Source organism: Carcharhinus amblyrhynchos, chromosome 16 (genome assembly GCF_965287045.1).
Source record: "Carcharhinus amblyrhynchos chromosome 16, sCarAmb.v2.hapA, whole genome shotgun sequence".
In the NCBI taxonomy this organism is placed as follows: domain Eukaryota; kingdom Metazoa; phylum Chordata; class Chondrichthyes; order Carcharhiniformes; family Carcharhinidae; genus Carcharhinus; species Carcharhinus amblyrhynchos.
The window spans coordinates 68,534,230-68,649,499 of record NC_137339.1 but is presented as its reverse complement, the minus strand read 5'-3'; the positions used below and the strand labels follow the sequence as shown (position 1 = coordinate 68,649,499).

The window sequence follows — 115,270 nt, the reverse complement described above, 5'->3', positions numbered from 1 at the left end:
TATCAAATTTGCATCCACCATCACCAACGGCAGCTGATTGCACTCACCCACCACCCTCTGAGTGAAAAAATTACAGTAAAAAGTCTGACAACACCAGGTTTTAGTCCAACCTATTTATTTGATAATATACTCACAAGCTATCGGGCTTAGCCCCTTCGTCAGGTGAATGGAGAGTTCTGGCCTCAGACAGAGCATATAAAGCACAGACAGTTTAGAGATTACTGATTAGAATGCGAATCCTTACACCTAACCTGCTGTTCAAGACCTGAAGTGGCTGATAATGTGAGTGGAAGTAGCACTGATCACAGTTTAAAGAGATGTCTATTGTCTCCAGATAGTACAGTAAGTGAGGTTTTGCAAACCCAGGCAAGTCACGGGGGTTACCAGGTACATGGTAAATACTCTTGCAACTCGGCCAACATTGTCTACCTGATACATTGCAAGAAAGGATGTCCCGAAGCATGGTACATTGGAGAGACCATGCAGACGCTACAACAACGGATGAATGAACATCGCTCGACAGTCACCAGGCAAGACTGTTCCCTTCCTGTTGGCGAACACTTCAGTGGTCACGGGCATTCAGCCTCTGACCTTCGGGCAAGCATTCTCCAAGGCGGCCTTCACGACACACGACAGCGCAGAGTCACTGAACAGAGACTGATAGCCAAGTTCCGCACACATGAGGACGGTCTCAACAGGGATCTTGGGTTCATGTCGCACTATCTGTAACCCCCGTGACTTGCCTGGGTTTGCAAAACCTCACTTACTGTACTGTCTGGAGACAATACACATCTCTTTAAACTGTGATCAGTGCTCCTTCCACTCACATTATCAGCCACTTCAGGTCTTGAACAGCAGGTTAGGTGTAAGGATTCGCATTCTAATCAGTAATCTCTAAACTGTCTGTGCTTTATATGCTCTGTCTGAGGCCACAACTCTCCATTCACCTGACGAAGGTGCTAACCCCGAAAGCTTGTGAGTATATTATCAAATAAATAGGTTGGACTAAAACCTGGTGTTGTCAGACTTTTTACTGTGTTTACGCCAGTCCAACGCCGGCATACCCACATCATGAAAAAATTACCCCTGACATCTCCCCTTATACCTACTCCCCAGCACCTTAAACCTGTGTCCTCTCGTGACAACCATTTCAGCCCTGGGAAAAAGCCTCTGAGAATCCACCCAATCAATACCTCTCAACATCTTATACACCTCTATCAGGTCACATCTCATGCTTCATCTCTCCAAGGAGAAAAGACCGAGCTTCCTCAACCTATCCTCATAAGGCATGCCACCCAATCCAGGCAACATCCTTGTAAATCTCCTCTGCACCCTTTCAATAGCTTCCACATCCCTCCTGTAATGAGACAACCAGAACTGAGCACAGTACTCCAAATGGGATCTGACCAGGGTCTTATAAAGCTGCAGCATTATCTCCCGACTCCTAAACTCAATCCCTCAATTGATGAAGACCAGTACACCATACACCTTCTTAACCACATGCTCTACTTGCGAGGCCAATTTAAGAGTCCTATGGACCTGGACCCCAAGGTCCTTCTGATCCTCTACACTGCTAAGAGTCTTACCCTTGATATTATACTCCTTCATCCCATTTGACCTGCCAAAATGTACCACTACACATTTATCCGGGTTGAAGTCCATCTGCCACTTCTCCACCCAGTCTTGCATCCTGTCTGTGTCACGCTGCAACTTCTGACATCCCTCCAAATTATCCACAACACCACCAACATTCGTGCCGTTGGCAAACTTACCAACCCATCCCTCCACTTCCTCATCCAGGTCATTTATAAAAATCACAAACAGCAAGGGTCCCAGAACAGACCCCTGGGACACTCCACTGGTGACCGACCTCCATGCAAAAAAAAGACCCATCTACAGCCATTCTCTGCCTTCTGCGGGCAAGCCAGTTCTGGATCCACAAGGCAACAGCCCCTTGGATCCCATGCCCTCTCACTTTCTCAAGAAGTCTTGCATGGGGGACCTTATTGAACACCTTGCTGAAGTCCACATGAACCACATCTACTGCTATTCCTTCACAAATGTGTATAGTCACATTTTCAAAGAATTCAACCAGGCTTGTAAGGCACAATCTGCCTTTGACAAAACCGTGCTGACTACTTTTGAGCGTACTAAACTTCTCTAAATGTTCATAAATCCTGTCTCTCAGGACCTTCTCCATCAACAGGGATAGGATTTATAATCATCTAGAGTGAAATAACTTGATTAGGGATAGTCAACACGGTTTTGTGAAGGGTAGGTCGTGCCTCACAAACCTTATCGAGTTTTTTTTTGAAAAGGTGACCAAATAGGTGGATAAGGGTGAGGCAGTTGACGTGGTATATATGGATTTTAGCAAAGCGTTTGATAAGGTTCCCCATGGTAGGCTATTGCAGAAAATGCAGATGCATGGGATTGAGGGTGATTTAGCAGTTTGGATCAGGAATTGGCTAGCTGATAGAAGACAGAGGGTGGTGGTTGATGGGAAATATTCAACCTGGAGTTCAGTTACAAGTGGTGTACCTCAAGGATCTGTTTTGGGGCCACTGCTGTTTGTCATTTTTATAAATGACCTAGATGAGGGTGTAGAAGGATGGATTAGTAAATTTGCTGACGACACCAAAGTTGGAGGAGTTGTAGACAGTGAGGATGGATGTTACAGTTTGCAGAGGGACATAGATAAGCTGCAGAGCTGGGCCGAGAGGTGGCAGATGGAGTTTAATACAGAAAAGTGTGAGGTGATTCACTTTGGTAAGAATAACAGGAGTACAGAATATAGGGCTAATGAAAGGACTCTTGGTCGTGTCGACGAGCAGAGAGATCTCGGGGTACATGTGCATAGCTCCCTGAAAGTTGGCATCCAGGTTGATAAGGTTGTTAAGAAGGCGTACGGTGTGTTAGCTTTTATTGGTAGAGGGATTGAATTTCGGAGCCGTGAGGTCACGTTACAACTGTACAAAACTCTGGTGCAGCCGCACTTGGAGTATTGCATACAGTTCCGGTCGCCGCATGATAAGAAAGATGTGGAGGCATTGGAAAGGGTGCAGAGGAGGTTTACTAGGATGTTGCCTGGTATGGTGGGAAGGTCTTATGAGGAAAGGCTGAGGGACTTGAGGTTATTTTCATTGGAGAGAAGAAGGTTACGAGGTGACCTAATTGAAGCATACAAGATGATCAGAGGATTGGATAGGGTGGACAGTGAGAGCCTTTTACCTCGGATGGTGATGGCTAACACAAGGGGACATAGCTTTAAATTAAGGGGTGGTAATTATAGGACGGATGTCAGAGGTAGGTTCTTTACTCAGAGGGTAGTAAGGGCGTGGAATGCCCTGCCTGCAGCAATTGTGGACTCGCCAACTTTAAGGGCATTCAAATGGTCAGTGGATAGGCATATGGATAACATTGGAATAGTTTAGGTTAGAGGGTCATTAGATTGGTTCCACTGGTCGGCGCAACATTGAGGGCCGAAGGGCCTGTACTGCGCTGTAATGTTCTATGAAACTTACCAACCACTGAGGTTAGACTCACCGGTTGGTAGTTTCCTGGGCTATCCCTATTCCCTTTCTTGAATATAGGAACCATATCCGCAATCCTCCAATCCTCCAGAACCTCACCCGTCTCCATCGATGACGCAAAGATCATCGCCAGAGGCTACGCAATTTCTTCCCTCACCTCCCACAGTAACCTGGGGTACATCCCAACCGTTCCCGGCGACTTATCTATCTTGATGCTATTCAAAAGTTCCAACACATCCTCTTTCTTAATGTCCACGTACTCAATCTTTTCAGTCCACCGCAAGCCTTCAGTACAACCACCCAGATCTTTTTCCACTGTGAATACCGAGGTAAAGTATTCATTAAGCACCTCTGCTACTTCTACCCGTTCTGTACAAACTTTCCCACCATCACATTTATGGTTGGAAAAAAGCTTTTAGTATTGTTGCCAGTACCAGGCTAACCATTAAAAACAAGGTTTATTAGAACTTACCAAATTGAAAAGAGGCTGAGTATAAACCCCAGATAGAAGAAAAGATCCCTGGGTGTGTCACGTATCCGCCATGTGAGGAGAAATTAATCGGTTAGGATTATATTCATTGGGGTTGAGAAGAGTGAGAGGGGATTTCATGGAAACTTATAAAATTCTAACGGGGTTAGACAGGGTAAATTTTGGAAGAATGCTCCCAATGGTGAGAAAGTCCAGAACAAGGGATCATAGTTTGAGGATAAGGAGTACATATTTTAAGACGGAGATTAGAAGAAATTCCTTTTCCAGACAGTGGTGGATGTGTGGAATTCATTTCCACAGAATGTAGTTGAGGCCAAAATGTTGTGTGATGTCAAAGAAATTAGATATAGCTCTTGGAGCTCAAAGATCAAGGGATATGGGGGAGGGAGGGGTTGAATTTGATGATAGCCACGATCACGATCAACGGAAGCTTGCTCAAAGGGCTGAATGGCCTATTCCTGCTTCTAGTTTCTTTGTTTCTATGTAAGTATACTTTTAAATAATTGGATGGGGAGGATAACCAGAATGATATAATAGAGATAATCTGCCGTTATTGATGTTAACCCATTGTGAAACCGGATCAATTACTAAGACTATTTATTACAGTAAAGTGGACCCAGTAATAAAAGCAGATTAATAAACTATTCCACAATTGGAACAGTATTTTGAGAAAGTGGGAGAATTGGAGTTTATCATAAAAATTCATTTGCTGCAAAGATATCGGCAAGCCCCTTTCTCAGAGAGGGTGAAAGAGGTATCAGCTTTTGTAACGCAACTGAGCTATATCAATTAAAAGTCATGCCATCTGGGATGAAGAATGCATCAGCAACATTTCAGAGACATCGCGAACTGAGTAACTGTGAAGATTATATTGATGATTTAGCAGTATTCAGTCAAATATGGGAAGAGCATTTGTTCCATTTAAAGGAACTGTTTTGACTGCAAGAAACCAATTTGGTGGTGAACTTGGCTGATGGTGAATTTGCAAAAGCATATTGTTAGACATGGTCAACTGGCCCCACGAGATGCAAAAATAAAAGCCATTGTAGAATTCCCAGTACCGACAGCAAATAGGAAGTTTTGAGATTTCTAGCCATAAGTGGATTTTATGAGACATTTGTGCCGATTTTAGCGGTGTGGTTTCTTCATTGACTGGATTATTAAAAATGAACAGAAAATTCCAATGTGTCAGGATGCATTTGACAGCTTGAAAACTGTACTAACTACTACCACTACTATCCAAGCTGCACCTCCTTATACAAAGCAATTCAAGTTGTCCATTTTTTGATTTGATTGATTTGATTTATTATTGTCAGATGTATTGGTATACAGTGAGAAGTATTGTTTCTTGCGCACTGTACAGACAGAGTATACTGTTCATAGAAAAGGAAACGAGAGAGTGCAGAATGTAGTGTTACATTCATAGCTAGGGTGTAGAGAAAGATCAACTTGATGTGAGGTAGGTCCATTCAAAAGTCTGATGGCAGCAGGGAAGAAGCTGTCTTGAGTCGGTTGGTATGTGACTCAGATTTTTATATCTTTTCTTCCGATGGAAGAAGGTGGAAGAGGGAATGTCCAGGATACGTGGGGTCCTTAATTACGCTGGCTGCATTTCTGAGGCAGCGGGAAGTATAGACAAAGTCAGTGGATGGGAGGCTGGTTTGCGTGATGGACTGGACTACATTCACGATATTTTGTAATTTCTTGCAGACTTGGGCAGAGCAGGAACCATACCAAGCTGTGATACAACCAGAAAGAATGCTTTCTATGGCACATTTGTAAAAATTGGTGAGAGTCGTAGCTAACATGCTAAATTTCCTTAGTCTTCTGAGAAAGTAGAGGCATTGGTGGGCTTTCTTAACTATAGTGTGAGCATAGAGGGACCAGGACAGTTACCATTATCATTCTGGTAAGTGACATGGATATCGGTGCTGTATTATTACAAGATTAATTAGGAATTGAGAAGCCGGTAGGATGTTTCTGGGGTAAGTTGAATTTACATTAGAAGAAACATTCAGCCATCGAGGAAGAGATTCCAAGTCTGTTGTTACCCTTGCAGCCTTTTGAAATTTCTTTTGCAAGCAATTCTTCAGAGGCAATCACACGTATATATATATGAAATTTGTGGAAAAGTTTTGAAAGTGTAATGCTAGACTGGTGGAGTTAATTTCTGTAACTGTTTACAAATTATCCATGGAACTGGACAGGCAAATTGCTGATGCATCGTCTGGCGTTTACAATTCAAAAGAGCTTGGACAGTTGAAAAATGCAAAATGGATGGGAGTAAACTGTGTATATTTTCATGATTGGTGCATGTACCTGATAGTGTAATATTTTTGTCTTTATCGATAAACATTGTAAGTGATTGGAAATAGGTTGAGGAAATTTACCCTTGTTGGAAATATGATGGTTAATTTTTCGATGAGGCACGTGATGTAAAGAAAGGGTATTATTTTTGATATTTTTGGGGATTGGTGTGCTATAATATGAAGCAGGCTTATAGGTGTATGTGTGTATGTGGGCTGCAAGGCTAAGAATACCAAACGGTTCTAGGTGTGAAAGATACTTGAAGTAAATATGGACAAGTTGAATTTTTTGCAAGTAAATAAGACATGATTAGAAATTTGCATTTGGAGTTAAAGAATGTTGTTGTGTTTGGTTTGTTAAGAGCCAGGCTAGAAACGCCAAGGTGTTTTGTGAAATTAGCCTAGACCCTTTGATTTTGGCAATGGTGAGCATAAGGTGATTAACTCCAGGTATGATTCAAGTAACCCACTAGGAAGCTTTAATCAAACAAAATTTATTTAAAAGCACCTGTAGAATATACAGAAAGAATTTGCATATATTTTATCAATTACAAGACTTCAACATGACACAGTATAATGCATAACAGCTAGCTATCTCTGTTGTTCCAATATAAAAGCAATACCCCATAGGTACACACCTTTCTTCAGAATTAGTTAGCACTAATAGAAATATGCTCAAATGATTCCAGATTTCCAGCTTTTAACGCCTGTAGACAGAAATTCAAACAGACATTTTCAGAGAAGAATATATCCTCAAGACAGTAAACTAGAGAAGCAAATTTAATTTCTAGTAGCTCCTAGTCTTCAGACTTCAGAGACAGTAAAGGATACCTCCCTCTCTCTCTCTAGAGCTTCCAAAACAGCAACACTTAGACAATAGAATCTCCAAATCCAGGCAGGGAAAACAGAGGCACTGGTCTCTCCCTCTCTCTCTCTCTCTCTCTTTCTCTCAATCCAACTAACATCTGAAAACAACTAAGCTGAAACCCTCTGTGAAAGCCTAGCAGTCCCCAGTCATATGACCTGACCTGTCAATCATCCCAGTAAAGCTCTACTCTGCAATGCCAGGGGAATACTAAAACCACAGACCACTGCATTAGTTCAGATTAATATCAACTATACTGCTTCAGTAGCCATAGAGGACACAGCTCCAGACATAATTGCACCAATAGAATGGCGGAGACTGCTAGAAACATCCTGCAGAGATAAATGATTAAAATACATTTCTTTAAAGCCCAATATCATCACAGGTTTTTATATTTCAAGGGACATACAAAGAGATTTACAACAAAAAAGTGATTGGTTATTGAAGTGTGTTTTATCTGAAATTAAGCACAGGAAAGAGAACATAAAAGATTACCATGTTTTGGGAAAGGATAAAAGGTAGTGGAATAAAGATAAATGAATGAAAAGCTAGTGAAGGAGAGGTGTGAAAGTTGTGGGTGGGAGAGGGAAGAGGAGGATATATGAGCTTTCTTGTAATGCTGCTCTCTGCTGTGAAAAGTGCTATGAAGAGACAAAGGAAAGCATCCTTCAGCCAACACAGAGCAACGTCTACTTTCATTCAAAAAGCAAGATTTTGTTTTTAAATTTCTTAATTATCCACAGCAGAGTGGGGGTAAGGTGGAAGCCCTGTGAGATACCTTCCCTACAGTAACAATGGGTTTGCCTTGTGACAACATTACCGAAATATCTAACAGAGTAAATATCTACAAGGGATTGTTGCCTAAAGGGGTATTTATTTGTGAGTCAACTAGTTAGGAATTCTATTTTTGGGGGAATGTTCTATAACACTAATTTTAACTGTGTAAGAATAATCTTGAGCATTTAAGTTTTCTTTTATTGCTAAATGTTTTAATTTTATATTTAAAATCCCCATATTTTGACTGTAATTTAGGGTGTGGCTTCTGACTTCAGCACATGTATATCCTCATGATCAAAATTCAAAAAGAAAATAGCTGTGATGAGCTTACCCAGGTTTTCCTTTGGGATTTGATTTGCATAGCAGTTACCACCTGCTGAATCATTACAGGAAGGTGTTTTCCAACAGTGAGGGACAACCCTGAAGGAGCACGTACAAATTAAAACACAGAGCATCATCTCACATAGATCTTCTTTCAACTCTGTGAGATAACATCAATGTGAGGAAATTCCATCTGATTATGCAGAGGGAAACTATTTCTTAGGAGTGAGGACTTGTGGTTTGTAGGAAGGTAAACGTGTAGAAATTTTTGAATGATTCTCTTTTCCTGTGCTCTTCTCACACTATGTATCTCACCCTTGCTGTTTATTTATTTGCATAAATAGAATTCTTATCAATATCACAGTTTGCGTAAACATCATCCACTTGATATGGATTGATTCGATGGGTAGATTTCATTTCCACATCTTTCTTCTGTAAGAGAAACAGAAATATCAGAATGATGCTCAGAGTGATCTGTGTATTATACTGTCCAATTGCGGAAACACATCTAATATCAAACACTGCTTTTGAGTTTTGCAAGCTGCTTAGGTGCGGTTTGTCCATTGCAAACTGATGAAGGGGCATATTACTTGATATGATCCATCAGTCTTTGGGCTGTTCGGCCAACATATCTGGCATCACATCATCACTGAAATGAATATCTCACCTTGCTCAATTGTGTGATGGGCAGAATGTCTGTTTGTTGATGGCAACTTGTTAGTGACGAATACCACTGTTGTTGCTACAACATTGCAGCAGCTCAGCAAAATCTAGCTTCACCTGTTGCACAAATGTTTGCGATACCAACCCCCTCCAGGGTAATCTGAGCCAGACTGGGCACTTTTCAGAGCCGAAAATGACAGCCTTAGGCCGCTCAAGATTTTGCGCGAAATACACGGTGAAACAATTTGATTAGGGAAGCCCCTCTGTCTCCCCCAGGACCATTACCCATGGGCTGGTGAGACAGACTAGAGGGTTGAAAATTCAAGCAAGTAACATTCAAGATGTTACAATTGCCACTGCTCAAACAGAGGCTGTTTCTTCCATGAGTTTGCTGCTGATGGATTCCCTATCAGCAGAAAATGAGGGAGAGAAATGGTCTCCGATTGGAGATGCAATGAGTATGCTGAGGATTGCCAAGTGGAAGGACACAATGCTCTGGCAGGGCTGCTGCCCGGGGAGAGCAAAGTTGTGTCAGACCCAGAGAGGATGAAGTTGTGTCGGGTTCGGGGGGGATGAAGTTATGTCGGGTTCGGGGGGGGATGAAGTTGTGTCGGGTTCAGGGGGGGATGAAGTTATGTCGGGTTCGGGGGGGGGATGAAGTTGTGTCGGGTTCGGGGGGATGAAGTTGTGTCGGGTTCGGGGGGGGGATGAAGTTGTGTCGGGTTCGGGGGGGGGGATGAAGTTGTGTCGGGTTCGGTGGGGGGATGATGTTGTGTCGGGTTCGGGGGGGGATGAAGTTGTGTCGGGTTCAGGGGGGGGATGATGTTGTGTCGGGTTCGGGGGGGATGAAGTTGTGTCGGGTTCGGGGGGGGGGGGAGGCAGGTGTTTGGAGACTAGTCAGTGTCGTGAAGATATGGGAATGAGTGAGACTGTGTTTGGTGAGGAATGTGAGTTTTTGCTGGTGTGCAAGTCTACATGCAAGAATGACCCTGTGTGCAGATGTAAGAGAATGATTGTGTGTGTGTGTGTGTGTATGTGTGTGTGTATATATGTGTGTGTGTGTGTGTGTGTGTATGAATGTGTAGAAGTGAGAGTGCATATCTGCAGGCACTGAGAGTGTGTGGGAGTGAGAAACAAAGTGGGTGAATGTGAGAGGATGAGTGTGTGGGACTGAGCATGCATGTGGGACAAAACGTGTGTGTGAGATTGAATGAGTGAGTGAATGAATGTGAGGAAAAGTGAGTGAGCGTGCAGAAATGTGTGGGAGTGAGTGTCTGCCTTACTCCCAATCTCAGGTTTCTCACTCTCAGCAGCACACACACGCTCATATTCTCAACACACTCACACATAGACACATGCACACATAGGCACACGCACACACACATTTACACACACATTCACACTCACACACGCACACACACAGACATACACCAACCCTCATCCTCACTCACACACATACCCTCAAACACTCACATGCACATACACCCTCACACACATTTGCACACACACGTATATACATACACACACATGCACACACACATACATAGACGCACACCCTCGCACACACACACACCCTCACGCACTCACACACACACATATGTACATAGACACACATTACACACATGCACGCACACATATAGACACACACACAACTACAAACACACACGTACATACATGCACACAGACACATTATCACACACGCTCGCACACAAACCATCACACACACACACTCACCCTTGTACACATGCACACTCACACATACACCCTCATACACACACATAGACACACACGCATGCACACTCACACACACACATATGCACGCACACATACGCACACACACATACGCACAGATATACACACAATCACTCACACACTCACTGACACAGTGACTCTCACACACACACACTCACACACACTCACACACTCACACTCAGAGTGAGCACCCTGATGTTGGGAACGAGGTGGACATGCACACGACCAATCCTCTCACAATCTGGTCACTTTTACTAGTGACTCTGTTGTTAAATTCACAGTTTACTGCTGTAATGTTGCTTTATCTTTGCTCATCAATTCTTTCTTTTCCCAATGTCACAACATTTGTTTGAGATTCAGTTTAATAGTCTGCCAAACCTTTTCACTCTGAAATTTGCTCATCCGCCCTGGAGTGAGAACAAACTGTAAAGTGGCTCCCTGAGTGAAAAGGTGAAACAAGCCTGTTCTAGAACATTCTTGCCAATTTGATTGTCTTGCTTGATGTGAAGATGAACAGCCCCCAAAATTCCTACATGTCCTTCATTGCAGGCTCCAATAATTTCTTGTTTAATGCTCTGGCAATGGAATAACGACTGTTGGACGACTTACAAACTACTCCCACTAAGTGTTTTGACTTTTGCTATTCCCAATTTCTGACATCCATACTGACTCAACCTCAGAATCCTTTCTCACTAATATCCTTATGTCATCCTTTTTATTGTCAGGACTATTCCAGCTCCTTTTCCCTTTTGTCTGTCTATCTGAAATATTCTGCACCCTGGAATATTTATTTCACAACCATCATCATGTTTGTGACCAGAGAGGGGAGACTTTCCACTCATCTTTTCATCAGTGACGTAACAGGAAATCTCAACGTTCAACATCTGGGACATCACTGTGCTACATTATCATCACCAGCCTCTCTGCACCCACCACTCCTGCTCCCATAATAAAATTCATTCACGTCAGCAGGATGGTAGAATGACATGAATTGCGACTGACCTCACACAGTGTGCACCTGAAGGCAGACTCTCCCCAGAGGAGCTCAGGTGAGGGATTGTTCGTGGGGACAAAGGATCATGATCAGACAATGACAGGCTTCAATGCCAGGGGTTACTGCCCAGACAGTGCCGAAGGCAGGACACAGGTAGAGCCAGGGGCAGTGCCAAGATAGGGCCAGGGGCAGGGCCGAGAGACTGTCCAGTCAGAGCCCAGACAATGTTCAGGGGGCAGTGCCTAGAAAGGGCTAGGGGCAGGGCACAGGTAGAGCCAGGGGCAGTGCCCAGATAGGGCCAGGGCAGGGCCCAGAGACTGTCCAGTCAGAGCCCAGACAATGTTCAGGGGGCAGTGCCTAGAAAGGGCCAGGGGCAGGGCACAGGTAGAGCCGGGGCAGTGCCCAGATAGGGCCAGGGGCACAGCCCAGGTAGAGCCAAGGGCAGTGCCCCGAAAGGGATGGGGGGGCAGGGTCCAGATACAGCCACGGGGCTGTGCCCAGGCAGGGCCGGGGGCAGGGCTCAGGTAGAGCCAGGGGGCAGTGCCCAGACAGCGCTGGGGGGCAGTGCATGGACCATGCCAGGGAATGGCTGTTGAGTGGGGGAGAGTTCCGTATGATCTTTTGTGCACTGAGGCCACGATCTATAAAGCATTAAAGTTGCTGGTGGGCAGACTCAGTTAGAGTTGCTTCACTAGCATGACTTATTGGGACCCACCTCTTGCCATTTCTTTTCCTATGCTCCCAACAATCTGTTGGAGAAAGCCACTGTTAGTGCGGACAGCTTCAACATCGTTTTTCCCCCTTGCTGCCATATTCCACCAAATACAGGCAAAATTCCCTTGTCTATCTCTGTAATGACAATTCGATCAAACTCACTGACCCCTATTTATGCCACCAATTCATCTTATGCATTCAGATAAAGAAGCCCTAATTTCATTTATAAATCCTATTTCCAGGAATGACTTTATTCGCAAATGTGTGTTTTTCTTATTAAACTCTCCTCCCCGAACAGTCCCACTCTGCTTGATTTTAACAACATTACAACCTTGACCTTTCTCTTTGCATTGCTAAGTCTTCCTCAATCCAATTGGTGTTGGGTTTAAGGAGTGCTGAGTTTCAGTGTGCCAACCATCACAGAAGCACAACTGGAACGACCACATGAAAAACTGGCAACTTGAGGGGCTGAGTGTAGTGGTATAGTGGTTAGCACTGCTGTCTCACAGTGCCTTGGACCCAGGTTCAATTCTGGCTTCAGGTCACAGTGTGGATTCTGCACGTTCTCCCCGTGTCGGCAAGGTTTTCCTCTGGATGTCTAAGGATGTGTAGGTTAGGGTGGATTGGCCATGCTAAATTGCCCCTTAGTGTCCAAAGATGTGCAGGTTAGGTGAATTGGCCATGCTAAATTGCCCCTTAGTGTCCAAAGATGTGTGGGTTAGGTAAATTGGACATGGTAAATGTGTGGGGTTACGGGGAGGGGACGGGAGGGGGCAAGGGGTGAACCCAGGTGAGATGCCCTGTCAGAGAGCCGGTGTGAATCAATGGGCTGAATGGTATCGTTCTGCCCTGTAGGGATTCTGTGTGTATCCTGAAGCATTTAACTTACTTTCTGATTTCTCAGAACCTCTGGCACCTCACAGTTTTCATAAAAAGGACCCTGACATTCATCGATACGACAGTTCAGTTTAGCTTCCTGTTTCCTATTGCCTTTCTTCTGTAATAGAAATAAATATGGACAGAGTAACCATCAACATGATCTATCTTTCATGTTGGCCGAGATTATTAAGTCCTAGATTTCCACTCCGCTTTGTGCAACAAGTGCTTCCTGATATCACTCCCGAATGGCTTGGCTCAAAGCTTCATAACTTGTCCCCTAGATTCTAGAACCCCCCCACCCCAGCACCAACCCCTCCAAACCACCAACCCCCATCAATCATTGGACAGGAATCAATTATTGGAATCTGTCTTTATAAAGTCACAGCATCAAAGGACAATGTTGGTCGTGGAACTGAATTCCAATCGTTCTGTTACTTACCCAGGACCTGTCCGACTGCTCGCCTGGGGTGCAACTGCCAATGTTCTCTGCTTGGACTGAATGTCCTCTTCCTGTGCTGCACCCTCTGTGTGTTTAATTAGAAAGGGTTAATGAGTCACTTGTGAATCAAAATGCGTATCTGGACTACAAGTAATAAGCCTTTTATTGAAATGTCTTGGACCGTGAGCATAACGTTAACCCTTTGTGTGCTGACGCTGTGACGTGACTGCAGTGTAAAGCTGGGGAGTCGTTGACAGAGTTTTCTTTCACTGCTCACTCCAGTTATGAAGGTGGATTTTTGGAAGGAGCAGATCTTGCTCAGCACTGGTTAAAAATGTGAGAATCTGGACAATGTGTAAGAGGATGAGAGAGAGAGAGAATGAGAAGGAGAGCAGTACTGAAGAAAGGAGAGACAGTGAGTGAGACAGAGAAAATGGAAAGGGCTTGCATCCACTGAACCACTGAGGATAGAAGGAGTTGCATTTATATATCACCTTTCACAGCAATAGAAGTCCCAGATACTGATTGAGGGCTGCATTGTTGGATCAGATATATTTATCCAAATGTTCTTGTAAAAGATTCTGCAATGGCTAATTGGAGAAGAGTGAGGAAAAGCACTTCCCAGCATCCTGAGGCCAAAGTTTATTCCAAAACTAACATTAGTTTCAAAATATTATCTAGATCACGGTCACTTTGTTACTTGTGGGAATTTGCTGTACACAAGTTAACTACTGCATTTCCTACATTACAACACTGGAAAAGTACCTCAATGGCTATAATGTGAAAGATGGCATCGGAATGCAACTTATTTCTACTGTTAAGTTCCTGGACCACAACAACAAGGTATATTGTGAAGCCAGGCTAGACTCCAACAGTTTTTCTGTAAGTTCTGCTTATCACTATTTCAGTTCCAAGTCAGCATTAGTCTTCCCATAGAATTAAACCCACTTTAAATATAGTTACAAACACCAGCCTATTAACTCTAACTCATGGTTAGAATGAGTCATTATCCAGCTTTTCCAGCATCTGAACTTATGTTTCCCAGACACAATGACTCACTGTAGGAAGAAAAACAACTTTAAAACATTCTACAGAAACAGAGACTATATCAATGGCGCAGTATTATCACACAACAGAGAGAGAAGATTGGTGCAAACTAACAAATTAAACCTTCACACTTACTTTCTCACACACTTGTAGATGATGAATCCAATTAGTCCAATGCACAAAGTGCTCCCAGCTCCAAACAATCCTACTATCCATTGGTTGAAATCTCGATCTGTAAAAATAGCCAGTAAGTGATTCCAGTACAGTTTTAGAATGATTCTCAGATGTACACGTAGTCATTCTGAACTTGTGAAGTGATATCTCTCTATATGTGTAAGGTCGAGACAAGTTGCATTTATCTCAACATTATTTCTATCCTATATTTCTATACGCTGGTTTCTGTAAGTAGGAATCATATATAAGTAAGATACCAAATAGTTGAGGTGACACAGCCATGCTAAATAGTGGAAGCAGCATGTTATAGGCAGTGTTAAGTGATCCCATAACCAACGGATCAGATCCAAGCTCTGCAGTCCTGCCACATCCCGTCATGAATGGCGTTTGATAATTAAAGAACTAACGAGAGAAAGAGGCTCCACAAATATCGCCATTCTCAATGATGAGGGAGTCCAGCACATCAGTGCAAAGAGTCTATATTAACATTCAAGAGGCATCTGGATAGATGCATGAATAGGCAGGGAATAGAGAGATATGGACCACCTTGAGGTAAAAAAAATTAGATTAGACATTAGCATCTATCTTGGCACAGACTTGGTCGGCCGAAGGGCCTGTTACTGTGCTATACCCTTTTTTCTTCTTTGTTCAGGCCGAAGCATTTGCACCTTCTTCAGCCAGGAATGTCAAGTGGATGATTCATCCCGGTGGTCTCCAGCATCGCAGATGTCAGTCTTTAGCCAATTCGATTCACTCCATGTGTTAGCAAGAAATGGTTAAAGGCACTGGCTGCTGCCTGGACTATGGGCTCTGACAACACCCTGGCAATGGTATTGAAAGTTGTGCTCCAGAACTTACTACAAAACCAGTCCAGCTAGTTACCGCGCCATCAGTCTACTCTCGGTCTTGAGCAAAGTGGGGGAAGACGTCATCAACAGTGCTATCAGCACTTACTGTGAAATAACCTGATCCTTGGATTCTGCCAAAACCACTTATCTTCACTCCTTATGGCTTTGGTCCAATCATGTACAAAATAACAGAATTCCAATGGTGAGGTGAGAGTAGCTGCCCTTGGTGTCAAGACAGCATTTGATTATGGCACCAAGTAACTCTGGCAAAACAGAATCTGATTGGAATTGGGGAAACGCTCCACTGGTTGGAGTCATACCTGACACAAAGGAAGATGGGTGTGGTGGTTGGAGGTCAACCATCTCTGCTCCAGGACATCACTGCAGGAGTCCCTCAGGGTGATGTCCAAGGCCTGACAGACAATCAGTTAAAGCAAAGTCTTTGAATATTTTAAAAGTGAAACTAGACAGATTCTTGATAAGCAAGATGATTGAAGTCTATCAGGGATAGGCAGGAGGTTAGAATCAGATCAGCCACAATCTTATTGAATAGAGGAGCAGGTTCAAAGGGCTGAGTGACCTACTTTTGCTCCGAATCCAGATGTTTGTATGAGAGAATCTAACCTTCACCTCTTGACATTCAATGATGTTATCACCATATAATCCCCCACAATTACCATTGACTAGAAACTGAACTGGATCAGCCTCATACATATTGTGACTAAAAGAGCTGATCAGGGGCTGGAAATTCTGCGAGTAACTCACCTGCTGAATCACCAAAGATTGTCCACATTCTTACAAGGCACCAGTCAGGGGTGTGTTAGAGTACTTGCCACTTTACTGGATAAGTGCAGCCCAACAACAATCAAGGAGCTCAACACCATCCAGGCCAGAGCAGCACCTGCACAACACAGACTGCATCAAAGGTTCACCCCCACGTTCCAAATGCAATAATTTCAGATTCTGCCAAAAATGTACAAATTGCACAAGCTACTGAAAACAGGATGTCAACGTCTGTGTACACTCACGTTCCACAGTGATGGTGATGGACCCCTCAACAGCTCCATGTTCATTCTCTGCCGCACACTGATAGTCTCCAGTGTGCCAGGATGTAACGTGAGGAATCATCAACCACAGCTCATTGTTGGAACTTGTTCTGTTCATCAGGACATTAAGATGTCTCCAGGTCAGGTGAGAAACTGGAAAGCTTTTGACAGAGCAGATTATCACTGTGGAACTCCCCTCAATTAAATTGATCGATGAAGAGTTAATTATATCAGCAGAAGTCATTGAGAAATTCTGTGGAGCATCTAAAAACAAATAAATATCCATTAACTTTCATTGTGAAGCACACTGAGAGGCCCTGAGAATGTTGTAGGTGTGATATCAATGTAGGTTATTTCAAAAAAGCATGGAATCTGAATAGACACTTCAGTTCAGTGCTGAGGGAGTGCCGCACTGTCAGGGGGTCAGTGCTGAGGGAGTGCCGCACTGTCAGGGAGTCAGTGCTGAGGGAGTGCCGCACTGTCAGAGCGTCAGTGCTGAGTGAGTGCCGCACTGTCAGAGGGTCAGTGCTGAGGGAGTGCCGCACTGTCAGGGGGTCAGTGCTGAGGGAGTGCCGCAGTGTCAGGGGGTCAGTGCTGAGGGAGTGCCGCAGTGTCAGGGGGTCAGTGCTGAGGGAGTGCCGCACTGTCAGGGGGTCAGTGCTGAGGGAGTGCCGCACTGTCAGAGGGTCAGAGGTGATGGAACACTACTTGGTCGCAGGGGATGTTAAACTGATTTCCCTCTTTCTCAGGCAATTAATCCCCTGATAATATTCAATACAGAGTTCTCTCGAGTAAGTTGTTACCAGTCAACAACAGATGATCTGCTTCTCACCACATTGTTGTTGATGGGATCTTGCTGTGCATAACCTAAACTGTTATATCTGATGTAGAATGAATTATATCTGTACTTACATTGCACAGTTAGTACAAGTGTCTGCTCCAATGTAACAGATGGATATTTCACTCCACAGGTGAATTTATGTCCGTGGTGTTTGGGTGATGGGATCAGGGTCAGAACAGAAGTATAGGTCAGAGTGACACCAAGCTGAGTTACAGTGTTTGAGACTGATCCAGTTATGTTAGTGGGTGTATCCCAGGTTAAGACAGGTGCTGTTCCATTGCACGTTGTGTTGAAGGTGCAGCTTATGTTGACGCGCTTTCCTGAAATAATTTCATTAGGGAATATCGTGGGTTTATCTGTGAAATCCAACACAGAGAATGAATCCTTTTAGATAAATATAACATGAAGCATCAGTTCAAATAGAAATCATAGTCCCACAAAAGAAAGCATTGTCACAAGGATGAAATCAGAACTGAATTTCCAGTGATCAGGTGAGAACAAGATGGGCTTTTTTTTAAATGAGAAGCTGAAGGTTAATCTTATATAAAACAAGTCAATATGGCATTTGTCAAAAATAAGTTCCACTTGTAGAGCTGACCAGAGCTAGGAGTCATCAGTACAAAATATTCAGTCATAGGACTCCAACAGAAGGAGGCCACCCAGCTCACTGAGTCTGTCCCAACTCCGAAAGAACATTTTATGCAGGCCTTATTCCCACAACCCCACATATTTACCTGCTAATCCCCTAATCTATACATCCTGGGATATTAAGGGGCAATTTTTTTGGCCAATCCACCTAACCTGCACATCTTTGGACTATGGGAGGAAACCAGAGCACCCAGAGGAAACCCACGCAGACATGGGGAGAACATGCAAACTCCACACAGACAGTGACCCAAGGCTGGAATAAATCCAGGTCCCTGACAATGAGGGAGCAGCACTAACCACTGTGCCGCCCATTTCAAGGCCAGTTTGAAGTGGTCCCTCTCACTGCCCATGATCAAATATATTTGTGTCTGAATATATGTGGTTTCTTACCCATGGAGGACTTGCATCAATTTAAACAAGACAGCAGCAAGCTCATGTATTTAAAAATGAAGATTTGTTTATTTCTCGTGCATTTGCTCCAGAAGTTAACAAAAAGGTGACATTTCACTCACACAACTCGTCCTCACACAAAAAGAAACTAAACAATGAAAATGGAATTTAAATCAGTCTCAATTTCAGTGCAAGCTTAATGTTTCATAGTTAAGTTTTAGCTGAAATGAATATTTCTAAAATGCAGAGATTTTTTAGTGGTTACGAATGTTCCTCAAGTTGATCTGCCCAGAGATGGATTTCACAGGTTGTCTTCCAGGTACAACCACTGGGGGGAGAGAGAGGCTTAATTTCTCTTTCAAGGTGTTGTGGGTAGTTACTTCGCTGCTTAACTGGCTGCAGTGGTCAATGGTTTTCTTCTCTCTGATGAAATTCTGACTGTGTCTTGTGACAATACTGTGCCTTTAAGAAATGTATTTTTGTCATGATTCTTGTGCAGGATCTGTTTTCACAGTTTTTTGTATTATTAGTTTTGTTCTGTCTATAACCAGCATCCTGGATTATTACTGCAGCAGCATAACTGCTTCTAATTGCTAAAATAATTGCTTAATTCTAGACTAATGTTGTTCCGTTGTTTTGAGTGGTTCACCTGGAGTTTTGCAGAGTAGGATTTGAATAGGTTGATTGATAGGTCAGATCATACAACTGAGTGGAGCTGGGCTTATACAGAGAATTCAAGCTGAGTTGCTGTTTAGGTGCTGCTTTTGAGTTGAATTATTTTCCCCTCTCTGAAGATAGAAACTGGAATCTGACAGCAGATAAGTCACTTTCCCTGGATATTGCTGTTTGGGAGTTCCAGATAAAGGTATTCTTTTCTACCTCTGAAGCCTGGAGACTGAAAGCTACCAAATGCTAGGTTTACTTCTCTGAAGTTCTGTTTTTTGAGGATATAGACCTCTCTGGAAACTGCTGTCTAGATCTCTGTCCAGAAATGTTAACAAACTGGAAATCTAGCACCTCATGAGCATTATTGTTTTTTTTTGCTAATTAATTCTGAGCAAAGGTCAAAGGCTGTGGGGATATTGGTTACATTGGAACAACAGAGATATCTAGCTGTTAAAACCTATACTTTACCATGTTGAAGTATTTTAATTGGTAAAAGGTGGGCTAATTAATTTGGTTATATTTTAACTGTGTTCTTAAATAAAGTTTGTTTTGATAAACCCGTCCTAGTGGGTCAATCAGATCATAGTTGGAGTGAAACACCCTAATGCTAAAATCAAAAGGAAAAGTTGGGGTCTAGTCTAACTTCATAAATACCTTAGAGTTTCTGATCTGGGCCCCAACACTCTGAATATGTCTCTAAAAACCTGTTTGAATGTTCTGCTGTTTCTTGTAGCAAGGAACCAATATGGCCACTGTATCATCTGACTGTGCATCAGTGTCTATTCACAGTTCCAAATAAGCGATTGTGATAATTTAGTTAGTCATCTTCCTACTGTATTTGCAAATTGACACTTTTGCAAAGAAGGTGTCCAATAAAGTTTAATTTATGCACTAGCAGAACCCACTGTAAGAAAATTTCAAAAAAATGATCTTTGCTCTCTTTGTGCACAATGGCGCAGTGTTTAGCACTGCTGCCTCATCATCCCAGGAACCCAGGTCACTATCTGTGTGGAGTTTGCACATTATCCCTGTGTCTGCCTCAGTTTTCTCTGGGGCTCCAGTTTTCTCCCATAGCTCAGAGGTGAGCGGGTTAGGTGGATTGGCCATGCTAACTTGTTCCTTAGTGTCAGAGGAATTAGCAGGGTTAATACGCAGAGTTACAGGGATAGGGATTGGGATTGTTGTCGGTGCAGGCTCAGTGGGCCGGATGGCCCCCTTCTGTACAGTATGGATTCTATGAAACTGGTTTAATTCACAAAATCGGATCATAACTCTGAGAATCCATCTTTACTTTCAGGTTTATTTATTGGGAAATGTGGGTTTTCCCCAAAAAAATTCTAAGTTTCTAAGGTGCAGGATAATGGGAGTAAATCCCACTTTTTTTTAGCATGATTTCCAGAATGAATGTCCGACATTCTGATCACACAGCGTGATTCACTCTGGAAATCTGTGGGTGGGACCCATTCCTGCCCAAGAGGCCAGCAGCATAGCGCTGAGTGGGCAGCTGCGTATGCGCCAATCTGGCGACATGGAGATCTGCATAAGCGCAGTGGTTCCCCCATTGCCAGCGTCCAGATAGCCCAGTTGCTGGCCTGCCGATGCCTCATCCCACCCCCTGATCGCTGGCCTCCCAGACCGCCCCAGGCCAGCCCCTATGTTCCTCGCCTCCAACCCTGACAGTCCAGAACCCTCCCAGACAACTTTGACACACACCCCCACCCCAATGGCCAGCCCCAATCGCTGGCCTCCCTCCCTCCCTCCCCTACCGATCCCGATGCAGATTGACAGCGGGTCTCACCCCACCTTGCCCTGCCCCATGCCCCCTGGGCATTGGCACTTTGTCTCTTGGGCTATGCCAGGGATCACAGGCTGGTATTGCCAAGGTGCCATGCCCAGGAGGCACCCTCCCCACTGTCCGGCCCCTTGGGTTCTGATTTCTCCCCCTTCGCTCCTGTGGAGTTGGGTCTCCAGCTCCCCAAAAATGGGGAGTTACCCTATATGCTGCTGGAATGAACCATTCTGATGGAGGAGGGGCAATGCTAGATGTCATTCCTTAATACCTGTGTCTCCCCGCCAATTTCCGGTGCAGAAATAAAGCTACTGGAAACCCACCACTGGTAGATGCTAACGGGCTGGACACCCAGCGCAGACCCCATGCATTGGGCTCCACTGAAATCTCCAAGGGGAGAATCATCCCCATGACTTTTCACTGTGTACCAATACACATGACAATAATAAATCAAACCAAATAATTTGCTAATTTCAGTGTCTGTCATTGAAATTCATACACTTTCACCCAGAGTGCCTTGAATTGATAATAATAGGGTGGAGGAACAGCTACACCTTGGACAGCACCAGCTAATTACTTCCTCAAAAATCACTTCATAGTTAAAATCAACCCTGTCCGTAGCAGGAAAAAAAAGTTCAAAACCAACATCTCCTACCCAGCAGCAAAAACAGATGATCAGGTTATTTATCTCATTGCTGTTTGTAGGATAAAGCGACACACAGATTTGTTGCTACACTCCTAAATATTTCATTGTTTCTCAGTTGATTTGGGACATGTTGAGGTGGTGAAATGTGCTGCAGAAATGTGAGGGGGCGCTATTACCAAAAAATTCTAACAAAGGTGAAAATGGGAGAGAATTGCTTCCATTTTTCGGTCAAGCTCCCAGTTGCAATCATTTAGAAAATACATGAGGCAAAATGTGATTCTCGCCAGTAAGGGGGTGGACAGGGAAGCTGGCACTGAACTCAGAGCACCATTGTGCATGTGTTCCAATCCCCCAGTGCACTGTGCAGTGTGTACACAGTGCACTGGCAGATCTATCACTTCCCCCATTCTCCAATAACCCTGCCCCACCACCTGCCAATCAGTGCCCTGGATGATCGGTGTACTGGCCGATCGCCATCCCTGGACAACCACACTGACCGATTGCCACCCCGACCCCATCCCATCTCTGCCACAATTTGTGTTATTTCCCATTGAGAGTTGAATGTGAATTATTGAGTAATTATAACACAGCACTTACCAGAAACGCAAAGCCGTGTTGCTGGGTAATAGTTATGGCTGGGACCGTTGTCAAATTCTATTCTGAAAAAATAGGGCCCTGCATCTTCATATTTGACATTGTTTATAATCAGGGAGCAGTCGCCATCTTTCAGTTCTCCAGACAGCCGGGTCCGATGGCGGAACCGTGGCCACTCATGATTGTGATCCTTGGAGTGAAAGGCTAGGGGAGCCCAGGGAATCTGTTTCTCAGCATAAAACCAGACACCACCTCGAGGCTTATTTTCCCAATCTTTTGGATAAGTGTAAGTGCATGGGATCTGTACATATGAACCTTCCTGCGCTATAACCTCTCGTGGAGTTTTGCCTTTCCACTCTTGTGACAGTCCAACTGGGGAGAGAAATATCAACATTTAACACTGGATGGATTGTAGATCCACTAGATTCAATGTCCAGCCTACCCTCCTTTCCCCCCACCCTCCCCCCCGACTCACTTGCATCACTGCTGCACAGTGGCTGTAGTCTGGACCATCTACAGGGCACGTAAGGAACTGCCCAAGGTTTCCCAATAGATGAAAGAGAATCCTGGACACAGGAGTGGACAGATTCATTCTGCATTAACTCATGGTCCTCAGGACCCTGTTTACTGAAGCCAGTCTTCATTGTCAAAAAATCTCTTCAAATCCTTATTGTCTGAGGAATCTCTTTGGATTCACATTGTCTGAGGAATATCTTGGATCCTCAATGTCTAAGAAATCGCTTTGGATTCACATTGTCTGAAGTAGACGATCAAAGTGTTGAAAAATCACGAGGGGCTCTGGGAAAGAGTAGAGAGGAGGAAACTGTTCTCATTGGTAGAGTGATCAAGAACCAGTGGGATGCAGATCAAAGATGATTGGTGAAAGAGGTGATGACAGCACAGGGAAAGACTTTTTCACCCAGCGAGTGCTTAGGATCAAGAATCCACTGTCTTAGAGCTGGAAGAAGGCAGATTCAATTGAAGATTTCAAAAGAGAATTGGATCAGAATGTGCAGGGGAATGAGAAGGCAGAGGGGGAGAGTGGGGCTGGGTGAATTGCTTTTTCAGAGAGCTAGCACAGAGGCAGTGGGCCGAATAGTGTCCTGATGTAACCGTTCTGACGATCCACTTGAATGAGTGTAATTCTCCACATCTTCCCTTAACTGTAAGTGCAACACCGTTGAGCAGGTGGACTGTGTTTTACTCTACACAGTGATTTGCTGTGATCTGGAAGGTACTGTCTGAAAGGGCAGTGGAGGCAGATTCAATAGGAACTTAAAGGATTTGGATAAATACTTGAAAAAAATATATACAGCTCCATGGGGGAAAGAGCAGGGTGGAATGGGAATAATTGGAAAGCTCTTTCAAAGATTTTAAAATCTATAAAAATCCAGTAACTGTTACCACTCAAGGCAGTATGTCTCTTGGGGATATTTCTGAGTAAACCAGCAGATAACTTTTCAAATCAGGCTTTTTTCACAGAAATTACTCTCTGACAGTTAAACCTAAGAATGATGGGTCAAATGGCGTTCTTTAACACTGCATCATTCTATGGTTTTATATTGGCAGGAAAATATTGGCATCATGAAAATATCAGGAAAACACCATAAATCAGAATATTTTCTGTTGTTAATGTTCTGCTTATACATTGTAAAACTGTAGGAAAATGTAACCTAATTAAGTCAGGGTTAGGGTGATTGTGAATAGAAATAGTTCATTTGATATACGGCTGAAAGTGTATACACTGCAAAAGATGTCTACCAAAGGCAAGTTACTAACAATGGGGGACAGAACATGAATAGATCTGAAGAGGTTGTTAAGGGTTCAAAGGAAGAAATACAAGGTATGAGAAAGCGATGCGAAGAAGAGATGCACCGAGTGAATTTACTTCACTCTTAAAATCCAAAAGCTAAAATCCAGAGATCAGGGTAATTAAGTCTGAGGGAGTGCAGTTCTAAAGAAGCTCGGTCAAATAAGGAAAAGATCAAAGGGGAGAAAATTTAAACCTCTGCAGAGAGCTGTTTTGTAGACCTTCCCAAACAAAAAAGAACTCAGTGAGTAGATTCTGCGGAGAAAGCCTGATTTGGAAAGCAAGCTGCTGGTTTACCTCAGAAGCAGTCCCAACAGACATAGCTGCCTTGTGCGGCAACAGTTACTGGGTTTTTATAGATCTTAAAATCTACAAGGTGTTGTGCAGCAGTCTGGAGCAAGTTAGCTCTGAAGGTAGTTAAGATTATTTGCAACCCTTTAAATTGGTGATATTGTGGATGGGATTTTCCAGCTCCTCCCGCTAGTGAGATCTTCAAGTCATGTCGAAGGTGGCGCTGGGGATGGATTCCCTGTGACAGGGTGAGCGAGCCATGCAAAATAACAAACTTGGGCGGAACTGGAAGACCCCCCCTGCAGCCAATGGTGAGGCACCTCCAGGGAGAGTTCGCACGTGAGCAGACAGCTCATGAAACGGCACCAATTTTTCATATGGGCATCAGGGAAGGCCACACGTGGATCTGGGAAAAGGCCACAGGGCTAAGGCGCAAAGGCCTCGGAGTTTAGCGGCAAATGTCTTAATGAAGAGGGGCAAAGGCCTTGGGGCGACATAAGGGAGATTCAATGTGAGGGAGGATGACCCAGGCCCTCTGGGGAGAAGATTAGGGGGCAGTGGGAGAAAGACTACAGGCCAAAAGGGGAAGACAATCAGTGTTAAAATCGCAGTTCTTGAGGCTGCCTTCTGCTCCTGGGCCATAAGCCACAATGAGAAATGTGGGCCAGTGGGTGGTTGGTCAGTCATCAGGGGCTGATGGATGCACTCACATTTTGTGGGAGGGGGAAATGAGGATGAGAGGGCACTCTGCAGGCTTATTGCTGACAAGAGTAAGTCTAATAATCAGTTGTGTAAGTCATTAACATTCTGTTGCAGCTCAGATCATTCAGCTACAACTCAGTTAGCATGCCTATTGGCTAACGACTCATCCAGTTATGCCCACTACAGCAGAGCTGATTTGTGTGAGTGCCACTGATTGCTGCACAGCAGTTAACTTATGGTGCACTGACCTCTACATTGAGTGAGTGCTATAGTGTAGTGAGTGCTGCACCTTGTTCAACTGTGCAAGTACATACATCTTCTTGAACCGTTTTCAAAGGCACACTGCCTGAGGAGAACCCTCTGAATGTTAAAAGGTGCACTGAGTTGCATTTTGACAGGTGCCCCATTGACCCGTTGGGCTTTGGAGTGAAGCTTGAGACAAGCCTGCACCAGAGATGAGAGCTCAGGATGCAGTAGAGTGGCTAAAGTTGTGGTCCCTCTGTCAAGTTGCGTGGAACAAAGTTGACCTGGAGAGATATCCACTGCCTGAGGCTTTGAAAGTCGCAGCTTCTTTCAACTTCTATGTGACTGGTTCCTTCCTGGGATCCAGGACTGACTTGTGGCATCCCATAAGCCTCTGCAGAGAAGTGTATCCATGAGGTGAAGAACTTTGTGAGGGCACACAACTTTGTCCATTTTAACTCAGATCAGGCAGGAACAATGAGAGTCACCCAGATGCCTGGGTTTTCACCAGTGCCGGGTGCCATCAACTGCACTCACGTGGCCCTCAGATCCCCATGGCTTCAAGGAGTGCAGGGTGAACCGCAAGGGTTTCCACTCCAAATGTTCAACTGATCACACACAATCAATCCTCCAGATGTGTGCTTTGTTCTATGGGAACAACATGTACATCCTAAGCTGATCTAAGATCCCTGGCATGTTTGAGATTCTACGTCAGCTACAGGGTTGACTCTTTGACGACAAGGGATACCCGCTGAGGAGGACTAGAGGGCACAGCCTCAAGATAAAGGGGGGTCAGTTTAGAACGGAGTTGAGGAGGAACTTCTTCACTCAAAGGGTGGTGAATCTCTGGAATTCTCTGCCCGTTGAAGTGGTGGAGGCTGCCTCGCTAAATATTTTTAAGAAGCGGGTTGATGGGTTTTTGATAAGAGAGGGGATTAAGGGTTATGGGGAGAGGGCGGGAATGTGGAACTGAGCCACAACAGATCAGCCATGATCTTATTGAATGGCGGGGCAGGCTCGAAGGGCTAGATGGCCTACTCCTGCTCCTATTTCTTATGTTCTTATGTTCTTATGTAGCTAATGACACTATGCTGAGGTCGCAGAGTACAGCTGAGACTAAATACAATGAGGTGGAACAGACCATAGAGATAGCGAAGAGCTAGTTCCAGTGCCTGGAGCGGCCTGGTGGAACCCTGCAGTGCAGTCCACAGAGGCTATGATGCATAGGCCTATTGGGACCTACACAACCTGGTGCTTCAATGAGAAGAGGAACACCTCGAGGAGGAGATGGTGGAGTGGAACATTTCCTTGGATGAGGAGAACGTTGAGATGGACGAGAAAGAGGAGATCCTGGAGGGAGAGAATGCAAGCCATGAGGCGATGGTGATGGCCAGAGGGGGCAGACGAGCTTGGGATGGGCTTATTGCCACCAGATTCTTAGAGAGTGATGAGGTCAGCCAGTGAGGACATCCCATCATCCTCATGTCCTTTCTGTGAACATTGCTCTTCCGTCTGACTGCTGGAAGCTCGTACCGTTAGTGATAAGGCTGGTGAGCTGGAGAAGGAGCATTGACCACAGTCCCTATGCTGCAGGAGGAAGATGACCTGCAGTGGGGACAGATCCTCAAAGAGATGCTGTGAGTGTCCGACTCCTATCTGGCTGTTGGAACTCGCTTGCTCTCAATGACCAGCATCATGTCACGTGGAGAGTTTCAGCTCCCCTGGTCTAAGTTCATTCTTGGTAATCAAGGCGAACCTTGAGGTTCAGTGTCACCAGAGGCTGAGGAAAATTGAATTTGGAGACAAGGAGCTGGGTAATGTACAGAGAGTACATATTGTCAATGATTGGGATGAGTGATGGTATCTCTGTACAATGTGGGAGACATCCTCATTCCCTATGAGAAATAGGCATGATCAGTCAGTGTGAAGGATTGCCACCAATGTGCTGGCAATCTTGCAGAGATCACACAAAGGAAGCTCTGGACTGAGCACTTGGCCTCTCTGTGGTACAGGAATCAGCTTTTCTTTTCGGCCCTACAGGAAGACGCCTCAGCAGAACAAGGAGCCATTGAGAAGATGCAATAAGTGAGAATTTATTAAGAGGTGGACAGTATCTGCAAGTGCTTAACACCTGTGCCCACGCTGTGTAACAAGATCGTCATAATCTTTCCAACCCCACTGCCACATTACAGCGCAATACAGGCCCTTTGGCCCTCGATGTTGTGCCGACCAGTGGAACCAACCTAATGACCCTCTACCTAAACTATTCCAATGTTATCCGTATGCCTATCCAATGACCATTTGAACGCCCTAAAGTTGACAAGTCCACAACTGCTGCAGGCAGGGTATTCCACACTCTTATTACCCTCTGAGTAAAGAGCCTACCTCTGACATCCGTCCTATAATTATCATGCCTCAATTTAAAGCTGTGTCCCCTCATGTTACCCATCACCATCAGAGGAAAAAGGCTCTCACTGTCCGCCCTATCCAATCCTCTGATCATCTTGTATGCCTCAATTAGGTCACCTCTTAACCTTCTTCTCTCTAACGAAAACAACCTCAAGCCCCTCAGCCTTTCCTCATAAGACCTTCCCACCATACCAGGCAACATCCTGGTAAACCTCCTTTGCACCCTTTCCAATGCCTCCACAGCTTTCTTATAATGCGGCGACCAGAACTGTACGCAATACTCCAAGTGCAGCCGCACCAGAGTTTTGTACAGCTGCAACATGATCTCACGGCTCTGAAATTCAATCTCTCTACCAATAAAAGCTAACACACCGTGCGCCTTCTTAACAACCTTATCAACCTGGATGCCAACTTTCAGGGATCTGAACATGTATACCAAGATCTCTCTGCTCGTCGACACTACCAAGAGTCCTTCCATTGGCCCTATACTCTGTAATCCTGTTACTCTTTCCAAAGTGAATCACCTCACACTTCCGCATTGAACTCCATTTGCCACCTCTCAGCCCAGCCCTGCAGCTTATCCATGTCCCTCTGCAAACTGTAACATCCATCCTCATTGTCTACAACTCCTCCAACTTTAGTGTCATCCGCAAATTTACTAACCCATCCTTCTACACCCTCATCTAGGTCATTTATAAAAATGACAAACAGCAGTGGCCCCAAAACAGATCCTTGCGTTACACCACTGGTAACTGAACTCCAGGTTGAATATTTCCCATCAACCACCACCCTCTGTCTTCTCTCAGCTAGCCAATTCCTGATCCAAACTGCTAAATCACCCTCAATCCCATACATCCATATTTTCTGCAGGAGCTTACCATGGGGAACCTTATCAAATGCTTTGCTAAAATCCATATACACCACTGCTTTACCCTTATCCACCTCTTTGGTCACCTTCTCAAAGAACTTGATAAGGTTTGGGAGGCATGACCTACCCTTCACAAAACCGAGTTGACTATCCCTAATCAAATTACTTCTCTCTAGATGATTATAAATCCTGTCTCTTATCATCCTTTCCAAAACTTTGCCCACAACAGAAGTAAGGCTCACCAGTCTATAATTCCCAGGATGGTCTCTACTCCCTTTCTTGAACAAGGGGACAACATTTGCTATCTTCCAGTCTTCCGGCACTATACATGTAGCCAATGATGACATAAAGATGATGCCATGTCTAGGTGTTTTCTCAAAATCCACAGCAGAGGTGAGGTGCCCTGCTGTTTGCCACATCCTGTTGTCTGTAATGGCCTTGGCAGGCACCCTCTGGAGGGCTGATACCTGGAGGGTCTGCTTTCAGGGCCCTGCTGTGTGGCAGAGCCACCTACCTCAGCCTGTAGAGCTGGAGCTGAGGCGCTCAGAGGAAGAGGGGACTTGAATAGGCAATAGGCTGTCAGAGTCACCAGGGTGAATGGTCCCAGGTTGTGCTTCAGCTGCTCAGAGCTGTCTTAGACTGGGCTGTTCTCCTTATGCGAGACAAAGATTTGATTAGCGCATGACGGGCGTCTTCAGATACAGGAGACATGACTCACGTTAGTATTGTGTAATGGACGGTGCTGTGCTAGATTTCCACTGGGTTTATCACCACCCACCTCGTCATCGACACAGGAGTGATTGTCATTCTCCCCGGACAGTGAGAGGGCTCTTTCTTCAGAATCTGCAAAGATTTTCCTCTCAGATATCCATTTGGGATCTTTTGATTATTGTTTCAACGTATTGTGTATGAAAACAGATGGAGAGGACGTAAGGAGCCTGCATGCTAAGGCAGATGATAAAAATGCCAGACATGTGCAGATGGTGAACAGAAGCAGCAAGATGATAAGGAAATTACCTGTAGGGAAGATGCAGATGTGCGTGGGAGAGCGAGTGGTGGTGTCCCTTGAGCTGGCAGTAAGTGAGCTCCCGGTTGATGTGATGGGTGTGTGAATTGAAAGTGATGAGAAGAGTAACTTACCCTGGCAGAACTAGTGAAATCATTCAACTTTTTCCAGCACCGGATGCCTATCCGTAAACAAAATAGGGGGCTGTGTTCTCAGCCCCTTACTATTCTCCATATACACCTATGACTGTGTGGCCAAATTCCCCTCCAACTCAATTTTCACGTTTGCTGACGATACCACCATAGTGGGTCAGATCTCAAACAATGACGAGACAGAGTACAGGAATGAGATAGAGAACCAGGTGAACTGGTGCGGCAACAATAATCTCTCCCTCAACATCAACAAAACAAAGGAGATTGTCATTGACTTCGGGAAGCGTAGTGGAGAACATGCCCCTACCTACATCAGTGGGGATCAAGGGTCGAAAGCTTATGTTTTAAAGGGTCCAGATCACCAGCAATCTACCAGCCTCTACTTTCTCGGAAGACAAAGGAAATTTGGCATGTCAGCTACGACTCTCACCAACTTTTACAGATGCACCAAAGAAAGCATTCTTTCTGGTTGTATCACAGCTTGGTATGGCTCCTGCTCTGCCTAAGACTGCAAGGAACTACAAAAAGGTCGTGAATGTAGCCCAATCCATCACGCAAACTAGCCTCCCATCCATTGACTCTATCTACACTTCCCGCTGTCTCGGAAATGCAGTCAGCATAATTAAGGACCCTACGTACTCCGGACATTCTCTCTTTCACCTTCTTCCATTGGGGAGAAAGATATAAAAGTCTGAGGTCACATATCAACCGATTCAAGAACAGCTTCTTCCCCTGCTGCTGTCAGACTTCTGAGTGGAGTTACCTTGCATTAAGTTGACCTTTCTCTACACCGTAGCTATGAATGTAACACTACATTCTGCATGCTCTCCTTTCCTTCTCTATGAATGATATGCTCTATCTGTATAGCACGCAAGAAGCAATAATTTTCACTGTATGCTAATACATATGATAATAGTAAATCAAATCAAATCCATCTCTGCAATGCACTGGTATTAAAAGCTGTTGCCAATGCCTCCCATGCTGATTTGCTGTCCCAGCTCACAGTTCTCCTTCATATGTGGGGGTCAAGGACTTCACGCCTTTCCTCTCCACTACTCAGCAGTCTCAGGGCAAATCATCAATAAACACGGCGGGGGGGGCAGCCTTCCTTAAAGTCATCAGTTGCTGATGACCAAGGAGAAATGGCTGGTGAGAGCTGGGGTGACCTTTAAATGTTGCACCCCCATCATTAATGCGCTGAGGTAACGGCAATGCAAGCAAATTAGAGACTGCCAGCTACCACTGAGCCGGTATGAATCCCATGGCCTAAAATTCTTTTGCCTAAGTGCTATACAATGTGGCATGGCAACCTATCATCGCTGTCAGTGGGCTAAACAATGCTTTTCTCACCTGCTTTCGGCCCTTGTTCAATTTAGGAAAATTCCCTCCTTTGTCTTGGTTAAATGTATTTCCAGTTCCTCTCTTTATATCTGAAGAAGTTATACAGACTTCAAAGATGCTACCTGCTGAGTTTTTCCAGCATATTCCTTTGAGATATTCCATATCTCTTAACAAACATTTATTTTGTTAAAATCATCACAAAATGTCCAGGAAAATTATCATTCTCTGGATTTCAAACCTTCTCTCACATTATTGCAAAAGTAAAGTTGAGGCCAGTTATCTGGGATTCGAACAACTCAGCAATTTACCACCAGCCATCTCCTGAACAAAATACTCAGTGACCAGTGCTCCAGTGAGTTGATCTCTCAGTTCAGAGTCCGAGGTTTCAGGTAGTCAACTCTTTCAAACAAGGGAATTTATAAATTCTTACAGCTAGGAATGTGCGACTGATTGGATACAATGGCCAAACACAATGGGTTAAATGGCTCCTTCTCCAACCTATCTTTCATAATTGTCTGAGTTTTAACTACGCAATACCTGAGAGACAACAACCAAGTTCTATAAATTTGTCATCTTTGTACATTTGCTCTCACCCCTTGTCTTTACAATCTTTCAGTTATCTCGCTTGATCTTGGCTGTGAATATGGTCAGATGAGGCAGGAAGTTTGAAGGCCAGACTGACTGCCTGTTGTAAGTGTTGCTGCATTTTGGTCGGAGCAACTTTGCACTGAATTTCACATTGCAACTCGCCCACCACCCACTCCAAATGTTCATCCTCAAGGTTTAGGCAGATAATTGCAGAGTTTGAGTCCCTCCAGGCAGCTGAAGGCACAGCAACCATTGGTGGAGCGAAGAAATCAGGGGATGGTCAAGAGGCTGGAATTGGAGCAGTGGAGAGATCCTGGAGTGTTACAGAGATAGGGAGCATTACAGGTGCTCGAGGAGGTTACAGAGATAGGGAGGGGGGGTGTAGGGGCTGGAGGAGGTTACAGAGATAAGGAGGGATGTAGTGAGCGGAGGAGGATACAGAGATAGGGAGGGGTGTAAGGGCTGGAGGAGGTTACAGAGATAGGAAGGGGTGCAGGAGCTGGAGGAGGATACAAAGATAGGGAGGGGTGTAGTGGCTGGAGGAGGTTACAGAAATAGGGAGGGCTGTAGGGGCTGGAGGAGGTTACTGACATAGGGAGGGTTGTAGGGACTGGAGGAGGTTACAGAGATAAGGAGAGGTGTAGGGGCTGGAGGAGGTTACAGAGATAGGGAGGGGTGTAGGGGCTGGAGGAGGTTACAAAGATATTGGAGAGCTTTTAACGTAAGGAACTGAATTTGAATTTTGAGGTGTTTTCTGATGGTGAGTCAGTGCGTATCAGTGAGCACAGAGGTGATGGGTGAATGGGACTGGGTGTGAGTTTGTACACTGGGTCACTGCTGAATTGCTTCCCAATCAGAGCTCAATAAGAATCACCTTCTACAATGACAATTAACCATAAATCTATCCGAGCTGATGATGATATTACCTTGGAGAACTGACAGGAGGAAGTAAGATTTCCCGATCATTGTCCAGTCCCAGATATTTCACCAGCTTCTCACTCTCAAGCTCTGAAAGAGAAAGGAGTTAATGAGACCTCACCTCTTGTCCGACAGCTCTTGAGAGACCAGAACTGCTTCAAGAAAACATGCTCACAGTACTGCATTAACCCTCAATATTGCTTCTCTGACAGTGCGGCACTCCCTCAGCACTGACCCTCTGACGGCGTGGCACTCCCTCAGCACTGACCCTCTGACAGTGCGGCACTCCCTCAGCACTGACCCTCTGACGGCACGGCACTCCCTCAGCACTGACCCTCTGACAGTACGGCACTCCCTCAGCACTGACCCTCTGACGGCGTGGCACTCCCTCAGCACTGATCCTCTGACGGTGCGGCACTCCCTCAGCACTGACCCTCTAACGGCGCGGCACTCCCTCAGCACTGACCCTCTGACAGTGCGGCACTCCCTCAGCACTGACCCTCTGACGGTGCGGCACTCTGTCAGTCAAAGGGCTGAAAGCAGTTGACTGGATTATTCACTGAAGCTCGTATATGTGCACTTTGCTCATCCCTTGAACTAGAAAGATGTTCTGTACGACACCCTCACACGCAGATCTCAATAGTCAGTAGAAATCTTTCAAAAGGTATCCATTATTGGAATCTGTCTTTATAAAGTCACAACATCAACAAAGGACAATGTTGATCGTGGAAGTGAATCCTAATTGTTCTGTTACTTACCCAGGACCTGTCTGACTGGGGAATAACCGCTGACCCACTCTGCTTGGGCTGAATGTCCTCTTCCTGTGCTGCTTCCTCTGTGTGTCACTAAGAGAGAAAATGGGAAGTGCTTGTTAATAAAGTGTGAAAATCTTCTCGTGTGAGCAAATTGGTAACCCTTTCAATGCTGAAATTTTTGCTGATTGGGCCTCTTCCTGTTTCTGTATAACAGGCTCGAGGGGCTGAATGGGGCCTTCTCCTGTTCCTGTGTAACAGACCCGAGGGGCTGAATGGGATCTCCTCCTGTTCCTGTGTAACAGTCTCAAAGGGCTGAATGGGGCCTCCTACTGTTCATGTGTAACAGGCTCGAGGGGCTGAATGGGATCTCCTGTTCCTGTGTAACAGTCTCAAAGGGCTGAATGGGGCCTCCTACTGTTCATGTGTAACAGGCTTGAGAGGCTGAATGGGATCTCCTGTTCCTGTGTAACAGTCTCAAAGGGCTGAATGGGGCCTCCTACTGTTCATGTGTAACAGGCTTGAGAGGGGCTGAATGGGGCCTCTGATGTCTGGGGGTGAATTAGGCTAATAAACACATAACCATAGTCTTAGGAACACTAACACAATACAAACTGTAGAATGAATGATCTTGAATTATTGGAGCGTAAACCAGCCAGCGCTGTTGCCACAAAGACAGTTCTGTATAATTACCAAATATTTCTCATTTAAAACATGTATTTTCAATTTACAAGATGGATATGTTTTAATTTTGGTTCCATTTTATGAAACTTCAGGCAGTGACAAAATTTAGAGAGAGGGAAGATTCACAGAAAGCAATAATGTTATCAGCAGTGTTCAGGAACAAGATGGCTACCAATGCTGGCCTTATGAATAGGGTCATACAACTCCCAGAGATAACACAGTGGGCAAGCAGACATGAAGAATTTCTCAGGGTCGGACGAGAGTCACATGGGTTCAATTTGATGGGAATCATTTTACTGTCCAGCGTCCCATATTGCTGGGCAACAGGAAGGAAGTAACATCCATAAGTTAATAACAAATGAAACTCCACAAGACCATGATGTGTATTGTTATTGGCTGGAGTTAATGACAGGATGATTATTGACTGGTTTGTATTAATGTTACTGGATGAACGTCCACTGGAAAGGTGGGCAGTATGATTTTGAGAATGCATAATTGCCTTCACAGGGGCATTGATATCCGGCTGTCCATATTCTATACCTGGAGTGCAAGGCTTCCTCATATCATTCTCCCTTTCCATCATTTGGTTAAATAAAGTCACGTCTCCAACACCAGTACACTGTATTTTGAGTCTTTGTATTAGCTTAAGTCTGAGCAAATAAATCACCTTGGGAGGAAACCCCCTTCTACAATTTGGCACTGTGGAGCAGAGTGATATCACTGGCTTCAGACAGCAGTCATGATGTGGGTATGCCGGCGTTGGACTGGCGTAAACACAGTAAAAAGTCTGACAACACCAGGTTTTAGTCCAAATAAATCGGTTGGACTAAAACCTGGTGTTGTCAGACTTTTTACTGTGTTCAGACAGCAGGACAGGACTCTTAAGTGGGGGAGGGTGGTGTCTATGTTCTTATATTGACCACACCAGTTAGTTAAAGGAACCCCTGTCAGGCCATCAGGACTGTAAGTTGACTCACCTGAATCCCTGCAAGGTGTTGTAAAGTACAGTTGGAGACAGCATGAGGAGTTTGGGGCACTTAATATGAGAGGGCTGGGGGTAAAAGAGACCCCGGATCAGTCTGGGAGCAGAAAAAGAGCAACACCATTGGGTGACGAGACTCTAACAAAAAGTTGGCGCAGCGGTGAGATTGTGCAAAGGAGTTTTAAAAAATAAAAAAGAAAGCAAGAAGTCCCGAAAAGGAGAGTCCTGGGTGGTTGTAGAGCAGAACTCAACGGGTTAACAAAGAGAGACAGAGAAAGAGACAGACAGACAGACAAGAAGAGATAGAGAGAGAGACAGACAGACAGAAATAGGCAGAGAGAGAGAGGCAGAGACAGAGAGAGACAGACAGAGAGAGAGAGAGACAGGGACAGAGAGAGAGAAACAGAGAGACAGAAACAGACGGACAGAGAGATAGACAAACAGGCTGTGATCCAGTAGCTTGTGGAGAGGACAGAGGAGAGACAGCTAGTGTAATGGAGAGAAAAAAATCCAGTGAGAAATTCTCAGAGAGGAAAGTAAGGGGTGAATACAATGAAAGCAGAGAAGGATCTGGTTTGGAGAGAGAGAGAGAAGTGCGGAGAGAGAGAAAGAGCGGTAGACAGGCTGTGAGAGTGAGAGCACCCTTGTGTGGATGCTTGGGAATTGCAGATGACAGCAGAATTAGGACTAATGCGGACGGTTTAAAAATCAGAGTAAGGCACTAAAGATCAAATTCCTCGATTTTTTGAATGTGATCAATGGCCAAGGTCATTCTTTAAAAAAAGAGGATAAGAATTTGACAGAGATCTGGGCTCTTTGTGTCAACCTTATCAACCCAGGTTAATAACGTTGTTAAGAAGGCATACGGTGTGTTAGCTTTTATTGGTAGAGGGATTGAATTTCGGAGCCGTGAGGTCATGTTACAACTGTACAAAACTCTGGTGCGGTCGCACTTGGAGTATTGTGTACAGTTCTGGCCGCCGCATTATAAGAAAGATGTGGAGGCTTTGGAAAGGGTGCAGAGGAGGTTTACCAGGATGTTGCCTGGCATGGTGGGAAGGTCTTGAGGAAAGGCTGAGGGACTTGAGGTTATTTTCATTGGAGAGAAGAAGGTTACGAGGTGACCTGATTGAGGCATACAAGATAATCAAAGGATTGGATAGGGTGGACAGTGAGAGCCTTTTTCCTCGGATGGTGATGGCTAACACAAGGGGACATAGCTTCAAATTAAGGGGTGGTAATTATAGGATGGATGTCAGAGGTAGGTTCTTTACTCAGAGGGTAGTAAGGTCGTGGAATGCCCTGCCTGCAGCAGTTGTGGACTCACCAACTTTAAGGGCGTTCAAATGGTCAGTGGATAGGCATATGGATAACATTGGAATAGTTTAGGTTAGAGGGTCATTAGATTGGTTCCACTGGTCGGCGCAACATCGAGGGCCGAAGGGCCTGTACTGCGCTGTAATCTTCTATGTATTGGTCTAAAAATGGCAAAATGTTGTATCTGAAAAGTTGAAAGTAGGTGAAGAGAGTGTGATAGTCTTCAGCAGGTATGTCTGAGAATCGGGATATTTAAAAGCAGTGGAAAGTCTTGTTTTGGATTAATCTTAAAAATGGAAAGATAGAGATTAATCTTTGTTTCAGGAGTACAGGATTTTGATGTGACGACATTCAGTTGAGAAAATGTACTACGTCCTACTTTGAAACAAGTGGAGGGTTAACTCATTTTGTCCCACGCACAATGGATCTTTGTGTTTCAAGAATTTTACAATGGGATATGGCACTCAACTCATCGATCGACAGTTCTGATGTGCCACAGCGAAAAACCACACAGACCTCCTCAGAAGACAAATATGGATCACGACGGACAGAGTACCCTTCGTCGTCCAGAACTTCCCCGGAGCAAAGAAGCAATGACATCTTCTCTGGAGCCTTCAACATATCATCGATGAAGACAAACATCTCGCCAAGGCCATTCCCACACCCCCACTTCCTTCGAACAACCACAAACAGACCATTGTCTGCAGCAAACTACCCAGCCTTCAGGAGAGCAGTGATCACAACACTACATAACCCTGTCACGGCAATCTCTGCAAGACATGCCGGATCATCGACATGGATGCCATCATCTCACATGAGAACACCATCCATCAGGTACTCTTGCGACTTGGCCAACGTTGTCTACCTGATAGACTGCAGGAAAGGATGTCCCGAGGCATGGTACTTTGGGGAGATCATGCAGATGCTACGACAACGGATGAATGAACACCATTCAACAATCCCCAGGCAGGAGTGTTCTCTTCCTGTTGGGGAACACTTAAGCAGTCAAGGGCATTCAGCCTCTGATCTTCAAGGAAGCCTTCTCCAAGGTGGCCTTCACAACACACAAAAACACAGTTGCTGAGCAGAAACTGATAGCCAGGTTCCACACGCGAGGACAGCCTCAACTGGGATCTCGGGTTCATGTCATTCTAACTATAACCCCTATGACTTGCCTGGGCTTGCAAAATCTCACTAACTGTCCTGGCTGGAGACAATACACACCTCTTTAACTTGGCCTCTCTCCACTCTCACTGTCTGTATCTTTAAGACTTTATTACCTGTAAAGACTCACATTCCAACCATTATCTTGTAATTGAGTTTGTGTCTATATATGCCTGTTTGTGAACACAGCTCCCATTGACCCGATGAGGGAACAGCGCTCCGAAAGCTTGTGGCTTGTGCTACCAAATAAACCTGTTGGACTTTAACCTGGTGTTGTGAGACTTCTTACTGTGCTTATCCCAGTCCAACATTGGCATCTCCACATCATGGTCACATGTAGCCAGACCAGATAAGGACGGCAGATTTCCTTTTGTAAAAGACATGAGTGAAGCAGATCATCTTGCCTTCCTGGAGTGAGAATTCTGTCTCTTGAAATGGTTTGGTGGCTAAAAGTTAGAGGCTGGAAGTGACATTATCTCTACCTTGAGGTCTGCTGGAAATTACAAGGCTGAGAAGTCAGAGTTTCAAATCTCCAAACAAAGGACTAAGTTCCAGAATCACATGAGCATCTCATTTTCTGTATTAAAGCTGCGCAGGTGTTTACAGGGAAGTTTGTTTGGTTGGAATATTTTATTTGATTAAACAATATCATGTGTTTTTCTTGTTTGTAATTAATAAAAATTATTGCTAATTTCTGTTCTATGTGTTAACTGTATTCTGAAATAAACTTTGTTTGATAAAAGCTTCCTAGTGGGTCATTTGAATCATATCTGAAGTGAAACATCTCAGGGTCATCCGAGCCAAATTCAAACTGCAAAACCTATGCTCCAGGCAGACTTAATAAAACACTTTGGAGTTTCTGATTTGAATTATAACAGTCCTGACCCTCTGATAGTGCAGCACTCCCTCAGTGCTGACCTCTGACTGTGCGACACATCCTCAGTACTGACCCTCTGACAGTGCGGCACTCCCTCAGTATGGATCGGAGCTTCAGGGATTCCTCAGTATGAGCCTCACAATCATCGCAATGATCAGTAGGAATCTTTCAAAGGCATCAATCATTGCAATCTGTCTTTATAAAGTCACAACATCAACCAAGGACAGTGTTGGTCATGGAAGTGAATTCCATTCGTTCTGTTACTCCCCAGATCCTATCCGACTGCCCACCTCTGGTATTTAATTTTAAGTAGATTATGTATCACTGTCAGTCAAAATGGGTGGTGCTTGAGTCAAAGTGCAAAAACAATACATTTGCTTGTCCTTTGCGCAAACTATTAAGGTTTTGGATGCAAAAAGTACAGCTGGATGACCTCTTCCTGTTCTTGGTAACAGGGGCAAAGGGGCTGAATGGGGCCTCCTCCTGTTCCTGTGTAACAGGCTCGAGGGGCTGAATGGCTTCCTCCTGTTCCTGTGTAACAGACTCGAGGGGCTGAATGGCTTCCTCCTGTTCCTGTGAAACAGGCTCGAGGGGCTGAATGGCCTCCTCCTGTTCCTGTCTAACAGGCTCGAGGGGCTGAATGGTCTCCTCCTGTCCCCGTGTAACAGGCTCAAGGGGCTGAATGGGGCATCCTCCTGTTCCTGTGTAACAGGCTCGAGAGGCTGAATGGCCTCCTTCTGTTCCTGTGTAACAGGCTGCCAATTCTCGACAGCCTTTGGACTTTCAGGATCCCAGGAGTTGATGATGAAGAACACACATCAGCTGACTCGGGGACCCCTCTGCTCCTATTTGGGAACTCCACATTTTCATTCCAACAGTCTTTCAAGTCAAGTGCACAGGGGAACCAGGCACATCGATTCCCGTTACCATGTGATTGAGCGTGCACTCAGCATTGAGTTCATCGACTTTAGACTGAAATATCTCCACTATCTTGACCCACACTTTTCAGACGAAAACATGATGTCCCGGTGCAACTGCGCTTATTGAATGGGGCCTCCTCCGATTCCTGGTAACAGGCTGGAGGGGGGCCGAATGGGGCCTCCTCCGATTCCTGGTAACAGGCTGGAGGGGGGCTGAATGGGGCCTCCTCCTGTTCCTGTGTAACAGGCTGGAGGGGGGCCGAATGGGGCCTCCTCCGTTTCCTGTGTAACAGGCTGGAGGGGGGCTGAATGGGGCCTCCTCCTGTTCCTGTGTAACAGGCTGGAGGGGGCTGAAAGGGGCCTCCTCTTGTTCCTGTGTAACAGGCTGGAGCGGGGCTGAATGGGGCCTCCTCCTGTTCCTGTGTAACAGGCTGGAGCGGGACTGAATGGGGCCTCTCTTGTCTTTTTTTATTCCTCCCTGAGGGATATGGATATTACTGCCAAGGTCATTATTTGTTGTCCATTCCTGACTGTCGTCGAGAATTCGCTGTTGTGAGTCGAGGGATCACACTTCGGCCAAACCGAGTGAGGAAAGCCGTGTTCCTTCCCCAAAGGAGTGTTCCTTCCTTAAATGATCTTGAATCATGCCTCAGGGTGCTGTTTGGTCCTCCCCTCTTCCTCTTGCTCTGAGGTTGCAGGTATTTCAGCCAAGAGGCAGCAAGGCGAGGTGGCTCTTGGGCATCATCTAGTTGGGTCATGAGTCATTCTGCACCAATCGGAATGCACAAAGACAGTGTATGTCATATGGATGGATGTATTGGCTGACTGATGCCTGGGGAATGTGGGGGGATGCAGGGAGCGCGGTGGAAGGGAAAGATGAGGGGGGGATGCGGGGAGCATGGTGGGAGGTGGGGGGGATGCGGGGAGTGTGTTGGGAGGGAGTGGTGGGGGGGGATATGGGGAGCATGATAGGAGGGAGAGGTGGGGGGGATGCGAGGAGCGCAGTGGCAGAGAGAGGTGGGGGGAGGGTGCGGAGTGGTGGGGTGAGATAGGGGCTTGCTAGGACGGAGAGGTGGAGGGCTGGTGGGGCACAGTGGGAAGGAGAAGTAGGGTGTTTGGGGACATGGTGGGTATTTACTGTGATGATAACATTAAGGGAAAGGCCACAAGGTTGAACACCTGCTTTTCAACCAGTTGAACTGCAGAAGTTGCCTATTAAAAGAGTGCCACATTGGCGCAAGTCCCTTTGTGTGATATTGAGAATTAAATTCTGGATGTCAGAACATTTGAACGAGGCAGGTAATGTTTTTAACCTTGCCCAGAACTTCAAAGGAAAGGCCAGGTAACACGGTTCTCTGGCGTGAGGGGGAAAGAGAGAGTGGGTGACGAGCGGCCTGAGAAACCAGACACTTTGTGAAGACAAAAATTATTTATTTTTTTTTAAGGAAACCCGGTCAAAATGATTGTGAAACTTGAACATATTGTCAAGTGAATTTGTGTGCGAGAGCATAAAACAGCTAAATCAGGAGACTCCTGTGCATCTCGCTGAATACTAACATCAATAACCCAGTAGCATCCATTCAAATGATATAGTAACAAGACTGCCCACATAATCACTTGCACATTCACACACACACAAACACACAAAATCACAGTCACATCCTCCCAGACACACACACACACTCACAAACACAGAAAATCATACTCAGACACACATATCCACACAAACAATCGGACACACAAACACTGACACACGCACACATTCATTCTGACAAACAGGCCAGAATTTCCCGACTGTTCACACCAGAGATTTTCCCATCCCACTGCAGTGAATGGAGATTTGGCATGTCGCCAATTCTCCATCTCTGCAGCGGGAGAGTGTGTGAACAGCTGGTAAGATCACACCCAGAGTCACACACATTCACCCTGACACACATACTCACACTGACACACACACAAACTCACACACAAAGAAATGTACATTATAAACAGTTGAAACATAGGTTCTGTTAAAAGTACAGAATATCAGTACAAAAGATAGATAATGATGAAAACTTCAATATATGACAGTCACTAACAAATCTAAGAGGGATTCTGAAGAAACATCTTTACCCAGGGAGTGGGGAGAATGTGGAACTCGATCCCACAGAGAGTGATTGACTTAAATAGTGTCAACAGATTTAAAGTGGAAACTGGATAAATACATGGGGGAGAACGGAACAGAAGGAGATGGTGATGGGAGTGAAATGAAGAGTGGGGGTTTGGAGAAAGCTTGTGCGGAGCAGGAAAACCAGCACAGAGTTGATGGGCTGAATGGCCAATTTCTGTGCTGTAAAATGCAAGTAAAGCTTTAAATGGAATTGCTGGATAGGCGCTGCAGTAATTAGATCTCCCGGACGATAAATGAGAGGAGGTGGGGTGATAGGCTGTGGTAAGTGGCAGCGTGACGTGTTGCACGAACACAGCCACAGTCTAAGATTTGCAGCAGAGACCACAAGACTTTGCGTTGCCTATCCAATTACAGCAGCCACAGCAGAACCTACATTTCACAAATTCGCTCATCCTCTTCTGTCGTAGAAGCACGGACCCCTGAAAAAGAGGGAGGTCACTTGGTGAGAACATGCCAGAAAGGAAGGATGCACCATGACGTTTCTACTGTACCAACATTTCAATTGTGCATGCCTTTGGGGAACGAACGTGCATTTCTCTCAGTGCCCGTCACCCTCTCAGTCCCAAATCCTTTTGCAGCCACTGAGGAAAATTTTTTACTGTTTGAAGTGTGGTCACTGTTTTATTGGAGGAAAGGCAGCAGCTAATTTGCGCACAGTAAGTTCCCAAATACAGCAATGCAATAACAGCCCAAACTAACACTTTCCATTTTAACCCATTGTTGGTTGAGGGACATACCTTTCCCCTGGGAAACTGGAGAGAACTCCACCCAGACCCTCTGACAGTGCGGCACTCCCTCAGTACTGACCCTGTGACCGTGCGGCACTCCCTCAGTACTGACCCTCTGACAGTGTGGCACTCCCTCAGTACTGACACTCTGACAGTGCAGCACTCCCTCAGTACTGACATTCTGACAATGTGTCACTCCCTCAGTACTGACATTCTGACAGTGCGGTGCTCCCTAGATCACATGCACTGGTCCTTTTGACTTAGGACTGAGAGTTGCGAAGCTTCGAGCAGACAATCTGAACCAATGCTTGCCACGCCTGTGCTGAGGGCGGGCCAGTCATTACTACATTGCCATTTGTGGGATCTTGCTGACCTTAAAATGGCTGCTGCATGCCTGACACTACATCAGTGACCGCTCTTCCAAAATAAATATTTCGCTGTCCTTGAAGAGCTTTAGGACATCCCAAGGTGGGAGGGAAAGATGCTGGAAAGATGTAAACTCTCTTCTTACACAACCTCCCCCAGTCTGACTGGTAATTAATCAGTCCGTTGTAAACTGTTAGAACGTCCTGGCTTCAGTTATGGATCGGATCTCAGCAATGCTTTGTCTGAGAGTCAAATCAACTGTTGATTTGGAGAGATTAGATACTACCTGTACGCAGTGGCTCCAGCCTCTGGCACTGACTCCTGTGTCCCCCTTCCACACAACACTCACAACTCACATTTACATTGCACCCCGCCCCACCCCAAACCCTGGGACAGCCAGTTGCTCCAACCCGCATCTCGGCAGAGTAATCAGAATGACATCGAGTCGCACAGGGAGATATTAAAGACAGGATGACCAAACACACTGTCAAAGAGGCTGGTTCATAAGGAGCACCTTAGAGTAGGAGAGGGAGGGGTGGAGAGGTTTAGGGAGGTAATTCCTGGGCAGCTGAAGGCACAGCCGCCCATAATGCAGTGATGGGAATCGGGGGATTGTGGCAGAGGCTTGAACTGCAGAGATTTCGAAGGGTTCTCAGGACGGGAGGAGGTATCTCTCCCTCTTCCTGCCTCTCACTATCTGCCTCTCTTCCTCAAAAGGCACTGGGAGCAGAGTCTTTGAACATTTTTAAAGCAGAATGAGACAGATTCTCAATTAACGAGGGAGTGAAAGGTTATTGGTAGTCGATGGGAATGTGGGGTTGAGGTTACAATCAGACTAGCTGTGATCTGGGGGAGCAGCTCGAGGGGCCGAGTGGCCAACTTCTTGCTCCTAGTTTGGATGTTCTCTCTTTCCCATTCCTTTCAGTTGGCCAAATCTTTCTCTCCTCTTCCTTTTCCCAGTTTCTCCTCCCTGTCTCTCCACAGGTTCTGTATCTCTTTCACTTTCCATTTCGCTCACTTTGTATCTCTCCTTTTAATTTTTCTCTCCCTCTCGTACACTCTCTCTCTCACTTTCCCTCCTCTACCTCTCAATTCTTCCTCTCTCACTGTCTCCCACTCCATCCATTGTTCTCTCCCTTTCACCACTTCCTTGTCCCATTCTCTATCCCTCTCCTCCACTCTCTCCCCATCCACACCCTTATTCCCTCCTTCTCCACCTCCCATTCCTTCTCCCTCTCTCTGTCACTTTACTACCTCTTATCCTTTTCCTAAGGGGAAGTATTGGGGGAACTTCTATTAAAAATCATTGGGGAATATGTTAATTTCCTTGGAACTGCCTCATCCCTGCACAACAATAAAAGGGATCTAATTTCTGTAATTTCCTACAGGTCAGAGAGACAGCCACTGCAACCAGCTTAAAATCAGCAAACCTTCATCAGAGACCTGAGGGAAGGGAAACCTTAAAAGAGGGAATAAATATCAACGTACCATGCTTGGGGAATCCACAGATTTCTCAGTGTTCAAAGAAGCATGCCCATTGTCAATCTGAAAGAACAAAGAATTTATCAGTCCACAAAGTCAGAGTGTGATAGGACAGAGAGACAGACAGACAGAGAGAAGGAGCATCAAGAGGGAAAGTGGAAAGGCTGACAGAGAGAGAGAGGGTAAGAAGCCTTGCAACACCAGGTTAAAGTCCAAAAGGTTTATTTGGCAGCACAAGCTTTCAGAGTCTCAGGCTCTTTCATCAGGTGAGTGGGATTTCAGTTCATAAACAGGACATGTAAACACAAACTCAGTTTACAAGATAATGATTGGAATTTGAGTCTTTACACGTAATCAAATCTAAAGGTACAGACAATGTGAATGGAGAGAGGGCCAAGTACAGGTTAAAGAGATGTGTATTGTCTCCAGACAGGACAGTTAGTGAGATTTTGCAAGCCCAGGCAAGTCATGGGGGTTACAATTAGTATGACATGAACCAAGATCCTGGTTGAGACCGTCCTCATGTGTGTGGAACTTGGCTATCATTGGGAATTGGCTACTGACCCTCAGTACTGACCCTCTGACAGTGCGGCACTTCCTCAGTACTGACCTCCTGACAGTGCGGCACTCCCTCAGTACTGACCCTCTGACAGTGTGGCACTGCCTCAGTTCTCGCCGGCGCAGACTCGATGGGCTGAATGGTCTCTTTGTGCACTGAAGGGATTCTCTGCGTCTCTACATTCAGGCTCAAAGGCATGATGTACTGACTCTCAGGCCTGAAGGTACAAGTCATGGCTGTCGATGAAGGGGCAGACACGTTAAGAGAGGGAGGCAGAGTGCAAAAAGCAGAAGAAGTGATTGAAGGGTAGAGCTGATTGAAGGAGGTGACAGAGCTGCTGTAATTAACACACAACAATATGGATTCAACTTGCATCTTGAATCTAGCAATATATCCCAAGATGCTTCCCAGGAGAAATTCCCAAACAATGTTGGACCTCAAGCCACATAAGGAAATATCAGGGACAAGTGACCAAAAGCTTAGTCAAAGAGTTTGGTTTTTAAAGAGCTGATAGAGAGAGAGAGAGAGCCAAAGAGAAACAGAGAGAAAGTGACAGAGAAACAGAAAGATATGGAGAGAGAGGAAGAGCAACGTAGAGTGAGAGAAAGAGAGAGAGGTGGAGAATTTTAAGGAGGGAATTCCAGAAACTAGGATCCTCCAGGGAGATGCTCAAGAGGCTGGAATTCGAGCAGCGCAGAGATCTCGGAGATTTGTAGGGGCTGGAGGAGGTTACAGAGGTAGGGAGGGGTGAAGGGGCCGGAGGAGGTTATAGAGATAGGGAGGGGTGTAGAGGCTGGAGGTGGTTACAGAGTGAGGGATGTAGGGGCTGGAGGAGCAGAAGAATAATAATTTCCTGAAGCAGCAAAAACAAACAGGAGGAAAAGATATTAAACTCACATCAGGTGACAAATAATAAATGCATGAAGGTAACAGCATCAAACTGCAGAGCCAGTGAGACTATCTGGGTGCTTGGTGCAGAGTCATGCACTAGTATCATGTCATTCAGGAAGGACTTACCTTGGACATGGAAAAGCAGTAACTGAGGTCCACGATGACCAGCAATGTCAGAGCGATGGAGAGAAGTCGCAATTTCATCTGAGAGCTTGCCATTTCTGCCTGCCTCCTCTGACCTTCTCTGGCTCTGGTTTGAGGGGTTGGTTTGTGAGCAGCAAGAGCTCACTGCTCTTTATACCTGCCTCACCAAGGCTGAGGGGCGGAGGCACTGGGGGGAGTTGATGTTTGAGCAAATGACTCAGGAACTTTTCCAGGAATTGTGTTTCCCAAGTGCCTGATGTTGAAATTGGAACAGTGTAGGTATGCACACAGGAGGGTGGGGGGTGCGAACAGACTGGAATGGGAGTAGGGTCAATACTGATATTACATTGACAAACAAATAGGTTTCACAACTAGTAGCTTCCAATTCAACTGCCTGGGGCTCAATAAGCTCTGAAATTCCCTCCCAAATCCTGCCCACTTCTGTCCCCGAGCTGTCCTCCTTTAAGACGCTCCTTCACAACCTACCTCTTCAAGTGAGCTCACCATGGACCTCCCGATCCGCGAGGCTGTGTGTCCGTGGTTAACAGTCCTATCATTTATGAATAACATCTTTTTCTACACCCCAGCTATAACTGTAACACCACATTCTGCACCCTCTGTTTTCCTTTTCTATATACAGTATGCTTTGTCTGTATAGCACGCAAGAAAGAATACTTTTCACTGTATCCCAATACACATGACAATGATAAATCAAGTCACTGATCTGGGCATGACCCCTGCGAGCAATTGCAGAGAGGTTTCAATGCAGAGGATGCCATTTGGTACCCTGCTAATGCCAAAGTGCCACCATCTCTGTTTGGCCCATTCTGCACCCACTCCTTCCTCATCCTTAAATCTTAATGCAACATCAAAGAGGGGGATGCCCTGAGATATTGCCATTACCCGAGGGATCTGCGTATCGACTGTGCAAAACCATGATAGAGCAGATTTCAACAAGAGCATAACTCGTGGTACTGTGTTAGGGGACACACTTCTCTAAAAGGCCCTATTTCGGCTCATGTGCCTCCTCAGATCAAAGCTCCTCAGACAGTCTCACTGGGTTTAGTAGACCTGCTCCTTCCACCTGTCAGTCAGAAGGTTATGGTGTGAGTCCCCACGACAAAGCCTCGAGACAGATATTACACACCAACATGTCCAGCGCCAGTACTGAGAGAATGCCGCACTGCCAGAGGGTCAGGACTGAGGGAGCGCCGTGCTATCAGAGAACCAGCACTGAAGGAATGCCGCACTGTCAGAGGGTCAGTACTGAGGGAATGCCGCACTGTCAGAGGGTCAGTACTGAGGGAGTGCTATGCTATCAGAGGACCAGCACTGAAGGAGTGCCGCACTGTCAGAGGGTCAGCGCTGAGGGAGTGCCGCACTGTCAGAGGACCAGCACTGAAAGAGTGCCGCACTGTCAGAGGGTCAGTACTGAGGGAGTGCCGCATTGTCAGAGGGTCACTACAGAGGGAGTGCCGCACTGTCAGAGGGTTAGCACTGAGGGAATGCCACACTGTCAGAGGGTCAGTACTGAGGGAGTGCCGCACTGTCAGAGGGTTAGCACTGAGGGAATGCCACACTGTCAGAGGGTCAGTACTGAGGGAGTGCCGCACTGTCAGAGGGTTAGCACTGAGGGAATGCTGCATTGTCAGTGCCGCACTGTCAGAGATGCTAGCTTTAAATGAGACACTAAACTGAGCTTTCTGCCTCTCAGTTGGTTTAGAAGATCCACAATCACTATTTGGAAGAAGGCTGGGCATTGGGAGAAGTGACAGGGAGGGGAGAGTGGGTAGAGGATGTGGTGGAGTTCTCTCCTGTGTCCTGGGGCTGGAACTTACCCCTCATTCAACATCACTGAAACCGATATGAAAGCAGTGGCGGGCTTGGTAAAGAGTCACTCTGACCAGTCCTGGCTCTATTCTCTCTCTACAGGGACTGTTAAACCTGCTGCGATTTTCCAGTGTTTTCTGATTTGATTTCCCTAAGACCAATGATTTGGGTCATTATCACACTGGTGTTTGTGGGACCTTGCAGTGTGTAAATTGGCTTCAGGTTTCCTACATAATGACAGCAACCACACTACAAGAATAATTATTGTCTATGAAACACTTTGGGGGTGTGCTGATGTGGTGAAAGGCACGAGGGAAATGCAGGTCTTCAGAATCCCTTAGGCGATTTGATGCTTTATTACTTGTGCCTGTTTGCACACCCTTGTTGACATCCCGGAATAAGAAATGTGATGGGGCAGACAGAACCAGGTGAAGGAATGAAATAAATCCTTCAATGAAAGGCGATAGATGAAGAAATCGGAATAAGTCTGGGATATATGGATTAAAGGGGAAGAGGGACTATTCTTCCTATTAGACTGGAGTCAATAAATTGTTTGCCAAGAGTGGGATACTTTGTGGTGTCCCCTTTGCAGCCCTGTCCTCTCGGTAAATCAGTAACTCTCTTGCTGGTGTGGCGTACGATACTGCACTGATTCCTGGATATTGCACTGGTTTGTTTTCTCCTGTCTCCTGGCCCGAGACCAGCAATAAGGTCCTTGGGGCATCGACTGCCTGGCACCTGCAATTATCAGTCCCTCACAGCGACCTTCATATCATGCAGAAAATCTGACACTGCGCAAAAACAAAGTGGGAAACTAAACACTCAGGGCTGGATTTTGTGACAACAAATCGGGCAAGCATGGTAGCACAGTGGGTTAGCACTGCTGCCTCACAGCGACAGGGACCCGGGTTTGATTCCCGGCTTCAGGTGACTGTGTGGAGTCTGCAAATTCTCCCTGTGTATGTGTGGGTTTCCTCCGGGTTTCCCAGTTTCCTCCCACAGTCCAAACATGCGCAGGCTAGGTGGATTGGCCATGCTAAATTGCCCCTTAGTGTCCAAACATGTGTAGATTAGGGGGATTAATGAGGTGACTACATGGAGTTATGAGGATAATGCCTGTGAATGATGTTCTGTTGGAGATTCGGTGCAGACACGATGGGCCAAACGGCCTCCTTCTGAACTGTAAGGAATCTATATTGATGCTCTGAGAGAATAAATTCCTCCTCATCTCCCTCTACAATGGCAGAACCTACATTTTTAAACTGTGTCCCCCTAATCCTAGATACCCCCACATAGGGGAAACATCCAGTCAGCATCCACCCTGTCAAGCCCCCCTCAGAATCTTGTATGCTTCAGTAAGATCATCTGTCATTCTTCTAAACCCCAATAACTGTAGACCCAACCTTCTCAACCTTTCCTCATAAGACAAACCCCAGGAACCTGAACTTTCTCTGGTGCAAGTGTATCGTTCCTTAAGGAGACCAAAACTGTACACATTGCTCCGAGTGAGGTCTCACCAATGCCCTATACAGTGGTAGCAAAGCTTCCCAACTTTTATACTCCATCCCCAATATTCCATTTGCCTTCCTAATTCTTTGCTGTACCTGAATGCTAATATTTTGTGACCAGGTACATGGATACCCAGGTCCCTTTGTACCACATTCTACAGCCCCTCCCTATTTAAATAATATTCTGTTTTTTTATTCTTCCTGCCAGTGTGGACATTGTCACATACATTATACTCCATCTGTCAGATTTTTACCAACTCATGTTACCAATCTGTATCCCTTTGCAGGCTCTTTGTATCCTCCTCACAACTTACTTTCCTGCCTATCTTTGTGTCATCATGGAATTGCTACTGTGCACAGGGAGGGGCCATTCAGCCCATCGTGTTTGCACTAGCTCTCCAAATAAGCAGTTCACCCGATGCCATTCTCTTGCCTTTGACTCCTGTTTATTGACTACAACTCAGCCTTCAACACCATTATTCCTACAAAGTTCATCTCCAAACTCTGTGGCCTGGGCCTTGGCTGTTCCCTCTGTGAGTGGATCCTTGACTTCCTAACCCACACATCGATCACAATCAGTAAGGGTAAGTAGCAATACTTCCTCCATGATTATCCTCAACACTGGTGTTCTCAGCCCCCTACTATACTCCTTATTCACTTACGACTGTGTGGACAAATTCTGCTCCAATTCAATTTTCAAGTTTGCAAATGACACCACCATTATGGGTCAGATCGTAAATGAGACATAGTACCGGAAAGAGCGAGAATCTGGTGGAATGGTGCAACGACAATAATCTTTCCTTCAAAGTCTTTAAAACAAAGGAAGTGTAATGGAGGACATGCCCCTGTCTACAGCAACAGGAACAAAGTCAAACTGATTGAGACCCTCAAGTTTTTAGGTGTCCAGATCACCAACAACCTGTCCTGGTCCCCCCCATGCCGACACTATAGTTAAGAAACCCACCAACGCCTCTACTTTCTCAGAAGACTAAGGAAATTTGGCCTGTCAGCTACGACCCTCACCAACTTTTACAGATGCCCCATAGAAAGCATTCTTTCTGGTCGTATCACAGCTTGATATGGTTCCTGCTCTGTCCAAGGCCGCACTAAACTACAAATAATGTAGCCCAGTCCATCACGCAAAGATGGTAGAGAATTCCAGAGATTCACCACTTTCTGCTAGAAGAAATTTCTACGCATCCCAGTTTTAAGTGACTGATCCTTTAACTTGTAGCTGTGTCCCCTTGTTCGAGACTCTCCCACTAGTGAAACATCTCACCACCGACTCTGTCAAGCTCCCTCAGGACATTTTTGAATAAGGTCACCCCTCACACTTCTAAAATTCGAAGGATTACATGTCTCTGTAATGGCTGTAAACAGAGAAGGAAAAAAGCTAAGGAGGGGAAAAAGAGCATGAAACAGAGGAAAGTAAATCTGACTGACGATATGAAAGGGAAACAGGTATATTGAAAGAGAGAAAAGGGTTGTAGAGAAATGAAGACAAACTGAGCGATAGAGGAAAGGAGAAAATGGAGATAGCTGGAATCAGAGGTCAAGAGAAAAGGTTTGTAGGGTCTTTGAGGGAAGGGCATCAAGCTGAGGCCTTGGGTGGGGATTTTCCAACTGCTCTCGTCCTGAAACCGGAAAATCCTGCCAAGGTCAATGGACCTTTCCATGGTCCGCCCCACACCTGCTCCAATTCCCGTGGCGGGCTGGATGGAAAATTTTGGCCCCTTAATTGTGTTGTTTTCTTCCCAGAGGGAGCTGAACAACTAAATGTGTCGAGCATTTTCTGCTTTACCTTCAACATTCCCAGTATTTTGCCTTTGTCAACCGCAGCGGGGGTCTGGGATGTCATGTGTTGATCGCTCAGCGTTTACTATGTGGAGACTGTCTGTCACCAGCACTGTTGACTGTGTGTCCAGAAACATTTGGAGGACATGAATGTTCTAGCTTTGCATATGGGGGGGAGGGTGGGGTGGATGAGGGGGGTGGGGAACGACTCACCAACTGGCTTCAGCCATTGACTCAGACTTAGGTCAACTGCAACTGGTTTCTCTCAGGCGCAAGGATAGGAGGAGGCCAGTCAGCCCCTTGGACCTGTCTAGCCTCTCAGTACAGTCATGCTGAGCTAGTCCCACGTCCTTTTGTCCCATCTCATTTGATGTACCGTCGGGTGACAAAAATCTCTCAGTCCTACGAGACTAAAACCAACCCTTTGATCACGTATCGATTCCCATTTTGGGAAAGAGAGTTCTGAATTTCTCCCACCCTTCAGATGTGGAACTGTACTCTTCATTTCACTCCTGAAGGCTCAGCTTCTCATTCTCAGACTCTGCTCCCCCCAACAAGTGTAAACAGTTTCTCTCAATCGACCCTGATCTGTTCTCATTAATACTGTTGATAATTTGGATCAAATTCCACCCCTTAACTCTCTAAATTCCAGGGAGACAAACCTAGTTGGTGTTTAATCTCTCCTCGTAATTTAACCCTTGCACCCCTGGTTTTGCCCGCTCCCCCCCCCCAGCCAATTGTCAGTACATTCTGCCAAAGGAGTGGGGCCCAGAATGTCTCAAGTTGTCTCTGGGTGTGGTCTGAAAGGACGTCACAAAGATTGAAGCACAACTTCTACCCCTGATAGTCCTGATAGAAAGGACAACGTTCCAGGAAGCTACTTTCTCCATCTCTCTCACTATCTTCCTGCTCACTTTCTCCCACTTCACCTTTACCTTTTACTTTTGTTCTGTAAGTTTCACTCTTTCTGACCCTCTTTGTTCTCTCTCTCTCTCCTCTTCTCTCACTGTCTCTCACTTTCTGTCATTCTCTTTCCTCTCTCTCTCGCTCTCTTGTTGACTCTTTCTTATTCTCTCATTCTTTCTCTGCCCCAGCTCTTGCCTGTCTCCTACATTCTCTCTCCCCTCTCTCTCTCTCTGTCTTCTGTCTGTTTGCCTGCCTGTTTCTCTCCCTTTCCCAATCTCTCTTGTCTCCCTATCCTTCTCTGTCTGCGTTTCTCTCTTGCTCACATTCTCACACACTTTCTCCCCTCCCTTACTCAGTCTCTGTCTCTCTAGTACTATCTCTCGCTCTCTCTTCCACACGCTCTTTCTCTCGATGCTCCTTCTCCTGGTTTCCCTCTCTCTCTCTCTCAATCTCACTCCTCTTTCTCTCAGTCTCTCTCTCGCTCTGTCTGATTCTTCCTCCCTCACTCATAATCATTTTCTCACTCTCCTCTCGCCTTGCTGTCTCGCTCTCTGTCTTTCTCTCCTTATTTCTCAGTATCTCAATCTCCCTTTGTCTTCTCACTCTCCCACTCTCTCTCAGGTTCCTTCTCTCTGTCTCTCCCTCTGACTCAATCTCTCTTTCTCTCCTTTAAGACAGTGCTTAAAAACCTGTCTCCTCAACTGAATTTTTGTCACCCCGTCCCTGCCTCAGCTTTTTGAAGGAGACTAAGAAAACTCAGCATGTCTGTTATGACTCTCACCAACTTTTACAGATGCCCCATTGAAAGCATCCTTTCTGGATGTATCACAGCTTGGTATGGCTCCTGCTCTGACCATAGTGGAGGGCATGCCCCTGTCTACATTAATGGGGATGAAGTAGAAATGATCGCGTGCTTCAGATTTTTAGGTATCCATATCGCCACAACCTGTCTTGGTCACCCCATGCTGACACTGTAGTTAAGAAAACCCACCAATGCCTCTACCTTCTCAGAAGATGAAAAAAATTTGGCATGTCAGCTACAGCTCTCACCAACTTTTACAGATTCACCATGGAGAGCATCCTTTCTGGTTGTGTCACAGCTTGGTATGGCTCCTGCTCTGCCCAAGGAACTACAAAAGTGTTGTGAATGTAGCCCAATCCATCATGTAAACCAGCCTCCCATCCATTATGTCTACACTTCCTGCTGCCTTGGCAAAGCAGCCAGCATAATTAAGGACCCCATGCACCCCGGACATTCTCTCTTCCACCTTCAAGTGTGTGATCACATATCAGTTGACTCAAGGTCAGCTTCTTTCCTGCTTTTGAATGAACCTCCTTACATTAAGTTGATTTTTCTCCAAACGCTGGCTATGACTGTAACACTACATTCTGCACTCTCTCCTTTTCTTCACCCTCAGTACTCTATAAACAGTATGCTTTGTCTATAGAGCGTGCAAGAAAAAATAATTTTCACTGTATACTGATAAGTGTGACAATAATAAATCAAATCAAAAACTATCTTCTGAAGAGGCTCATCTTGTTAATTACCTTGAAAGGATTTCTTGATTCAAGGCCCGACATAAATGCAGCTCTTCCTCTTGTCACAATTATCTGAATATCATCGTCAATTAATTTGAAACTCAGATTGATACATTTTAGTGGGAAGGAAATTATTGATGACAGAAGCAAGGCAGGGAGATAAGACCAGCCATGATTTGAAATGACAGAGTACGTTTGAGGGGCTGATTTGCTTCCTCCTCTGTAACAAGCTGAATGGGGCCTCTTCCTATTCTTAAGTAACAGGCTCAAAGGGCTGAATGGGGCCTCCTCCTGTTCCTGTGTAACAGACTCGAGGGGCTGAATGGCCTCCTCCTGTTCCTGTGTAACAGGCTCGAGGGGCTGAATGGGGCCTCCTCCTGTTCCTGTGTAACACGACACGAGGGGCTGAATGGCCTCCTCCTGTTCCTGTGTAACAGGCTCAAGGGGCTGAATGGCCTCCTCCTGTTCCTGTGTAACAGGCTCGAGGGGCTGAATGGGGCCTCCTCCTGTTCCTGTGTAACAGGCTCGAGGGGCTGAATGGCCTCCTCCTGTTCCTGTGTAACAGACACGAGGGGCTGAATGGCCTCCTCCTGTTCCTGTGTAACAGGCTCGAGGGGCTGAATGGGGCCTCCTCCTGTTCCTGTGTAACAGACACGAGGGGCTGAATGGCCTCCTCCTGTTCCTGTGTAACACGCTCAAGGGGCTGAATGGCCTCCTCCTGTTCCTGTGTAACAGGCTCGAGGGGCTGAATGGGGCCTCCTCCTGTTCCTGTGTAACAGGCTCGAGGGGCTGAATGGCCTCCTCCTGTTCCTGTGTAACAGGCTTGAGGGGCTGAATGGTCTCCTCCTGTTCCTGTGTAACAGGCTCGAGGGGCTGAATGGCCTCCTCCTGTTCCTGTGTAACAGGCTGCCAATTCTCGACAGCCTTTGGTCTTTCAGGATCCCAGGAGTTGATGATGAAGAACACACATCAGCTGACTCGGGGACCCCTCTGCTCCTATTTGGGAACTCCACATTTTCATTCCAACAGCCTGTCAAGTCAAGTGCACAGGGGAACCAGGCACATCGATTCCCGTTACCATGTCGATTGAGCGTGCACTCAGCATTGAGTTCATTGACTTTAGACTGAAATATCTCCGCTATCTTGACCCACACTTTTCAGACGAAAACATGATGTCCCAGTGCAACTGCGCTTGTTGAACAGGCTCGAGGGGCTGAATGGGCCTCCTGCAATTTTCGGGGCAGGTAGAGAGAATCATGGTGCCTATTTGGAGCCGCTCGCTCTGTTTACACAGTCCAGTTAATCTTGCCGTGGTGCCTGTGAGTAGCAGTGTAGGTGACAACAGGACTGGCCAAAATCTCTTCCCCTCACCAACTCCATCAGAGCAGGTGTGGGTTGCTTCAGTCCAGCAGTGATAAGACAGCCCCAGTCCACAGTCCGTCCTCACAGTCAGTGACCCAGGGCAGGGAGAGGCTGCACATCTCACTGCCGGAAAATAACCAGCAGCGGCCTTGACAATTCAAATCAGCGCCATCATTATTACCTAACCTGCTTCCCGGCAGGAGACAATCCCCTTCCAATTCCTCACCGTTTTGCAGGCTCCAGACAACCAGACAAACAATGTTCCCAAACAACTGAATCTGTAACACTTCAAATGTCAATTTCCTAAAGAATAGGCTCAAATTCAACACTGACTGGTAGAAAACAGACCCTCTGACAGTGCGGCACTCCCTCAGCACTGACCCTCTGACAGTGCGGCACTTCCTCAGCACGGACCCTCTGACAGTGCGGCACTCCCTCAGCACTGACCCTCTGACAGTGCGGCACTTCGTCTGCACTGACCCTCTGACAGTACAGCACTCCCTCAGTACTGACCCTCTGACAGTGCGGCACTCCCTCAGTACTGACCCCCTGACAGTGCGGCACTCCCTCACTACTGACCCTCTGACAGTGCCTGACTCCCTCAGTACTGAGCCCCTGACAGTGTGGCATCCCTCAGTACTGTCCCTTCCACTCCCATGGCCTATCCCCATTACCCCAATCATTTAACATGGCCAGTGCATCCAACCAGCACGTCTTTCCAACCATGGGAGGAAGCCAGAGCCCCTGCAGTAAATCCACGCAGACACAGGGAGAACCTGCAGACTCCACTCAGACAGTGACCCAAAGGTGGAATTGTACCCATGTCCCTGGCGCTGTGAGGCTGCAGTGTTAATCACTGTGCCTCGCCTAAGGAGGGACATCCCTCAGTCATTTCTGAAATTCCTATGTGCATCTGACTTGGATTGGGTGGGGAGGAGATTTACTTGAATAGTTCCAGGGCTATTATTGTGCCGGACTGGGATAAGTTGGGATGATTCCCCTCAGAATGAAGAAGGTTAAGGGGGAGATTGAATCACGGTGTTCAGAATCACAAGGGTGGTACGGAGGGTGTTTGAATGGAGTGACTGAGGTGAGCGAGTTTCCAGTGACTGGAGGCTCAGTAACCAGAGGGGACACAGATTGTCACAGATCAGGAAAAGAACCAGAGTGGGGGGCGATGAGAAGAATTTTATTTTGGACATACGGCGAGTTGTTTTGATCTGGAAGGCATTGCTTGAGAGGGCGGTAGAAGCAGATTTAATAGGAACTTTCAAAAGGGGCACTTGAAGAAATACTGGAAGAGGAAATGTCTGCTCCCCCATGCTGACACTATAGTTAAGAAAGCCCATCAATGCCTCGACTTTCTCAGAAAAAATTTGGCATGTCAGCTACGAGTCTCACCAACTTTTACAGATGAACGATAGAAAGCCTTCTTTCTCGTTGTATCACAGTTTGGTATGACTCCTGCTCTGCCCAAGACCACAAAAAACTACAAAAGGTCATGAATGTAGCCCAATCCATCACGCAAACCAGCCTCCCATCCATTGATTCTATCCAACTTCCTGCTGCCTTGGCAAAGCAACCAGCATAATTAAGGACTCCACACACCTCGGACGTTCTCTGTTCCACCTTCTTCCTTCAAAAAAATACAAAATCTGAGGTCACATACCAACCGACTCACGAACAGCTTCTTCACTGCTGCCATCAGACTCTTGAATGGACTTACCTTGCATTAAGTTGATATTTCCAGACACCCTAGCTATGACTGTAACAGTACATTCTGCACTCTCTTGTTTCCTTCTCTATGAATGGTATGCTTTGTCTGTATAGCGCGCAGAAACAATACTTCTCACGTTAACACATGTGACAATAATAACTGAAGTCAAAACCTTACAGGGGTAGCGGGAGAGAGTGGGGACTAATTGGATCAATCTTTCAAAGAGCTAGCACAGACACAACAGGATGAATGGCCTCATCTTGTGCTATTTAAAGCACAATGGTGTAAGTTAATGTCACTGTGAAGGCTGGAACTGATAGCTCAATCCCATCTGCCCTGAGGGACAGACTGTGAAACACTGACACCTCTTAAACAGAACTAGTATTTCTGAGGATGTCCACATCCACAGTTACAAACACTAAACATCATTAGTTACAGGATTGACAATCCAGTTAGTGTCTGCTCTCTGTCACATTGCCAACCTCACTCCATCGCTCAGTTACCACAGGAGAGGAAGGCCTCTCCCCAATCCAGGCCGGAGATCCTCCCTTGCCCCAACATAGATGTAAGCTCATGAACTGCGTCCAGTGCTGGCCTGCGTATTTGAGGAGGATACACTTGCATTGGAGGCAGTTCAGAGAAGATTTGCGGGTCTGATCCCTGGGTTGAAGGGGGTTTTCGAATGAGGAAAGGTTTGATCAGGTTGGGGCCTGTAAACATTGGAGTTTAGAAGAGCGAGGGGGAGATAATACTGAAACATGTAAATCTGTGAGGGGTCGAAACAGCGTGGATCCTGAGAGAATGTTTCCCCCTCACAGAGGGAATCTAGAATTAGGGGACAGTTTCAGAATGAATCATTGAAGCACTACAATGCAGAAGGCGACCATTCGGCCCATCCAGAATGAAGGGCTTCCCATTGAAAATGAGGAGGAATTTCTTCTCTTCGAGGGTGGCCAGCCTGTGGAATTCTCTCCCCCAGACAATCTTGGTCCATATCCCTCTATACCCTCCATATTCACAAACCCATTCAATGCCTCTTAAATGATGCTAATGTGCCTACTTCCTCCGCCACCTCTGGCAATGCAATGCGTTCCAGGCACCCAACATTCTCTGCATGAAAAACCTCCCCCGCATATTTCCCTTCAACTTTCACCCTCTCATCTTGAATCTGTGTCCCCTTGTAATTGACACTTCTACCCTGGGAAAAAGCCTCTAACTATCCAACCTGTCTCATTATTTTGTAGACCTCGATCTGGTCTTCCCCTAAGCCTCCATCTTTCCATTGAAAATAATCCTAGTTTATTCAACCTTTCATAGCCAACACCCTCGAGACTAGGCAACATCCTGGTGAACTTTCATTGCATTCTTTCCAAACTTCCATGTCCTTCTAATAATGAGGTGACCAGAACTGCGCACAATGCTCCAAATGCAGCCGAACCAAAGTTTTATACAGCTGCAATATGATTTCTCAACTCCTGTACTCAGTGCTCCAGCTGATGAAGGCAAGCATGCCATGTTCTGTCTTAAGCACCTTGGCCACCTGTGTTGCCACTTTTAGGGAACTGTGGACCTGCGTGCCGGGATCCTGCTGTATGTTTATGTTCCTCAGGGTTCTGCCATTTACGGTGTAATTCACATCTTAATTTGATCCTCCTTGCATCACCTTGCATTTTTCCGGATTAAATTCCATCTGCCATTTCTGTGCCCAAATCTCCAATCTAGCAATATCCTGTTGTGTCTTCTGACAATCCTTGGCACTATCAGAACCTCCACTAATCTTCATGTCATCTGCAAATTTACTAATCAGACTCCCATATTTTCCTCCAGATCATTTATATGTACTACAAACAACAGAGGTCCCAGCACTGATCTCTGCGGAACACGACTAGCTTCAGATCTCCATTCTGAAAAACACCTTTCCACCGCCACTCTCAGTCTTCTATAACCCAGCCAATTCTGTATCCATCTATCCAACCTATCCGAATCCATGTGATTTTAGTTTTTGTATCAGTCTGCTGAGTGGGACCTTGTCAAACTCCTTACTAAAGTCCATATAAACGACATCCACAGCCCTGCCCTCATCAATTATTTTTGTCACCACTTCAAAACAGTCAGTCAAGTTGGTGAGACATGTCATGCTCCTTGTACTCTATGTCGGAAGCTGAAAGCATTTACATTCCCCAGGGTCAGCTTATGTGCTGGAAGTATCTCCAGCACATAAGCTGAAGCCCAGGTTAGGGTGAATAGTGGACATTTTTTCCCAGGGCAGAAATGACAATTACAAGGGGCACAAGTTCAAGATAGTATGGTGTACTGGCCTTCATCAATCAAGGGATTGAGTTTAGGAGTCGGGAGATAATGCTGCAGCTTTATAAGACCCTAGTCAGAACCCATTTGGAGTACTGTGCGCAGTTCTGGTTGCCTCATTACAAGAACAATGTGGAAGCTATTGAAAGGGTGCAGAGAAGATTTATAAGGATGTTGCCTGGATTGGGTGGCATGCCTTATGAGGATAGGTTGAGCGAACTCAGTTTTTTCTCCTTGGAGAGATGAAGGATGAGAGGTGACCTGATAGAGGTTGATAAGATGTTGAGAGGTATAGATCAGGAGAATTCTCAGAGGCTATTTCCCAGGGCTGAAATGGTCGCTACGAGAGGACATGGGTTTAAGGTGCTGGGGAGTAGGTACAGAGGAGATGTCAGGGGTAAGTTTTTCACTCAGAGGGTGGTGGGTGAGTGGAATCGGCTGCTATTGGTGGTGCTGGAGGTGGATTCGCTAGGGTCTTTTAAGAGACTTCTGGATGAGTACATGGGATTTAATAGGATTGAGGGCTATAGGTAGGCCTAGTAGGTAGGGATATGATCAGCGCAACTTGTGGGTTGAAGGACCTGTTTGTGCTGTAATTTTTCTATGTTCTATGTTCTATAAGCAGGAGGGGGGGAGGTTCAATGGAGATGTGCAGGAAAAGTGTTTTACACAGAGGGTGATGGGGACCTGAAATGTACTGCCAAGTGAGGTGGTTGAGGCGGTTACGTTAGCCACATTTAAGACTTATCTTGATAGGCATATTAACAAACGAGGAATAGAGGGATGTAAGCAGTTGGTTTAGATAGGTAAGTGTGATCATCTTAGGCTTGGAGGACCAAAGGGCCTGTTCCTGTGCTTTATTGTTCGTTGTTCTTTGTAACCATCTAATGCTGTTCTGAATGCCTCGATTGAAGCTGTCAAGGGAATCATACCAGGAATGAAACACTTTATGCTCACGTAATGCCAAAATCAAAAATAGTTGGGGTCTAGCCTAGTGTTATACTATACCTTGGAGTTTCTGACCTTGTCTTGAACAATATGGAGATGATGATTCCTCTTGTGGGAGAAACTAGAACTAGGAGTCACTATTTTAAAAAGGGATCACTCATTTAAAGACATGAAAAACCTTTGCTGTCAGAGTATCTCTTGCACAAAAGGCAGTGGAAGTAGACTCTTTGAATTTGTTGAAGGCAGAGGTCGATAGATTCTTGAAAAACAAAGGGATGAAAGGTTATTGGGGATAGGCAGGAGGTTATAATCCAGTCAGCCTTGATCTTATTGAATGGAGAAGCTCAATGGACCAAGTGACCTAGTCCTGCTCTTTGTATGTTAGTATGAGAGAATCTAACCATCACCTCTTGACATTCAACAGCAATCATCATCGCTGAATTCTGTAATATGGACATCCTGGGGATTACCATTGACCACATATTTAATTGGATCCACAATATGAATACTGAGGCTACAAGAGCAGGTCAGAGGCTGGGAATTCTGCACCAAACAATGCACCTACTATCTCCCCAAATGCTCTCCGTAATGTAGAAGGCACCAGTCACAAGTGTGTTGGAATGCTCTCCACTCAATTGGATAAGTGCAGCCCCAATAAATGTCAAGAAGCTTCATACCATCAAGTACCAGCAACACACACACTAGGCTTTGGAGAGGTTGCAGAAAAGAAATACCAGGATGCTGGCTGGACTAGTAGTTAAGAGCTCTAAGGAGTGGCTGGACAAATTTGCATTGTTTTCTCTGGAGCAGCAGAAGCAAAGGGGAGATTTGATAAAAATCTATAAAATGATAGTCAGAAACCTTTTCCCAGAGTTGAAATGTCTGATACTCAGCGTATGCACTTAAGATGAGAGGGGCAAGGTTCAGAGGAGATATGAGGGGCAAGTTTTTTTACACAGTGGTAGATTTCTTGGATGCGTTGCCAGGGATGGTGGTGCAGGCAGATACAATAGAAGTGTTTATGTAACTTCTGGACAAACACAAGATTATGTCATGAATAGAGGGTATGGAGCAAGGCAGAAGGGATCAGTTTGATTTGACTTCAAGCTCGGCACAACTTTGTGGGCCGAAGGGCCTGTTCCTGTGCTGTATTGTTCTATGTTAACACAGACTGCACTGATGTAGACAGGAGGCTCAACCCCAACTTCTCAAATGCAGCATGATGGCCCAGTGGTTAGCACTGCTGTCTCACAGCACCTGGATCCAATTCCAGCTTCAACCACTGTCTGTGTGGAGTTTGCACATTCTCCCCATGTCTGTGTGCTTTCCTTCAGGTGCTCCGGTTTCCTCCCACAGTCCAATGATGTGAGGGTTGGGTGGATTGGCCATGCTAAATTGCTCCTTAGTGTCAGCGGGGTTATCAGGAGTTACAGGATAGGGTCTGGGTGGGACTTTTCTCGATACAAGTCCAATGGGCCGCATGGCCTCCTTCTGCACTATAGGGTTTCTGTGATTCTGTGAAATGAGTGATCATTTCAAATCCTGCCAACAATGTAAAAAATTCTGTGAACTAATAAAAACAGGGTGTGGGAGTCTGTGTAAACTCACGTTCTACAGTGATGGACCCCTCCACTGCTCCATGTTCATTCTCTGCCACGCACTGATAGCCTCCAATGTGCCAGGATGTAACATTAAAAATCACCAACCACAGCTCATTATTGGACCTTGTTCTGTTCACTGTGACATTAAGATGTCTCCATGTCAGGCTAGAAGCTGGGAAGCCCTCGACAGAGCATTTTATCACTGCAGAACTCCCCTCAATTATATTGATCGATGAAGGGTTAATCGTATGAAGATAAGTAATTCTGAGATTCCGTGGTGCATCTAAAAACAAAAGAGGTTACGTTGACTGTGAAGCACAGAGACTGTGAGAATGTGAAAGGTGTGATAGCAATATAGCTGCTTTCAAAACAATACAAGTAAATCAGACATTTCAGTTTAGCACTGAGGGAGTGCTGCACCATAAGAGGGTCAGTACTGAGGGAGTACTGCACTGTCAGAGGGTCAGTACTGAGGAGGTGCCGCACTGTCAGAGGGTCAGTGCTGAGGGAGTGCCGCACTGTCAGAGGGTCAGTACTGAGGGAGTGCTGCATTGTCAGAGGGTCAGTACTGAGGAAGTGCTGCATTGTCAGAGGGTCAGTGCTGAGGGAGTGCCTCTCTGGAGGAGGGGCAGATTGATGGAGCACGATAGGGGTGGAGGTGAAGCCTTTCATATCATATGTTCAACTCAATTCCCATCTGCTTTCTCAGCTAAATGATCTCCTAGTAGTATTCAAATCAGATTTCTCATTGGCTAGTTTTTATCAGTTGAACTCCTTCTCATCAGATTGCTGTTATAAAATGTAAATTGTTTCCGCTTTTGTAGAATGAATTATATCTGTACTCACATTGCACAGTTAGTACAAGAATCCGCTCCGATGTAACAGATGGATATCTCACTCTACAGGTCAGATTGTGTCCGTGGTGTTTGAGTGATGGGATCAGGGTCAGAACAGAAGTATAGGTCAGAGTGACACCATGCTGAGTTACAGTGTTTGAGACTGATCCAGGTTTGTCAGTGGCAGTGTCCCAGGTTAAGACAGGTGCTGTTCCATTGCACGTTGTGTTGAAGGTGCAGATTATGTTCACGCGCTTTCCTGCAATAATTTCAGCAGGGAATATCATGGGTTTATCTGTGAAATCTAACACATAGAGAATGGATCCTTTTAGATAAATATAACATGAAGATTCAGTTCAAATAGAAATCACAGTCTCATAAGAGAAATCATTGTTACAAGGAGGAAATCAGAACTGAGAGATTAGAATGATCAGGAAAGAACAAGCTGGTTCTCGTCTCTGGAAAAGAGAATCTTAAGGGTGAAATGGATTCAACAGCGCCGATATTTCCACCTATGGGAGTGACCAGAGTTGGGAACCATCAACAGAAGGCGGACACTATCAGGAACAGTTTGAACTGTTCCCTCTCACTGTCCATGATCAAATATATTTGTATATGGATATATGTGGTTTCTGACCCGTGGAGGACTTGCGTCAATTTGAACAACCCAGCAACAAACTTGTGTATTTAAAAATGAAAGAGGTTAGTTTATTTCTCACACTTGCCCCAGAAGTTTCCAAAACATTGACATCTCATCCATGCTATTGCGCACACAAAAACTAACTACATTTGAAGCTAAAACAATAATTATAAAAATAGAAATTTAAATCAGTCGCTCTTTCAGTGCAGGCCTAATGTTTCAGATCCATGTTATTTAATACTCTATCCGAAGGGAAGGTTTCTAAAATGCAAAAATTTTTAGGTAGTTACGAAGGTTCCTAGAGTTGATCTTATTTCTCATTGAGAGTCGAATGTAAGTTATTGAGTAATGATAACACAGCACTTACCAGAAACACGAAGCTGGGTTACAGGCTGAGAGTTGTAATTATTCTTGTTGTCAAATTCTACTCTGAAATAATAAGGTCCAGCATCTCTCTGTGTGATGTCGTTTATAATGAGGGAACAGTCGCCATCTTTCAGGTCTCCAGACAACCGGGTCCGATTGCGGAACTGTGGTATCTCACGATTGTGATCCTTGGAGTGAGAGGCGATAAATGATGATGATTGTTTCTTATTAAACCAGATTCCGACTCGTGGCTGGTTTCCCAGACATGATGGATAACTGTACTGACATGGAATCTGTACACACGAACCTTCCTGCGCTGTCACCTCTCGTGGAGTGTCGACTCTCCACTCCTGTGATGGTTCAGCTGGGGAGAGATGTATCAATATTTAACACTGGATGGTTTGTGGATGCCCTACACTTGATATCCACCCTCTCCGTCACTGGCACACGGTGGCTGCAGTGCGGACCATCTACAGGACATAGAAAACTCATGAGTGTTACATCAACAGCACCTCCCTCCCCTGTTACCTCAGTCACCCATAAAGACAATATTTGATTATAGTGTGGAGGTCAAAATGTACGGCTTTTAAACAGGATTAGAGAGATGGATGGGATTGGATAACTTGATAACATTGATGGACGCAGTCAGTGCATTTAATCAATGACATTAAAGTGAGTGTTAGAGGTTACTTTAATTTTGAACTGGAAGCTATTACCAGATTATTGATAATCAGACACTGTCAATAATAAGCTGTGTTTTGTGTTAACATGTAAATATCACAGTTTGAGTGTTGACTGAATTATTGAGTAATTATAACACAGCACTTACCAGAAACACGAAGCCTGGTTACAGGGTGATAACTATAGCTGGGACCATTGTCAAATTCGATTCTGAAATAATAAGGTCCTGCATCTTCCTGTCCGATGTTGGTAATAATCAGGGAACAGTCACCATCTTTCAGATTTCCAGGCAGCCGGGTCCGATGGCGGAACCGTGGCATCTCGTGCCTGTGATCCTTGGAGTGAAAGGCTATTAACGATCTTCCCCTTTCCTCATTAAACCAGACTCCACCTCGGGAATGGGTTTGCAAATGTGATGGATAAGTGTAATAACATGGAATCTGTACACACGAACCTTCCTGCGCTGTCAGCTCTCGTGGAGTATCACCTTTCCACACCTGTGTCAGTCCAACTGGGGAGAGAAACATCAACATTTAACACTGTATGGTTTGTGGATCCACTAGACTCATTATTTACCCCCTCCATCACTGGTGCACAGTGGCTGCAGTGTGGACTGTCTACAGGACATACAAGGAACTGCCTAAAGTTCCACAATGGATGGAAGAGAATCCTGGACACAGGAGTGAACAAGTTCATCCTACATTGGCTCATGGTCCTCAGGGACCAGTTTAATGAAGCAAATCTTCCACCCAACACAATGTCTACAAGGCGCAACAATGGAAATACATTCAGTGCTGATTGACAAGGCAGGACAATGGATTAGGAGCCCCAATAGCTCCCATCATCATTACCGTCATGAATCAGCGATTAGCCTTACCTGCCTGTTAGCTCTTCAACATAGATGATTGGCTAATGTGATTCCAAATAATTGGGACAATTCGTGTATTGATTGTCCAAGGAATCTCAATTGACTTGTCAGAGTTAATTGATAGATTTTGTAAAAGCGGACAGATTTAACACCCCTGCATTAGATTCAAATCGTATAGTAGTCAAATATTTATACCTTAAGGTGCTAACGTTAACAGAGCCCAAACACAGCTCCAATCAGCGGGCAACCGAGAGGGTGTCTGACCTGACTGCCCTTCCACTGTGGCTACATTCACAGCTGAGTGCCCCCGGAGATGGGGCCTGTCATGTCTACGGGCACTGCTGAGGCAGCACAGGGAGTGGAATGTTTTATTGATCCTTCTAATCATCTTTTGGTTTAATTTTTTTTAGTTTAATTTCTGCTTTGTTTTTGTTTCAGGAAGTTCCTTCTTAAGGGTTATCCTTCTCTGTTTATCCCTGTTTTATTTAATTTTGTTTAAAAAGACTGACATCAGCAGTAGTTGCCAGCAAGGCTGTTTAGTTTTTAGAAGAACAAATTATTTTCCAGCTAGATTACAAGCAAGCTTTTGGGTGACGGTTTAATTAAAGTTAAATTATAAACCCATGTGGTCAAGAGCACAATTTTAATGTACTGTGTGAGCAGTCTGTATCTGTGAGTTGGGGCTGAGAGCTGCATTAGTTTGCCATCCCTATTATTGTCGTATGATAGCTATATCACAGGAGGGTGGTCCTTCAGAGGTTTCACTGGGGTAGCTCCTTCCATGCTTGAATCATAAATAAACTACTGTGACCTGTCCTTGGGTCTCTTGTGGTTGGTTGAAAGACATCCACCACAACAATTCCCATTGTCTAAAGGATAATTTTTGATCTAATCCCCATGTTGTTGTATTGTTGATTCTGATGCAGCATTGGAGACAGTCTTGTCTGCAAGTTCAGCACTGACCCTGCTCCAGCGAACACTGTGAAACACACTGAGGTTAGCACCCCTAGCCTGAACTTTGCATGTCTCAGAGGTGTTGCTGTGTTGGCTTCACAACTTTCCTGGATTGTCACGTTGCATTTTAGTTGCTTCAAATTGTATCCACACTAAAAGCTGATGAAAACAGCTCATCTGCAGATTCATATTTTAAGAAGAATTTAAAGTGTTAATGATTAGAAAATTAATTCATGGAATGATAGAGCACAAAACGAGGCCATTCACTTTCCTGGGCCTTTGAAAAAGATATATCATTAGAATAAAGCCCTCCAAACCCGTGCCAATCATGATGCCTGAACTAAACTAAAAAAACTTTCTGCCTTTCCTTGGTCTATATCCCTCTATACCCTCCGTATTCACAAACCCATTCAATGCCTCTTAAATGATGCTAATGTCCCTGCTTCCTCCGCCACCTCTGGCAATGCAATGCGTTCCAGGCACCCAACATTCTCTGCGTGAAAAACCTCCCCCGCATATTTCCCTTCAACTTTCACCCTCTCATCTTGAATCTGTGTCCCCTTGTAATTGACACTTCTACCCTGGGAAAAAGCCTCTAACTATCCAACCTGTCTCATTATTTTGTAGGTCTTCCCCTAAGCCTCCATCTTTCCATTGAAAATAATCCTAGTTTATTCAACCTTTCATAGCCAACGCCCTCGAGACTAGGCAACATCCTGGTGAACTTTCATTGCATTCTTTCCAAACTTCCATGTCCTTCTAATAATGCGGTGACCAGAACTGCGCGCAATGCTCCAAACGCAGCCGAACCAAAGTTTTATACAGCTGCAATATGATTTCTCAACTCCTGTACTCAGTGCTCCAGCTGATGAAGGCAAGCATGCCATGTTCTGTCTTAAGCACCTTGGCCACCTGTGTTGCCACTTTTAGGGAACTGTGGACCTGTGTGCCGGGATCCTGCTGTATGTTTGTGTTCCTCAGGGTTCTGCCATTTACAGTGTAATTCACATCTTAATTTGATCCTCCTTGCATCACCTTGCATTTTTCCGGATTAAATTCCATCTGCCATTTCTGTGCCCAAATCTCCAATCTAGCAATATCCTGTTGTGTCTTCTGACAATCCTTGGCACTATCAGAACCTCCACTAATCTTCATGTCATCTGCAAATTTACTAATCAGACCCCCATATTTTCCTCCAGATCATTTATATGTACTACAAACAACAGAGGTCCCAGCACTGATCTCTGCGGAACACGACTAGCTTCAGATCTCCATTCTGAAAAACACCTTTCCACCGCCACTCTCAGTCTTCTATAACCCAGCCAATTCTGTATCCATCTATCCAACCTATCCAAATCCATGTGATTTTAGTTTTTGTATCAGTCTGCTGAGTGGGACCTTGTCAAACACCTTACTAAAGTCCATATAAACGACATCCACAGCCCTGCCCTCATCAATTATTTTTGTCACCACTTCAAAACAGTCAGTCAAGTTGGTGAGACATGTCATGCTCCTTGTACTCTATGTCGGAAGCTGAAAGCATTTACATTCCGCAGGGTCAGTTTATGTGCTGGAAGCACATAAGCTGAAGCCCAGGTTTCAGAGCCGCAGCAGTGGCTGGGGTTACTATGAAGCATCCAGGAGGCAGAGAGGATTGTGGATAGTATGTGTAGAGGCAGGCTCAGAATCCCAGGCAGTAAAGGAATGGGTGTGACCACCTGACAGAGCAAGAGGACTGGACAGAAAGTGCAGACATTTCCCATGGCAATTCCCCTACAAAACTGGTACACTGCTTTGGATATTGTTGAGAGGAATGGCCTTCCAATAGTTATTGGGGATTCAATTGTAAAGGGAATAGATGGGACATTCTGTGGAAATTAACACAACATTAAGGAGAAAAATATTAGCTCGGGTGATTTGGAATTTGTACAGATAGGGCTGGGAAACACTAAGAAGCAAAAAACATTCATGGGGGTTGTCTCTACCTGTAGTGTTGATGTAGGGAATTGCATTAAACAGGAAATTAGAGACACATACAATAAAGGAGCATCTGTAATAATGGATGATTTTAATCTACAAATAGATTGGACAAGTCAGATCAGTCACAATACTGTAGAAGAGGAATTCTTAGAGTGTATATGAACAAAGAACAAATAAAATTCAGCACAGGAATAGGCCCTTCATCCCTCCAAGCCTGCACCAACTATTCTGCCCGACTGAACTAAAACCCCCTACCCTTCCAGGAGCCATATCCCTTTATTCCTATCCTACTCATGTATTTGTCAAGAAGCCCCTTAGAAGTCATTACTGTATCCGCTACCTCCCCCAGCAACGAGTTCCAGGCACCCACCACCCTCTGAGTAAAATGTCTGCCTCATATATCTCCTTTAAACCTTGCCACTCGCATCACCTAGTTAATGACTCTTTCACCCTGGGAAAAAGCTTCTGACTATCAACTCTGTCCACGCCTCTCAAAATTTTGTAGACTTCTATCAGGTCGCCCCTGAACCTTCGTCGTTCCAGTGAGAATAAACCAAGTTTCTCCAACCTCTCCTCATAGTTAATACCCTCCATACCAGGCAACATCCTGGTAAATCTTTTCTGCCCCTCTTGAAAGCCTCCACATCTTTCTGGTAGTGTGGTGACCAGAATTGAACACTATATTCCAGGTGCGACCTAACTAAGGTTCTATAAAGCTGCAACATGACTTGCGCCCCGGCTGATGAAGCCAAGTATGCCGTATGCCTTCTTGACTAACTTCCCCATTTGCATTGCCAATTTCAGTGACCTGTTTACCTTTGCACCCAGATCTGTCTGCCTAGCAACACTCTTAAGGGTTCTGCCATTTATTGTGTTTATGGATTGGTTTCCTGGACTAATGCTTTGAAGAACCAATTAGAGAACAGGCCATCCTAGACTGGGTATTGTATAATGAGAAAGGTGTAATTGGAAAACTAGTTGTGTAGCACTCCTTGGTGATGAGCAACCAAAATATAATAGAATTCTTCATCACGTTGGAGAGTGTCATAATTGATTCTGAGACGAGGGTCTTGAATCTGAATACAGGAAACTACACGAGTTTAAACAGGCGTGATTTGGTTTTGATAGATTGGGAAATATAACTTAAAAGGATGTTGGTGGATAGGCAATGGCAAATACTCAAAGAACGCATGGGTGAACTGCAACAATTCCTGTCTGGCGCAAAAGTAAAATTAGAATGGTAGCTAAACCATGGCTTGCAAGGGAAATTAGAGATTGGGTAAGATCTACAGAAGAGGCATACAAGTTGGCCAGAAAATAAAAACGACAGAGCTGAGAAGAGGGAGTTTAGAATTCAGAAGAGGAGGACCAAAGGATTGATTAAAAAGTGGAAAATAGAGTACAAGAGTAAGCTTGCTGGGGAACATAAAAACTGACTGATAAACTTTCTATCAGTATGTGAAGAGATAAAGATTGGTGAAGAATGAGGGGAGAATCTCACAGAAACCTATAAAATTCTAACAGACTAGACAGGGTAGATGCAAGAAGAATGTTCGAGTGTCCAGAACCAAAGCTCACAGTCTGAGAACGCAGGGTAAACCTTTTAGGACACAGATGAGGAAAATTTTCTTGACCCAGTGAGTGGTCAGCCTGTGGAATTCGCTCCCATAGAAAGTAGTTGAGGCTAAAACATTATGTGGGCAAATTCCCAGGTGGGAGACATAAGCAGAGGCTCTGAAGGCAGCTTTTCCCTGGGTGCCACAGCCTCTGTGCAGCTCCAGCCATCAGATTTCTGGAGTCCTCAACTCTGCACCAATTTCTTAAAATATTTAAATAAACATTTGTATTTCATGAGCAAGCCCGGGAGTGAAGTCTCTGTCCAGTAGCCTCTCCTCCCCCTCCCCGCCAAGAATTCCAGTGGGGTTTTCAACAGCTACCCACTAACAGGGAGTTGGTGGGCGTTATGGGGGCCGGGGTGAGGGTGGGTTGGGGGGGTGGGTGTTGGTGTTGGTCAGAGGGGCAGCATTGTGGGGTTGCTGTGTTGACCAGTGACGGAGCTGGCCAGTGATCAGGAGGCCAGCAGTGCAGGACTACTGCGCATGCACTGATCTTAGCCCTGGTGGATCGGCTCATGTGAAGTGACCTGCTCAGCACTGTGCTGCCGGCCTCTCCAGTGGGATTAGCCCATGTCCCCTAATTTTCTGCATGAGTCATGCTAGGGCACTCTATGATGCACATAATGTGGAACATTCATTTTGAAAATCCCATTGAAAAAAACGGTGGGATTTACTCATTTTTACATAAATTCGGCACTTAGAATCCTTTTAGGAGAATTCCACCCCTTGTTTTCAAAAAGCAGTTAGATATAGCTCTTGGGGTGAAAGAGATCAAAGGGTATGGGTGGAAGGCGGGGCCAGACTGCTGAGTTGGATGATCAGCCATGATCATACTGAATGGCGGAGCAGGCTCGAAAAGCCAAATGGTCCATTCCTACTCCTATTTTCTGTGTTGAACTACATAAAACATTGTCTCTGCCTCAGTTAGAGTATTGTGTCCAGCTCTGAGCACCACACTTTAGGAAGGATGTGAACTCTTTGGAAAGAAAACACAGAAGAGATTCACAAGAACAGTTCCTGTGATAAGGAACTTTTGTTCTGTGGATGGATTGGAGAAGTTCCAACTATTCTCCTGGGAGTGAAGAAAGTCGAGAGATAGATTTGATCAAGGTGTTCAAAATCACGAGGGGGTCTGGGACAGAGTCGAGAGGCAGGAACTGTTCCCATTGGTGGAGGGATCAGGAACTAGAGTGACACAGATCAAAGGTGATTGGTGACAGAAGCGAGGGAGACACGAGGAGAAACCTTTTCACCCAGTGAATGGTTCGGTTCAGGGAATCCACTGCCTGAGAGTGTGCAGGAGGCAGATTCAATCGAGAGATTCGAAAAGTGAATTGGATCGGAATCTGAAAAAGAAACGTGCAGGGCTAGAGAGTGAAGGTGGGGGGAGTGGGACTTTGTCTCTATGCAGGGTCTCTGAGGAATCAATGGGATGACTTATGTTCTGATGTTACCATTCTAATGATTCATTTGCATGAAAATAATTCTCCACACCTTCCCTTGACTGCAATTGTAGCCACCACTGAGCAGGGAGACTATGTTTTATTCTACACAGTGAGTCCTGAGCAAACATTTGGAATTGGAGGGTGAAATGTGAAATTCATTGAAAAGTCATCAAGACTTCAGTGCAGCAGTACTTAGAATGAGCAATGAGCAGGCCTTCAACAAATCGATCTCTCAGTTCAGAGTCCGAGGTTCCAGAATCTAAGTCAACTCTTTCACACAGGGGAATTCTTACAGCGTAGGAATGTGTGACTGATTGGATATGATGGCCAAACACGATGGGTTGAATATCTCCTTCTCCAACCTATCATTCTATAATTGTCTGAATTTTAACTATGCAACAGTTGAGAAACAACAGCCAAGTTCTATAAATTTGACACCTTTGTGCATTTGCTGTCACAAGTTGTCTTTACAACCTTTCAGTTATTTTGCTTGATCTTGGCTGTGAACACGGTCAGATTAGGCAGGAAAAGCCTGTTCTAAGTGTTGCTGCATTTTGGTCTGAGCAACTTTGCACTAAACTTCACATTGCACCTCTTTCACATCCCATTCAAAATTCTTTGTTCATCCTCAAGGTTTAGGCAGATAATTGCAGAGTTTGGGCTTGCCCAGGTGGCTGAAGGCACAGCAACCATTGTTGGAGCGAAGAAATCAGGGAATGATCAAGAGACTGGAATTAGAGCAGTAGAAACATTGAAACTGCAATGAAATTACTGTGAAAATCCCCCAGTTGCCACACTCCAGTGCCTGTTTGGGTACATTGAGGGAGAATTTAACATGGCCAATGCACCTAACCAGCACATCTTTCACATTGTGGGAGGAAACCAGAGCACCCAGAGGAAACCAATGCAGACTCAAGGTGAACGTGCAGACTCCGCACAGACAGTAACCCAAGCTGGGAATCAAACTTGGGAACTGGCACTGTGAGGGAGCAGTGCTAAGCACTCTGCCACCATGCCGTTGGAGCAGATTGCAGAGATAGAGTGGAGTGAAGGGGATGGAGAAATGAAGGGCAAAATTACAAAATTGTACGGGCTGCGGAAGGTTATATGCATAGATCTTGGGGACCTTTAAAATGAGGGCAGAATTTTAGGTTTGAGGTGTTGTCTGATGGTGAGTCAGTGTGTATCAGTAAGCACAGAGGTGATGGGTGAATGGGACTGGGTGTGAGTTCATACACTGGGTCACTGCTGAATTGGTTTCCAATCAGAGCTCAATAAGAATGATCTTTTACAAAGACAATTAACCACAAACCTGTCTGAGCTGATGATGATATTACCTTGGAGAAGTGACAGGACGAAGTAAGATTTCCCGATCATTGTCCACTCCCAGATATTTCATCAGCTTCTCACTCTCAAGCCCTGAAAGAGAAAGGAGTTAATGAGACCTCACCTCTTGTCCGACAGCTCTTGAGAGACCAGAACTACATTATGCTGTATTGACCCTCGGTGTTGTCCATCCCACAGTGCAGCACTCATTCAGTACTGACCCTTTGACAATATGGCACTCCTTCAATACTGACCCTCTGACAGTGCGACACTCCCTCAGTACTGACCCTCTGACAGTCCAGCGCTCCTTCAATACTGACCCTCTGACAGTGTGACACTCCCTCAGTACTGACCTTCCAACAGTGTGGCACTCCCTCGGTACTGATCTTCCGACAGTGCAGCACTGCCTCAGTACTGACCCATTGACAGTGTGTCACTCCTTCAGTACTGACCCTCTGACAGTGCGTCACTCCTTCAGTACTGACCCTCTGACAGTGCGACACTCCTTCAATACTGACCCTCTGACAGTGGAGCACTCCCTCAGTACTGATCCTCTGACAGTGCGGCACTCCCTCAGTACTGACCCTCTGTCAGTGCAGCACTCCCTCATACTGACCATCTGACAGTGCGGCACTCCCTCAGTACTGACCCTCTGACAGTGTGGCAATCCCTCAGCGCTGACCCTCTGACGGTGCAGCATTCCCTCAGCACTGATTCTCTGAAAGCGCAGCGCTCCTTCAGTACAAACCTTCCAACAGTGCAGCATTCCCTCAATACTGACCCTCTGACAATGCAGCACTCCCTCAGTACTGACCCTCTGACAGTACGGCACTCCCTGAGTATTTACCCTCTGACATTGCAGCACTCCCTCAGTATTGACCCTCCGACAGTGCACCAGTCCCTCAGTATTGACCCTCCGATAGTGCAGCACTCCCTCAGTACTGGCACTCTGACAGTGCGGCATTCCCTCAGTACTGACTCTCTGACTGCGGCACTCCCTCAGCACTGACCCTCTGACAGTGTGGCACTCCCTCAGCATTGACCCTGTGACAGTGTAGGACTCCCACAGTAAAGGCACTGAGAGCAGCTCACTAGATTATCAGCTGAAGCTCATGTCCCTGCGCTTCCCTCATCCCTTGAACAAGAAAGTTGTTCTTTGCAACAGACTGGAGCCTCACAGCCAGATCTCAATAATCAGTAGGAATCTTTCAAAGGCATCAATCATTGGAATCTGTTTTTATAAAGTCACAACATCAGCAAAGGGCAATGTTGGTCGTGGAAGTGAATTGCAATCGTTCTGTTACTTACTTGGATCTGTCTGTCTGCTCGTCTGACCCACTGCTTGGGCTGAATGTCCTTTTTCTGTGCTGCTCTCTCTGTGTGTTTAATTATAAAGAGATAATAAATCACTGTGACCCAAAATGAGGAAGAGCTTGTGATCAAAATTAGAAATCAGGACTTTGCTTTGTCTGTGAGCAAACTGTTAACCCTTTGGATGCCTCGGTTGTGGCTGAACGGCCTCCTCGAAGTGGATGAAAGGGCCTCCTCCTGTTCCTGTGTAATAAGCTTGCATGTGTGGCGGGGGCGGTGGGGGCGGGGGGTAGGAGGGGGGTGGAGGCTAAATGGACCTCCTCCTTTTCCTGACTCGAAGGGGCTGAATGTCCTGCCTCTGTTCCTATTTAATGACACTCAGTAAATGTGTTTGACCCTGGACAGTAGCTCCCCCAAGCACAATTCTGTTCTCCCATGGTTAACAAATGGAATGGCTGGTAAGTCCCTGATTCCAGCATCTGGTTGAGATCTTTTCATTAAGCACAGAACAGAAACAGGACGGAGGGATCTGGGAATCCTCATGCATAAATCACAAAAAGTTAACATGCAAGATCAACAGGTAATTGTGAAAGTAAATGGAATGTTGGCCTTCATTTCTGAGGGAATGCAGATAAAATAGAGGCAATAGAAGGTACAAGAAGTTGATCCTGGTTAGGGAGGGATTTTCTCATGAGGAGAGCTTATTATTTAATGTTTATTTATTAGTCACAAGTAGGCTCACATCAATGCTGCGGTCTTTCTCCATTTAAATAATATTCAGCTCCTTTATTCTACCAATCTGCATCGTTTCACATTTTCCAACTTTATGTTCCATCTGCCAAGTTTTTTTTCCCACTCCTTAAGCAGTTTCTATCTCTCAGTAGGCTCTTTGTGTCATCCTCAGCACTTGCCTTCCCACCTATTTTTGTGTCATCCGCAAGCTTGTCAATATGACCTTCACTTCTCTTGGCCACATCATTGAGATATTTTGTGTTTATGTTTTAAGGGATTTGGTGACGAGTCAGCCCTAAATGATGTGCGCTAGTGCTATCTGCTGCCCAGAAGGAGTTTTACAGGAAAGAGTATTGATCAGTGGGAAGTGATGGCCTTATGGTATTATCGCTGGACTATTAATCCAGAAACTCACCTCCTTTTCTGGGGACCTGGGTTAAAATCCTTCCAAGGCAGGTGGTGGAATTTAAATTCAATTAAAAAAATCTGGAATTTAGAATGTGCTGATGGCCATTGTTGATTGTCGGAAAAACTCATTTGGTTCAGTAAAGTCCTTTAGGGAAGGAAATTTGCCATCCTTACCCAGTCTGGCCTACATGTGACTCCAGAGCCACAGCAATGTGGTCGACTCTCAAGGGCAACTACTGGTCAGCCAGCAATGGCCATGTCCCACTAATACATCAAAAAAAAGCCTGGAAAAAGGAAACTTATGTCATTGTATAAGGTACATTTAAAAAGTAACTTGAGAACAGAAGTGGTTGCTGGGACAGGGAGAAATTGCCCATTGCAGGGCTTCACTTTATCTTGGGACATTATATAGCTGTTGCCTATGCCGATTGTAATCAAACAACCTTTGAGAGACAACCGACAGATTTTTTACAAAGAGCATCCAACATTGTTTCCACGTTGTGTCATGATAAGATCACAGGCTCACAAGTTTAAACAGGAAGAGGAAGAATCTGAAAGACCAAAGGAGAAGAGGAGAATGTTGAAATTCACTCAGCTGGATCTGCTCTTGAAAGATTGTTCAGGAGGGGAAGGTTGGACAGAGTGAAGCTGAAGCGTTTAGTACAGTGAAATGAGTAGCCTTACAGCAGCAAGTTATACCAGACAGCTTATTGTGAAGCAGAGGCTCAATGACATCAGACTTTAAAGACAATGATGAGAGGATTTTGAAAAGAATACCCACAAGATTGGAAAGGAGCAATTCCATTCTTGTTGTTTGCTATTAAATAAGTCAGCAGGATTCAGTCCTTACGAATTAGTTTATGGTCCTGAAGTAAGACGATCACGGATGTCGATTCAGGAGAAATCAATGAGTACTGTTTTGAAACCACTCTGCTGGACTATGTGACAACATTCAGAGAAATATTTAGCACGATGCCTGAGTTGGGTAGGGAACATTTCAAGGTGTCACAATGGTGAAGGCAGATGTGGATAAAAGAGCAAAAGTTGGTAATTTTATAGAAGATAGGGAACCTAGAAAAACTACAGCACAAACAGGCCCTTCGGCCCACAAGTTGCGCTGATCATATCGCTACCTACTAGGCTTACCTATAACCCTCTATCCTATTAAGTTCCATGTACTCATCCAAAAGTCTCTCAAAAGACCCTATCAAATTTGCGTCCACCAGCACCAACAGCAGCCAATTTCACTCACCCACCACCCTCTGAGTGAAAAAATTACCCCTGACATCTCCTCTGTACCTATTCCCCAGCACCTCAAACCTGTGTCCTCTCGTGACAACCATTTCAGCCCTGGGAAAAAGCCTCTGAGAATCCACCCAATCAATACCTCTCAACATCTTATACACCTCTATCAGGTCACATCTCATGCTTCATCTCTCCAAGGAGAAAAGACCAAGCTTCCTCAACCTATCCTCATAAGGCATGCCACCCAATCCAGGCAACATCCTTGTAAATCTCCTCTGCACCCTTTCAATAGCTTCCACATCCCTCCTGTAATGAGACAACCAGAACTGAGCACAGTACTCCAAATGGGATCTGACCAGGGTCTTATAAAGCTGCAGCATTATCTCCCGACTCCTAAACTCAATCCCTCAATTGATGAAGACCAGTACACCATACACCTTCTTAACCACATGCTCTACTTGCGAGGCCGATTTAAGAGTCCTATGGACCCGGACCCCAAGGTCCTTCTGATCCTCTACACTGCTAAGAGTCTTACCCTTGATATTATACTCCTTCATCCCATTTGACCTGCCAAAATGTACCACTACACATTTATCCGGGTTGAAGTCCATCTGCCACTTCTCCACCCAGTCTTGCATCCTGTCTGTGTCACACTGCAACTTCTGACATCCCTCCAAATTATCCACAACACCACCAACATTCGTGCCGTTGGCAAACTTACCAACCCATCCCTCCACTTCCTCATCCAGGTCATTTATAAAAATCACAAACAGCAAGGGTCCCAGAACAGACGCCTGGGGCACTCCACTGGTGACCGATCTCCATGCAAAAAAAAGACCCATCTACAGCCATTCTCTGCCTTCTGCGGGCAAGCCAGTTCTGGATCCACAAGGCAACAGCCCCTTGGATCCCATGCCCTCTCACTTTCTCAAGAAGTCTTGCATGGGGGACCTTATTGAACACCTTGCTGAAGTCCACATGAACCACATCTACTGCTATTCCTTCACAAATGTGTTTAGTCACGTTTTCAAAGAATTCAACCAGGCTCGTAAGGCACAATCTGCCTTTGACAAAACCATGCTGACTACTTTTAAGCGTACTAAACTTCTCTAAATGTTCATAAATCCTGTCTCTCAGGACCTTCTCCATCAACAGGGATAGGATTTATAATCGTCTAGAGTGAAATAAATTGATTAGGGATAGTCAACATGGTTTTGTGAAGGGTAGGTCGTGCCTCACAAACCTTATCGAGTTTTTTTTTGAAAAGGTGACCAAAGAGGTGGATAAGGGTGAGGCAGTTGACGTGGTATATATGGATTTTAGCAAAGCGTTTGATAAGGTTCCCCATGGTAGGCTATTGCAGAAAATGCAGATGCATGGGATTGAGGGTGATTTAGCAGTTTGGATCAGGAATTGGCTAGCTGATAGAAGACAGAGGGTGGTGGTTGATGGGAAATATTCAACCTGGAGTTCAGTTACAAGTGGTGTACCTCAAGGATCTGTTTTGGGGCCACTGCTGTTTGTCATTTTTATAAATGACCTAGATGAGGGTGTAGAAGGATGGATTAGTAAATTTGCTGACGACACCAAAGTTGGAGGAGTTGTAGACAGTGAGGATGGATGTTACAGTTTGCAGAGGGACATAGATAAGCTGCAGAGCTGGGCTGAGAGGTGGCAGATGGAGTTTAATACAGAAAAGTGTGAGGTGATTCACTTTGGTAAGAATAACAGGAGTACAGAATATAGGGCTAATGAAAGGACTCTTGGTAGTGTCGACAAGCAGAGAGATCTCGGGGTACATGTGCATAGCTCCCTGAAAGTTGGCATCCAGGTTGATAAGGTTGTTAAGAAGGCGTACAGTGTGTTAGCTTTTATTGGTAGAGGGATTGAATTTTGGAGCCGTGAGGTCGCGTTACAACTGTACAAAACTCTGGTGCAGCCGCACTTGGAGTATTGCGTACAGTTCTGGTCGCCGCATGATAAGAAAGATGTGGAGGCATTGGAAAGGGTGCAGAGGAGGTTTACTAGGATGTTGCCTGGTATGGTGGGAAGGTCTTATGAGGAAAGGCTGAGGGACTTGAGGTTATTTTCCTTGGAGAGAAGAAGGTTACGAGGTGACCTAATTGAAGCATACAAGATGATCATAGGATTGGATAGGGTGGACAGTGAGAGCCTTTTACCTCGGATGGTGATGGCTAACACAAGGGGACATAGCTTTAAATTAAGGGGTGGTAATTATAGGACGGATGTCAGAGGTAGGTTCTTTACTCAGAGGGTAGTAAGGGCGTGGAATGCCCTGCCTGCAGCAATTGTGGACTCGCCAACTTTAAGGGCATTCAGATGGTCAGTGGATAAGCATATGGATAACATTGGAATAGTTTATGTTAGAGGGTCATTAGATTGGTTCCACTGGTCGGCGCAACATTGAGGGCTGAAGGGCCTGTACTGCGCTGTAATGTTCTATGAAACTTACCAACCACTGAGGTTAGACTCACCGGTCGGTAGTTTTCTGGGCTATCCCTATTCCCTTTCTTGAATATAGGAACCATATCCGCAATCCTCCAATCCTCCAGAACCTCACCCGTCTCCATCGATGACGCAAAGATCATCGCCAGAGGCTACGCAATTTCTTCCCTCACCTCCCACAGTAACCTGGGGTACATCCCAACTGTTCCCGGCGACTTATCTATCTTGATGCTATTCAAAAGTTCCAACACATCCTCTTTCTTAATGTCCACGTACTCAATCTTTTCAGTCCACCGCAAGCCTTCAGTACAACCACCCAGATCTTTTTCCACTGTGAATACCGAGGTAAAGTATTCATTAAGCACCTCTTCTACTTCTACCCGTTCTGTACAAACTTTCCCACCATCAGATTTATGGTTGGAAAAAAGCTGTTAGTATTGTTGCCAGTACCAGGCTAACCATTAAAAACAAGGTTTATTAGAACTTACCAAGTTGAAAAGAGGCTGAGTATAAACCCCAGATAGAAGAAAAAATCCCTGGGTGTGTCACGTATCCGCCATGTGAGGAGAAATTAATTGGTTAGGATTGTATTCATTGGAGTTGAGAAGAGTGAGAGGGGATTTCATGGAAACTTTCAAAATTCTAACAGGGTTAGACAGGGTAAATTTTGGAAGAATGCTCCCAATGGTGAGAAAGTCCAGAACAAGGGATCATAGTTCGAGGATAAGGAGTACATATTTTAAGATGGAGATTAGAAGAAATTCCTTTTCCAGACAGTGGTGGATGTGTGGAATTCATTTCCACAGAACGTAGTTGAGGCCAAAATGTTGTGTGATGTCAAAGAAATTAGATATAGCTCTTGGAGCTCAAAGATCAAGGGATATGGGGGAGGGAGGGGTTGAATTTGAAGATAGCCACAATCACGATCAACGGAAGCTTGCTTAAAGGGCTGAATGGCCTGTTCCTGCTTCTAGTCTCTTTGTTTCTATGTAAGTATACTTTTAAATAATTGGATGGGGAGGATAACCAGAATGATATAGTAGAGATAATCTGCCATTATTGATGTTAACCCATTGTGAAACCGGATCAATTACTAAGACTATTTATTACAGTAAAGTGGTCCCAGTAATAAAAGCAGATTAATAAACTATTCCACAATTGGAACAGTATTTTGAGAAAGTGGGAGAATTGGAGTTTATCATAAAAATTCATTTGCTGCAAAGATATCAGCAAGTCCCTTTCTCAGAGAGGGTGAAAGAGGTATCAGCTTTTGTAACGCAACTGAGCTATATCAATTAAAAGTCATGCCATCTGGGATGAAGAATGCATCAGCAACATTTCAGAGACATCGCGAACTGAGTAACTGTGAAGATTATATTGATGATTTAGCAGTATTCAGTCAAATATGGGAAGAGCATTTGTTCCATTTAAAGGAACTGTTTTGACTGCAAGAAACCAATTTGGTGGTGAACTTGGCTGATGGTGAATTTGCAAAAGCATACTGTTAGACATGGTCACCTGGCCCCACGAGATGCAAAAATAAAAGCCATTGTAGAATTCCCAGTACCGACAGCAAATAGGAAGTTTTGAGATTTCTAGCCATAAGTGGATTTTATGAGACACTTGTGCCAAATTTTAGCGGTGTGGTTTCCTCATTGACTGGATTATTAAAAATGAACAGAAAATTCCAATGTGTCAGAATGCATTTGACAGCTTGAAAACTGTACTAACGACTACCACTACTGTCCAAGCAGCACCTGCTTATACAAAGCAATTCAAGTTGTCCATTTTTTGATTTGATTGATTTGATTTATTATTGTCAGATGTATTGGTATACAGTGAGAAGTATTGTTTCTTGCGCACTGTACAGACAGAGTATACTGTTCATAGAAAAGGAAACGAGAGAGTGCAGAATGTAGTGTTACATTCATAGCTAGGGTGTAGAGAAAGATCAACTTCATGCGAGGTAGGTCCATTCAAAAGTCTGATGGCAGCAGGGAAGAAGCTGTCTTGAGTCGGTTGGTATGTGACTCAGATTTTTATATCTTTTCTGATGGAAGAAGGTGGAAGAGGGAATGTCCAGGATACGTGGGGTCCTTAATTACGCTGGCTGCATTTCTGAGGCAGCGGCAAGTACAGACAAAGTCAGTGGATGGGAAGCTGGTTTGCGTGATGGACTGGACTACATTCACGATATTTTGTAATTTCTTGCAGACTTGGGCAGAGCAGGAACCATACCAAGCTGTGATACAACCAGAAAGAATGCTTTCTATGGCACATTTGTAAAAATTGGTGAGAGTCGTAGCTAACATGCTAAATTTCCTTAGTCTTCTGAGAAAGTAGAGGCATTGGTGGGCTTTCTTAACTATAGTGTCAGCATAGAGGGACCAGGACAGTTACCATTATCATTCTGGTAAGTGACATGGATATGGGTGCTGTATTATTACAAGATACAAGGTCAGGTAGCTAGGTGGATTGAGAACTGGCTGGGTAATAGGAGACAGAGGGTAGTAGTGGAGGAGACTTTGTCCGGCTGGAGGCCAGTGACCAGTGGTGTGCCGCAGGGCTCAGTACTGGGACCTCTCCTCTTTGTAGTATACATAAATGACTTGGAAGAGAGCGTAGGTGGTGTGATCAGCAAGTTTGCTGATGACACCAAGATGGCAGGGTTGGCGGGTACCGAAGTGGATTGTGAGGTGATACAACAGGATATAGATAGGTTGGTGCAGTGGGCAGATAGGTGGCAGATGGAATTTAATCCTGACAAATGTGAGGTGATGCATTTTGGAAGGAATAATGTAGAGAGGAGCTATGTGATTAAAGGTAGACAAATTAGGAGTATAGAAACACAGAGGGACCTGGGAGTGCAGGTTCACAAAGCCATAAAGGTTGCAACACAAGTGGAGAATGTTGTCAGGAAGGCTTATGGAATGCTAGCCTTTATAGGAAGGGGGATAGAGTTTAAAAGCTGCCGTCTAATGCTTCAGTTGTATAGAATGTTGGTTAGACCGCATTTGGAGTACTGCGTCCAGTTCTGGTCACCTTACTCCCGGAAGGACGTGGAGGCTCTGGAAAGGGTGCAGAGGAGGTTTACCAGGATGTTGCCTGGCATGGAGGGGCTGGGGTACGAGGAAAGGTTGGAGAAACTGGGACTGTTCTCCTTGGAAAGACGGAGATTGAGGGGGGACATGATAGAGGTATATAAGATACTGAAGGGAATAGACAGAGTCAATAGTGAGAGACTGCTCCCTAGATTGGTAACAAATACAAGAGGACATGATTTAAGGGTGAGGGGGGAGAGATATAATTTGGATATGAGAGGAAGGTTCTTTACGCAGAGAGTTGTGGGGGTATGGAACGTGCTACCGAGTAGGGTGGTGGAGGCGGGAACGTTGGACTCGTTTAAGGTTCAGTTAGATAGGCACATGAGTGAAACGAGGATGGAGGGTTATGGTAGGGGTATTAAATAAGGGTTAGAACCTCGGGAGAGACCGGAAAGGCAGGCTTGTGATTAACGTTTTTGTCTTTTATTCCGCAGGTGGAGGTCCACCTCATTGTCAAACGAGGGGCATGCACACGGTGGGTCGTGCGTGGGCTACTCTTGGAGGTTCCAGGAGTGGCCTAGTACTTCGTGTCGGTGTGTGTGCTTGATCCTGGACCGGTAGAAGGGCGCCGCAACAGCTCGGTGACTAGCACTGCTAGCTGTGCAGATACATGGATTTGGGCCTGTGTCTGTGGGAGTTTGTGCATTCTCCCTGTGGATGCGTGGGTTTCCTCCGGGCGCTCCGGTTTCCTCCCACACCCCAAAGATGTGCTCTTAGGCTGATTGGTTTTACCAAATTGACACGATTCTCCCCTGAATCTGGCTAAGTCAGGGGCTCTATTCGTAGACACGCAGGGTAGAATAGGTGTAGGGTGATGCGGCGGCACAGGCTTGTTGGGCCGAAGGGCCTGTTTCCCGTGCTGGGTTGTTCTTTGTTCTTTAAGATTAATTAGGAATTGAGAAGCCGGTAGGATGTTTCTGGGGTAAGTTGAATTTACATTAGAAGAAACATTCAGCCATCGAGGAAGAGATTCCAAGTCTGTTGTTACCCTTGCAGCCTTTCGAAATTTCTTTTGCAAGCAATTCTTCAGAGGCAATCACATGTATATATATATGAAATTTGTGGAAAAGTTTTGAAAGCGTAATGCTAGACTGGTGGAGTTAATTTCTGTAACTGTTTACAAATTATCCATGGAACTGGACAGGCAAATTGCAGATGCGTTGTCTGGCGTTTACAATTCAAAAGAGCTTGGACAGTTGAAAAATGCAAAATGGATGGGAGTAAACTGTGTATATTTTCATGATTGGTGCATGTACCTGATAGTGTAATATTTTTGTCTTTATCGATAAACATTGTAAGTGATTGGAAATAGGTTGAGGAAATTTACCCTTGTTGGAAATATGATGGTTAATTTTTCTATGAGGCATGTGATGTAAAGAAAGGGTATTATTTTTGATATTTTTGGGGATTGGTGTGCTATAATGTGAAGCAGGCTTGTAGGTGTATGTGTGTATGTGGGCTGCAAGGCTAAGAATACCAAAGGGTTCTAGGTGTGAAAGATACTTGAAGTAAATATGGACAAGTTGAATTTTTTGCAAGTAAATAAGACATGATTAGAAATTTGCATTTGGAGTTAAAGAATGTTGTTGTGTTTGGTTTGTTAAGAGCCAGGCCAGAAACTCCAAGGTGTTTTGTGAAATTAGCCTAGACCCTTTGATTTTGGCAATGGTGAGCATAAGGTGATTAACTCCAGGTATGATTCAAGTAACCCACTCGGAAGCTTTAATCAAACAAAATTTATTTAAAAGCACCTGTAGAATATACAGAAAGAATTTGCATATATTTTACCAATTACAAGACTTCAACATGACACAGTATAATGCATAACAGCTAGCTATCTCTGTTGTTCCAATATAAAAGCAATACCCCATAGGTACACACCTTTCTTCAGAATTAGTTAGCACTAATAGAAATATGCTCAAATGATTCCAGATTTCCAGCTTTTAACGCCTGTAGACAGAAATTCAAACAGACATTTTCAGAGAAGAATATATCCTCAAGACAGTAAACTGGAGAAGCAAATTTAATTTCTAGTAGCTCCTAGTCTTCAGACTTCAGAGACAGTAAAGGATACCTCCCTCTCTCTCTCTAGAGCTTCCAAAACAGCAACACTTAGACAATAGAATCTCCAAATCCAGGCAGGGAAAACAGAGGCACTGGTCTCTCCCTCTCTCTCTCTCTTTTTCTCTCAATCCAACTAACATCTGAAAACAACTAAGATGAAATCCTCTGTGAAAGCCTAGCAGTCCCCAGTCATATGACCTGACCTGTCAATCATCCCAGTAAAGCTCTACTCTGCAATGCGAGGGGAATACTAAAACCACAGACCACTGCATTAGTTCAGATTAATATCAATTATACTGCTTCAGTAGCCATGGAGGACATAGCTCCAGACACAATAGCACCAATAGAACGGCGGGGACTGCTAGAAACATCCTGCAGAGATAAATGATTAAAATACATTTCTTTAAAGCCCAATATCATCACAGGTTTTTATATTTCAAGGGACATACAAAGAGATTTACAACAAAAAAGTGATTGGTTATTGAAGTGTGTTTTATCTGAAATTAAGCACAGGAAAGAGAACATAAAAGATTACCATGTTCTGGGAAAGGATAAAAGGTAGTGGAGTAAAGATAAATGAATGAAAAGCTAGTGAAGGAGAGGTGTGAAAGTTGTGGGTGGGAGAGGGAAGAGGAGGATATATGAGCTTTCTTGTAATGCTGCTCTCTGCTGTGAAAAGTGCTGTGAAGAGACAAAGGAAAGCATCCTTCAGCCAACACAGAGCAACGTCTACTTTCATTCAAAAAGCAAGATTTTGTTTTTAAATTTCTTAATTATCCACAGCAGAGTGGGGGTAAGGTGGAAGCCCTGTGAGATACCTTCCCTACAGTAACAATGGGTTTGCCTTGTGACAACATTACCGAAATATCTAACAGAGTAAATATCTACAAGGGATTGTTGCCTAAAGGGGTATTTATTTGTGAGTCAACTAGTTAGGAATTCTATTTTGGGGGGAATGTTCTATAACACTAATTTTAACTGTGTAAGAATAATCTTGAGCATTTAAGTTTTCTTTTATTGCTAAATGTTTTAATTTAATACTTAAAATCCCCACATTTTGACTGTAATTTAGGGTGTGGCTTCTGACTTCAGCACATGTATATCCTCATGATCAAAATTCAAAAAGAAAATAGCTGTGATGAGCTTACCCAGGCTTTTCTTTGGGGTTTGATTTGCACAGCAGTTACCACCTGCTGAATCATTACAGGAAGGTGTTTTCCAACAGTGAGGGACAACCCTGAAGGAGCACGTACAAATTAAAACACAGAAAATCATCTCACATAGATCTTCTTTCAACTCTGTGAGATAAGATCAATGTGAGGAAATTCCATCTGATTATGCAGAGGGAAACTATTTCTTAGGAGTGAGGACTTGTGGTTTGTAGGAAAGTAAACGTGTAGAAATTTTTGAATGATTCTCTTTTCCTGTGCTCTTCTCACACTGCATGTATCTCACCCTTGCTGTTTATTTATTTGCATAAATAGAATTCTTATCAATATCACAGTTTGCGTAAACATCATCCAGTTGATATGGATTGATTCGATGGGTAGATTTCATTTCCACATCTTTCTTCTGTAAGAGAAACAGAAATATCAGAATGATGCTCAGAGTGATCTGTGTATTATACTGTCCAATTGCGGAAACACATCTAATATCAAACACTGCTTTTGAGTTTTGCAAGCTGCTTAGGTGCGGTTTGTCCATTGCAAACTGATGAAGGGGCATATTACTTGATATGATCCATCAGTCTTTGGGCTGTTCGGCCAACATATCTGGCATCACATCATCACTGAAATGAATATCTCACCTTGCTCATTTGTGTGATGGGCAGAATGTCTGTTTGTTGATGGCAACTTGTTAGTGACGAATACCACTGTTGTTGCTACAACATTGCAGCAGCTCAGCAAAATCTCGCTTCACCTGTTGCACAAATGTTTGCGATACCAACCCCCTCCAGGGTAATCTGAGCCAGACTGGGCACTTTTCAGAGCCGAAAATGACAGCCTTAGGCCGCTCATGATTTTGCGCGAAATACACGGTGAAACAATTTGATTAGGGAAGCCCCTCTGTCTCCCCCAGGACCATTACCCATGGGCTGGTGAGACAGACTAGAGGGTTGAAAATTCAAGCAAGTAACATTCAAGATGTTGCAATTGCCACTGCTCAAACAGAGGCTGTTTCTTCCATGAGTTTGCTGCTGATGGATTCCCTATCAGCAGAAAATGAGGGAGAGAAATGGTCTCCGATTGGAGATGCAATGAGTATGCTGAGGATTGCCAAGTGGAAGGACACAATGCTCTGGCAGGGCTGCTGCCCGGGGAGAGCAAAGTTGTGTCAGACCCAGAGAGGATGAAGTTGTGTCGGGTTCGGGGGGGATGAAGTTATGTCGGGTTCGGGGGGGGATGAAGTTGTGTCGGGTTCGGGGGGGGATGAAGTTGTGTCGGGTTCGGGCGGGGGATGAAGTTGTGTCGGGTTCGGGGGGGGATGAAGTTGTGTCGGGTTCGGGGGGGGATGAAGTTGTGTCGGGTTCGGGGGGGGATGAAGTTGTGTCGGGTTCGGGGGGGGATGATGTTGTGTCGGGTTCGGGGGGGATGAAGTTGTGTCGGGTTCGGGGGGGGATGATGTTGTGTCGGGTTCGGGGGGGGATGAAGTTGTGTCGGGTTCGGTGGGGGGATGAAGTTGTGTCGGGTTCAGGGGGGGGATGATGTTGTGTCGGGTTCGGGGGGGGATGATGTTGTGTCGGGTTCGGGGGGATGAAGTTGTGTCGGGTTCAGGGGGGGGATGAAGTTTCAGGCAGGTGTTTGGAGACTAGTCAGTGTCGTGAAGATATGGGAATGAGTGAGACTGTGTTTGGTGAGGAATGTGAGTTTTTGCTGGTGTGCAAGTCTACATGCGAGAATGACCCTGTGTGCAGATGTAAGAGAATGATTGTGTGTGTGTGTGTGTATGTGTGTGTGTATATATGTGTGTGTGTGTGTGTGTGTGTATGAATGTGTAGAAGTGAGAGTGCATATCTGCAGGCACTGAGTGTGTGTGGGAGTGAGAAACAAAGTGGGTGAATGTGAGAGGATGAGTGTGTGGGACTGAGCATGCATGTGGGACAAAACGTGTGTGTGAGATTGAATGAGTGAGTGAATGAATGTGAGGAAAAGTGAGTGAGCGTGCAGAAATGTGTGGGAGTGAGTGTCTGCCTTACTCCCAATCTCAGGTTTCTCACTCTCAGCAGCACACACACGCTCATATTCTCAACACACTCACACATAGACACATGCACACATAGGCACACGCACACACACATTTACACACACATTCACACTCACACACGCACACACACAGACATACATCAACCCTCATCCTCACTCACACACATACCCTCAAACACTCACATGCACATACACCCTCACACACATTTGCACGCACACGTATATACATACACACACATGCACACACACATACATAGACGCACACCCTCGCACACACACACACCCTCACGCACTCACACACACACATATGTACACAGACACACATTACACACATGCACGCACACATATAGACACACACACAACTACAAACACACACATACATACATGCACACAGACACATTATCACACACGCTCGCACACAAACCATCACACACACACACTCACCCTTGTACACATGCACACTCACACATACACCCTCACACACACACATAGACACACACGCATGCACATTCACACACACATATGCACACACACATACGCACACACACATACGCACAGATATACACACAATCACTCACACACTCACTGACACAGTGACTCTCTCTCACACACACACACACACACTCACACACTCACACTCAGAGTGAGCACCCTGATGTTGGGAACGAGGTGGACATGCACACGACCAATCCTCTCACAATCTGGTCACTTTTACTAGTGACTCTGTTGTTAAATTCACAGTTTACTGCTGTAATGTTGCTTTATCTTTGCTCATCAATTCTTTCTTTTCCCAATGTCACAACATTTGTTTGAGATTCAGTTTAATAGTCTGCCAAACCTTTTCACTCTGAAATTTGCTCATCCGCCCTGGAGTGAGAACAAACTGTAAAGTGGCTCCCTGAGTGAAAAGGTGAAACAAGCCTGTTCTAGAACATTCTTGCCAATTTGATTGTCTTGCTTGATGTGAAGATGAACAGCCCCCAAAATTCCTACATGTCCTTCATTGCAGGCTCCAATAATTTCTTGTTTAATGCTCTGGCAATGGAATAACGACTGTTGGACGACTTACAAACTACTCCCACTAAGTGTTTTGACTTTTGCTATTCCCAATTTCTGATATCCATACTGACTCAACCTCAGAATCCTTTCTCACTAATATCCTTATGTCATCCTTTTTATTGTCAGGACTATTCCAGCTCCTTTTCCCTTTTGTCTGTCTATCTGAAATATTCTGCACCCTGGAATATTTATTTCACAACTATCATCATGTTTGTGACCAGAGAGGGGAGACTTTCCACTCATCTTTTCATCAGTGACATAACAGGAAATCTCAACGTTCAACATCTGGGACATCACTGTGCTACATTATCATCGCCAGCCTCTCTGCACCCACCACTCCTGCTCCCATAATAAAATTCATTCACGTCAACAGGATGGTAGAGTGACATGAATTGCGACTGACCTCACACAGTGTGCACCTGAAGGCAGACTCTCCCCAGAGGAGCTCAGGTGAGGGATTGTTCATGGGGACAAAGGATCATGATCAGACAATGACAGGCTTCAATGCCAGGGGTTACTGCCCGGACAGTGCCAAAGGCAGGACACAGGTAGAGCCAGGGGCAGTGCCCAGATAGGGCCGGGGCAGGGCCCAGAGACTGTCCAGTCAGAGCCCAGACAATGTTCAGGGGGCAGTGCCTAGAAAGGGCCAGGGGCAGGGCACAGGTAGAGCCAGGGGCAGTGCCCAGATAGGGCCAGGGGCACAGCCCAGGTAGAGCCAAGGGCAGTGCCCAGAAAGGGATGGAGGGCAGGGTCCAGATAGACCCACGGGGCTGTGCCCAGGCAGGGCCGGGGGCAGGGCTCAGGTAGAGCCAGGGGGCAGTGCCCAGACAGCGCTGGGGGGCAGTGCATGGACCATGCCGGGGAATGGCTGTTGAGTGGGGGAGAATTCCGTATGATCTTTTGTGCACTGAGGCCATGATCTATAAAGCATTAAAGTTGCTGGTGGGCAGACTCAGTTAGAGTTGCTTCACTAGCATGACTTATTGGGACCCACCTCTTGCCATTTCTTTTCCTATGCTCCCAACAATCTGTTGGAGAAAGCCACTGTTAGTGCGGACAGCTTCAACATCGTTTTTCCCCCTTGCTGCCATATTCCACCAAATACAGGCAAAATTCCCTTGTCTATCTCTGTAATGACAATTCGATCAAACTCACTGACCCCTATTTATGCCACCAATTCATCTTATGCATTCAGATAAAGAAGCCTTAATTTCATTTATAAATCCTATTTCCAGGAATGACTTTATTCGCAAATGTGTGTTTTTCTTATTAAACTCTCCTCCCCGAACAGTCCCACTCTGCTTGATTTTAACAACATTACAACCTTGACCTTTCTCTTTGCATTGCTAAGTCTTCCTCAATCCAATTGGTGTTGGGTTTAAGGAGTGCTGAGTTTCAGTGTGCCAACCATCACAGAAGCACAACTGGAACAACCACATGAAAAACTGGCAACTTGAGGGGCTGAGTGTTGTGGTACAGTGGTTAGCACTGCTGTCTCACAGTGCCTTGGACCCAGGTTCAATTCTGGCTTCAGGTCACAGTGTGGATTCTGCACGTTCTCCCCGTGTCGGCAAGGTTTTCCTCTGGACATCTAAGGATGTGTAGGTTAGGGTGGATTGGCCATGCTAAATTGCCCCTTAGTGTCCAAAGATGTGTAGGTTAGGTGGATTGGCCATGCTAAATTGCCCCTTAGTGTCCAAAGATGTGTAGGATAGGTGGATTGGCCATGCTAAATTGCCCCTTAGTGTCCAAAGATGTGTGGGTTAGGTAAATTGGACATGGTAAATGTGTGAGGTTACGGGGAGGGGAGGGGAGGGGGAAGGGGTGAACCCAGGTGAGATGCCCTGTCAGAGAGCCGGTGTGAATCAATGGGCTGAATGGTATCGTTCTGCCCTGTAGGGATTCTGTGTGTATCCTGAAGCATTTAACTTACTTTCTGATTTCTCAGAACCTCTGGCACCTCACAGTTTTCATAAAAAGGACCCTGACATTCATCGATACGACAGTTCAGTTTAGCTTCCTGTTTCCTATTGCCTTTCTTCTGTAATAGAAATAAATATGGACCGAGTAACCATCAACATGATCTATCTTTCATGTTGGCCGAGATTATTAAGTCCTAGATTTCCACTCCGCTTTGTGCAACAAGTGCTTCCTGATATCACTCCTGAATGGCTTGGCTCAAAGCTTCATAACTTGTCCCCTAGATTCTAGAACCCCCCCCACCCCAGCACCAACCCCTCCAAACCACCAACCCCATCAATCATTGGACAGGCATCAATCATTGGAATCCGTCTTTATAAAGTCACAGCATCAAAGGACAATGTTGGTCGTGGAACTGAATTCCAATCGTTCTGTTACTTACCCAGGACCTGTCCGACTGCTCGCCTGGGGTGCAACTGCCAATGTTCTCTGCTTGGACTGAATGTCCTCTTCCTGTGCTGCACCCTCTGTGTGTTTCATTAGGAAGGGTTAATGAGTCACTTGTGAATCAAAATGCGTATCTGGACTACAAGTAATAAGCCTTTTATTGAAATGTCTTGCACCGTGAGCATAACATTAACCCTTTGTGTGCTGACGCTGTGACGTGACTGCAGTGTAAAGCTGGGCAGTCGTTGACAGAGTTTTCTTTCACTGCTCACTCCAGTTATGAAGGTGGATTTTTGGAAGGAGCAGATCTTGCTCAGCACTGGTTAAAAATGTGAGAATCTGGACAATGTGTAAGAGGATGAGAGAGAGAGAGAATGAGAAGGAGAGCAGTACTGAAGAAAGGAGAGAGAGTGAGTGAGACAGAGAAAATGGAAAGGGCTTGCATCCACTGAACGACTGAGGATAGAAAGAGTTGCATTTATATATCAGCTTTCACAACAATAGAAGTCCCAGATACTGATTGAAGGCTGCATTGTTAGATGAGATATATTTATCCAAATGTTCTTGTAAAAGATCCTGCAATGGCTAATTTGAGAAGAGTGAGGTAAAGCACTTCCCAGCATCCTGAGGCCAAAGTTTATTCCAAAACTAACATTAGTTTCAAAATAGTATTGAGGTCACGGTCACTTTGTTACTTGTGGGAATTTGCTGTACACGAGTTAACTACTGCATTTCCTACATTACAACACTGGAAAAGTACCTCAATGGCTATAATGTGAAAGATGGCATCGGAATGCAACTTATTTCTACTGTTAAGTTCCTGGACCACAACAACAAGGTATGTTATGAAGCCAGGCTAGACTCCAACAGTTGTTCTGTAAGTTCTGCTTATCACTATTTCAGTTCCAAGTCAGTATTAGTCTTCCCATAGAATTAAACCCACTTTAAATATAGTTACAAACACCAGCCTATTAGCTCTAACTCATGGTTAAAATGAGTAATTATCCAGCTTTTCCAGCACAATGTTTCCCAGACACAATGACTCACTGTAGGAAGAAAAACAACTTTAAAACATTCTACAGAAACAGAGACTATATCAATGGCGCAGTATCATCACACAACAGAGAGAGAAGATTGGTGCAAACTAACAAATTAAACCTTCACACTTACTTTCTCACACACTTGTAGATGATGAATCCAATTAGTCCAATGCACAAAGTGCTCCCAGCTCCAAACAATCCTACTATCCATTGGTTGAAATCTCGATCTGTAAAAATAGCCAGTAAGTGATTCCAGTACAGTTTTAGAATGATTCTCAGATGTACACGTAGTCATTCTGAACTTGTGAAGTGATATCTCTCTATATGTGTAAGGTCGAGACAAGTTGCATTTATCTCAACATTATTTCTATCCTATATTTCTATACGCTGGTTTCTGTAAGTAGGAATCATATATAAGTAAGATACCAAATAGTTGAGGTGACACAGCCATGCTAAATAGTGGAAGCAGCATGTTATAGGCAGTGTTAAGTGATCCCATAACCAACGGATCAGATCCAAGCTCTGCAGTCCTGCCACATCCCGTCATGAATGGCGTTTGATAATTAAAGAACTAACGAGAGAAAGAGGCTCCACAAATATCGCCATTCTCAATGATGAGGGAGTCCAGCACATCAGTGCAAAGAGTCTATATTAACATTCAAGAGGCATCTGGATAGATGCATGAATAGGCAGGGAATAGAGAGATATGGACCACCTTGAGGTAAAAAAAATTAGATTAGACATTAGCATCTATCTTGGCACAGACTTGGTCGGCCGAAGGGCCTGTTACTGTGCTATACCCTTTTTTCTTCTTTGTTCAGGCCGAAGCATTTGCACCTTCTTCAGCCAGGAATGTCAAGTGGATGATTCATCCCGGTGGTCTCCAGCATCGCAGATGTCAGTCTTCAGCCAATTCGATTCACTCCATGTGTTAGCAAGAAATGGTTAAAGGCACTGGCTGCTGCCTAGACTATGGGCTCTGACAACACCCTGGCAATGGTATTGAAAGTTGTGCTCCAGAACTTACTACAAAACCAGTCCAGCTAGTTACCGCGCCATCAGTCTACTCTCGGTCTTGAGCAAAGTGGGGGAAGACGTCATCAACAGTGCTATCAGCACTTACTGTGAAATAACCTGATCCTTGGATTCTGCCAAAACCACTTATCTTCACTCCTTATGGCTTTGGTCCAATCATGTACAAAATAACAGAATTCCCATGGTGAGGTGAGAGTAGCTGCCCTTGGTGTCAAGACAGCATTTGATTATGGCACCAAGGAACTCTGGCAAAACAGAATCTGATTGGAATTGGGGAAATGCTCCATTGGTTGGAGTCATACCTGACACAAAGGAAGATGGGTGTGGTGGTTGGAGGTCAACCATCTCTGCTCCAGGACATCACTGCAGGAGTCCCTCAGGGTGATGTCCAAGGCCTGACAGACAAGCAGTTAAAGCAAAGTCTTTGAATATTTTAAAAGTGAAAATAGACAGATTCTTGATAAGCAAGATGATTGAAGTCTATCAGGGATAGGCAGGAGGTTAGAATCAGATCAGCCACAATCTTATTGAATAGAGGAGCAGGTTCAAAGGGCTGAGTGACCTACTTTTGCTCCGAATCCAGATGTTTGTATGAGAGAATCTAACCTTCACCTCTTGACATTCAGTGATGTTATCACCATATAATCCCCCACAATTACCATTGACTAGAAACTGAACTGGATCAGCCTCATACATATTGTGACTAAAAGAGCCAATCAGGGGCTGGAAATTCTGCGAGTAACTCACCTGCTGAATCACCAAAGATTGTCCACATTCTTACAAGGCACCAGTCAGGGGTGTGTTAGAGTACTTGCCACTTGACTGGATGAGTGCAGCCCAACAACAATCAAGGAGCTCAACACCATCCAGGCCAGAGCAGCACCTGCACAACACAGACTGCATCAAAGGTTCACCCCCACGTTCCAAATAATTTCAGATTCTGCCAAAAATGTACAAATTGCACAAGCTACTGAAAACAGGATGTCAACGTCTGTGTACACTCATGTTCCACAGTGATGGTGATGGACCCCTCAACAGCTCCATGTTCATTCTCTGCCGCACACTGATAGTCTCCAGTGTGCCAGGATGTAACGTGAGGAATCATCAACCACAGCTCATTGTTGGAACTTGTTCTGTTCATCAGGACATTAAGATGTCTCCAGGTCAGGTGAGAAACTGGAAAGCTTTTGACAGAGCAGATTATCACTGTGGAACTCCCCTCAATTAAATTGATCGATGAAGAGTTAATTATATCAACAGAAGTCATTGAGAAATTCTGTGGAGCATCTAAAAACAAATAAATATCCATTAACTTTCATTGTGAAGCACACTGAGAGGCCCTGAGAATGTTGTAGGTGTGATATCAATGTAGGTTATTTCAAGAAAGCATGGAATCTGAATAGACACTTCAGTTCAGTGCTGAGGGAGTGCCGCACTGTCAGGGGGTCAGTGCTGAGGGAGTGCCGCACTGTCAGGGGGTCAGTGCTGAGGGAGTGCCGCACTGTCAGAGGGTCAGTGCTGAGGGAGTGCCGCAGTGTCAGGGGGTCAGCGCTGATGGAGTGCTGCACTGTCACGGGGTCAGTGCTGAGGGAGTGCCGCACTGTCAGGGGGTCAGTGCTGAGGGAGTGCCGCAGTGTCAGGGGGTCAGTGCTGATGGAGTGCCGCACTGTCAGGGGGTCAGTGCTGAGGGAGTGCCACACTCTCAGGGGGTCAGTGCTGAGGGAGTGCCGCACTGTCAGGGGGTCAGAGGTGATGGAACACTACTTGGTCGCAGGGGATGTTAAACTGATTTCCCTCTTTCTCAGGCTATTAATCCCCTGATAATATTCAATACAGAGTTCTCTCGAGTAAGTTGTTACCAGTCAACAACAGATGATCTGCTTCTCACCACATTGTTGTTGATGGGATCTTGCTGTGCATAACCTAAACTGTTATATCTGATGTAGAATGAATTATATCTGTACTTACATTGCACAGTTAGTACAAGTGTCCGCTCCAATGTAACAGATGGATATTTCACTCCACAGGTGAAATTATGTCCGTGGTGTTTGGGTGATGGGATCAGGGTCAGAACAGAAGTATAGGTCAGAGTGACACCAAGCTGAGTTACAGTGTTTGAGACTGATCCAGGTATGTTAGTGGCAGTGTCCCAGGTTAAGACAGGTGCTGTTCCATTGCACGTTGTGTTGAAGGTGCAGCTTATGTTGACGCGTTTTCCTGAAATAATTTCATTAGGGAATATCGTGGGTTTATCTGTGAAATCCAACACAGAGAATGGATCCTTTTAGATAAATATAACATGAAGCATCAGTTGAAATAGAAATCATAGTCCCACAAAAGAAAGCATTGTCACAAGGATGAAATCAGAACTGAATTTCCAGTGATCAGGCGAGAACAAGATGGGCTTTTTTTTTGAAATGAGAAGCTGAAGGCTAAACTTATATAAAACAAGTCAATATGGCATTTGTCAAAAAAAATAGTTCCACTTGTAGAGCTGACCAGAGCTAGGAGTCATCAGTACAAAATATTCAGTCATAGGACTCCAACAGAAGGAGGCCACCCAGCTCACTGAGTCTGTCCCAACTCCGAAAGAACATTTTATGCAGGCCTTATTCCTACAACCCCACATATTTACCTGCTAATCCCCTAATCTATACATCCTGTGATATTAAGGGGCAATTTTTTTGGCCAATCCACCTAACCTGCACATCTTTGGACTGTGGGAGGAAACCAGAGCACCCAGAGGAAACCCACGCAGACATGGGGAGAACATGCAAACTCCACACAGATAGTGACCCAAGGCTGGAATAAATCCGGGTCCCTGACAATGAGGGAGCAGCACTAACCACTGTGCCGCCCATTTCAAGGCCAGTTTGAAGTGGTCCCTCTCACTGCCCATGATCGAATATATGTGTGTCTGAATATATGTGGTTTCTTACCCATGGAGGACTTGCATCAATTTAAACAAGACAGCAGCAAGCTCATGTATTTAAAAATGAAGATTTGTTTATTTCTCGTGCATTTGCTGCAGAAGTTAACAAAAAGGTGACATTTCACTCACACAACTCATCCTCACACAAAAAGAAACTAAACAATGAAAATGGAATTTAAATCAGTCTCAATTTCAGTGCAAGCTTAATGTTTCATAGTTAAGTTTTAGCTGAAATGAATATTTCTAAAATGCAGAGATTTTTTAGTGGTTACGAATGTTCCTCAAGTTGATCTGCCCAGAGATGGATTTCACAGGTTGTCTTCCAGGTACAACCACTGGGGGGAGAGAGAGGCTTAATTTCTCTTTCAAGGTGTTGTGGGTAGTTACTTCGCTGCTTAACTGGCTGCAGTGGTCAATGGTTTTCTTCTCTCTGATGAAATTCTGACTGTGTCTTGTGACAATACTGTGCCTTTAAGAAATGTATTTTTGTCATGATTCTTGTGCAGGATCTGTTTTCACAGTTTTTTGTATGATTAGTTTTGTTCTGTCTATAACCAGCATCCTGGATTATTACTGCAGCAGCATAACTGCTTCTAATTGCTAAAATATTTGCTTAATTCTAGACTAATGTTGTTCCGTTGTTTTGAGTGGTTCACCTGGAGTTTTGCAGAGTAGGGTTTGAATAGGTTGATTGATAGGTCAGATCATACAACTGGGTGGAGCTGGGCTTATACAGAGAATTCAAGCTGAGTTGCTGTTTAGATGCTGCTTTTGAGTTGAATTATTTTCCCCCCTCTGAAGTTAGAAACTGGAATCTGACAGCAGATAAGTCACTTTCCCTGGATATTGCTGTTTGGGAGTTCCAGATAAAGGTATTCTTTTCTACCTCTGAAGTCTGGAGACTGAAAGCTACCAGATGCTAGGTTTACTTCTCTGAAGTTCTGTTTTTTGAGGATATAGACTTCTCTGGAAACTGCTGTCTAGATCTCTGTCCAGAAATGTTAACAAACTGGAAATCTAGCACCTCATGAGCATTATTGTCTTTTTTTGCTAATTAATTCTGAGCAAAGGTCAAAGGCTGTGGGGATATTGGTTACATTGGAACAACAGAGATATCTAGCTGTTAAAACCTATACTTTACCATGTTGAAGTATTTTAATTGGTAAAAGGTGGGCTAATTAATTTGGTTATATTTTAACTGTGTTCTTAAATAAAGTTTGTTTTGATAAACCCGTCCTAGTGGGTCAATCAGATCATAGTTGGAGTGAAACACCCTAATGCTAAAATCAAAAGGAAAAGTTGGGGTCTAGTCTAACTTCATAAATACCTTAGAGTTTCTGATCTGGGCCCCAACACTCTGAATATGTCTCTAAAAACCTGTTTGAATGTTCTGCTGTTTCTTGTAGCAAGGAACCAATATGGCCACTGTATCATCTGACTGTGCATCAGTGTCTACTCACAGTTCCAAATAAGCGATTGTGATAATTTAGTTAGTCATCTTCCCACTGTATTTGCAAATTGACACTTTTGCAAAGAAGGTGTCCAATAAAGTTTAATTTATGCACTAGCAGAACCCACAGTAAGAAAATTTCAAAAAAATGATCTTTGCTCTCTTTGTGCACAATGGCGCAGTGTTTAGCACTGCTGCCTCATCATCCCAGGAACCCAGGTCACTGTCTGTGTGGAGTTTGCACATTATCCCTGTGTCTGCCTCAGTTTTCTCTGGGGCTCCAGTTTTCTCCCATAGCTCAGAGGTGAGCGGGTTAGGTGGATTGGCCATGCTAACTTGTTCCTTAGTGTCAGAGGAATCAGCAGGGTTAATACGCAGAGTTACAGGGATAGGGATTGGGATTGTTGTCGGTGCAGGCTCAGTGGGCTGGATGGCCCCCTTCTGTACAGTAGGGATTCTATGAAACTGGTTTAATTCACAAAATCGTATCATAACTCTGAGAATCCATCTTTAATTACAGGTTTATTTATTGGGAAATGTGGGTTTTCCCAAAAAAAAATTCTAAGTTTCTAAGGTGCAGGATAATGGGAGTAAATCCCACTTTTTTTTAGCATGATTTCCAGAATGAATGTCCGACATTCTGATTACACAGCGTGATTCACTCTGGAAATCTGTGGGCGGGACCCATTCCTGCCCAAGAGGCCAGCAGCATAGCGCTGAGTGGGCAGCTGCGTATGCGCCAATCTGGCGACATGGAGATCTGCATAAGCGCAGTGGTTCCCCCATTGCCAGCGTCCAGATAGCCCAATTGTTGGCCTGCCGATGCCTCATCCCACCCCCTGATCGCTGGCCTCCCAGACCGCCCCAGGCCAGCCCCTATGTTCCTCACCTCCAACCCTGACAGTCCAGAACCCTCCCAGACAACCTTGACACACACCCCCACCCCAAAGGCCAGCCCCAATTGCTGGCCTCCCTCGCTCCCTCCCCTACCGATCCCTATGCAGATTGACAGTGGGTCTCACCCCACCTTGCCCTGCCCAATGCCCCCTGGGCATTGGCACTTTGTCTCTTGGGCTATGCCAGGGATCACAGGCTGGTATTGCCAAGGTGCCATGCCCAGGAGGCACCCTCCCCACTGTCCAGCCCCCTGGGTTCTGATTTCTCCCCCTTCACTCCAGTGGAGTTGGGTCTCCAGCTCCCCAAAAATGGGGAGTTACCCTATATGCTGCTGGAATGAACCATTCTGATGGAGGAGGGGCGATGCTAGATGTCACTTCCATAATACCTGTGTCTCGCCGCCAATTTCCAGTGCAGAAATAAAGCTACTGGAAACCCACCACTGGTAGATGCTAACGGGCTAGACACCCAGCGCAGACCCCATGCATTGGGCTCCACTGAAATCTCCAAGGGGAGAATCATCCCCATGACTTTTCACTGTGTACCAATACACATGACAATAATAAATCAAACCAAATAATTTGCTAATTTCAGTGTCTGTCATTGAAATTCATACACTTTCACCCAGAGTCCCTTGAATTGATAATAATAGGGTGGAGGAACAGCTACACCTTGGACAGCACCAGCTAATTACTTCCTCAAAAATCACTTCGTAGTTAAAATCAACCCTGTCCGTAGCAGGAAAGAAATAGTTCAAAACCAACATCTCCTACCCAGCAGCAAAAACAGATGATCAGGTTATTTATTTCATTGCTGTTTGTAGGATAAAGCGACACACAGATTTGTTGCTACACTCCTAAATATTTCATTGTTTCTCAGTTGATTTGGGACGTGTTGAGGTGGTGAAATGTGCTGCAGAAATGTGAGGGGGCGATATTACCAAAAAATTCTAACAAAGGTGAAAATGGGAGAGAATTGCTTCCATTTTTCGGTCAAGCTCCCAGTTGCAATCATTTAGAAAATACATGAGGCAAAATGTGATTCTCGCCAGTAAGGGGGTGGACAGGGAAGCTGGCGCTGAACTCGGAGCACCATTGTGCATGTGTTCCAATCCCCTAGTGCACTGTGCAGTGTGTACACAGTGCACTGGCAGATCTATCACTTCCCCCATTCTCCAATAACCCTGCCCCACCACCTGCCAATCAGTGCCCTGGATGATCGGTGTACTGGCCGATCGCCATCCCTGGACAACCACACTGACCGATTGCCACCCCGACCCCATCCCATCTCTGCCACAATTTGTGTTATTTCCCATTGAGAGTTGAATGTGAATTATTGAGTAATTATAACACAGCACTTACCAGAAATGCAAAGCCGTGTTGCTGGGTAATAGTTATGGCTGTGACCATTGTCAAATTCTATTCTGAAAAAATAGGGCCCTGCATCTTCATATTTAACATTGTTTATAATCAGGGAGCAGTCGCCATCTTTCAGTTCTCCGGACAGCCGGGTCCGATGGCGGAACCATGGCCACTCGTGATTGTGATCCTTGGAGTGAAAGGCTAGGGGAGCCCAGGGAATTTGTTTCTCAGCATAAAACCAGACACCACCTCGAGGCTTATTTTCCCAATCTTTTGGATAAGTGTAAGTGCATGGGATCTGTACATATGAACCTTCCTGCGCTATCACCTCTCGTGGAGTTTTGCCTTTCCACTCTTGTGACAGTCCAACTGGGGAGAGAAATATCAACATTTAACACTGGATGGATTGTAGATCCACTAGATTCAATGTCCAGCCTACCCTCCTTTCCCCCCACCCTCCCCCCCGACTCACTTGCATCACTGCTGCACAGTGGCTGTAGTCTGGACCATCTACAGGGCACGTAAGGAACTACCCAAGGTTTCCCAATAGATGAAAGAGAATCCTGGACACAAGAGTAGACAAATTCATTCTGCATTAACTCATGGTCCTCAGGACCCTGTTTACTGAAGCCAGTCTTCATTGTCAAAAAATCTCTTCAAATCCTTATTGTCTGAGGAATCTCTTTGGATTCACATTGTCTGAGGAATATCTTGGATCCTCAATGTCTAAGAAATCGCTTTGGATTCACATTGTCTGAAGTAGACGATCAAAGTGTTGAAAAATCACGAGGGGCTCTGGGAAAGAGTAGAGAGGAAGAAACTGTTCTCATTGGTAGAGTGATCAAGAACCAGTGGGATGCAGATCAAAGATGATTGGTGAAAGAGGTGATGACAGCACAGGGAAAGACTTTTTCACCCAGCGAGTGCTTAGGATCAAGAATCCACTGTCTAAGAGCTGGAAGAAGGCAGATTCAATTGAAGATTTCAAAAGAGAATTGGATCAGAATGTGCAGGGGAATGAGAAGGCAGAGGGGGAGAGTGGGGCTGGGTGAATTGCTTTTTCAGAAGCTAGCACAGAGGCAGTGGGCCGAATAGTGTTCTGATGTAACCATTCTGACGATCCACTTGAATGAGTGTAATTCTCCACATCTCCCCTTAACTGTAAGTGCAACACCGTTGAGCAGGTGGACTGTGTTTTACTCTACACAGTGATTTGCTGTGATCTGGAAGGTACTCTCTGAAAGGGCAGTGGAGGCAGATTCAATAGGAACTTAAAGGATTTGGATAAATACTTGAAAAAAATATATACAGCTCCATGGGGGAAAGAGCAGGGTGGAATGGGAATAATTGGAAAGCTCTTAAAGATTTTAAAATCTATAAAAATCCAGTAACTGTTACCACTCAAGGCAGTATGTCTCTTGGGGATATTTCTGAGTAAACCAGCAGATAACTTTTCAAATCAGGCTTTTTTCACAGAAATTACTCTCTGACAGTTAAACCTAAGAATGATGGGTCAAATGGCGTTCTTTAGCACTGCATCATTCCATGCTTTTATATTGGCAGGAAAATATTGGCATCATGAAAATATCAGGAAAACACCATAAATCAGAATATTTTCTGTTGTTAATGTTCTGCTTATACATTGTAAAACTGTAGGAAAATGTAACCTAATTAAGTCAGGGACAGGGTGATTGTGAATAGAAATAGTTCATTTGATATACGGCTGAAAGTGTATACACTGCAAAAGATGTCTACCAAAGGCAAGTTACTAACAATGGGGAACAGAACATGAATAGATCTGAAGAGGTTGCTAAGGGTTCAAAGGAAGAAATACAAGGTATGAGAAAGTGATGCGAAGAAGAGATGCACCGAGTGAGTTTACTTCACTCTTAAAACCCAAAAGCTAAAATCCAGAGATCAGGGTAATTAAGTCTGAGGGAGTGCAGTTCTAAAGAAGTTAGATCAAATAAGGAAAAGATCGAAGGGGAGAAAATTTAAACCTCTGCAGAGAGCTGTTTTGTAGACCCCCCAAACAAAAAAGAACTCACAGTGAGTAGATTCTGTGGAGAAAGCCTGATTTGGAAAGCAAGCTGCTGGTTTACCTCAGAAGCAATCCCAACAGACATAGCTGCCTTGTGCGGCAACAGTTACTGGATTTTTATAGATCTTAAAATCTACAAGGTGTTGTGCAGCAGTCTGGGGCAAGTTAGCTCTGAAGGTAGTTAAGATTATTTGCAACCCTTTAAATTGGTGATATTGTGGATGGGATTTTCCAGCTCCTCCCGCTAGTGAGATGTTCAAGTCATGTCGAAGGTGGCGCTGGGGATGGATTCCCTGTGACAGGGTGAGCGAGCCATGCAAAATAACAAACTTGGGTGGAACTGGAAGACCCCCCTGCAGCCAATGGCGAGGCACCTCCAGGGAGAGTTCGCACGTGAGCAGACAGCTCATGAAATGGCACCAATTTTTCGTATGGGCATCAGGGAAGGCCACACGTGGATCTGGGAAAAGGCCACAGGGCTAAGGCGCAAAGGCCTCGGAGTTTAGCGGCAAATGTCTTAATGAAGAGGGGCAAAGGCCTTGGGGTGACATAAGGGAGATTCAATGTGAGGGAGGATGACCCAGGCCCTCTGGGGAGAAGATTAGGGGGCAGTGGGAGAAAGACTACAGGCCAAAAGGGAAAGACAATCAGTGTTAAAATCGCAGTTCTTGAGGCTGCCTTCTGCTCCTGGGCCATAAGCCACAATGAGAAATGTGGGCCAGTAGGTGGTTGGTCAGTCATCAGGGGCTGATGGATGCACTCACATTTTGTGGGAGGGGGAAATGAGGATGAGAGGGCACTCTGCAGGCTTATTGCTGACAAGAGTAAGTCTAATAATCAGTTGTGTAAGTCATTAACATTCTGTTGCAGCTCAGATCATTCAGCTACAACTCAATTAGCATGCCTATTGGCTAACTACTCATCCAGTTATGCCCACTACAGCAGAGCTGATTTGTGTGAGTGCCACTGATAGCTGCACAGCAGTTAACTTTTGGTGCACTGACTTCGACATTGAGTGAGTGCTATAGTGTAGTGAGTGCTGCACCTTGTTCAACTGTGCAAGTACATACATCTTCTTGAACCGTTTTCAAAGGCACACTGCCTGAGGAGAACCCTCTGAATGTTAAAAGGTGCACTGAGTTGCATTTTGACAGGTGCCCCATTGACCCGTTGGGCTTTGGAATGAAGCTTGAGACAAGCCTGCACCAGAGATGAGAGCTCAGGATGCAGTAGAGTGGCGAAAGTTGTGGTCCCTCTGTCAAGTTGCGTGGAACAAAGTTGACCTGGAGAGATATCCACTGCCTGAGGTTTTGAAAGTCGCAGCTTCTTTCAACTTCTTTTTGTGACTGGTTCCTTCCTGGGATCCAGGACTGACTTGTGGCATCCCATAAGCCTCTGCAGAGAAGTGTATCCATGAGGTGAAGAACTTTGTGAGGGCACACAACTTTGTCCATTTTAACTCAGATCAGGCAGGAACAATGAGAGTCACCCAGTTGCCTGGGTTTTCACAAGTGCCGGGTGCCATCAACTGCACTCACGTGGCTGTCAGATCCCCATGGCTTCAAGGAGTGCAGTGTGAACCGCAAGGGTTTCCACTCCAAATGTTCAACTGATCACACACAATCAATCCTCCAGATGTGTGCTTTGTTCTATGGGAACAACATGTACATCCTGAGCTTATCTAAGATCCCTGGCATGTTTGAGATTCTACGTCAGCTACAGGGTTGACTCTTTGACGACAAGAGATACCCACTGAGGATGTAGCTAATGACACTATGCTGAGGTCGCAGAGTACAGCTGAGACTAAATGCAATGAGGTGGAACAGACCGTAGAGATAGCGAAGAGCTAGTTCCAGTGCCTGGAGCAGCCTGGTGGAACCCTGCAGTGCAGTCCACAGAGGCTATGATGCATAGGCCTATTGGGACCTACACAACCTGGTGCTTCAATGAGAAGAGGAACACCTCGAGGAGGAGATGGTGGAGTGGAACATTTACTTGGATGAGGAGAACGTTGAGATGGACGAGAAAGAGGAGATCCTGGAGGGAGAGGATGCAGGCCATGAGGCAATGGTGATGGCCAGAGGGGGCAGACGAGCTTGGGATGGGCTTATTGCCACCAGATTCTTAGAGAGTGATGAGGTCAGCCAGTGAGGACATCCCATCATCCTCATGTCCTTTCTGTGAACATTGCTCTTCCGTCTGACTGCTGGAAGCTCGTACCGTTAGTGATAAGGCTGGTGAGCTGGAGAAGGAGCATTGACCACAGTCCCTATGCTGCAGGAGAAAGATGACCTGCAGTGGGGACAGATCCTCAAAGAGATGCTGTGAGTGTCCGACTCCTATCTGGCTGTTGGAACTCGCTTGCTCTCAATGACCAGCATCATGTCACGTGCAGAGTTTCAGCTCTCCTGGTCTAAGTTCATTCTTGGTAATCAAGGCGAACCTTGAGGTTCAGTGTCACCAGAGGCTGAGGAAAATTGAATTTGGAGACAAGGAGCTGGGTAATGTACAGAGAGTACATATTGTCAATGATTGGGATGAGTGATGGTATCTCTGTACAATGTGGGAAACATCCTCATTCCCTACGAGAAATAGACATGATCAGTCAGTGTGAAGGATTGCCACCTATGTGCTGGCAATCTTGCAGAGATCACACAAAGGAAGCTCTGGACTGAGCACTTGGACTCTCTGTGGTACAGGAATCAGCTTTTCTTTTCGGCCCTACAGGAAGACACCTCAGCAGAACAAGGAGCCATTGAGAAGATGCAATAAGTGAGAATTTATTAAGAGGTGGACAGTATCTGCAAGTGCTTAACACCTGTGCCCACGCTGTGTAACAAGATCGTCATAATCTTTCCAACCCCACTGCCACATTACAGCGCAATACAGACCCTTTGGCCCTCGATGTTGTGCCGACCAGTGGAACCAACCTAATGACCCTCTACCTAAACTATTCCAATGTTATCCGTATGCCTATCCAATGACCATTTGAACGCCCTAAAGTTGACAAGTCCACAACTGCTGCAGGCAGGGTATTCCACACCCTTATTACCCTCTGAGTAAAGAGCCTACCTCTGACATCCGTCCTATAATTATCATGCCTCAATTTAAAGCTGTGTCCCCTCATGTTAGCCATCACCATCAGAGGAAAAAGGCTCTCACTGTCCACCCTATCCAATCCTCTGATCATCTTGTATGCCTCAATTAGGTCACCTCTTAACCTTCTTCTCTCTAACGAAAACAACCTCAAGCCCCTCAGCCTTTCCTCATAAGACCTTCCCACCATACCAGGCAACATCCTGGTAAACCTCCTTTGCACCTTTTCCAATGCTTCCACATCTTTCTTATAATGCGGCAACCAGAACTGTACGCAATACTCCAAGTGCAGCCGCACCAGAGTTTTGTACAGCTGCAACATGATCTCACGGCTCCAAAATTCAATCTCTCTACCAATAAAAGCTAACACACCGTGCGCCTTCTTAACAACCTTATCAACCTGGATGCCAACTTTCAGGGATCTGAACATGTATACCGAGATCTCTCTGCTCGTCGACACTACCAAGAGTCCTTCCATTAGCCCTATACTCTGTAATCCTGTTACTCTTTCCAAAGTGAATCACCTCACACTTCCGCATTGAACTCCATTTGCCACCTCTCAGCCCAGCTCTGCAGCTTATCTATGTCCCTCTGCAAACGGTAACATCCATCCTCATTGTCTACAACTCCTCCGACTTTAGTGTCATCCGCAAATTTACTAACCCATCCTTCTACACCCTCATCTAGGTCATTTATAAAAATGACAAACAGCAGTGGCCCCAAAACAGATCCTTGCGTTACACCACTGGTGACTGAACTCCAGGTTGAATATTTCCCATCAACCACCACCCTCTGTCTTCTCTCAGCTAGCCAATTCCTGATCCAAACTGCTAAATCACCCTCAATCCCATACATCCATATTTTCTGCAGGAGCTTACCATGGGGAACCTTATCAAATGCTTTGCTAAAATCCATATACACCACTGCTTTACCCTTATCCACCTCTTTGGTCACCTTCTCAAAGAACTTGATAAGGTTTGGGAGGCATGACCTACCCTTCACAAAACCGAGTTGACTATCCCTAATCAAATTACTTCTCTCTAGATGATTATAAATCCTATCTCTTATCATCCTTTCCAAAACTTTGCCCACAACAGAAGTAAGGCTCACCAGTCTATAATTCCCAGGATGGTCTCTACTCCCTTTCTTGAACAAGGGGACAACATTTGCTATCTTCCAGTCTTCCGGCACTATACATGTAGCCAATGATGACATAAAGATGATGCCACGTCTAGGTGTTTTCTCAAAATCCACAGCAGAGGTGAGGTGCCCTGCTGTTTGCCACATCCTGTTGTCTGTAATGGCCTTGGCAGGCACCCTCTGGAGGGCTGATACCTGGAGGGTCTGCTTTCAGGGCCCTGCTGTGTGGCAGAGCCACCTACCTCAGCCTGTAGAGCTGGAGCTGAGGCGCTCAGAGGAAGAGGGGACTTGAATAGGCAATAGGCTGTCAGAGTCACCAGGGTGAATGGTCCCAGGTTGTGCTTCAGCTGCTCAGAGCTGTCTTAGACTGGGCTGTTCTCCTTATGCGAGACAAAGATTTGATTAGCGCATGACGGGCGTCTTCAGATACAGGAGACATGACTCACGTTAGTATTGTGTGATGGACGGTGCTGTGCTAGATTTCCACTGGGTTTATCACCACCCACCTCGTCATCGACACAGGAGTGAGTGTCATTCTCCCCGGACAGTGAGAGGGCTCTTTCTTCAGAATCTGCAAAGATTTTCCTCTCAGATATCCATTTGGGATCTTTTGATTATTGTTCCAACTTATTGTGTATGAAAACAGATGGAGAGGACGTAAGGAGCCTGCATGCTAAGGCAGATGATAAAAATGCCAGACATGTGCAGATGGTGAACAGAAGCAGCAAGATGATAAGGAAATTACCTGTAGGGAAGATGCAGATGTGCGTGGGAGAGCGAGTGGTGGTGTCCCTTGAGCTGGCAGTAAGTGAGCTCCCGGTTGGTGTGATGGGTGTGTGAATTGAAAGTGATGAGAAGAGTAACTTACCCTGGCAGAACTAGTGAAATCATTCAACTTTTTCCAGCACCGGATGCCTATCCATAAACAAAATAGGGGGCTGTGTTCTCAGCCCCTTACTATTCTCCATATACACCTATGACTGTGTGGCCAAATTCCCCTCCAACTCAATTTTCACGTTTGCTGACGATACCACCATAGTGGGTCAGATCTCAAACAATGACAAGACAGAGTACAGGAATGAGATAGAGAACCAGGTGAACTGGTGCGGCAACAATAATCTCTCCCTCAACATCAACAAAACAAAGGAGATTGTCATTGACTTCGGGAAGCGTAGTGGAGAACATGCCCCTACCTACATCAGTGGGGATCAAGGGTTGAAAGCTTATGTTTTAAAGGGTCCAGATCACCAGCAATCTGTCCTGGTCCCCCCCACCATGCCGACACTATAGTCAAGAAAACCTACCAAGCCTCTACTTCCTCGGAAGACAAAGGGAATTTGGCATGTCAGCTACGACTCTCACCAACTTTTACAGATGCACCAAAGAAAGCATTCTTTCTGGCTGTATCACAGCTTGGTATGGCTCCTGCTCTGCCTAAGACTGCAAGGAACTACAAAAAGGTCGTGAATGTAGCCCAATCCATCACGCAAACCAGCCTCCCATCCATTGACTCTATCTACACTTCCCGCTGTCTCGGAAATGCAGTCAGCATAATTAAGGACCCCACATACTCCGGACGTTCTCTCTTTCACCTTCTTCCATTGGGGAGAAAGATATAAAAGTCTGAGGTCACATATCAACCGATTCAAGAACAGCTTCTTCCCCTGCTGCTGTCAGACTTTTGAGTGGAGTTACCTTGCATTAAGTTGACCTTTCTCTACACCGTAGCTATGAATGTAACACTACATTCTGCATGCTCTCCTTTCCTTCTCTTTGAATGATATGCTCTATCTGTATAGCACGCAAGAAGCAATAATTTTCACTGTATGCTAATACATATGATAATAATAAATCAAATCAAATCCATCTCTGCAATGCACTGATATTAAAAGCTGTTGCCAATGCCTCCCATGCTGATTTGCTGTCCCGGCTCACGGCTCTCCTTCATATGTGGGGGTCGAGGACTTCACGCCTTTCCTCTCCACTACTCAGCAGTCTCTGGACAAATCATGAATAAACACGGGGGGGGCAGCCTTCCTTAAAGTCATCAGTTGCTGATGACCAAGGAGAAATGGCTGGTGAGAGCTGGGGTGACCTTTAAATGTTGCGCCCCCATCATTAATGCGCTGAGGTAACGGCAATGCAAGCAAATTAGAGACTGCCAGCTACCACTGAGCCGGTATGAATCCCATGGCCTAAAATTCTTTTGCCTAAGTGCTATACAATGTGGCATGGCAACCTATCATCGCTGTCAGTGGGCTAAACAATGCTTTTCTCACCTGCTTTCGGCCCTTGTTCAATTTAGGAAAATTCCCTCCTTTGTCTTGGTTAAATGTATTTCCAGTTCCTCTCTTTATATCTGAAGAAGTTATACAGACTTCAGAGATGCTACCTGCTGAGTTTTTCCAGCATATTCCTGTGAGATATTCCATATCTCTTAACAAACATTTATTTTGTTAAAATCATCACAAAATGTCCAGGAAAATTATCATTCTCTGGATTTCAAACCTTCTCTCACATTATTGCAAAAGTAAAGTTGAGGCCAGTTATCTGGGATTCGAACAACTCAGCAATTTACCACCAGCCATCTCCTGAACAAAATACTCAGTGACCAGTGCTCCAGTGAGTTGATCTCTCAGTTCAGAGTCCGAGGTTTCAGGTAGTCAACTTTTTCAAACAAGGGAATTTATAAATTCTTACAGCTAGGAATGTGCGACTGATTGGATACAATGGCCAAACACAATGGGTTAAATGGCTCCTTCTCCAACCTATCTTTCATAATTGTCTGAGTTTTAACTCCGCAATACCTGAGAGACAACAACCAAGTTCTATAAATTTGTCATCTTTGTACATTTGCTCTCACCCCTTGTCTTTACGATCTTTCAGTTATCTCGCTTGATCTTGGCTGTGAATATGGTCAGATTAGGCAGGAAGTTTGAAGGCCAGACTGACTGCCTGTTGTAAGTGTTGCTGCATTTTGGTCGGAGCAACTTTGCACTGAATTTCACATTGCAACTTGCCCACCACCCACTCCAAATGTTCATCCTCAAGGTTTAGGCAGATAATTGCAGAGTTTCAGCCCCTCCAGGCAGCTGAAGGCACAGCAACCATTGGTGGAGCGAAGAAATCAGGGGATGGTCAAGAGGCTGGAATTGGAGCAGTGGAGAGATCCTGGAGTGTTACAGAGATAGGGAGCATTACAGGTGCTCGAGGAGGTTACAGAGATAGGGAGGGGGGGTGTAGGAGCTGGAGGAGGTTACAGAGATAAGGAGGGATGTAGTGAGCGGAGGAGGATACAGAGATAGGGAGGGGTGTAAGGGCTGGAGGAGGTTACAGAGATAGGGAGGGGTGCTGGAGCTGGAGGAGGATACAAAGATAGGGAGGGGTGTAGTGGCTGGAGGAGGTTACAGAAATAGGGAGGGCTGTAGGGGCTGGAGGAGGTTACTGACATAGGGAGGGTTGTAGGGACTGGAGGAGGTTACAGAGATAGGGAGGGGTGTAGGGGCTGGAGGAGGTTACAGAGATATTGGAGAGCTTTTAACGTAAGGAACTGAATTTGAATTTTGAGGTGTTTTCTGATGGTGAGTCAGTGTGTATCAGTGAGCACAGAGATGATGGGTGAATGGGACTGGGTGTGAGTTTGTACACTGGGTCACTGCTGAATTGCTTCCCAATCAGAGCTCAATAAGAATCATCTTCTACAAAGACAATTAATCATAAATCTGTCCGAGCTGATGATGATGTTACCTTGGAGAACTGACAGGAGGAAGTAAGATTTCCCAATCATTGTCCAGTCCTAAATATTCCCGATCATTGTCCAGTCCTAAATATTTCACCGGCTTCTCACTCTCAAGCTCTGAAAGAGAAAGGAGTTAATGAGACCGCACCTCTTGTCCGACAGCTCTTGAGAGACCAGAACTGCTTCAAGAAAACATGCTCACAGTACTGCATTAACCCTGAATATTGCTTCTCTGACGGTGCGGCACTCCCTCAGCACTGACCCTCTGATGGCGTGGCACTCCCTCAGCACTGACCCTCTGACAGTGCGGCGCTCCCTCAGCACTGACCCTCTGACGGCGCGGCACTCCCTCAGCACTGACCCTCTGACGGCGTGGCACTCCCTCAGCACTGACCCTCTGACAGTGCGGCACTCCCTCAGCACTGACCCTCTGACGGTGCGGCACTCTGTCAGTCAAAGGGCTGAAAGCAGTTGACTGGATTATTCACTGAAGCTCGTATATGTGCACTTTGCTCATCCCTTGAACTAGAAAGATGTTCTGTACGACACCCTCACACGCAGATCTCAGTAGAAATTCAGTAGAAATCTTTCAAAAGATATCAATTATTGGAATCTGTCTTTATAAAGTCACAACATCAACAAAGGACAATGTTGATCGTGGAAGTGAATTCTAATTGTTCTGTTACTTACCCAGGACCTGTCTGACTGGGGAATAACCGCTGACCCACTCTGCTTGGGCTGAATGTCCTCTTCCTGTGCTGCTTCCTCTGTGTGTCACTAAGAGAGAAAATGGGAAGTGCTTGGTAATAAAGTGTGAAAATCTTGCCATGTGAGCAAATTGGTAACCCTTTCAATGCTGAAATTTTTGCTGATTGGGCCTCTTCCTGTTCCTGTGTAACAGGCTCGAGGGGCTGAATGGGGCCTTCTCCTGTTCCTGTGTAACAGACCCGAGGGGCTGAATGGGATCTCCTCCTGTTCCTGTGTAACAGTCTCAAAGGGCTGAATGGGGCCTCCTACTGTTCATGTGTAACAGGCTTGAGAGGGGCTGAATGGGGCCTCTGATGTCTGGGGGTGAATTAGGCTAATAAACACATAACCATAGTCTTAGGAACACCAACACAATACTAACTGTAGAATGAATGATCTTGAATTATTGGAGCGTAAACCAGCCAGCGCTGTTGCCACAAAGACAGTTCTGTATAATTACCAAATATTTCTCATTTAAAACATGTATTTTCAATTTACAAGATGGATATGTTTTAATTTTGGTTCCATTTTATGAAACTTCAGGCAGTGACAAAATTTAGAGAGAGGGAAGATTCACAGAAAGCAATAATGTTATCAGCAGTGTTCAGGAACAAGTTGGCTATCAATGCTGGCCTTATGAATAGGGTCATACAACTCCCAGAGATAACACAGTGGGCAAGCAGACATGAAGAATTTCTCAGGGTCGGACGAGAGTCACATGGGTTCAATTTGATGGGAATCATTTTCCTGTCCAGTGTCCCATATTGCTGGGCAACAGGAAGGAAGTAACATCCATAAGTTAATAACAAATGAAACTCCACAAGACCATGATGTGTATTGTTATTGGCTGGAGTTAATGACAGGATGATTATTGACTGGTTTGTATTAATGTTACTGGATGAACGTCCACTGGAAAGGTGGGCAGTATGATTTTGAGAATGTATAATTGCCTTCACAGGGGCATTGATATCCGGCTGTCCATATTCTATACCTGGAGTGCAAGGCTTCCTCATATCATTCTCCCTTTCCATCATTTGGTTAAATAAAGTCACGTCTCCAACACCAGTACACTGTATTTTGAGTCTTTGTATTAGCTTAAGTCTGAGCAAATAAATCACCTTGGGAGGAAACCCCCTTCTACAATTTGGCACTGTGGAGCAGAGTGATATCACTGGCTTCAGACAGCAGTCATGATGTGGGTATGCCGGTGTTGGACTGGCGTAAACACAGTAAAAAGTCTGACAACACCAGGTTTTAGTCCAAATAAATCGGTTGGACTAAAACCTGGTGTTGTCAGACTTTTTACTGTGTTCAGACAGCAGGACAGGACTCTTAAGTGGGGGAGGGTGGTGTCTATGTTCTTATATTGACCACACCAGTTAGTTAAAGGAACCCCTGTCAGGCCATCAGGACTGTAAGTTGACTCACCTGAATCCCTGCAAGGTGTTGTAAAGTACAGTCGGAGACAGCATGAGGAGTTTGGGGCACTTAATATGAGAGGGCTGGGGGTAAAAGAGACCCCGGATCAGTCTGGGAGCAGAAAAAGAGCAACACCATTGGGTGACGAGACTCTAACAAAAAGTTGGCGCAGTGGTGAGATTGTGCTAAGGAGTTTTAAAAAATAAAAAAGAAAGCAAGAAGTCCCGATAAGGAGAGTCCTGGGTGGTTGTAGAGCAGAACTCAACGGGTTAACAAAGAGAGACAGAGAAACAGACAGACAGACAAAAAGAGATAGAGAGAGAGACAGACAGACAGAAATAGGCAGAGAGAGAGAGGCAGAGACAGAGAGAGACAGACAGAGAGAGAGAGACAGGGACAGAGAGAGAGAAACAGAGAGACAGAAACAGACGGACAGAGAGATAGACAAACAGGCTGTGATCCAGTAGCCTGTGGAGAGGACAGAGGAGAGACAGCTAGAGTAATGGAGAGAAAAAAATCCAGTGAGAAATTCTCAGAGAGGAAAGTAAGGGGTGAATACTATGAAAGCAGAGAAGGATCTGGTTTGCAGAGAGAGAGAGAGAGAGAAGTGCGGAGAGAGAGAAAGAGCGGTAGACAGGCTGTGAGAGTGAGAGCACCCTTGTGTGGATGCTTGGGAATTGCAGATGACAGCAGAATTAGGACTAATGCAGACGGTTTAAAAATCAAAGTAAGACACTAAAGATCAAATTCCTCGATTTTTTGAATGTGATCAATGGCCAAGGTCATTCTTTAAAAAAAAGGATAAGAATTTGACAGAGATCTGGGCTCTTTGTGTCAACCTTATCAACCCAGGTTAATAACGTTGTTAAGAAGGCGTACGGTGTGTTAGCTTTTATTGGTAGAGGGATTGAATTTCGGAGCCGTGAGGTCATGTTACAACTGTACAAAACTCTGGTGCGGTCGCACTTGGAGTATTGTGTACAGTTCTGGTCGCCACATTATAAGAAAGATGTGGAGGCGTTGGAAAGGGTGCAGAGGAGGTTTACCAGGATGTTGCCTGGTATGGTGGGAAGGTCTTGAGGAAAGGCTGAGGGACTTGAGGTTATTTTCATTGGAGAGAAGAAGGTTACGAGGTGACCTGATTGAGGCATACAAGATAATCGAAGGATTGGATAGAGTGGACAGTGAGAGCCTTTTTCCTCGGATGGTGATGGCTAACACAAGGGGACATAGCTTTAAATTAAGGGGTGGTAATTATAGGATGGATGTCAGAGGTAGGTTCTTTACTCAGAGGGTAGTAAGGTCGTGGAATGCCCTGCCTGCAGCAGTTGTGGACTCACCAACTTTAAGGGCGTTCAAATGGTCAGTGGATAGGCATATGGATAACATTGGAATAGTTTAGGTTAGAGGGTCATTAGATTGGTTCCACTGGTCGGCGCAACATCGAGGGCCGAAGGGCCTGTACTGCGCTGTAATCTTCTATGTATTGGTCTAAAAATGGCAAAATGTTGTATCTGAAAAGTTGAAAGTAGGTGAAGAGAGTGTGATAGTCTTCAGCAGGAATGTCTGAGAATCGGGATATTTAAAAGCAGTGGTAAGTCTTGTTTTGGATTAATCTTAAAAATGGAAAGATAGAGATTAATCTTTGTTTCAGGAGTACAGGATTTTGATGTAACGACATTCAGTTGAGAAAATGTACTACGTCCTACTTTGAAACAAGTGGAGTGTTAACTCATTTTGTCCCACGCACAATGGATCTTTGTGTTTTAAGAATTTTACAATGGGATATGGCACTCAACTCATCGATCGACAGTTCTGATGTGCCACAGCGAAAAACCATTCAGACCTCCTCAGAAGACAGATATGGATCATGGCGGACTGAGTACCCTTCGTCGTCCAGAACTTCCCCGGAGCAAAGAAGCAATGACATCTTCTCTGGAGCCTTCAATATATCATCGATGAAGACAAACATCTCGCCAAGGCCATTCCCACACCCCAACTTCCTTCAAACAACCACAAACAGACCATTGTCGGCAGCAAACTACCCAGCCTTCAGGAGAGCAGTGATCACAACACTACATAACCCTGTCACGGCAATCTCTGCAAGACATGCCGGATCATCGACATGGATGCCATCATCTCACGTGAGAACCATCCATCAGGTACTCTTGCGACTTGGCCTACATTGTCTACCTGATAGACTGCAGGAAAGGATGTCCCGAGGCATGGTACTTTGGGGAGATCATGCAGATGCTACGACAACGGATGAATGAACACCATTCAACAATCCCCAGGCAGGAGTGTTCTCTTCCTGTCGGGGAACACTTAAGCAGTCAAGGGCATTCAGCCTCTGATCTTCAAGTAAGCCTTCTCCAAGGTGGCCTTCACAACACACAAAAACACAGTTGCTGAGCAGAAACTGATAGCCAGGTTCCACACACGAGGACAGCCTCAACTGGGATCTTGGGTTCATGTCATTCTAACTATAACCCCCACGACTTGCCTGGGCTTGCAAAATCTCACTAACTGTCCTGGCTGGAGACAATACACACCTCTTTAACTTGGCCTCTCTCCACTCGCACTGTCTGTATCTTTAAGACTTTATTACCTGTAAAGAAATGTATTACCGCATTCCAACCATTATCTTGTAATTGAGTTTGTGTCTATATATGCCTGTTTGTGAACACAACACCCATTCACCCGATGAGGGAACAGCGCTCCGAAAGCTTGTGGCTTGTGCTACCAAATAAACCTGTTGGACTTTAACCTGGTGTTGTGAGACTTCTTACTGTGCTTATCCCAGTCCAACGTTGGCATCTCCACATCATGGTCACATGTAGCCAGACCAGATAAGGACGGCAGATTTCCTTTTGTAAAAGACATGAGTGAAGCAGATCATCTTGCCTTCCTGGAGTGAGAATTCTGTCTCTTGAAATGGTTTGGTGGCTAAAAGTTAGAGGCTGGAAGTGACATTATCTCTACCTTGAGGTCTGCTGGAAATTACAAGGCTGAGAAGTCAGAGTTTCAAATCTCCAAACAAAGGACTAAGTTCCAGAATCACATGAGCATCTCATTTTCTGTATTAAAGCTGCGCAGGTGTTTACAGGGAAGTTTGTTTGGTTGGAATATTTTATTTGATTAAACAATATCATGTGTTTTTCTTGTTTGTAATTAATAAAAATTATTGCTAATTTCTGTTCTATGTGTTAACTGTATTCTGAAATAAACTTTGTTTGATAAAAGCTTCCTAGTGGGTCATTTGAATCATATCTGAAGTGAAACATCTCAGGGTCACCCTAGCCAAATTCAAACTGCAAAACCTATGCTCCAGGCAGACTTAATAAAACACTTTGGAGTTTCTGATTTGAATTATAACAGTCCTGACCCTCTGATAGTGCAGCACTCCCTCAGTGCTGACCTCTGACTGTGCGACACATCCTCAGTACTGACCCTCTGACAGTGCGGCACTCCCTCAGTATGGATCGGAGCTTCAGGGATTCCTCAGTATGAGCCTCACAATCATCGCAATGATCAGTAGGAATCTTTCAAAGGCATCAATCATTGCAATCTGTCTTTATAAAGTCACAACATCAACCAAGGACAGTGTTGGTCATGGAAGTGAATTCCATTCGTTCTGTTACTCCCCAGATCCTATCCGACTGCCCACCTCTGGTATTTAATTTTAAGTAGATTATGTATCGCTGTCAGTCAAAATGGGTGGTGCTTGAGTCAAAGTGCAAAAACAATACATTTGCTTGTCCTTTGCGCAAACTATTAAGGTTTTGGATGCAAAAAGTACAGCTGGATGACCTCTTCCTGTTCTTGGTAACAGGGGCAAAGGGGCTGAATGGGGCCTCCTCCTGTTCCTGTGTAACAGGCTCGAGGGGCTGAATGGGGCCTCCTCCCGTTCCTGTGTAACAGGCTCGAGGGGCTGAATGGCCTCCTCCTGTTCCTGTGTAACAGGCTTGAGGGGCTGAATGGCCTCCTCCTGTTCCTGTCTAACAGGCTCGAGGGGCTGAATGGTCTCCTCCTGTTCCTGTGTAACAGGCTCGAGGGGCTGAATGGGGCCTCCTCCTGTTCCTGTGTAACAGGCTCGAGGGGCTGAATGGTCTCCTCCTGTTCCTGTGTAACAGGCTCAAGGAGCTGAATGGCCTCCTCCTGTTCCTGTGTAACAGGCTCGAGGGGCTGAATGGCCTCCTCCTGTTCCTGTGTAACAGGCTGCCAATTCTCGACAGCCTTTGGACTTTCAGGATCCCAGGAGTTGATGATGAAGAACACACATCAGCTGACTCGGGGACCCCTCTGCTCCTATTTGGGAACTCCACATTTTCATTCCAACAGCCTGTCAAGTCAAGTGCACAGGGGAACCAGGCACATCGATTCCCGTTACCATGTCGATTGAGC

The 115,270-nt window shown here is 45.2% G+C and overlaps 3 protein-coding genes across 3 annotated transcripts; all 3 read right to left on the bottom strand.

Moving 5' to 3' along the window:
* Positions 1-6,861: 6,861 nt before the first annotated feature.
* LOC145354062 (sialic acid-binding Ig-like lectin 13) lies at positions 6,862-33,595 on the bottom strand. Its single transcript, XM_080205191.1, has 9 exons — positions 33,509-33,595; positions 32,759-32,840; positions 22,426-22,794; positions 17,761-18,045; positions 16,831-17,112; positions 14,916-15,012; positions 13,734-13,818; positions 13,305-13,412; positions 6,862-8,724 (listed from the first exon to the last, which is right to left on the bottom strand). The coding sequence occupies exons 2-9, from the start codon at positions 32,796-32,798 to the stop codon at positions 8,617-8,619; spliced, it is 1,374 nt and encodes a 457-aa protein (XP_080061317.1). The 5' UTR covers positions 32,799-32,840; positions 33,509-33,595; the 3' UTR covers positions 6,862-8,616.
* Positions 33,596-41,949: 8,354 nt separating this feature from the next.
* LOC145354064 (sialic acid-binding Ig-like lectin 13) lies at positions 41,950-72,061 on the bottom strand. Its single transcript, XM_080205194.1, has 7 exons — positions 72,022-72,061; positions 63,970-64,332; positions 62,145-62,438; positions 61,306-61,581; positions 56,334-56,361; positions 44,199-44,255; positions 41,950-42,035 (listed from the first exon to the last, which is right to left on the bottom strand). Exons 1-6 carry the CDS (start codon positions 72,059-72,061, stop codon positions 44,231-44,233), a joined length of 1,026 nt encoding a protein of 341 aa, XP_080061320.1. The 3' UTR covers positions 41,950-42,035; positions 44,199-44,230.
* Positions 72,062-84,508: 12,447 nt separating this feature from the next.
* On the bottom strand, positions 84,509-108,748 carry LOC145354063 (sialic acid-binding Ig-like lectin 13). The gene is made up of 9 exons (XM_080205192.1): positions 108,709-108,748; positions 98,685-99,053; positions 95,863-95,871; positions 94,013-94,297; positions 93,044-93,331; positions 91,140-91,230; positions 89,965-90,049; positions 89,536-89,643; positions 84,509-84,912 (listed from the first exon to the last, which is right to left on the bottom strand). Exons 1-9 carry the CDS (start codon positions 108,746-108,748, stop codon positions 84,805-84,807), a joined length of 1,383 nt encoding a protein of 460 aa, XP_080061318.1. The 3' UTR covers positions 84,509-84,804.
* Positions 108,749-115,270: the final 6,522 nt, after the last annotated feature.

Excerpts from the sequence above, each read along its gene's own strand:
- LOC145354062 (XM_080205191.1), bottom strand. The coding sequence starts at position 32,798 with ATGATCGGGAAATCTTACTTCCTCCTGTCAGTTCTCCAAG. Across the intron at positions 15,013-16,830 it reads CATCACCATCACTGTGGAAC|ATCGAGATTTCAACCAATGG; the intron begins GTGAGTGTACAC and ends CTATTTTTACAG. Across the intron at positions 13,819-14,915 it reads ATCTACAAGTGTGTGAGAAA|AGGGTGCAGCACAGGAAGAG; the intron begins GTAAGTGTGAAG and ends TTAAACACACAG.
- LOC145354064 (XM_080205194.1), bottom strand. The coding sequence starts at position 72,061 with ATGATCGGGAAATCTTACTTCGTCCTGTCACTTCTCCAAG. Across the intron at positions 61,582-62,144 it reads TCTTGTACTAACTGTGCAAT|ATGCACCACGGAATCTCAGA; the intron begins GTGAGTACAGAT and ends TTTTGTTTTTAG. Across the intron at positions 56,362-61,305 it reads GGGGTCCATCACTGTAGAAC|GAAGAAGGTGGAACAGAGAA; the intron begins GTGAGTTTACAC and ends ATTTTTTTGAAG.
- LOC145354063 (XM_080205192.1), bottom strand. The coding sequence starts at position 108,748 with ATGATTGGGAAATCTTACTTCCTCCTGTCAGTTCTCCAAG. Across the intron at positions 93,332-94,012 it reads ACTTGTACTAACTGTGCAAT|ATGCTCCACAGAATTTCTCA; the intron begins GTAAGTACAGAT and ends ATTTGTTTTTAG. Across the intron at positions 90,050-91,139 it reads ATCTACAAGTGTGTGAGAAA|AGGGTGCAGCACAGGAAGAG; the intron begins GTAAGTGTGAAG and ends TGAAACACACAG.